This window comes from Piliocolobus tephrosceles, chromosome 3 (assembly GCF_002776525.5).
Source record: "Piliocolobus tephrosceles isolate RC106 chromosome 3, ASM277652v3, whole genome shotgun sequence".
Taxonomy (NCBI): Eukaryota; Metazoa; Chordata; class Mammalia; order Primates; family Cercopithecidae; genus Piliocolobus; species Piliocolobus tephrosceles.
In genome coordinates, this window is record NC_045436.1 from 79,220,854 (window position 1) to 79,365,032 (window position 144,179).

Sequence of the window (144,179 nt, forward strand, 5' to 3'; positions counted from 1 at the left end):
TTATATCATAACTGTTCTTTAAGCAGAATTGTGGGAAAAATTATAAATTTGATTTATATTGCTCTTTGTTTTATTTTTCTTCTTTTTCTTTCTCTTGCATTGGATTTAACTCTATTATATGTTCAAAATTGAGGAAAGCCATCTGTGGCCACATGGTTTTGTCAAGTGGGTAACTGGAGGTCTGAGAATAGGAGGTGAGAGGTTCTAGAACTCAGATTTTTCTAAGGAATGTTACCACGTTACCAAGCTATGTAACATATCTTGACAACCAGGGAGCCACATAGGCTCCTTGGAGTAAGAGTGTGAGAAACTGGATGAAGACAGCTGTATTATTTTGAAAGCGTTCGAGATTGGTCTGTCTCTACCAACTAAAAACTTCTAGCTTAAGTGCAGAGATTTAAGGAGATTAACAAAAACTCAGTCTAGACATATTATGAGGCTGGGAGGGTATCAACAGACTTGAGTTCCTGTCAGCAAGGTCACCTGCTTTTAATACTGTCCTCAGGTATAATTTTAAATTCATCATTAGAATAATGTTCTAAAATTTTAGGTATGATTTAGTTTATAGTCTTCAAGTTCATTCTTTTTTCAAGAGTATGTAAAAGCCAAATAAGTCTCTTTTAAGAAAATGAAATATACATTGTTTTCTTGTTGACTATTTTTTCAAAATTTAAAGTGTATCACTACCCTTTAATCTAAGAGAATTGATGTGGGACAGACATATATAGATTAACTAAATAATATCAGCTAACATTTAAGTCAATTTCATCAGGTTATAGATAAACAGACTGAAATCTAGGCAATAAAACAATTAATCTGTGGTCACTTTGTTGGTTAATGGCGAATCTGGGACCATGAATCCTATCTTTAAATTTCTGGTTTAATGTTTTTTTCACTCTCCAAATTGCCTGCTGTGCTCCTTTCCCCTCAATACAAGTAAAAAGCAAATTTACTGGCTCAACTGTACAAAAGGCCCCACACCAAAAGAATGAGTAAGTCTAAAGTGTGATTTAAACAAAGAGGTCAGAACTAACTCCTCACTGTGATATTCACAAAGAGCAATATGAAAATACCCTTTTTATTGCTAGATAGATATTTTCTGGATTTAATATCTACATATATTTTACCCAACCTAGGATAATTTTAGTATTTATGTATATCAAACTGAAGTTTCTGAAAACCAGTTGTTCTGTGGCAACAAGGCTGGGAATTTATACACCATACACTCTAAGTATATAGCATGAAGCACTTAAACATAGATTGCTTTGGTCCAAAAAGGCAGTCAACGATCTAAAAGCATCCATCCCAACAAAATCCTGAGATCAATTTCTAGAACATGAACATGTTTTAAACACTGCAAATTATTGTAACCCAAAAAATCTCTGCCATGGTTATCAATAAAACGCATATTTTCCAATTCTGCTACGATGAATAAGATTTCCATGTAAGATAGAAAAAATGCAACAGGCACCAGAAAATCATCCTTCTTAGATTTCAAAATCTTATACTATTTTCAAGAAAGTTTAAATAACGACTTTCTATGTTCTTAATCCAGAAAAGTTTTTTCTCACATGGTTGTGAATTCACCAAGATACATAACATTATCTTTAATCTCCCAGGTCTATGACACCGTAGGTGTCTAAAAATGTTAACTGTTACTCAATATTGCAAACAACAATATGGCAAAGGTTCTCTGGTTTATCATCTCCAGATATATTACTTTTTTGGACTTTTTTCCTCCTTTGGGTTTTACCATTCTCTGAGAAGATGATACACATTTTAAGATGCTGGGTTTTATAAGTACAATATGAAGGGTCTTGACTTAAAATTAATTCAATGTAAAGTGCATTTGTGAGTACTGTAGTTAAAAGTCATCATTTAGGCCGGGCGCGGTGGCTCAAGCCTGTAATCCCAGCACTTTGGGAGGCCGAGACGGGTGGATCACGAGGTCAGGAGATCGAGACCATCCTGGCTAACCCGGTGAAACCCCGTCTCTACTAAAAAAAAATACAAAAAACTAGCCGGGCGAGATGGCGGGTGCCTGTAGTCCCAGCTACTCGGGAGGCTGAGACAGGAGAATGGCGTAAACCCGGGAGGCGGAGCTTGCAGTGAGCCGAGATCCGGCCACTGCACTCCAGCCTGGGCGACAGAGCAAGACTCCGTCTCAAAAAAAAAAAAATAAAATAAAAAAAATAAAAGTCATCATTTAAATTTACTACATCAAAATTGATAATCATGTAATACATTTTTTGTTGGTAAGCCAACAAAGTGAGCTCAAATGAAATTAAAAACAGAATATTCCTTATGCTTTTTATAAATATAATATAAATATTTCAAAATCAAACACTTTGATTTTCCCCTAGGTAAATTTTTTACGATCTACCCATGCCTATGCTTTTCAACGTTTACAAAAATTTGGTCTGAAAACAAAATAACCTCACATTGCTGTAACATGAGAAACAATTTAGTTCAAGCAAAGAAGATGAAGAAATGTTTGATATAGAAGAAAATGACAAGAAACTTGTCAGAATGTTTATCATTTTGTGATTTCAGGGTCTGAGCACATCTGGAAGTGAGGTCAATCAAGTTAGACCCCAAAAACTTTTGTGACAACAGTGGAGAGGGGAAAATAAACACACCATGAACATGAACCTCAACACCCCAACATCTGCTCTTCAGATTGAGGGCAAAGGCAGCCATATTATGGCTAGAAATGTAAGCTGCTTTCTAGTCAGACACACCCCTCATCCCAGAAGAGTCTGCCACATCAAAGGTAAAGTGACTTAAGGTCCTAGTATATGTCTCTATTCTCTACACTTGGGCTATTTGGTAATTCTGGCAGGTAAACACAAGGCTGCTATTCAAAATATTTAACCACTGGAGAGGTATGGGCATCGACTGTTGGGACTAGGTGCCAGCACTGGAGTGACAGCAGAGGCCTGCAGTCCCTCTCTGTGTCATACAGTAACACTTAAATTGCTTGATTGTTAGGATAGGGACCTGGAGAGGGGCCAAAGTGGAGGACCACTCAGGGAGCTCAGGGCAGCCTTGACCCATTGATATAAAAATATTTCAATATTTTAACAACCCACACATCCATGCTAACATCTACATGCTAAATATCATTCCTAAGGAAGCATATGTTTTACTCCTGCTTCCTTCCCTTCTGTCTTGTCTTTTCTTCCTCCCTCCTTGCCTCCTGCCCTCATTCCCTCTCTCCCTTCCTCCCTTTCTTCTCTTTCCTTTTTCTTTCCTTTCCTACCTTTTACTTTAACTTTATACAATAGATTTACTCAAAATTAGACATTAATAACAGCATTTCCCTTTTGAGGGAGGCAGTTAAATTGAGCTTGGATTGAAGAATTTTAAAAGTATACAGTTTTTAAATACATCTTGCATTCTGAGATGTTTTGAGAGGTACAAAGAGAAAAGGGTTCTGATGTTTTGAGGGTACATTTCTCAAGGTTATTAAATACATGGAAAATAAGCAGAATTGTTTGGACTTCACAGGGTGAACCAGCCAATTCACCTAGGATGGGGTGACTGTGTGATACCACTCCCGACAAAGTAGCATATCAACATTGGCTATTGGGTATAATCTAAATAGACCCTTATGCTTATCCCTGAGATTCTTATCCCCAAGAGAAATGCTGCCATAGTGAGCCCCAGCAGATGGAAATGTGTCATATTCCTGAGGTGACAGAAAAAGTGATATTAAAAACCAATGTCATTTAACTCAGGCAAATAATTCATGACTAACACCACAAAAGCAAATGCAATAAAAACAAAAATAAATAAATAAATTGAACCTAATTAAACTAAGAAGCTTCTCCACAGCAAAAGACATAATCAGCAAACAGACAACACGCAGAGTGGGAGAAAATATTTCCAAACTATGCATCCGACAAGGGACTAATATCCAGAATCTATAAGGAACTCAAAGAAATCAGCAAGAAAAAATAAATAATCCGATCAAAAAGTGGACAAGTAACAAGAACACAAAATTCTCAAAAGAAGATATACAAACAGCCAACAAACATATGGAAACATGCTCAACATCACTAATTATCAGGGAGATGCAAATTAAAACAACAATGAGATATCACCTTACTCCTATAAGAATGGCCATAATTAAGTCATAAAACAATAGATGTTGGCATGGATATGGTGAAAAGGGAACACTTTTACACTTATGGTGGAAATGTAAACTAGTATACAACCACTATGGAAAAACAGTATGTAGATTCCTTAAAGAACTAAAGGCAGAACTGCCATTCAATCCAGCAATCCCCCTACTGGGTATCTACTAAAAGGAAAATAAGTCGTTATATGAAAAAGGCACATGTGCATGCATGTTTATAGCAGAACATTTCACAATTACAAAGATATGGAACCAACCTAAGTGCTCATTAACCAAGTGGATTAAAAAAATGTGGTATACATACACCATGGAACACTACTCAGTCATAAAAAGGAATGAAATAATGTCTTTTGCAGCAACTTGGATGGAACTGGAGGCCATTATTCTAAGTGAAGTAACTCAGAAATGGAAAACCAAAGATCATATATTCTCACAAGTGGGAGCTTGTAAAGTATACAGTTTTTAAACACAAGCTAGAGGATGCAAAGGCAGAAGAATGATATAATAAATTTAGGGACTCAGTGGGAAGGTTGAAAAGGGGGTGAGGGATAAAAGACTACATACTGGGTTCAGTGTACACTGCTTGGGTGATGGGTGCACCAAAATTTCAGAAATCACCACTAAAGAACTTATCCAGTAACAAATCATTCTGTTATAAAGACACCTGCACCTGTATGTTCACTGCAGCACTATTCATGGCAGCAAAGATGTGGAATCAAACTAAATGCCCATCAATGATAGGCTGGATAAAGAAAATGTGTATATATACACCATGGAATACTCTGCAGCCATAAAAAGAATGAGATTATGTCCTTTGTAGGGATATGGAGCTGGAAGCCATTATTCTCAGCAAACTAATGCAGGAACAGGAAATCAAATATCACACATTCTCACTTGTAAGTGGGAGATAAATGATGAGAACACAGGGACACATAGAGGGGAACAACACACACTGGAGCCATTCAGAGGGTGGAGACTGGGAGGAGGGGAGTGTCAGGAAAAATAACTAATGGGTACTAGGCTTACCACCAGGATGACGAAATAATCTGTACAACAAGCCCCAATGACACAAGTGTACCTATCTATGTAACAAACCTGCAGTTGCACTCCTGAACTTAAAAGTTAAAAAAAGAACTTATCCATGTGACCAAAAATCACCTGTGCCCCCCAAAACATTGAAATAACAATAAAAATTAATTATTAAAAAATTAAATATTAAAAAAACAATGCCATGATAGAAATAAACCAAGCTTTGTTGAAAAAAGGGCAGAGCCTGGAGATAGAGAAGAGAATTAGGAGGCTGCTGCACCTGTGCAGATACATGAGGACAAGCATCCCGCTATGCTCTTGACAGCAGGACCAAGCAATGGCAGAATATGAGGCTAGACAGAGTTTGTAGGGAAGAAATGAAAAGGTGCTGGTTACTGAATAGTATAGAAGGTGAAGAAGAATAAATCACACACCCTTTGCACCTTTCCCCACCCCTAGTTATTATAACTAAAAAATGATGAAACAGGAAAGCTGAAAGGGAGAAGGTGAAGTCATTTCATTCAGCAGATATTTATTCAATTTCTAATACATAAGAAACTTTGTTCTAGATGTGGAGATAGAGCAAAGTTTCTGAGGGAGGAAAAAAACGTCCCTACCCTCATGGAGCTCACATTCTCATCAGACAATAAAATCAATTCAGCGGTATACATACTGCATGTGTAGTAACACCAGGCATCCAAATGGAAATGGGCTGCCTACAATCCCAAACCTAGAACAGAAATCTATGTCTGAGTCTCAAATGGGAACTTAGGAGTAAAGATGCACATTGGGAGTCATCAGCATAGAAGTGATATTTAAAGGCATGACTACTGATCATCTCTTTATTCATTCAGCCATCTATACGTTTATTCATTCGTTCAACAAACATTTATTTGGAATGAAAATATAGGCAAGAGCCTGCCCTCAGGAGCTGGACTATCTGGCTGGTCAAGTCACTCCGTGAAATGACATTAGTAACAATAATACCTACATCAGGGTTAAGTATACAAACAAGGAAGGCAAAGGGAACAGCAAAGGAATATTAGGAAACTTTGTAGAAGAAGCTCCATATGCCTGTTATGGAGCATGTGGGGAGGAGGGAAGGGATAATGGAAAGTTGGGGTGGAGAAGTGGATAAGAGGCCAGATTTAGGCAGGCTCTGGATATCATGCTAGGGAATTTATATTTCTTCACAACCAAAATAAATATCTACATTCATGTTTTTACTTTCTCTCCTTGGAGCCACTCTTCAGCCCACTGAAGCCTGGCCTTTTCACCCACCATTCTGCATAGGCTGGGCTTGCTAAGTTTACCACTATCCTTCAGTTTGACAAATCCAGTGCAAAGAGGATCTGCTGGCTCAAGTAACTGGAAAGTCCATAAGGGAGGTGGGCTTTCGGTTTGATTTGATGGCCCACTTAAACAACCTGTTTTTTAAGAGCTCTTCTCTCTGCCTTCCACAATTCCAGACTCATCCTAGAGTTGGCTTGCTCCTCTCGTAGTGGCAACATAGCTAAATCAGTTCTTAGTTTCACATCTGCATGCCACTCTGACTTCTTCCCCAGCAGATTTCAGCAAAATTCTCTTTATATTTTCATTTTACCAGCACACACCAGGTTGCATGCTATCCTTGAATGAATCCTCATGGACAAGGAAGTGGCATGCACAGATTAGTAGGCTATGGTTCAGATAACCAATCACTACAGCAAGGGGAATTGGTTCAATCTTCCCCAGAACATATGGCTGCAGGGGCTGCAGAGTGGTAGATAAGGGGAGGAAAATGAAGCAAAATAACCTGGGTACTGTTGTTAAGGAAAGACAGAAACAGGTCCTGGGCAGAACTGACAGATATCCACTACACTGCAATCCTCATCTTGACCCCTTAGCTGCATTTGACACAGTTAACCACCCCTCCCTTCCTCTTACTCTTTCCCTTTCTCTATCTTTCTTTCTTCACCTTTTACAAAATGTAGCTTCTGTAACAACATATGCTTTAGTTGTTTTTCCTCAACCTCTGTGGCTTCTCCTTCCTAGCTTTATTTTTGTTCTTCAGTAAATGCTGGCGTCCCTCACAGCTCAGTCCTTGGCTGTTTCCTCTTTTCAATCTGTAATGGGATGCTAGACAAATATGTTCATTCACAAGTTTCAAATATCCTCTATAGGCCAAATATTTTTCAAATATGTATCTCAGACTCAGACACCTCTTCAAAAGTGTAGACCTATATATTCAACTGTCTACTTGCAAGGCACAGGATGCCTCATGGGCACCTTGAACTTTGCTCTTCAAAATTGAACTCTTGATCTTCCTTCAAAAGCAAGGTCCCCCAACCAATGTATCCTAACAAATAAATGGTATTGTAAAATTGAAGTTCTTCTTTAACTCCTCTCCCTCTTTCTCTTCCCCTTCCAATACTTCGCTTGATCTTGTCATTTTCCTTCTAAATATTTTATAAATTAAGTCACTTCTCTCCATGGCTACTGTCACAGCTCCATTCTAGGCCACTATTATCTCCTGCTTTGACTACTACTTTGCAATTTGCAGCCCTCATAGCAGCTTTACTTCCACTTTTGCCCTCTCTCCAGTCCATTCTCCATAGAGCAACCAGAAAGATCATATTAAAATATATTTGCCTGTTTAGGCCAGCCTCAGTAGCTCACACCTGCAATCTCAACACTTTGGGAAGCCAAGGTGAGAGGATCACTTGAGGTAAGGAGTTGGTGGTGCACCTGTAGTTCTAGCTACTCAGAAGCTGAGACAGGAGGATCACTTGAGCTCCTGAGTTCAAGGCTGCAGTGAGCCATGATTGTGCCACTGCACTCCAGCTTGGGTGACAAGAAAGACCCTGTCTCTTAAAAAAAAAAAAATATATATATATATATATATATATATATCTAGACTGTTTATCCTACACAAAATCCTTCAGAGGCTTCCCATGCACTTAGGGTAAAGTGGTTCATTTAGACATAGGCTAAAATGTTCCCTATTATGTGGCCTCATCTCCTATCAACCCCCTCCCCCATTATGCATATGCCACCGTGGACTTGTCTAAGTTGCTTGAACATGTCACAAGCTCTTTCCCACCTCTATCTGGATTTCCACACATACTCTTCCCTCTAATTATAAACCTCCCCTCATTATTTGTGGTTCCTCATTTTGGTTTAAATATCATTTCAGAGAGACTTTTCAGGCTCCACATCCTCAATCTAAATTAGATTTTCTTACGGTATTTTTTCATAGTATTCTATATTTTTCTTTAGAGCAATTGTCTTAGATAGACTCTGAGGTGGAGATTTGTGTGAAGGAGCTTTATTAGGAAGTGCTTTGGGGAACAACACTGATAAGAAAGCAGTAAGTAAAGGAAGAAGAACTGGGTAGAAGGGGAAGTGGAACTGTGGAAACAATAGGGACCTCAGCCAACTGCAGGAGGAGCAGTGGAGCTGGGATATTCCTTCAGAGGTGTCTCAATTTCAGGTAAGGGGGCCAGTCCTTTGTAATTCCTACCAGCCAGTCACTGCATACAAGAGCTCTCGCTGTGTATGAGAGCGAGAGCAATTCCCGGAGAGGGACTCAGAATGAGCCATAAGTAACTGACATATGTGGAGCTGGGGAGCTAAAGCCTAGGTGCTGAAGGTATGATCTAGGTAGGTGGTGGGTGTACTATAGCAATTACCACACCTTATGGTGTGGTAATAGTTATTTTCATCATTAGTTGAATAGTTTCAGAAATCCTCCACTAAGCTGTAATCTCCATGAAAGTGTGTCTGTTTTGTTCATGATTTACCTCAACTTCCTAAGGAGTAGTTGTCACAAGTGAGGTGCCAGATAAATTATTGTGGGAGGAAAGGAGTTTAAATTGCATCCAGATAAAATTGTAGAGTTACTGACAGATTTTAAACAGGATTTATATTCTACACCAGCAGTCTCATAGTTCTGTGTCCCTGAGGAATTGATTTCATTCAAAAAATCATTCTAGCTGTATTGTAGAAAGTAGAAGATGAGCAGGACCTTACTAGACATTGGGAGATCGGTTAGAAGACTGACTCCGTCATCAAAGTGGGAAGGAATGAGTGACAGGCCAGGGCAGAGAGAGGAGCAGAGAAGGCTGAACTTGGGGTAGAGTGAGGAAAGTTCAGCTAAGCAGCACAGAGAGAACCAGCAGAGGGAAACAAATTCAAGGAAAATGGCTAGGTGACTAGGAAAGTCATATTCCTAAAGGAGATTAGGAAAATGAAGGCCAAGGGGAAGCAAACAGATGTCACTACAAAGAAGTCATAGATGGCCTTGGAATACACTGTCTTGACCAAACCTGAGGACACGGTTTTTCACAACCTACATGTGGGATAAAACCCCAAAACCCACATTTAATTTTTATTTGAAACTGTTTTTTTTCTCTATGAAGAACAAATAGTATTAAATTGAATAATTTTTTTCTGGTTTTATATACTTCAAAGCACTTGATATATACCTCTTCTATATTTTCTTTCACATTCTGCTTCAAATTTTCTTATCATAGACTATAAAACTATTGGCAGGCAAGGGACTAATTTTTATATCTTCAACTTTCCTCTAATGCCTGCCACAAAGCCATGCTCATAGTAATATATGTTCAATTGAAAGAAAATATTCAATTCCAACATTATTTGTCTGCCTTAGAAATCTAGCAAATTTTAACACTCACTTCTGGGGTGGGGGGAAATCTTTGATTAACACTTGGTCCCATTTACAAACTTTGTTAATTAAATACCTTTAAAAGCTTTCAATAACACTTATTCATTAAATATACTTGATTTTTAAAAATGTTTTACATACTTATCAAATTCTCACTAAGCTGTAAATAACTCCTGTAAGTTAAATAAATTATACTTATAAATATAGATAATTTAAGCCATTTTTTTACTGTTTACCAACTTAATAATATTTTCATAGTATTCTACTTAAAATCAGAAATGTAAAACCATTTTAACATTTTAAACTGTAATTCCAAAGCTAATTTGTTAGATATTTTAATATTCCAAATTAGCTAATAAGCATTAGCTTAAATGTGTATTTAAGATGTAGATCGGGCCAGGCATGGTGGTTCACACCTGTAATCCCAGCACTTTGGTGGGTAGATCAACATGGTGAAAACCCGTCTCTACTAAAGATACAAAAAATTAGATGGGCTTGGTGGTGCATATCTGTAATCCCAGCTACTCAGGAGGCTGAGGCAGGAGAATCGCTTGAACCCAGGAGGCGGAGGTGGCAATGAGCTGATATTATGCCATTACACTCCAGCCTGGGGGACAGGGCGAGCCTCCATCTAAAAAAAAAAAAAAAAAAAAAAAAGATGCAGATCTTAAATTTGTGATCATTGTATATCGTGTATTTAAGATCAATATCTTAAATAATTTAATCTTACATTCTAATGCAGCTCAGATAAGCAATGTGCAAACAGATGTGTTATGATATGTAACAAATGCTGTGGAAAAAATAAAAGCACATAAAGGGACAGAAAGTGACCGGGCACATTTCAGACAGAGTTGCCAGCAAAGATGATTTTTATGTTATTGGAGAAGACAATTCAGAATGAAGTGAAACAGTGGTACTGGAGGGAGATATGGAAAAATGAGCAATTGTAGAAAACACTATCCAGAAGCTTGCCTGGTAATTTCTGGGAAGACAAAGCAGTCATCTTTTACTACCTCTCATAACTCGCTGATTAACAGAAAGCAATACCCAGCATACCCTCATTTCCTAAGCTGTCCAGTTTCACATGACATAGCATTGATATTGAAAAGTGAACCTTTCTATAACTTAATATTTGAACCAAATCCTATATTTGAGCCAAAAGTGAATAGTTATTTTTAGGAGAGTGACTGAACCCAGAAATCTCTCGTATGAGGAAGGAGTTCCTTTTATACCAACTTCTCCTTCCTCCTTCTGTCACAATCTACCTTATCCTGGCTCCTATTCCCAGCTCCTACAGCTTTTTACCTTCTGCCAGGACAAAGGAGGAGCCAGGGTATCTCTTCTAGAAGACCTATTTACATTGAGGCATTCTGGATGCTTTAAAAAATTTAAATCTGACATTCTTGAAAAGAACCAGCACAAACCCTCTTAGTAATTATCAAGCTTTAGGAAATGAGAGATTTGTCTGAGATAAAAGAAGGTCTACTTCACTTGAATCCCAGACCAAGATTGAAGATGTAGTCTGGCTCTCAGTACTGACAAAATGGCAGGAGATTTTAAGGAAGCATGTAATTGGCTACACTGACTTTCAAAGAATGTCTACCTTGCATTGGTTCATAATACATTTTTTTTTTTTTTTTGGTTCATACAATTTGAAGTCCAACGTTTTACATACATTTAACGATATTTGGTTGGGGAGTTGTTGATCGTTCAAAGAAAACCTTCCAAACATCTAATCTGGTTGTTTGATCTTTCTCTTTTTGTAATCTTTACTCAACTAGGCTTGAATAACATTCCAATCTGTACTGTGAATGATGATGAGAATGCATTTGGAACATTGTGGGGAGGTGGCCAGTCTAACCACTTAGAGAAGAACAGAATACCATTTGCCAAGTGCAGTTACCCACCCAGCACTGCAGTCCCGGAGAGCCCTGTAAGAGGAGTGTCACCAGCCCCAAACAGTGCCAAAGTGCCTCCACGGCCTCATTCTGGTGAGTTGAGTTAGAATTGATGAAATGTTTCCTTATGCCTCCTGCAAACAAGGGTGTGGGGAGTCTATATGATGCTAAAATAGCTGCAGTGGTTTTTACATAAAGTTTCCTCACTGTGAGGAGCATAAATTTTGTTATATATTATAATTTTTTTCACTCTTCTAATCTCTTCTCAGTAGCACGATGATGTCAAAAATGTTATTACCATTATTATTAATAGTACCTAAGACGTATTTGGTGTGGCCCTATTCTGTAATCTCTACAAAACTAGCTAAAAGATGCCAGAAATGAATGTTGATCCAACACTAATAGGGAAACTATGTCAGATGAAAATCGAGTCCAGGAAACGCACTAAGAATGAAATTGCATGTTTATACTGTCCTCATGAGGCTGTCCTCTCCTTAAGGTCAGGCCCTGTGTTACTGCTTTCTGTGTTTTTGCCAGTCTTCCTTTCTCCCCCAGGTCCCAGCTCAGTGCCTGGTCTTTAGTAAACAATTGAATTAATTTGTACTGAATTGAAGGAAAAAGGCATTGATCAAAGTAAAGTGTGGAAAAACCCAAAGAGCAAGATAAAATAGAAGGAAGGAATTCTGCATGGTAGAAATTATATCCAGTTCTTCTCTTTTTCTTGCCCTATACAATTTACATGCTGTTACTAAAACTGTCAGGATACAAGAAAATTATTACGGCATAATGTAGTAAAATATATCTCTAAAGATAGCAATAAGACTGGTCGATTATAGAGTACTCACTATGTGGACATATACCATTCTAAAGTCTTCACACTTAACTCATTTCATCCTTTCAAGAATTTCTCTTCCCTCCCTTCCGCTAGCAATGAAGAGTCAAAACTCACTTATTTTCCCTTATTTCTCATGTCTCTTTTTATACCATAGAACCTAGAAACTTAAAAACTACATTTGCAAGGAAGAGGCCTTTGATGGGAATCAGGTGTCACCACCTAATAAGATTTCTATAGCAGATGTGGGAAAAGGTCATCTTTTTCTTTTATCTATATATTAATGTAAAGGGAAATTAAGTAAAACTTTAAGTGGTTTTAGCGTAACTTAGGGGGATTTAGTTATATGACTGAGTACGAAATGGGTAGGGTTGAGAGGCTGATAAAAGAAGAAAGAAAATAAAGAATGTAATTGTAACTCAGCACAAACCATCTTTCTGTCTAAAGGTCAAATAACAAAAAAAAAATTATCTTTAATTAGATAAAGTGACATTTATATAGACAGGAAACAGAGAAAAATATGTCTTATACTAAAATATATACTTTTTAAACCAGTTTAACCAGATCAAGAAAGCATTTTCTGTGTGTTCTTATATCATCATCTTGGGCATAGAACTAGTTTTTAAATGCAAATATTTTATGTTATTATAATGCCATTTACCTGCAAATTTCCTAATATTTATAAACAGATTCCTGAATTGACCTTAAAGTCAGAAATACTCTCATTGATTTCAGCAATTGACACATATATCATGTGATATAGATTCTTTTTCAGTTTAATCTAAATATATTTTTCCTCAATTTTATTTCAGAGCCCAGTAGAAAAATTAAAGAGTGCTTCAAAACTTCCAGTGAGAATCCCTTAGTAATTAAAAAGGTAAGGAACAGCTGTGTACCGCTATCTAGTTAGTTTGACTTCTGTCAGTTCCTCTCCTTTTTTTTACATGCCTTTCTGAAAAGTCACCATGTTTCACAATATTTTTACAGCTTTAGTAAAGTCTAATTAACATGATATAAGATACACTATTCAAAGTGCACAATTTAATGAGCTTTGACAAATACAAACCTGGGAAACTACCACTTCAGTCAAGAGAATGCACATCCTCATCACTCCCAAAAGTTTTCTCACGATTCTGGCCGTCCCACAGGCAAATGTTTGTCTGCTTTCTGTTGCTAAAGATTAGCATGGACTTTTTTGGATTTTATAAAAATAAAGTCATATGGTGAATTCTCTTTCTAAAATCTGGTTTCTTTAACTCAGCATGATTATTTTAAGATTCATCCATGTTCTTAAGTGCATCAGTAGTTCATTCCTTTTTATTGCTGAGTAGTATTCAATTGTATGGTTATCCTACAATGTGTTGATCTATTTACCTGTTGAGGGACATTTAGGTCACTCCCAATTTCTAGCAAAGCTAATATAAACATTTGTCTACAAGTCTTTGTTTGGATATATACTTTCTTTTCTCTTGGGTAATTCCTATGAGTGAAATAACTGTGTCTTATAGTAGTTGTATGTTTAAGTTTCTAAGAAATAGCCAAATTGTTTTCCAAAATGATTGTCCCATTTAACATTCCCACCAGCAGCATATGAGTTTTCTTTTCTCCATGTCTTCCCCAAACTTAGAATGGTCAGTCTTTTTATTTTTAGCCAACCTAGTGGGTATGCAGTAGTATCTTATTGTGGTTTTAATTTGCATTTTCCTCATGAGGTTGACATCTTTTCCAATTCTTACTTGTCATGTATATATCTTTTCATGGGAAATACATTGTTAGATATTTTGCCCAATTCTTAAACTGGGTTGTTGGCCGGGTGCAGTGGCTCACGCCTGTAATCCCAGCACTTTGGGAGGCTGAGGTGGGCAGATCATGAGGTCAGGAGATCGAGACCATCCTGGCCAACATAGTGAAACCCCGTCTGTACTAAAATACAAAAAACAAAATTAGCCAGGCATGGTGGTGCATACCTGTATTTCCAGCTACTGGGAGGCTGAGAAGGGGAATTGCTTGAATCCAGGAGGTGGAGATTGCAGTGAGCCGAGATCGTGCCACTGCACTGCAGCCTGGTGACAGAGCAAGACTCCGTCTAAAAAAAAAAAAAAAAAAATTGGGTTGTTGACTTTTTTATTATGACATTGTAAAAGTTCTTCACATATTCTAGATTAAATCTTTTGTTACATGTATGTTTTTGCAAATATTTTCTTCCAGTCTGAGGACTGCTCTTTTTTTGATAAGTGTCTTTCAAAAATTTATAATTTTTTTCACTATAACTTCACATCTGCTTGCTGTTTATCTCTGTATCGTGCTTTATTGCAATGGCTAGAATCTCTAGTACAATGTTGAATAGAAGTGACGAGAGCAGACATCCTTGCCATGTACCTGATTGTAGGAGGAAAGCATTCAGACTTTCACCATTAAGTATTATGTTAATTTACTTTATTTATGGATGCCCTTTATATGACTGAGAAAGTTCCCTTCCATTCCTAGTGTGCTGAGAGTTTTAACAGAAATGGGGAGAGATGTATTTTGCCAAATGCTGTTTTAGTATCTAGCTGAGATGATCAAATGATTTTTCTTTTTTAGTCTGTTAATATAGTGAATTACACTGGCTACGTTTCCAATTTGAACCAACCTCGGACATCTGGTAAAAACCTCACTTAGTCGTGATGTATTATCCTTGTTATATACTAAAATTTCATAACATATTGTTAGCATTCTTGTGTCTATGTTTATGAGGAATATTTGTTTATAGTTTTCTTATAAAGTCTTTTTCTGGTTTTAATATCAGCATAATGCTGGCTTTATAGAATAAACTGGGAATTCCTCTTTAATATTCTGGAAGATTTTATGTAGAACGGATATTATTTCTTCCTTAAAAGTTTAGTAGAAATCTTCAGTAAGATATTAGGCTTGATATTTCCTTTGAGTCAAGGTTTTTAACTACAAATTCAATTTCTTTTTTTTTTTATATATAGATATAGGCTATTTGGGTTGTCTATTTCTTCTTTAGCCAGCATTGGTAGTTTATATTTTGCAAAGAATATGTCCATTTCATCTAAGTTGTTGACTTATTGATATAAAGTTTTTCATAAAATATTCCTTTTATTATTTTATAATGTTTAATGTTTGTTTCCTCATCCCTGATTTTGGCAATTTGTGTCTTCTTTTTTTCCTGATGTGTCTAGCTAGAGGTCTGTGAGTTTTATTGATCATTTTAAAGAATCAATATTTCATTTCATTGAGTATTTCTATCGTTTTGCTTTTGTTTCCATTTCACTGACTTTGGCTCCTATCTTTATAGAAGGTAAAATCTTAGGTCATTGATTTGAGACTTTTTTTCCAATATAAGCATTTATTATTACATTTTTCCTATAAGCATTACTTTGCCTGCATCCCCCAAAATTTACTATGTTGAATTTTCATTTTCATTATGTTCAAAATACTTCCTGATATCCTTTTTGATTTCTTTTTTCACCTATGGGTTACTTAAAATCATGTTATTTACTTTCTAAATATTTGGGGGATTTTCCAGATATCTTTGTGTTATTAATTCCAATTTAATCCCACTGTAGTCAGAGAACACACTTTGTATACTTTGTAATGTTTTAAATTTATTGAGACTTGTTATATGGCCTGGAGTATTGTTGACCTTAATAAATTTTTCATGTACCCATGAAACAAATGTTCACTCTGCTGTTGTTTGGTAGAACGCAATATAAACATCAATTAGGTCAAGTTAGATGATACTGTTGTTCAAGTCTTCCGTAGCAGCAGCTCCCAACCTTTTTTGGAAGACTATTTTTCTACAGACCTATGGTGGGATGGGGGGAATGGTTTCAGGATGAAATTGTTCCACCTCAGATCATCAGGCATTCCATTCTCATAAGGAGCACACAACCTACATCCCTTGCATGCGCAGTTCACAATAGGGTTTGCACTCCCATGAGAATCTAATGCCACTGCTGATCTGACAGGAGGCAGAACTCAGGCGGTAATGCTGACTTGCTCTCCCACTGCTCACATTCTGCTGTGCAGCAGGTTGTGGTCCAGGGATTTGGGGACTCTCGTTCTGTAGCCTTACTGATTTGCTGCTTTTTCTGCCAATTATTGAGGGAGAGGTGCTGAAATCTCTGATTATAATTGTGGATTTCTAAATTTCTCTTTCCATTTCTACCAGTTTTTAATCACATATTTTGAAACTCTCTTATTAGGCATAAAACTGTTTAGGTTTGCTACATCTTCTTGATAAAATGATCTTTTTATCATTATAAAGTTACTGTCTTCGCCCCTGACACTATTCTTTGCTTTAAAATCTATTTTGTTATAAAACTGTTCAGATTTTCTATTTCTCCTTGATTCAATTTTTGGTAATATATTCTTTTCTAAAAACTGTTTATTCAATCTAAATATTCAGATTTATTGACTAAGTTATGCATAATATCCTTATATTCTTTTAAAAATATCTGCTGGTTCTGTAAGAAGTACCCTTTTACATATTAGTTGTGTTGATTTGTGTCTTTGTTTTTCTCAATTAAAAGAAGTTTATAATTTTCAACAAAAGTTTATTCAATAAGTTTATTGATTTTATTAGTATATCGAAGAGTTGATTTTCATGATTTTTGATTATCTATGTTGTATATTTTCTATTTTATTAATATCTGCTGTTATTAGTTTTCTCTTTCTATTAAATACTTTATTGTTCTTTTTCCAACTCATTTTATCTTTCTAACACATGTATTTTAAAGCTATAAATTCCCCTCTTAAAATTGCTTTAGCCACTCTCACAATTTTTGTACATACCATTTTCACTGAGTTCAAACTTCTTTGACTCATGACTCAATTGCTGGACTTTATTTGTGTGACATATCCAAGACTAGGTAATTTATAAGGAAAAGAGGTATAATTGACTAACAGTTCTGCATGGCTAGGGAGGCATCAGGAAACTTACAATCATAGCAGAAAGCAAAACTGGCATGTCTTACATGGCAGCAGGCAAGAGAAGTGAGAGCCAAGGAAAGGGGGAGGCCACTTATAAAAACCATCAGATTTCATGAGAACTCACTTTCATGAAAACAGTATGGGGGAACCTGACCCCATGATTCAGTTAATTCCACCAGGTCCCATCCTTGGCATGTGGGGATTATCACAATTCAAGGTGAGATTTGGGAGGGAACATGGAGCCAACCATATCAGTTGATGAGAAAAAAAATGGATTTGTTATATATCATATCATGTAAAGTCAGTTTCTAAGAGCTACTAACAACATTAAGGACTTAATGTGTTACTGTTTTTCCAAAAATAAGTCTGTATAATAAACTTAACAGAAATTATAACAAACTCTCTCTCAGACCACAGTGCAATCAAACTAGAACTCAAGATTAAGAAACTCATTCAAAACCAGTAAACTACATGAAAACTGAACAACTTGCTCCTGAATAACTACTGGGTACATAATGAAATGAAGGCAGACATAAAGATATTCTTTGAAACCAATGAGAATAAAGACACAACATACCAGAATCTCTCGGACACATTTAAAGCAGTGTGTAGAGGGAAATTTATAGCACTAAATGCCCACAAGAGAAAGGAGGAAAGATCTAAAATTAACACCCTAACATCACAATTAAAAGAGCTAGAGAAGCAAGAGCAAACACATTCAAAAGCTAGCAGAAGGCAAGAAATAACTAAGAACAGAGCAGAACTGAAGGAGATAGAGACACAAAAACTCTCCAAAAACTCAAAGAATCTGGGAGCTGGTTTTTGAAAAGATCAAAAAAATTGGTAGACCGCTGGCAAGATTAATAAAGAAGAAAAGAGAGAAGAATCAAATAGACTCAATAAAAAATGACAAAGGGGATATCACCACCGATTCCACAGAAATACAAACTACCACCAGAGAATACTGTAAACACCTACATGCTTTTCTAAATAAACTAGAAAATCTAGAAGAAACGGATGTATTCCTGGACACATACACCCTCCCAAGACTAAACCAGGAAGAAGTTGAATCCCTGAATAGACCAATAACAGGCTCTGAAATTGAGGCAATAATTAATAGCCTACCAACCAAAAATAGTCCAGGACCAGATTCACAGCTGAATTCTACCAGAGGTACAAGGAGGAGCTGGTACCATTCCTTCTGAAACTATTCCAAACAATAGAAAAAGAGGGAATCCTCCCTAACTCATTTTATGAGGCCAACATCATCCTGATACCAAAGCCTGGCAGAGACACACACACAAAAAAGAGAATTTTAGACCAATATCCCTGATGAACATCAATGCAAAAATCCTCAATAAAATACTGGCAAACCGAATCCAGCAGCACATCAAAAAGCTTATCCACCATGATCAAGTGGGCTTCATCCCTGGGATGCAAGGCTGCTTCCACATATGAAAATCAATAAACGTAATCCAGCATATAAACAGAACTAAAGACAAAAACCACATGATTATGTCAATAGATGCAGAAAAGACCTTTGACAAAATTCAACAGTTCTTCATGCTAAAAACTCTCAATAAATTAGGTGTCAATGGAAAGTATCTCAAAATAATAAGAGCTATTTATGACAAATACACAGCCAATATCATACTGAATGGGCAAAAACTGGAGGCATTCCCTTTGAAAACTGGCACAAGACAGGGATGCCCTCTCTCACCACTCCTATTCAACATAGTGTTGGAAGTTCTGGCCAGGGCAATCAGGCAGGAGAAAGAAATAAAGGGTATTCAATTAGGAAAAGAAGAAGTTAAATTGTCCCTGTTTGCAGATGACATGACTGTGTATTTAGAAAACCCCATTGTCTCAGCCCAAAATCTCCTTAACCTGAAAAGCAAGTTCAGCAAAGTCTTAGGATACAAAATCAACGTGCAAAAATCACAAGCATTTGTATACACCAACAACAGACAAACAGAGAGCCAAAGCATGAGTGAACTCCCATTTACAATCGCTTCACAGAGAATAAAATACCTAGGAATCCAACTTACAAGGGATGTGAAGGACCTCTTCAAGGAGAACTACAAACCACTGTTCAACGGAATAAAAGAGGACACAAACAAGTGGAAGAACATTCAATGCTCATGGACAGGAAGAATTGACATCATGAAGATGGCCATACTGCCCAAGGTAATTTATAGATTCAATGCCATCCCCATTAAGCTACCAATGACTTTCTTCACAGAATTGGAAAAAACTACTTTAAAGTTCATATGGAATAAAAAAAGAGCCCACATTGCCAAGACAATCCTAAGTCAAAAGAACAAAGCTGGAGGCATCATGCTACCTGACTTCAAACTATACTAAAAGGCTACAGTAACCAAAACAGCATGGTACTGGTACCAAAACAGAGATACAGACCAATAGTACAGAACAGAGGCCTCAGAAATAATACCACACATCTACGGCCATCTGATCTCTGACAAAATGACAAAAACAAGAAATGGGGAAAGGACTTCCTATTTAATAAATGGTGCTGGGAAAACTGGCTAGCCATATATAGAAAGCTGAAACTGGATCCCTTTCTTACACCTTATACAAAAATTAATTCAAGATGGATTAAAGACTTAAATGTTAGACCTAAAACCATAAAAACCCTAGAAGAAAACTTAGGCAATACCATTCAGCACATAGGCATGGGCAAGGACTTCATGTCTAAAACACCAAAAGCAATAGCAAAAAAGCCAAAATTGACAAATGGGATCTAATTAAACTAAAGAGCTTCTTCACAGCAAAAGAAACTACCATCAGAGTGAACAGGCAACCTACAGAATGGGAGAAAATTTTTGCAATCTACTCATCTGACAAAGGGCTAATATCCAAAACCTACAAAGAACTCAAACAAATTTACAAAAACAAAACAAACAAACAAACAAACAAAAAAAACAACCCCATCAAAAAGTGGGCAAAGGATCTGAACAGACAATTCTCAAAAGAAGACATTTATGCAGCCAACAGACACAGGAAAAAATCCTCATCATCACTGGCCATTAGAGAAATGCAAATCAAAACCACAATGAGATACCATCTCACACCAATTAGAATGGCTATCATTAAAAAGTCAGGCAACAACAGGTCCTGGAGAGGATGTGGATAAATAGGAACACTTTTACACTGTTGGTGGGACTGTAAACTAGTTCAACCATTGTGGAAGACAGTGTGGTGATTCCTCCAGGATCTAGAACTAGAAATACCATTTGACCCAGCCATCCCATTACTGGGTATATACCCAAAGGATTATAAATCATGCTGCTATAAAGACACACGCATACGTATGTTTATTGTGGCACTATTCACAATAGCAAAGACTTGGAACCAATCCAAATGTCCATCAGTGACAGACTGGATTAAGAAAATGTGGCACATACACACCATGGAATACTACACAGCCATAAGAAAGGATGGGTTAATGTCCTTTGTAGGGACATGGATGAAGCTGGAAACCATCATTCTCAGCAAACTATCGCAGGGACAAAAAACCAAACACCACATGTTCTCACTCATAGGTGGGAATTGAACAATGAGAATACTTGGACACAGGAAGGGGAACATCACACACCGGGGCCTGTCATGGGGTTGGGGGAGTGGGGAGGGATAGCATTAGGAGATATACCTAATGTAAATGATGAGTTAGTGGGTGCAGCACACCAACATGGCACATGTATACATATGTAACAAACCTGCACGTTGTGCACACATACCCTAGAACTTAAAGTATAATTTTAAAAAACCTCAAATACAATATAGCTTCATTTTTACTAAACATAAAGTTAAATATTATTCTATCAATTCCAATCATCAAAATCCCAGGCTGTTGACTCATTTATGTACTAGGTTCTATGTGTTGTTACAAATCAGTCACTTCGAAGGGTAGAAAGCCTTTCCTGGAACAGGCACATGGATCTAAGGCTTCTATAACTCTTCATGGACTTAAAGCTTCCACAACCTTTTAATTTTTAAAAATTGCAAACAGTATATTTACCTCCCAGAACAAGAAAATAACCTTTGTATTTCCCTTCCAACTGATCAAGGGAAGAAATTTAGTTTGCCTTTCTAACTCTCCAGCTGTTAGCTGTTACTTAAGAGCAAGGAGGTAGCAACTTGCATCATGTAGTTGCTTCACAGACAAAGCATAAAACCTCTCAGCTGTCTTTTCCTGGCCACAAAAGAGAAATCTTCCCAACTTAACAGCAAATCTCATGTCATGAGTTGGCTGTTATCTGGAATTGCGATGTAAAAGGTTATACATTGCATACTACAAATTTGTTATCTTGTTATTTGACCAAGAGTTTAAAGTGATTTCATCAAAAGTTAATATCATTATTTGTTTTGTCTCCCAATATAAATATTTGATAGTTTAAGATAACACTAACCTTTTTTACTTTCATGTGTTTCTCATTAACCACAATATTTCTTACTCATTTTTCATTGAGTTTTCATAGAAAATATAGACGGGTGCAAATGTATATTGGTTATATTATACCTTTGATTTAGGAAGAAATTAAGGCCAAAAGTCCACCATCACCTCCAAAGGCATGCTCTACGCCTGGCTCCTGTTCTTCAGGGATGACGAGTACCAAGAATGATGTGAAAGCAAACACCATTTGCATACCAAACTATCTGGATCAGGAAATAAAAGTAAGTATCAGGTTTATCAAATCCATAACTTGGAAACAGCATGAATATACAAAAAAATTAATACCACTAGTGTCCTTAAAACTCTTAAATGATTCCTTACTGATAACTGAGTTGATTTAAGACTGCTTAGCCTGAAATCCAAGGCATATTCCTATTTTCATTTCCAGTCTTACTTTTCCTTGGAATATTGACACTCTTAGATTAACACAATCTTTGGTTCAGACATAATGAAAAGCCTGGTGTTTATCAAACAAACCCAGTCCTATTCTTTCCATCTTTCATTATCATCTTAATACTTGAGAGGCACTATTCTTAATGTCTTGCTGCAATCTATACATTTACTTCTTGTATTTTAAAGCATAGATTCCTCTAATCAACATTCATCTCTTCCTCTTTTCTTTGCAAAATTATGTCTTCAAACTTTCTCTGCCTGGGGTTATAAACTTAGTTATATTAATAGTAATATGTCATATCAGCTTCCTGAAAGTCCCTCCCCAGCCACAGTTATTTCTGAGAATGATATAAAATCAAGAATACATCAGTCAGCTAATATCTGTCATCTGCCATTTTTTCCTTCTTTTAATCTCTTTGATAACCTCTACATTGAACCACCGTAAGTCCCACTACCATGAACTAAGGGTTAAAAGATTGTAATGATGACTCTAATTGGAAGTTTAAGTAATCAGTATCTGTAGTTGTAATTACAAATAACAGAGCACATTGTTGAGATGGTTATTGAATAAGACTAATAAGGAAGTATTTTAAAAGTAGAGCCCAGAGTATGATAGTGACATTGATGTGATAATTCATCCTGATGATTAAACTTGAGAAGAATAGAAGGAAATGTATAGAAGGGAGAGTATCTACATATTTGACTTATGTTTATACATTATTTCCTGATGATTCTGGCTAAAGACTTTATATTATACACAGTCTTCAGAATCACTGTTTCACCTGCTACACCCTGGCACTTTGATCTTTCTGTAATTTTCTCATTCTCACCTTAAGAGCTTTGCTTTAAGAATTATCTTTCTCTTTATTGGCTCAGTGATCACCTTCTCATTAAGTTTAAGTATCGCTTACTCAAAAATACTTTCTCTAATAATCCAATCTACAGTAGCTAACCAGTCACTCTATATCCCATTACCCTTTGTTATTTTTTGCATAAATATGCTATATATGTATGTTCAGACTTATTTATTTGGTTCAATATTTTCTCTCTCTCCTCACCCCACTCCCACTAAAATTTAAATCATATAAGATCTCACACTTGTCTGCCTTTGCTACTGCTTAATCTTCAGTGCCTAGGTGAGTGCTAGATACCTAGTAATTGTTAGATGAGTATTTGTTGGATATTGAATAAATAAATTAAAAGGAAAAGTCAACTCAAGATCAAAAGATAACTGTAGAAAATCAGCTAAATACATAGTTCTCAACTCAAATAATCCATAATCTGAATGCAGTTTTAGTAAGACTGACATTCTTCCTTGGGCGTATCAATAGACCAGCATGATCCTATAGAACTGGGTTTCTGGGCATCTATGAAAGAGTCCTCGTCTCAAACGCATCTTCTATTTTACAAAAATCAACTTAGCTGGACATCAGTTGATATAAAACTCACTAAAGTATAAACCCTTTGAAGGCAGGGATCTTGTCTGCCTTGTTCATAACTGATTTCTTAGCACTCATCACTTCACTTGAAAAATATTAACTGGCACACAGACAATGGCATTTTGCCAAACAGTTGTTGACTATTTGCTAAATAAATGAACAGAGAGGGAGTAAAGTGATAAAATAGGTTTTATCAAGATTTTTTTGTCTTATATAAAAGAGCCCCAGAAATATTGCTCATCTCGGAGGTATTCTATTCTTCCATGTTTCCTACAAAAAACAATCTGGAATATTTTCTAATTTCCTACTATCCATTGAGTAACTCTAAATGGGCTGTGAAATCAGGAAATGTTTTTGCAGGGGTATGTGTGAAAGGGTATGCAGTTTCATGATTATTACTTTAAAAGGAAAGAGAAACATAATTCCATGTCTATTAGCACTTTGTTTTAAGCCTTCCTTCCAAAGATCTGGAATTTATAGACATAACACCAAAATGTCTGCCAAACTCTTATAAACGGTTGGTGGGACTATAAATTAGTTCAGCCTCTGTGGAAAGCAGTTTGGAGAGTTCACAAGGAACTAAAAACAGAATTGCCATGCAAACCAGCAATCCCATTACTGGGTATATACCCAAAGGAAAATAAATAGTTCTAAAAGATAAAAAGACACCTGCACTAGCATGTTAATCACAGCAATATTCACAATAGCAAAGACATGGAATCAATCTCAGTGCCCATCAGTGATGAACTGGATAAAGAAAAGGTGGTACATATACACCATAGAATACTACACAGCCTTAAAATATAGAATAATACATTTTGCAGCAACCTGGATGCAGCTATAGGTCATTATTCTAAGTCAATGAATACAGAAACAGAAAACCAAATACTGCATAGTCTCACCAGTAAATGGGAGCTAATCACTGGGTACATGTAGACATAAAGATGGGAACAATGGACACTGGAAACTCCAAAAGGTAGGAGGAAGGAAGGAAAGCAAAGAAGGAAAAACTATCAGGAACTTTGTTCACTATTTGCGTGGTGGATTAACTGAAGCCCAATGCTCAGCATTATTCAATATATCCATGTAACAAACATGCACATGTACCCACTGAGTCTCAAATTTAAAAAGAAAAGTTGACCAAACACATCTATTTATTCTGTAAATATTTAATGTCAAACTACAAAATACTAGAGTATGAGGATACAATCAATTTCTTCATTCATAGAGCTTATGAAGTAATAGTGCAACTGTTATGAGAACATGTACCAGGAGACTTTGCAGCTCAGAGAGCCTTCAAGGAGAAAGGGACGTAAAGAATGTTTAGGATGTAATCAGAAGATAAAGAGAAGTATGGAAGAGATCTTTCCCAGTCAAGTGACCTTCGTATCTTAAGACTAAGGTGTGAGAGCATTGCTTAATTAAAACAACGAACAACAATTAATATGGTTGATGCAGATGGTGCGTGGAGAAAGTCGCAAGAGATGGGGCTGGAGACTTAAGAATAGACTGGATAGTGTAGTACTTTATAAGCCCTATCAAGGTGTCCATATTTCGTCCCAAGGGGTGTGGGAAGCCAATAAAGAATTTTAAGCACTAAAAGATATTGTATTACTTTGTAAGTATAAGAATTACATAGTTAGAACTGTACTTTAGAAAAACCACTCTGGATACAATATGCAGATTAATTTGGGGAGATAAGGGGTGACAAAGTTGCAAGCAAGGGACTCTGATTCGAAAATGATAGATTAGGTTCAATGCTTAACCTTCTGCTTTAAAAAAACTATATAATTCAGCAAAATATATACAGAAATGATTTTCAGGTACTGGGCAACAGGCACTACAGATTGGACCATTGAGAGAAGAGAAACAATTGGGGTTATTTCCATATTCAACCCAGACTTCTGCCTGGGGCACATGCCTAATCATGGCACAGAGAAGTGGAGCCTGAACAGACAGCAGCAACTTCACTAGGTGCAGAAAACAGAGTTTTAGTATTTAGTATTTGGGGATGCTGAGGTGGGTGGAATTTGCAAAGTAAGATCTGAAGAAGATAAATCTGTGCAGAGAATGAGCTCCAGAAATTTAGGGGTACCATTAAGTGTTCAGTCCAATATGAAGCCCCACATGTACAGGATGACTCTGAGACCTGGCAAGGAGAGCTAATGGGAGGTATTACAGAGCTTAGAGTTGCTGGAGTTCTAAGAAACCCTGAAAAGACTTCGCTGGAGTGAAGATACCTTGCGGAACATACCAGGACTTCAATTCAGACCCCAGAAAAGTTACACCTTAAAAATAGCCCTGCAATACAGGCTACTCTAGGCTAGATTCTCAAATCCTAAAATAAAATTTCAGGACATCAAGTTCACCTGCCAATATATTAATAATGTTCAAGAACAAAACACTATTTTTTCCCTCAACTTTCATTTTAAGTTCTGGGGTATATGTGCAGGATGTGCAGGTTTGTTACATAGGTAAACCTACGCCCTGGTGGTTTGCTGCACAGATCATCCCATCACCTAGGTATTATGCCCAGCATCCATTGGCTATTCTTCCTGATGCTCTCCTTCTCCCCTAACACTCCCTGACAGGTCCCAGTGTGTGTTGTTGCCCACCATATGTCCATGTGTTCTCGTTGTTCAGCTCTCACTTATAAGTAAGAACATGTGGTGTTTGGTTTTCTGTTCCTTCATTAGTTGCTGAGGATAACAGCTTCCACCTCCATCTATGTCCTTGCAAAGGACACGATCTCATTCCTTTCTATGGCTGCATAGTATTCCATGGTGTACATGTATCACATTTTCTTTATCCAGTCTATCATTGATGGGCATTTAGGTTGATTCCATGTCTTTGCTATTGTGAATAGTGCTGCAGTGAACATATGCATGCATATATAACAAAATAATTTATATTCCTTTGGGTATATACCCTGTAATGGGATTGCTGGATTAGACGGTATTTCTGCCTCAAGATCATTGAGGAATCACCACACTGCCTTCCACAATGGTGGGAGTAATTTATACTCCCACCAACAGTGTAAAATTGTTCCTTTTTCTCCACAACCTTGCCAGCATCTGCTGTTTTTTGACTTTTTAATAATCCGTCATTCTGACTGGTGTGAGATGGTATCTTATTGTGGTTTTGATTTGCATTTCTCTAATGCATTTAGCCCATTTACATTTAAGGTTAGTATTGCTATGTGTGAATTTGATCTTGTCACCATGATGCTAGCTGGTTATTTTGCAGACTTGTTTATATGGTTGGTTCATAGTGTCACTGGTCTGTGTACTTAACTGTGTTTTTGTAGTGGCTGGTAAAAGTTTTCCTTTCCATATTTAGTGCTTCCTTCAGGAGCAAGGCAGGCCTGGTGGTGACAAATTCCCTCAGCATTTGCTTGTCTAAAAAGGATCTTATTTCTCCTTCGCTTATGGAGCTCAGTTTGGCCAGATGTGAAATTCTGGGTTGGAAACTCTTTCAGAATGTTGAATATTGGCTCCCAATTTCTTCTGGCTTGTAGGGTTTCCACTGAGAGATGTGGTATTAGTCTGATGGACTTCCCTTTGTATGTGACCTGACCCTTCTCTCTGGCTGCCCTTAATGTTTTTTCTTTCATTTTGACCTTGGAGAATCTGAAGATGATGTGCCTGAGGATGGATCTTCTCATGGAGTATCTTACTAGGGTTCTCCAGATTCCCTGAATTTGAATGTTGGCCTGTCTTGCTAGTTTGGGGAAGTTCTCCTAGATGACATCCTGAAGTATGTTTTCCAACTTGGTTCCATTCTCCTCATCTCTTTTAGGTATTCCAATCAGTCTTAAGTTCAGTCTTCTTATATAATCCCACATTTATTGGAGGTTTTGTTCATTCTTTTTCATTCTTTTTTCTCTATTTTTGTCTGCCTGTCTTATTTCAGAAAGATACTCTTCAAGCTCTGAGATTCTTTCCTCTACTTGGTCTTTTCTGCTATTAATACTTACAATTACATTACATTGTGAAGTTCTTGTGTTGTGTTTTTCAGCTACATCAGGTCAGTTATGTTGCTCTCTAAACTGGCTATTCTTGTTATTGGCTTATGTATTGTTTTATCATGATTCTTAGCTTCTTTACATTAAGTTACAACATGCTCCTTTAGCTTAGCAAAGTTTGTTATTACCCACCTTCTGAAGCCTACTTCTCTCATTCAGCCATCTCAGACTCAGCCCAGTTCTGTGTCCTTGCTTGAGATGTGTTGCAGTCATTTGGAGGAGAAAAAGCACCCTGCCTTTTTGAGTTTTCAGCGTTTTTGCATTGATTCGTTTTCATCTTTGTGGGCTTATCTACCTTCAATCTTTGAGGTTACTGACCTTTAAATGGGATTTTTGTGGCATCTTTTTTTTTGTTGCTGTTATTTTCTGTTTGTTTGTTTTTCTTCTAACAGTCAGGGCACTCTTCTGTAGGGCTGCTGCAGTTTGCCGGGGGTCTGCTCCAGACCCTGGTTGCCTTGAGTTTTCCCATACCTGGAGGTATCACCAGTGAAGGCTGCAAGACAGCAAAGATGTCTGCCTGCTCCTTCCTCTGGGATCTCCATCCTAGGGGGCTACTGACCTGTTGCTGGCTCAAATGCTCCTAGATGAGGTGTGTGGAGGCTTCTATTGGAAGGTATTACTGGGTCAGGAGGAATGGGATCAGGGACCCACTTAAAGAAGCAGTCTGGCTGCTTTTGGGGAGAGCAGGTATGCTGGATTGGGGGGATCTCTTCCTCATCCAGACCACTTGGACTTTCCAGAGCTGGCAGGCTGGAATGGTTGAGTCAACTGAAATGCTAAGACAACAGCTGCCCCTCCCCCTGGAAGGCTCTGTCCCGGGGGGAGATCAGAGCTCTGTGCATATGACCCTGGCTGGAGTTGCTGCACACAGGGAGGCCCCACCGAGTGAGAAGGAATGGATTGGGATCCCACTTAAAGAAGCAGTCTGGGCATGATCTGGCACAGCAGCTGTGCCTTGGTGGTGGGGACTCCTCCCTGTCCGGATGGCCTGCACTTCCTGGAGCCAGCAGGCTAGAACAGCTAAGTTGACCAAAACACAGAGATGCTGGCTGCCCCTTCCCCTGGGAACTCGGTCCCATCACAGGCAGTCTCCAGCCTGTTGCCACTGGCTGGCTGGAATTCCAAGCCAGTGGGTCTTAACTTGTGAGAACCCCATAAGTGGGGCAAACAGAATGATGCTGCTTAGCTCCCTGGATTCAGTCCCCTTCCTAGGGATATGTACAGATAGATTTCCTGTCTTGCCAGGATTCCTGAGCTGGAGTATGTTTCTGTGTGTACCTGAGTGGCTATTCTGCTGAGACTCCACATAGCTCTGTGTTTCATGCCCAGGGCCCTGTGGCAGGGGCTCATGAGGGCACCTCCTGATCCATAGGTTGCAAAATGTAGACTCTCCACAATGTAGCATATACAAAGTCCCTCAAATAATAGTTATTAGACATGCAAAGAGCAGCAACTACAACCCATAAGCAGAAGGAAAAAAAGAATTCATAGTAACAGACACAGAAATGGCACAGATGTGGAAATTAGTAGAAAAGGCTGTAAAAGAGATTGTTTTTAAAGATTTTCAAAGATTTCTAGGAAAAAAAGACATAATGAGTGAATAGATGAGGCATCTCTCAAGAGAAATGGAAATTAAAAAGAGACCAAAAGGAAACCTTAGAATTGAGAAATACAGCTATGCACTGCATAACAATGTTTCCATCAATAACAGATCATAAATATGACAGTGATACCATAAGTATATAATATGGTATCTTTACTGTACCTTTTCTATGTTTAGATATGGTTATATACACAAATACTTACCAATGTGTTACAATTGCCTACAGTATTTAGTACAGTAACATGCTGTACAGGTTTGTAGCCCAGGAACAATAGGCTATACCATATAGCCTAAGTGTATAGTAGGTTGTATCATCTAGGTTTATGTAAGCACACAGTATGATGTCCACACAATGATTGGATCATTAATGATGCATTTCTCAAAACGTGTTCTTGTCATTAAGTAATGCATGACCGTACAATATTTGAAACCAAAATTTCACTGGATGTGATTAGCAGCACATGTGGCACTGCAGAAAAAAATATGTAAGTGGAGTTAAAGAGAGGGCAATTAAAAAAATCCAAATTAAAGTAAAAAGACTTCAAAATAAGTAAACAAAAGCTTACTGACCTGTGAGGATATATTGGGTGATCTAACACATGTGCAATGGGAGTCTCAGAGGAAGAGGAAAGAGAGATTAGAGCATAAAAATTATTTGAAGAGCTAATAGCTAATATTTTTCTAAATTTAATGAAACCTTACAAAACCCAAGAAAGATAAACACAGAAGTTACATCTGGGTACATCAAAATAAAGTTGCAGAAAACCAAAGAGAGTATCTTGAAATCAGCAAGAGAAAAAAGACATATTACATATACAGTCATGCATCACTTAATGACAGGAATACATTCTGAGAAATGTGTCAGACAGTTTCATTGTTGTATAAACAACACAGAGTGTACTTACATGAACCTAGATGTTACAGCTACTACACACCTAGGCCATATGCTATAGCCTATTGCTCCTGAGCTATAAACCTATACAACATTTTACTATACTGAATACTATAGAAATTGTAGCACAATGGTAAGTATTTGTATATCTAAACAGGAAAAGATACAGTAAAAATACAGTATGATAATCTTATTGGACCACCATTGTATTTGTGGTCCACTGTTGACTAAAACATTGTTATATGGTGCATGACTGTAATGATAAAAATGACAGCTGACTTCTCACTAGAAATATGAAAGCCATAAGACAATGAAATGACATTTTAAAGCTCTTAAAATTTAAAGATAAGCTGACATTTTATAGTTCTGTCATTCGGAAGTAAAGGAATAGGTGAGAGGGAGATAAGTGTGGTTATAAAGAAAACAGAGTGGTAAAATGTAAAACAACAATAACACAACGTTCAGGTGAGAGATAAATGGAAGTATAACTCATAAGGTTCTTACACTATACATTAAGTGGTATAATATTAATTCAAGGAACACTATATTAGATTAAGGATGCATATTTTAATCCCTTGAACAACAAAAAAAGTATAGCTAAAAAGCCAATGGAGAGGATAAAGTGGAATATTAAAATATGCTTGATTAATCCAAAAGGAGATAGAGGAAAGAATAAGGGGAACAGTAACAGAAGGAAAAAATAAAAAAACAAATAGCAAGATGGTACACTCAAAACTATGCAAAAGGACAAGTAGACTAAAAATTCCAAGAAAAAGACAAGGATTGATAAGTTTGATAATAATTTTTAACAAGGGCCATTGTTTCAGCTTCTTTAAATGTTTGGAGTTGATAATGAATATATTTAGAATTATTTATTTTAATACTGATGTGCAGCAACTCCTTCATTTCAAAAGTTAAGTAATCAGCAAACAAATAATTTAACATGTCTTTTAAGGGATAAATACGAATAAACAATGTCAGATAGTTCACGCCTAGGTTTTCAAATAAAAAAATAAAAAAGTTTGGACAAACATAAGGATAGAAGTCTCCTATTCCAGAACCTGGCAAAACCAATTTTCTTTGACCAGAGAAGACAGTTTCTTAGAAATCCAGTTCATTGCCACTCAAATCTCTAATCCCAGGACTGGTTTGGGTAGTTTCTTCTGGTAATGTGCATTAATACCACCAATTTTTTCCCCTGTGATCACTCTTTACAGAGATTTGAAGTCATTAAATCCTGCCAGACCTCACCTTTTATGACTTGGGAGGGCAAATATATTGTTAAAGAAGTGCTGAACCATGTTTTTTGTACACTCCCTTTCAAGCCACAAAACACAAAAACTGAGGATGGATCCTTGACTTTGATTTCTAATTGAATAGGTTCAATGACCAGGGAGCTTCCCTCTATTGGGAGTAATTGAAAAAGTTCCATTTCAAGTTTAAGGAATTTCCACACGTGTTAAAATTTGCACTCATCCTTAAAGCACATAGACTTGTGAGTACAGAATAATGCCAATAAAGATGGGAAGATATGAATCATATACATTATGCCACTTCATGAAATATGTTCAGGACAGGCACTCAGAACTCAAGGTCAGGAACCATTTTGGAAAATATGATTGTTAGAATGAGAATTGGAAAGTCCTGCAAAGACAGGATATCAGGACAACTTTTATGGTAGGAACCAAGGCTGGAATCCCCAGAATCTTTGCTGGATAATGGTGGATATCTCTGATGCTGAGCACCTATCCTCTGGAGTTGGAAGAGAAGTTTTCAATTCCAGAAACCTTTCTGGTAGTCCGCTCTGAGTTTTTGCCTACCAAGATGATACAAAGAACCCTACATATACGTTTTCAGTTACCACTACAGCAAAAGAAACATGGGGTTGCCTTGAGGAATTAAGGTTTCTCTGCCCCTAGAAATCATGAGATCATTGACGAAAAGTTTTTTGAGGGATTCCAAAGAGTGAGTTCAATAAACTTCCACAGGTGGAATAACACAGAGAATCTACTCATTGGATGCTTTTCCGTTTCTCCAGATCTGATCAAGACTCGATTTGTGACCCTTTGGAAAAGCTATAATATCTCTGACGCTCAAGAAGCCTGGTTTACAGGTGTAGTCATCATCCCTGCCCCAAGCTGCAGAAACAAATGTTTTTCTGAAGAGATTGGAAGCTACTGTGTTCATTGTGCATCTGCATAGGTTTCTGTAACAGAGAATGCAGGAGGTTTCCCAGGAAGACATATTCTACATCCTCTCACTGAAAGGATAATTATATTATCTAGGATGTTGTTGATCAACTAGTGATCTATGACAGAAGCAGCTAAGAGTGATGTGCAATCACTATATTGATAAAAAATCCACAGAGGCAGAGTGGCTTAGAAAATACCATGAGGCTTTTTTTCCATTTTTGCCACAGTTGTTGATTTGTTGTGAAATTAGGAGCAAATCTAACTTTCTCTCTTTAGAATATGTCATTATCAAAGACAGAAATCTTAACATAATAACAAAGTTCAATACAGGGCAGTTGATTTTTCAGCCATTTAATTTTGCTTCTCTATCTTCAGCATCTAGATCAATGACTAATACAAATATTTGTTAAATTAATAATAATTTAAGACTTCAGGCAGAAATACTAAGAGAATGAATGTTGCAGTAGCTCAAACCAGATTTGATGTTGCTTTAGGTTGGCTCAAGACAATGAGGATGAAGACAAAAGGAGTGATTTCGGGAAGGGGAACATCACACACCGGGGCCTATCATGGGGAGGGAGGCGGGGGGAGGGATTGCATTGGGAGTTATACCTGATGTAAATGACGAGTTGATGGGTGCTGACGAGTTGATGGGTGCAGCACACCAACACGGCACAAGTATACATATGTAACAAACCTGCACGTTATGCACATGTACCCTAGAACTTAAAGTATAATAATAATAAAAAAAATTTTTAAAACGTAGTATTTAGAAGGTAGACTTTACTGAATTTGTCTGACATTATGTTTTAGAAAAGGGCAAGGGAGTTGTCCAGGATGAATCTCAGCATCTGGTTTGGACAGTTTAATGTATGTTGGTGCTGTTCATTGAGACAGGGGAACCAGGAGGAAAAGTAAGTTTGGAGCAGGTTTTAGGAAAATAAATGTGGATTTTGTTTTATATATTTTGTGTCCAAAATATCTATAGTATAGCTAAGTGAATACATCTAGTAGGCAGATGGATATACAGGACTGAAGTTCAGGAGATAGATATGAATATCAGATACGTCTAAATTCTAACAGCAGACACAGTTAAGACTCAGTCAGGAAACTTCATTACCTGTGCTTACTTAACACATTGTACTTTTATTTTAATGCTTATGATAGTCCATTTTTATGAGAATTAATTATTCCATATTTCTATCTCTACTGTCACCTACATTTAAGCCTGTAGCTCCAGAGTTTTTTAAAAAATCTCAAGGAAGCATTCTGAATAAATAAAGGGAATTATATTCCTATCCCATTGGGCCAATCACTGTGTTCAAGAAACTGAGGTACAACGATGACTTCAGCCCAGATCACATCCCTCTCTCTCAGACTATGGAGAGGAGCAGGGCAGATGGGGCCAGTTCTGTGACTGATGGATTCTCATTAGAACCCTATGGTACAGTGGGAAGGATAAATTCACCAAAAGTATATTCCTACTAGAAGACATTGCTATTGAACAGACAAGGCAAGACAAATGCTGGGATTCACTCAGGATGGTGGTAGAAATATTAAAGGGAAATATTAGGGAAAGTTATAGGGAATAGTCACAAACCTTTTGGAAGGTCAGAAGGTTACATAGCTTGTACTAATTGAACAGACTGAAGGCAGCTGGTTCTTACCTTGGAACATTAGGTCATCGGGTAAATACTAGGGACAATAGAGGCTTCTCCAGTTGTCTGTTTACCCTACCTCCATTAACTAACCTTTGACCCAGATGGCCTTCTTGGGGGAGGTCGACTAGGGATATCGCCCCCTAATTATATTTACTTAGACCTCGGTACCTGGGCTTTAATCATTCCTAGAACTCTCTTAACCATGTTAATTATCCGCAAGTGTGTTTACTCAAAGCTTCTGTTGTGAATTGTTTATCAAATAAATGCCTGGAGTGCGAGCTGCTCAGGGCCAGCCACGGTGACAAACCTCTCTTGGTGTGCAGGCAGTTGGACACTCGGCTGTACTGGCAAAACAGAATATCTGTGTGTCAATGTACGTTTTATTCATCTGTCGTTTAGGTCAGGGTCTGCGGGCAGACTCCCACAGCTAATGCCCTCTTATGAGGAGCAATACCTCAGACACACACTCCATAGCCTACCCTAAACTATTAATTGTGCTGGAAATGTTGTTTTCACTAGGATTCTACTGTGTGCTATTTGAAATTGAGCTCCTGAGTTAAAAATCTCAATTGACTTAATTGCACATCATATACAGAGTGATATTTGGGAAGATGGGATTTGGAGAAGGTAAAGGAAAACTGATAAACCTTGTACTATTTATTTGCTCATATGTAACTCTAATGTTCTCTGTCAGATCCTGGCAAAGCTCTGTGACATTTTGCATACTGATTCTCTGGCAGAAGTTTTACAGTGGCTACTTCATGCAAGTTCAAAAGGTGCGATTAAAATACACATTTTAAAACACTGAGCTCAATTTATTGTCAGAAACTGGAAATATGCCAATATCTGAAGTTTCGTACGTTGGGATTGCAAAGATAATGTTGCAGTACTATTTCTGCAATGTTTCAGTATAAGGTAATTGCTGTTCTGCATATCCAGCTGCATGCATGTGGGTCATTCAATGAACCCAAAATTCAGTATGCCTTAAATTGAACTCATTTCAGTGACATGAAACACTCGTGTCCAAGGGAGGTATTATTCTCAGCTAGAGTTGGTTTGTGCTCCTCTAGAGTCCACACACCCAGGGGCCTCCCTGAGCACATCCTCTGACCTGTTGTTAACTCTGAACACAAAGCTTCTTTCTTTCCTTTGGTAAGGAGAACAGTAGAACAGTAGAACAGCTACCCAACCTGCAACAGCTCTTCCAGTTGCCCAGCAAAACCATCAACTCAGTCATCTCCTAACCTCTTTTGGGCCCTTCCTGTCCTGTTTCATGAAAACACATGCCATTCCCAATCGAGACACTGATAAGTGGCAGAGAGCAGCTATCTTCAAATGTAGCTGGTCATCCTACTGACTGAGGCAAAATCTCTGCAGTGGACTTGAGAATTTGCAGTTCTGACAAGTTCCCAGGTGTTGCTGATAATGCTGGTCTCAGGACCACTCTTTGAGAATCACTGCACTGATCAATGCTAGGAAGTACCAATGTGTGAGGAACAGTCTAATGTTTTAAAGTAGGAAGCATTTTGGAAATATTACCTTGCTCCAGGAATTCAATACTACCTTTTAGGCAATTGAAAAGTGCTTAGAGGCAATGGGTCTTTAGTTATCTTCCAATTATTTTTCCTTTTTAAGAATGTAACATTTAATAAACTATACAAGTAATAAATCCTTATTGTTGGGAGAAAGAACAGATGAACCAGAAAGAAAAAAAGAGATGAGACAGAACAGAAATAATCAATAAAATCACCACAGACATCATTTAAGTGAATACTTTGGTGTATATCTTCCTAGATATGCTTGTAACTATTTATTACCTAGTAGTCTGTATTTTAACGGAATCATATTGTACTTCTTATTTTTGTATAGGTATCCTTATATCTTTGGTGGCAGCCTGTAAGACTGGCTACTGTACTCAATATTTTAAAACTATTCCACTGCTATTCAGGGACAAGTGCCTCAGTGAGTTAACTACTCTGGGCACTCTACAGTATCACAGGTCAACAGAAACCATGTTAAAATGAACCAACTTTTCTGTAGAAGTCTTTACTCCCACATAGGTAACTATCCAGAAAATAGATGACCAGTCTTTCATATTCAGGAGCTGGATAATCTTGTGTTTCTAGCCAAAATGACAATTGCAACCTTCACTCCTCCACCCTTTTTTATCTTTTAAAACAGAAAAAGAATGGGTCTCAGCTTTGATTCATTCTGAGCTTGCTGAGATAAACCTGTTGACTCATCACAGAAGAAACACCTCAATGGAACCAGCACCAGAGACTGGGAAACCAACCACAGTTAAATCACCACCCACAGTTAAATTGCCCCAAAATGTACTTGTAAAATCAAAAGTGCTGACCAGAGATACAGAAGGGCATCAACCAATCAGGTAATTAGATATAATGGCCTCCTAGAGGGAGGGCCTATGGTATATGAAGATTTTGAATTATCTTGTTATTTACCTTTCAAAATGTTAAACAGGAGGTTCTAAAGCTCCACTTTATTCAGTAAATGACTGCAATATATATTTGCTTTCATTTTCATATATGTAATATAAGAATTGTTCTCAATTCTACTGTTTAGAACATTTTGGCAGAAACTATATCTTTCTTATCTGGTAACCTTTCTTTTTAAGAAAAATTATTTTTCCACTAAGGGAAAAGCAAGAATGGCTAACTAGAAATCTAAGATAATAAAGGTTTTTATAGTTTAACTAAAAATAGATGCAATTAAGGAAATCAAAATTGTATTGTTACAGTTAGTGTATATTTTGTTAAATGTGTATCACACAGGTTTCACTTTTTTGTGTAGAACAATGCAAGATTAAAACAAATTGCTTCACTTAATTTTCTCTAATTTACTCCTGGGGCCCCCTAGAGAGAAAAATAACTACTAAAATAATTGAAATTACTGAAGGAGAAATTTTTCTTAAATGCTGTAATTTCAATAACAGAAGAAAAATATATATTTATGTAGAATCATGGTGAAAGAATGTATGGTAGGATATTATTTAAGCTTGGAGAGAAAATCTTGTTGCTTTACAATTAAAAATTGAGTAAAGCTTAAAGTTAGAGGAAAAACACACTTTTGAAACTATAAATATGTCAATTTAAAAAGCATTAAGACAAAAATATTACTAATTGTCGTTATCTTAAAGTTTCCATAAAATCTGAAACTGGAAGATAGTAAGGTAATCTCTACCTTAATATATGATACAATAGTTAGATATTTACTCAAAGTAAGAAGAAGTTTTCATTGGGAAGTAAATTTAGCACTGTATGCATTAAAAAAAAAAAAAACAAAGAATTGGGGTAGCATATTTAAGATACATACACACTGAACTTATTGATGACAGTGTAGTCTATAGAAAATACTTTTTTGTATCTGTGAAACTCACTTTTTTCTTTCTCCAACTGATCTAGAGTGTCAAGTCAAGGATCTGCAGAAAGCAAGGAAGTACCAAAAGGTTAAGTACAGTTTTTGGTAGCTACTGAGTTGGTATAAAGAAACCAGTAAGTACTAATGACCTAGGGAACAGATTTTAAGGATCAGTGCTTTTAAAAAAACAGAAAAATACAATAGTAATTTCCAGATCAACTCTTGTGAGAGTATCTGCTGACTTTCTCATAAAGATAAATTTACCTTTGTTTTGAAAGGCAAAGTGCCTGATCAGGGACAGACATTCTTTGAGAAGCAAGTCAGCAGGACAACAGGAACTATAGGTTTGGTTATAGCAAGTCAGTGAAAAGGGAAACCCTGCATTGACCTAACAAATGGATAATGATCTCAGAGTTTTGGTTCTTCAGAGCTTAATGGAGCTAAATAATTTCAATGGAAACAAAGTCAACCAGAGAGAAGGGCAATATGGCAATCAGCCACAAGCAGGTGACCTACGAGACAGCAAAAATACAATAGAAAAGAGCAGTTTTGTGTCCCACCAGAAGCCCAGCTCCAGTCTATAGGGGCACCAGGGAGAATCAAGAATTGTGGAAAGTCCTACCTTGGTCCAAAATAGCCCAAACAAAGTATCCTTGTAGGTTTGGCAGTTTCTAGGTTTAAAACAAGCAGAGCACTCATGGCTACAGAGCAACAACTATGAAGCGTATCTACAAGCTTTATACAAAAATCTGTCTTGTCATTTCTACAAGTTCCCTTTACACCAGGAATGATATATAGTCAATTAGAGCTCACTGGGGTCACCCTAGACCCCAGCAAGTTCCACTGTGATTAACCAAACCCAAAAGAGGCACTATCTGCTAACAGCCAATAGTAAGTATAGTTTAAAAATTACAAAGTACTCCCCTACTTAGACCCCAAGAACAGCCTATTGTTTCTGGCCTCTCCTACCAAACTCCTCATCCTGGGACTGTAACATCATGACAGTGATGGTTTCTATTATTCAACTTGATGTCTTACCTGTAAGGCCCACACGTATTTTATCACTTAGATATTTGGAACTTTTTTGTATAAGAATTCCCCAGTCATGCCCCTTTCTCTCCATTGTTGATATTCAGCATCTTCTTACATCCCTATTCCTGCTTAGGTTTAACTATGTAGGTCTTATGAGCACAATTAACTTGTTTTAGCCTGCTTGTCTCTTCTTTTGTTGCATCCATCAGGACCATAGATCTTCCTTGTTTCTCTCACTGTCCCATTCTCACCCATCACTCTTACCCATAACCAACTCTATATCATTGCAATCAAAATCATGTTTACTGTTGAGAGTGAAGGAACATATCCTGCATGTTACAGAACAAATAACTCATTAAAGATGAGCAAGTGGTTAAAAAAAAAAAGAGGAATATATTATTTTATGAGTTTTGGGTCTATCTGATTTACCTAAACTTCACATAGTTTTTTGTAGATAATTTACCACTAAAACATGGAGAAGCTGTATTCAGTGTCTTGATTATGGTCTTATTTAGATTTTTTCTCTATTTCAGAGGCTGAGCACAAGCCTCCATCATTTATAAGAAGAAATAATATGAAAATACCTGTTGCAGAATATTTCAGCAAACCAAAGTCTCCTCCCAGGTCTAACACTCAGGAAAGTGGATCAGCAAAACCAGTGTCAGCAAGGAGTATACGAGAATACAACCTCTGTCCCCAAAGAGCAGGTTATCCGTCAACATACCGAAGGTAGAAGTTCTAGACTGGGTGAATTCTTTCATGAATACGAGCTTACCATTTACATCATCGAATTATTTTTCAAATGTATATTTTTGGTATTGAGGAATCAAGTGGTCCTCTTTATGGTAGCACATGTAAATCTAAAAATACCTGTATGTAATGCTACAAATAAATATTACTGGAAATGATATTTCCATTTGTAGTTAATACTATGTGTAAAAGAAGTATGTTTATTTATATACTATGTTTCCAATCTTGCACTATTAGTACATGAGCATACAGCCCTGATACTAGAAAAATCATCCATAATCAGAATTAGGCAGTTACACTTTGACATCTACCCCAAACTCTGTTGGGGGGAACAAAACACAAAGAACAAAAAACAAAACACCACCATCACCACAAAAACAAACAAACAAACAAACAAAAACGCAACAACAGAATTTTAACATGTGAGATGATTTTTATCATCTGGTGTCTCACTGTTGTTGAACTATTATGAAAAAATGCTCCCCTCCCCTCCAAAAAGAACACATATACAAATTGTTTCTAACTCATGAGCTAGAAAGAAACTAGTTTTCGGCCGGGCGCGGTGGCTCAAGCCTGTAATCCCAGCACTTTGGGAGGCCGAGACGGGCGGATCACGAGGTCAGGAGATCGAGACCATCCTGGCTAATACGGTGAAACCCCGTCTCTGATAGAAAATACAAAAAACTAGCCGGGCGACGAGGCGGGCGCCTGTAGTCCCAGCTACTCGGGAGGCTGAGGCAGGAGAATGGCGTGAACCCGGGAGGCGGAGCTTGCAGTGAGCTGAGATCCGGCCACTGCACTCCAGCCTGGGCGGCAGAGCAAGACTCCGTCTCAAAAAAAAAAAAAAAAAAAAAAAAGAAACTAGTTTTCAGTCAGTACTAATGGTGAATATTAACATTTCATATTGAATTTTTTGTATTTTTAAAAGAAACCAGGCCGGGCGCGGTGGCTCAAGCCTGTAATCCCAGCACTTTGGGAAGCCGAGGCGGGCGGATCACGAGGTCAGGAGATCGAGACCATCTTGGCTAACACGGTGAAACCCCGTCTCTACTAAAAATACAAAAAACTAGCCGGGCGAGGTGGCGGGCGCCTGTAGTCCCAGCTACTGGGAGGCTGAGGCGGGAGAATGGCATAAACCCGGGAGGCGGAGCTTGCAGTGAGCCGAGATACCGCCACTGCACTCCAGCCTGGGCGACACAGCCAGACTCCGTCTCCAAAAAAAAAAAAAAAAAAAAAAGAAACCACTCTTGGGCCACAGATATGATTCTTTGAGCGTGTTGCTGCAGTCTACCTACCAATAAGTCAATCCTTTATTTAGAATGTTCACACTGATGTTCATCAGAGATACTATAAATTCAGTGTGTGGTGTGTGTATATGCATGCATGTCTATGTATACGTTAAATTTTAATGATAACATACTATGTGTCAGGAATCATTCTAAACACTTTAGATATAATAACTTAATTTTCACAAAAACTATCTGAGGTAACTACTCTTATTTTTCTCATTATTTAAAATAAGAAAGCTGAGGCACAGATTTGAACTCACTGTGATGGGATAAGTTGTAACAAATGCTATCATTCAAATATAATTATTTCCCACATGAGAGTCTAAAGTGTATGTTTCAAAGATGATTTTGCTTTACCTGGTGATTTAGAGGCCCAGAATCCTTCCACCTTGTGGCTCGACCATCACCTAAAGCTCCATTGTCAACTGTACCATGCTGGCAAAAGAAAAAATCAGAGTAAAGTATTAGTTTCCTATTGCTGATGTAACAAATTACCACAAACTTTGTGACTTAATGAAACACAAATGTATTCTGTCACAATTCTGTAGGCAGAGGTCTGAAATGGGTCTTACTGGGCTAAAACCAAGGTGTGGCAGGACTGCATGCCTTTCCTAGGCTCTAGGGTACTATTTGTTTCCTTACCTGTTCCATTTTCTGGAGACTATATACACTCCTTGCTTCATGGTTCTCTTTCATCTTCAAAGTCAGCAATGGTCAGTCAAGTTGTTCTCATAACAAATCACTCTGATGCTGATTCTGCCTCCATCTTCCACTTTCGGACCTTTGTGATTGCATCGGATCTGTTATCCAGCTTATCCAAGATAATCTCCTTCATTTAAGGTCAGCTGATTAGCAATTTAATTCTATCTTCAACCTTAAATTCCCTCTTACCATGTAACTTAACATACTCAAAGGTTCTGGGAATTAGGGTCTTTGAAAGGGACATTATTATGCCTTCCACAAGGAGGATATATCTGCTTAAAGTCTTGGCCTTGAAATGGTAAATATCACTTACAGTTACATTACATGGTTGAGAATTAGTATAACTGAAAGGGAAACTGATTAAAAACTCTTGAGTGGGAATCGTATTCCAATTACAGCTATGTTCTATGTTAACAAAAATTAGCTTTTGGTGGACAGTCAACTTTCTCCGACACAAAAATTTCATGGCTGGCTCAAGGTATGGCTAGAATCTATGTGCTTAAGCACTAGGTGGTACTGACACATAACAAGATTATGCTCAACTCATAAAATTAATGAAGTGCACTCTTTCTCGCTTTTCTGTTATGAAGATGTTACAATGGCATTGCAAATTCTTTTTCCTTAAACATTTGCTAACATTCATCTATCAGACCACACAGGTTTTGTGTTTTGGGGGGTTGTAGCTTTTTGACAATTTTATTTCTTCTGTGGTAACTGGTCTATTTATATTTTCTGTATTTTTGGAGAGAAGGATCAATTTGGGAACTTCATGTTTTCCCAGAAAATTATCCATTTCATCCAGGTTTCCAAGTTTATTTTCAGAGAATTGAGATTTACCTCATAATTCATCTAAATTTGTTTATTCTGCAATCTCATTTTTATGTATTTGTAATTTTTTTTCTTGATCCAGTTAGCTAATTACTTTCACAATTTGCTACCGTTTTCAAAACACATCGGATCTTGGATTTATTCTTATGTCCAACAATTTTCCTATTTCTATTTTGTATCTCTTTCCAGTTTTTAAGTTCCATTTTTTCTTTTTATTTCTTTAGGTTCATTATTGTTCTAATGCCTTGAGTCAAATCTTCTTAATATGTTTATATTCAGTCATTCTCATTTATTAGCATAAAATTTTAAAGCGATGAATTTTCCTCTAATCACAGCTTTAGCTAGATCTATAGATCTGATATGTAGTGTTTTTATTATCTCTATTTTCAAAATATTACATAATTTCAGATTTGGTTTCCTCTTTTATATAATAAGTTCTTGAGAAAAAAATTTTAAAAGTGAAGCTTTCATCCCATCTCACCAAGTTTATTTTTCAGTTTAACGTATTGTTATCAGAGAAGTTGCCTATATTGTTACTTTTGGAAAATTTTCCTTGTGGTCTAATATAGTTACTTTTATGAATATGAGTTGCATTATTGTTTTTTCAGCCTACAAAATTTGATATCACTATCTGTATTAATTATAGCATGTACATTTTCCACATATTCATCTTTTGTCTACTTACATTGTCATAGGTTGAGAAATATGAGTTAAAGATTCCTTAGACTGATGTATTGTTTCATTTAATTCCCAAAGGCTCTCAATGACTTCAAATACTGTGTTACCTGATAAACAGATAAGGACTGCATTCTTGACAATTATAACATGCCCTTCTCCTTTTCTTTATTTGTAATGTGTTGGACCTTATCCAATGTTAAGATTGTGACTTGTGACTTCATTTTATAGCATGGTATGTCTTTTTCTATTTTTTATTTTCAATATTGCTGAGTAGCTTTAAATACAGCATGTATTTCTTTTTTAAATCCAATCTGGGAGATTTTTGGATCATTTAAATTTGCTGATAGGACATTATAGATTTTGTTGTGTGATTGTATTTTATGTTAACATTGTTTTTGTTGCTTTTATAAATGTTTCACTAAATGATCTGTAATTTCCTTGTTTTGTTTAGTGAGTGTTCATTTGGTAACTTAGAAAGTTTACATTTTAAAAATCTTACCTAAGCCTGGGTTCCTCAGAAAGTATAGCCTGAAACAAAAGCCTATATGTTATTAACATTTTAGGGCAGGCAATGTCAAAAAGACTGACAAACAATGGAAATGAGGCAAGAAATGAGAAAGCCAATAGAATTGTTAGCTACTGCTTGACAATTGTTTGCTCAAGCCCTAAGAGAGAGAGAGTAAATGGAGTAACATTTCCATTTTACATATAAAAACACTGAGACCTAACAAAGGTTGAATAACTCATCCAAAGTCTCACAACAGTGGCAGTGGCAAGATTTATACTTAGTCCAATTCCCTACTGTTTCCACTGATTCTGTCAATATACCACCTTTTGATTTTGTCACTGCTTCTCTTCTTCACATATATTAGATGACTACTGTGTTTGGTAATGAGACAGGGAAACAGAGATAAATACCTGCATGCTAACAGAAATCAAAGTTTAATGACTACTATATGCCTTTACTGCCCTTAATCTGAATCCCTGCCATTCTCTTTTCTTTTTTTTTTTTTTATCTCATTTTACACCTGTTGTCTGTATACTTTCTCAGGGTTCTATAGACAATTCTTGCCTTTTATCTACATCATTTCTGTGACCTTTTCTGTCTATAAAGTGAAATAGTATGTCCTTTTGCTTTATAATTGCCAGTAACTGGTGGATTTCATCATTGTTCATTCACCTCCCAAAAGATGTTTATTCAGTAGAATTACTTTCTTTTCTCGTTTTTGGTTTTTCCATTCTGAGCATTTTCAAATGCTATAATGTCAACAGCACCAACCTCTGGAGAATCAGAATGAAGCATGATTCTTCTCTTAAGAATGAGCTTGCTTTATGATGACTGTAGGTTATTAAAGAAATTAAATGTGAGGAAATTCTATATTTCCACAGACATATTTTTTGATGCATTTATTTAGGTAGTTTAATTCTCTACCTTTATTATGTTCTAACACAAGTAACTTTAATATTTACTTAAGTTTTAACAGATAACCTAAATAAACCAAAACAATGTTGAGAGAAAAGGATACATTAAAATGAGCAAAAAGCTTAATATTTTTAAAACCAAAAATTTAAATACCTCAGAAACTAGTTATATCAAAAGAGGTAGTAATCTTTGCCTTCTTTTCGCCTTCTTGCCACCAACATCCTAGATAAGATATAGGCCTGTAGTGGGTAGAACTGTGTCCCCCAAAAGATACGTCAAATCCTAACACATGGCACCCTGTAAATGTGACCTTAATTTGGAGACAGTATGTTTGCAGATGTAGTCAAGATGAGGTCATATTGGATCATGGTGAGCTCTAATCCAATGCTGGTCTCCCTAGAAAAAGAGTTTGGACACGGATACAAACATAGAAGACAGGGTAGAAGACCACTTGACAACAAAAACTGAGATTGGAGTCAAGCCACTATAGGCTAAGGAACAGCAGGGATTGCTGGCAACCACTAAAAGCCAGGAGGAGGTTAGGAAGTATTCTTTCCTAGGGCCTACGGAGGAAGCATGGCACTGGGACATTGTGAGTCTAGACATTTAGTTTCTGGAACTGTTAAGACAATAAATTTCTGTTGTTTAAAGCCACCCACTTTGTGGTAATTTGTTATAGCACATCTAGGAAACTGATACAGAGTTTTTTATAATTAATAAAAATTAAACTTTTATTTGGAATGATTTTCCCCCACCTTTCATAATTAAACAGTGCCCTATTTTACATTACATAATTTAAATAAAAGGCATAATATTTCATGCTAATAAACCACATTTACTCAGAAAAACATGAACCTTTGAAAAAATACAACTTAAGACATAAGCTTTGTTATTTTAAAATTGTAGGGCTTGTCTTTACTTACATATCTTGCCTATAGACCTCACCTTAAAATAGGTAACTATAATAGATTACTAAGAAGAAAGTAACAAAAATAGACAGTAAATATCAGTACTAAATCCAATAAACTTTCTGTGTGTGTATATATGTTAGTATGTAACATATATAGTATATTACACATTTTTAAAATACAACTTTTATATATGAAAAAGAAGACAAAAGAACAGCAACTCATTTTACCCAAACTCAATGAAGGCTACTGAAATCTTTTAGCTGTGACAGAGACCATTTTACCTTAAACATTTAACTGCATATACAATTACTGATAGGAAACTAAAACAGCTCCCTTTTACACTATTATTTTTTGCCAACATTCCCATACAAATGTTTAGTTAAGGATTTTTGTACTTAATAAAATTCAAATTGTTCTTAGGGTGTGCAACACAACCATTCAAGTAATACAATAAGTATTCAGTATTACAGAATAATAAAGTATTTCAGTATTATTCAAGTAATACAGATATATGGCAAATCAATCATGTTATCATCAACTAATACTGAGAACCACACATGATGAGAACAGATGTAAATATATTTACATGCATATTTTCACATGTGTATTTGATTTATAGAAACATACATTAGTATGCATATTCTTATAGGAGAGGAGGCAGATGCACATATAAACTTTATTCATCTTAAGAGCCAACAAATTAAAAATATATATGGAAAAAAAAAACACAGCTGCTAAAAGCTGTTCCATTTTAAATGCAGTTAAAGACAAAATTGATCTTTCAATAGCAACAGCCTTACAAAATAATTTAGTCTGCAAAATTCAATTTTATAATTGAAGTAACTTATCACCATTGTAAGAATTAAGAAAATGCATTAAAGAGATTCTTAACTCTTCAGTAATTACTTCAGAACCATAAAAAGGCATCACAAAGAAGGAACAGATATGCGTTCCATAGTCCAAAAGAAATGAACTAAGTCTATCAAAATGATACTTCTTCCTAAAATTACTACATTTCTTTCAAGTAACTAAGTTAAACATAAAAGCTACAAATAGAGGGTAACTTACCATACACAACATTCTGATAGACTGACAGTATACTTATGAATATGTGCCCTCACAGATACGCAGGCAATAGATCATAAAATGTTGATGTGACTATAAAATTAAAAAACTGAAAGGTCAGAAGGCACATTCTAAAGAATATGAAAATATATTAATAAAGTAAAATTATCTAGAAACTACTATTTGAGGCTTTAAAAACAAAACAAAAAAAAATACACATTTAAATCTTCTTATTCTAAATCAAAAATATTTTCCTACAAAGTTTAAAGGGCTTTTTAATTATTATTTAGGTCCAAAAAAAAGTTTTTAAAATTCACAACAGAAATAACAGAAAATAAAATGTTCTTCCAATTTCAATATTCTATACAGCACCTCGCTTTCTCCTAATTTTTCCTTAAACTAAAAGGAAACCAGGTAACATTACTGTGGCAGAGAGTTCACTGTAGATTCGGTGTGATTTTCCTTATCCTGCTTTTCTTCACGTGGTGAATCTAGTTCATTTCTGCTGTATTCCTCCTCACTGGAATCACTGTCCGATTCACACTCCTCCATCCTGACAGACTGACTGTCATGAGAAGCACTTTCACAGGTTTTGTCTGTGGGAACAGCTCCTTTCCGTTGGGGCAAGATAGTGAAAAATGCTTCTTGCCAGTCTCTTGTTTCCAGGTATTCCAGAATAATCTCAAACACTGCAATAAAGACAAACTCCATACATTTCTTAGCCAAGTTCATCACAATGCCGCACGATGTCTTTTAAAATACATTATCTTTGTGTTAAGAGTGCTAGTTTGTCCTAATAACTACTTTGTTCTTATCTCTTCTTTCTATTGTCTGTCAAGCCCAATTTGCCCCAAGTACTCAAGCCTGTTACCTCTTATCTAGCTTTTTCTCAGTTCAGTTCTTAAGCACTCAGAAATTTACCAGTATCCCATGTCAATTATAATCAATAAAGACCTTTTCAGTTTCTCTCCTACTCTTTTTTAGCCCCTTCACGTCTTTATCCTTTACATGCTAACAACCTAGTTAGCATTCATTTAACTTTCTTCATGTTTCCTGTAAAGAGCCACTCATGCTAGGAGCTCCTTGCCTGCTTTTTTTATTTTGTTTTTCTTTTCCCATTGGTTGTAGTAGACAGTATCAATATTGTCTGCAGGGTAGTCACATCAGCATACTGCTGAAGGGCAAACCTGAATTACTTTGTGGAAAAAGTAATTTCCACTATATATCAAAGGTTTTAGAGGCAATTCATTTGTTGAATCAATAATTTCATTTTTATAACTCTCTAGAACCTGCTATATAGAAAGTATTTAGTGTATAAGAAGTTTAATAAGTAGTTGTGTATTGACTAAAAACTCGGCTTAAAATTTTTTTAAAGCAAAGTCAAGGCAAAGACAGGTACAAGAATGGATATGTTATTTGCAACAGCAAAAAGAAAAAAACACAATTCAATCATAGCAGAATGGTTAAATTATTGTATATTCAAATGATGGACTATTACATAGCTATTAACAATAAGTTTTTAAATTAATTAATTCATTTGAGACAAGGTCTCACTCTGTCACCCAAATTGGAGTGCAGTGGCACAACCACGGCTCACTGCAGCCTCCACCTCCTGAGCTCAGGTGATCCTCCCATCTTGTCCTCCTGAATAGCTAGGACTACAAGTACCCACCATCACGCCCAGCTAATTTTTGTGTTTTTTGTAGAGATGAAGTTTCCTCACGTTGTCCAGGCTGTTTTCAAACTCCTGGGCTTAAGCGATCTGCCTGTCTCGGTCTCCCAAAGTGCTAGGATTAGGATTACAGGTGTGAGCTACCGTGCCTGGCTACCATTAACAATTATTCAATGACATGAAAAAATAAAGTCATAAAGGAGAGAAAATATCCCAGATTTATAACATTGTACGTAATATACTAAAAATCCAATTACGTAATAAATAATAATATATATACATAGGAAAAGAACTAGAAGTCAACACCAAAAAGTTAATACCAAGTATTTCTGTGTAGTAAGACATAGCTAATTTTTTAACACTTTCGTACATTTTCAAAATTTTCTAATACGCATTCTGTTACTTAAACAAATTATAAATGATCACGCTTTACAATTTTGTCTCCAGGAAGGTGTAATACTTTCTACCTGTTCAAATATTAAATGCAATATTCTTTCTCACAATGTTTGTTCAGGTATATTTTCAGTTTATCCCTTATAGCTTACCATGATTAACTGCCAAAACTTTTCGACTATTCATCTTCACAAAATTTCCAAGCGGGAGCTGTGCATGATTGATTCCATAATCTGATGCTTGTTTATATGTGAGTCCCTAAAACAAAGACACTATGACTTCGACAAGAACATTAAATTATTTAAAGTTTCTGTAATAGTATAAATAATTTTTAGATAAGATTTATAGTTCAGAGACTATTACCTGAATAGGGGGTATGTGCGTGTTTTACTGTTCATTTGGAAACATTCTCTTGAAAATACGTATAGTCAATGTGCAGAGCATTTGTTTGAAGCTCCTCAAGTTACAAATGAGGAAACCAAAGACATGCTTCCTGCCCAGTTACAAAGCTCCTCAGCAGCAGAACCACACAAAAATGTGGCTCACATGTCTCCTGATTCAAATAACCTTTCCCCATTCTACCCTGCCTTTATCTCAGTTTTAAATACAGTCAGTCCTGCACTGCATAATGAAGTCTCAGGCAACGACAGATTTCATTTACAGTGGTAGTCCCATAAGATTATAATGGAGCTAAAACATTCCTGTCACCTAGTGATTTTGGAGCTGTTGGAACATCATACTGTAATGCATGACAAATGTGTTTGTGGTCATGCTGGCAGAAACAAACCTTCTGCTAGTCACATAAAAGTACAGCACATACAATTATGTACAGTACATAATACATGACAATGATAATAATTATGTTACCTGTTACGTATTTACTATACTTTTTATCGTTAGAGTGTACTCCATCTACTCCTAAAAAAAAATAATAATTACATATAAAACAGCCTCAGGCAGGTCCTTCAGGAGGCATTCCAGAAGAAGGCACTGTTATCACAGCTCCATGCATGTCATTACCCCTAAAGACCTTTCAGTGGACCAAGATATAAAAGTAGAAGACAGTGATTTTGATGATCCTGACTCTATGTAGGCCTAGGCTAATGTGTGTGTTTCTGTCTTAGTTTTTAACAAAAAAGTTTAAAAAGTTAAAAAAAAAAGAGGAATTTTTTTTTTTAATTTTAAAAAGTTAAAAAATTAAGAATAGAAAGAGGCCTATGGAATAAGGATATATGAAGAAAATACAGCTGTATAATGTGTTTATGCTTTAAACTAAATGTTATTACAAAAGAGTCCAAAAGTTTAAAAAATTAAGTTTATAAAGTAAAAATGTTACAGTAAGCTAAGGTTAATTCATTATTGAAGAAAAATTTTTAAATAAATTTAGTGTAGAGTAAGTGTACAGTATTTATAAAGTCTACAGTAGTGTACAGTAATATCCAGGTCTTCACATTTATTTGCCACTCACTGACTCACCTAGAGCAACGTGTAGTTGTGCAAGCAGCACTCATGGTAAGTGCTCTATACATGTATACCACATATAATCTGTATTTTTAAAATCTTTTATATCATCTATGTTTAAATATGTTTAGAAACACAAAGATTAACAAACATTATGTTACAGTTGTCTACACTATTCAGTACAGTAACATTCTGTATAGATTTGTAGTCTAGGAGCAATAGGCTATGCCATACAGCCTATGTGTAGTAGGCTATACCATCTAGTAAGTACCGTCCGTAAGTACACTCTATAATATTGGTATCGCTTAATGATGTAATTCTCAGAACATATTCCCATTGTTAAGCAACATACGACTGTACTTAAACTGAATTCCTATAGAATCACCATCATTCTTCCCATAAATGTAAAAAAAAAAATTAAATTTCCAATAACACTACTTTGCACAAATGGCAAAGACAAGTTAAATGAAAACTTGAATTGAGAAATTTTAAATAACTGACTATAAGTTTTATTTTTCCCTGTCAATTAAAAAAATACAGAATATGAATTTCATCTCTTCTCAAAATTAAAATCTTTGAAGCCTATGTCTAACCAGAACTGAAATGGTCAAAAAACAGAGTACAGGAGAAAGAAAAGCTCAATTTCTCAACTGATGGTTTGTATACTTGGTGGTGGGGGGGCAAATAATAATAGATTGAAGCAGGTGCTTTTGAAAACAAAATTGTTTTAGTTCAGAGAAACATAAACATGAGAAAGAATGCAGTTCTATATAAATAACAAAATAGAATTTTTCCACAAAGAAAAAAATAAAAAGGCTAAAGATCATTCTGATAAAATTCCCTATGATGCAATAGAGCTGCAACTGTTCAATGGGTAGCCATGTGTGACTACTTAAATTTAAATTAATTACAATTTAAAAAATTCAGTTCTTCAGTCATACTGCACACATTTCAAGTGCTCAACAGCCACAGAGCTAACATACTGGACAAGCAGATATGAAGAATTTTGCATGCTGCAATGTAACTGGCAAAGTACAAAATGACATTTTCTTTTAGAAAGTGCTTTTCTGTAATTTTTCATCCAAATTAAGGTATGGATGGGAAGAGAGAAAAGTATAAATGAAAGAGAATAGAAAAAACATCCCATGAAAATAACATATTTAAAAACTAGTTAAGTTTTAAGGGCTTAGCAACTGATTAGCAGCAGATTCTTCTATCAATAAAGCATAGCATTTAAGCATGTGGATGGACTCCAGAGCAATCGGCCTGGTTTCAAATAGCTGCTCTGTCATCTACTACTGTTGATTTTAGACTTAATTTCTCTGTGCTGTGAATTCCTTACCTGTGGAATGTAGATAACAATAGCACTAATCTCACTGGATTGTAGTAAAGATTAAGCAAGCTAATGTATTGTGAAATACTTTGCTTAGCTCAAAAGGTGACTGACGTATAGTAGGCACTCAATAAACATCAGCTATTGTTAGTATTATTGTTACTTTCAGGAAATGGTGATATATCGATTTTAAGTACAAGCAAAAGCAAAAATAAAAATTTAATAGTACCTTGTGATGGTTGTGATCTACTAATCCTCCAATCACATAGGCCTTTGATTCATCTAATTCCTTCAGTATATTAGGTGAATCTGATGTAAGATAAATCAGGTCTTCTTTTTTTATGAGTTCACTATAGTGCTCTGGTTTGATATGGATATCCTTTAAGACAATGGGGAAAGAGATTACTAATTAATAGGATCTTATGAAAGTTGGCTAAAAATGATTATTCTATTTTCCCAAAACAAATCCATTCAAAAACATATGAAACAAAGTTTGAAAGAATCTAATTACAATGCATTATTTTGAATTTACAACATCAATTTCTTATCATCTCACATTTTGATCGCTTAAATAGCCTCTTAATTTTATTTCCTCGTTGTTGGCCTCAGACCCCTCCAACCTACTTCCACACACTGACAGCAGGCTCTAAAAACACTACTTTTAATGTTTTATCTTTTTCTGTGGGATAAAATCTAAACTCCTTAATTTAAAAACTCTTTCCTGAATATAGCACTAATCTACTTTGCCAACTTTATTTCCTGTTCCAACAAAACAAATGCATTTTTACTGCCACATATTTGCTTACATTGTTCTACGACGAAAGAATGCCTTCTCCAATTACTTCCTCTCCATCTACATGAATCATGAAAGGGAAATAGCTGGCCAGGAGCAGTGGCTCATGCCTGTAATCCCAGCACTTTGGAAGGCTGAGGTAGGTGGATCACAAGATGAGGAGTTCGAGACCAGCCTGGTCAACATGGTGAAACTCCGTCTCTACTAAAAATATAAAAATTAGCTGGGCATAGTGGTGGGTGCCTGTAATCCCAGCTACTCAGGAGGCTGAGGCTGGGGAATTGTTTGAATCCAGGAGGCAGAGGTTGCAGTGAGCCGAGATCCTGCCATTGCACTCCAGCCTGGGTGACAGTGCAAGAGACTACGTCTCAAAAAAAAAAAAAAAAAGAAAGGGAAACAGCTTATAGATTTAATTAATTCCACGTATCTGTTTCTACAAAGAGATACACATTTGAAAACTTCTTTACCAAAATTGTCAGGTCACAGGTACAAAATTGAACAACAGCTGGCAGTCATGATTTTGTAAGCCACACTGATTGCATAAAAGATGTATCACCAGGCTCAGATGACATTTATCCATAATTTTTAATGAAACCAAGAATGAAGCAAAAGAACTCTCTACTAAAATATATAATTAATAAATAGCCACTTTTCTGGAAAATGTTATATTATAAATTTAATAAAGGCCCCAAGAGGAACCTGATTAATTACAGACCAATGAATCTCAAGTCTCTCTGGAAAGCTGATGGTATAAATGATAAATTAAACAAGTTGCAAAATAACTAAAAACATGCCTTTTTTAATTTATTACACTACTTCTTGGAAAAACCGGTACAAAGGTAGGATTTGATAAATATATTGTACTCAAAAACTTAAAAGCCTTTGAAAATGTTTCATATCATAGGCTATTAACAAAATAAATGCCCTCGTTATGGAATTAGTGAGTGTGAAAGGGAAAATGTGTCACTGAGAGAACTGACTTTGAGAAAGAAAAAAGGTATAGGATAACTCAGTACTTCTCTAAATAGGATCAAGTTCCTCAGGGACTGGTACCAATTCCAATCTATTTAGTCACCTTTACCAATGACTGAGAACAATTTCGTCCAATAGAAAAAACTGTGAGGCCACATACACAATTTTAAATATTCTAGCATCCGCATTTTTAAAAATGAAAAATAGGTGAAATTAATTTTAACAATTTATTTTATTAACACAGTATACCCAAAATTTCATCATTTGAACATATAATAAATATTTTAAAAATTATCTAGGAGATATTCACATTCTTCCTCTCTCTTCTGTGGTACTGAGTCTTTGAAATCCTGTATGTATTTCACATTCATAGCACATCTCAATTCACAATTCAGACTGTCACATTTCAAGTTCAATAGCCACATGCAGTTAGTAGCCAGCACAGGGTAAGAAGAAACAGAATGCAGGCACACTTCCAAAATTTAGAGCGACTTCATTTTTATAGGTAACATATAATGTATAACTAGTATGCCAGGGAGAAATGATATAAAAGCCCTTAAAATTATTTCTTTTTACGAATATGTTTTAAAAGTTGACCATAAAATAGGTAAGATTTAATGAGAACAAATACAAGCTACCAGATATCTCACTCCCTTCTTCAGCATCTCTGATTTGTAATCTTAGACTTAGGTTCAGAGATTGCATCTAGAGATTGTTGTGTTAAGTAGCATTATATAGAATTTAGGTACAAAATGTAGACCTTTAGAAACATAAAAATACTTGGAATTATGTGAGAGTTTATCTGTTTTAATTACCTTCCAGTTGACCCATCCTTTGTCATTTTCATCCATGTTCTTTTTCAGCTGGCCTCCATGGCTTGTCAAGTAAAACTGATAAAAGATTTGTAGGTATAGAAAGAGAGAACAAATGACCATTTAAGTCTAATGTTTTATTTCTCTCATCTACTCATCTGATGATCAATGAAACGCAAAATATATTCTCACTTATCTAGAAAAAAAAATTTGTGACATGCTTTGAACATACAATAAACTGTGGCAGAAATAGTATGTTTCGTGTGCATGTTTCATAACCCAGTAGCTGCAGTATCCCATTTACATTTTCATCCCAAGTAGTTATAACATGCCTGTACCTTAATCATCACTTGTCTGCAAATTCCCTGCTTCCATGTCAAGTTCTCACTCCTCTTTTTTTTTTAAACAATACAAAGTCTTGATAATTTTTCTTTGATTCTAAACCCTGATACTTATTTAAGTTTGAATCATGGGTAAGAAGGGGTCTACTACAGATAAAAATGGGGATAAAAGGACTATCATGAAACTATAAAACAAAAAGTACAAAATACAAAAATTTAAAATTACTATTATTTGGTAAAAACAAAATATCTAACCAAAATATATTAACAGTTCCTGGTTCTTAACATCAGTGAGCCAGTATTAATTTTTAGGTCACTTAGAATTCCAACAGAAAGATGTTATTCTTAACAGTAGCCAAACAGTCTCACAAATCACTCCCTCATCTCAGCTTAAAAAAGACTTGACAGGAGATCGAGACCATCCTGGCTAACACACTGAAACCCCGTCTCTACTAAAAATACAAAAACTAGCCGAGCGAGGTGGTGGGTGCCTGTAGTCCCAGCTACTCGGGAGGCTGAGGCAGGAGAATGGCGTAAACCCGGGAGGCAGAGCTTGCATTGAGCTGAGATCCGGCCACTGCACTCCAGTCGGGGCGACAGAGCGAGACTCCGCCACAAAAAAAAAAAAAAAAAAAAAAGACTTGACAAAACTCTCAGTGACTCAAAAGAAAACTAAAAACCTTTAAGTAGACAAAACCTAGCAATACAATAGATACCATAGCTTATATCAAGCGGTGGCAGCCACAGCTTCTGCCTCTCCGTCCAATCTCTCTCCCACACTGGAAGTAACTGTAAACTGAGAAACTGGTATAAAAATATATGTACATCCCATAAAGAAGATATTCAACTACAGGCAATGAAAAGGCCAATTTGTATAAGACTGATGATTACTGGAAAGAGCGTGTCTAAGATAACATATTAAAAGATGTTTAAAATATTTCGCTTTATTTTTGTCAAAACAGAAAACATTTTTCAAATAGGCATTAAAAAAGATTATTTGTAAGACTCCTGCAAAGACTATAGGAATTATCTATGTCTTTTGCCACAAAAGATATAAAAGAAAACTAGAGTCTGCTTTAAATTAATCTTCAGACATACCTGCACAGGATGCAGTGCCCGTCGATTTTCTGCGTAACATCGTTGAATCTGCTTATGAAGTTTCTTTATGTCCTATTACAGAGTTCAATTTTTAAAGCAAAGTTATTAAAATTGTCTATGGCCATTCCATGATCTTAAAGGAATGGAACAGGCGGAAGGGATGACTATATACATACAATTTTTCTTCTTAAATACAAATGCATTCTGATAAATGTTATTTGATTTCCTTACATTAACAAAATTACTGTAAGTTAATGCTCTGTAAGTGACCCATTATTACGTATTTTGTATTTATTTAAAATGCTAGTTCATGAAAACAGTTACTGTCTTAAAAGACAACAACAAAAGACTTTCAGAGCCATATTACTATTTTCATGTTTTACCAACAACACTGGTAAAACCCCACAGATCTTTATGATTAATAAGTGGTTAATTCAGTTCTGTCATCTACACTGTGAAGTGTGTGTTTGTCTCTCCTGTCTGCACATATACTGACACATACACATATAAATATACATATTTATTATATCAATGCAATTTCCTAGCTAATTTAACTTACGGGAAAGAAATTTTGAAAAACTTAAGATTCATTTCAATACACAAATTTATATAAAAGAGATATTACATATTAAAACAGAAATGATTCGATCTAATTCATATACACGATTTTTCTGACAATGATTCATGATACCTTTAATACCATCAAGTCATCAAAACTACAGTCAATAATAAGGCGAAGGGTGCTATGAACAACATCTCTTCGAACACGTTTTCTGTCATTTCCATCTGAGTTTGATTCCATTTGACATTGTCGCTCTAATTTTTTCCTCTTGCGTTTTTCTTTCCGCTTTTGTCTAAAAATTAGTAATTGAAATAACATTTTGTTATTGTGTATTCAGTTATTCACAACTCTTCTATATAAACAATAACTGCTAAAAATCATCAGGTTAAGCCATATGAAATTGTCACTTCTGTGACCATTCAAAAATGGTCAAGTATTAGCAGTTTTATACAGTACATCTAAAAGCTTCAGATAGGAAGGAAATGAGCTTCCAAAAATGATCTAAAGCTTTCTGTCTAAATCCTAACTATACTACCTGAATAGCTTCATTTGTTATTGGTATCATATTATCCCTAAGAAAACCCTCTAAATACTGAGTTTGAGTTGCATTGAATTTCACTTTCATAATTCACCTAGATGATTTTTAAGCCACATTTATAAGGTACAGAAAAAAGCAAAATAAAATTGTTCATTAAAAAAATTACATACTTTTGCTCTAATTTATACCAACTATAGTTTATTTTCTCTCCACAAACTTTGGCATTTATCATAGTAACAAATTTAGACTAACTGTTTTCACCAAAACCTGCAATGGTTCTTGTGGCAAAATCAGTGTTAGGCCAAAACCTGATCTTTCTGAGTTGGCTGTTTTTATTCCATAACTAGCACATGGACACTAATTACATCCCTTATCTAAGTCAGTTGTTTCAAAAATTGTGCTGCTACTCATAATAAGGTTCTGCATGAGAAAAAGTGTTGAGTGCAAGATCATCAACAGTGCTAAAAGATACCCCAATAATAATGTTAAAAAATAGTCTTAACAGCCAGTTGACAGTGTTAGCTAACAATATACACTTTTAGCTTCAATTTTTTTCTCTTGCGTTTTCCTTTCCGCTTTTGTCTAAAACTAGTAAATGAATTTTAAGTAACAAAATTACATTTAATATGCCAAAGGGCTATGCAAGGTCTAACATTCCATATTTCTAAATAGGAAGAGAGCATATACATTTGAAACACATACTTGCGGAGTTCCCGTTGCTCTTCCCATTGTTTCTGTTTTATTAGTTTTTTCATTTGTCGTTTAGATATTGGTTCACACCCTTCACCTAATCTTGGCTTCTGGCTTTCCTCTGGATGTTCATTTATGCCTTGCTTTTTGTCAACATTAGAAGTTTCAATAAATGCTGGCAACATTTCAGATGACATTATTTGGTGCCTCTGAAAAACAACTTTTGACATGAACAGATAATTTACAAGCACAAAAAGTTAAAAAACTCAATCAATATGATTAAAGTTAAACCATACAATAAATAGAAATAAAACTTTAGACAAATAAATGTCATTTATTGGTAACTATCATTTAAATACCATTTAATATAAATTAAATATCATTCATCAGCAATGCTAGCAAAGGTCTAAAGAAATGGGGTGTTTCATATACTATTGGTGGTCATGGTACAATTTTTCCAGAAGGCAAGACATACATATGTTTTAAGAGCTTTAAAATCTCTATTTAGACACCCTTTGACCCAGTAATTTATTTCCTTAGATTTCTGTAAATAAATCAGAAATGCACACAAAAATGTACACAAGAGTACACGCAATGAATGCAGTGTTAAAAAACAGTGAAAAGTTAGAAACCTCCTGAATGTCAGTGAAAGGAAACTAAACAATTATGGTTAATCTATAACATGGGCAAGGAATACTAAGCAGCCAGTAAAACGTATATATCCAAAATTATTTAGTAAGGGGAAATGGTTATATGTTAAATAAAACCAAATAAAACAATATATACGTTACGACCAACTTTTTAAAAAAGGTATACACACACATTTAATTCTTACCCACAGTTTTCTACATTTTCTAAAGTTATGTAATGAAAATGTTTTTAATAAAACAAAAAATTTTAAAAAGAGACAAAAAGCATCTTTTCTATAGTCTTCTTTAATGCTGTAGAATGAGGGAAACTATGAAAAGACAGAACTGATTTTTAAAACTGAAATCAATAACCAGGAAATAAACTCACTTGATACAAATTAAAAATAGGGTAATCTGAAAATGACTTTAAAATAATTTTGGCTGAAACATTTCAGAGAGGTCATAAGGGAATAATAACTATAAGAACAAAACAGAAAATTGTGATATAAAAGCAGACTTTACTAAAAAGCAAAACAAGAATCTGAGAAAAAGAACAATTTGAAAACTAGGAAATGAAGACATAAAAAGTTCAATAGAAGAGACAAACTCCAGATTACCTGGAGTCCCAAGAAGTAACTGATGACTTAGAAGACATCCTGACAATCTGACTCAGGATGCAGATAAAAATAGAACAGAAAAACAATATGGAGGAGCAGTAAGGACTTGGATAACAGAATGAGAGAGATAAAGGAAAAAAAGGTAATTAGAGATAAACATATAGCCTTGAATGCACTTTTTTTTTTTTTTTTTTTTAAAGCTAGAAAGTAAGGTAAGCACTCACTTTAAGAAACTGGAGGTGGGGAAACTGAATAAGCCTAAAAAGAATACATGGAAAAAAAATTTTAAAATATATAAAAGATTCCCTGGATCACTTTTATTTTCCTTTCTTTCAATACACAATACATTAAATAAAATTCAGCAATGCAGGTATCCAAAATAATACCGGGTGGAAGAAACTGAAAAGCACAATTAAAATTCACAGAAAACAAACTGCTCCCTTCATGAAATAATAATATTCCAAGAGAGCATTATTTTATCTGTTTATCTGTGCCATTATTTTCAGTTAGTTCTCTATTTTATTCAAAAACTGCACATGTTGATTAGCTCTATGTGAAGATTTGTTTTTTTTTTTTTTTTTTTTTTTTTGAGACAGAGTCTCGCTCTGTCGCCCAGGCTGGAGTGCAGTGGCCCTATCTCGGCTCACTGCAACTTCTGCCTCCCAGGTTCAGGCGATTCCACTGCCTCAGCCTTCTGAGTAGCTGGGATTCCAGGCGCGCGCCACCATGCTTGGCTAATTTTTGTATTTTTAGTACAGAAGGGGTTTCACCACGTTGGTCAGGCTGGTCTCGAACTCCTGACCTCGTGATCCGCCCACCTCGGCCTCCTGAAGTGCTGGGATTACAGACAAAAACCACCAGGCCCGGCCTACGTGAAGACTTTTTAAAAAGCAATTAATGTTTTACAGCTTATGTACACCAGGGGGAGCATTTGCTTTTCCTATCCAAGAAGTCTTCAGTTAAATTTAATTTGACCTGTCATAGTATAGCAACGTTTCAGTCTCTCAAATACAAGGAAAGGTCATGAGCTGGTCAACATCTTCATCTTCATCATCACCATCATCTTTTTAAAAACTATTCCTAATTAAGAAAACACACTGTACTAAGTGAAGTTTTTAGGCTTTAAACAAGCCAGGTGCACTGAGACAAATGCAACAAAAATAATGCCAGCTTGATACCTTATAAATTACTCCTTATAGTATACTTTACAAAGATATCTACCAACTCGCACTGTCTACATTATACAATAAGTATAATGTATATCTACACTGCACTATGTACTAGCGTGTTCAGATTACATGTTAAGCAAAACAGCATTTTATTAGGTATACTTGCTTTCTAATCGTTTTAGTTTGGGCAATAATTTATAAAATTCTGTGGCAGGTTTTCATTCCTTTTTCACATGCAGTGATGCTCACAGTACATTTTCATTCATTCAACCAAGTTCAACAAATATTCAAGAACGTATTTTACAGTAACTATAAAAATATTTGTGTGACGTCGGGCGCGGTGGCTCATGCGTGTAATCCCAACACTTTGGGAGGCCGAGGTGGGCGGATCACCTGAGGCCAGGAGTTCGAGACCAACATGGCGAAATCTCGTCTCCACTAAAAATACAAAAATTAGCCAGGCGTGGTGGTGGACGCCTGTAATCCTAGCTACTCGGGAGGCGGAGGCAGAAGAATCCCTTGAACCTGGGAGGCAGAGGTTTCAGGGAGCCAAGATGGCATCACTGCACTCCAGCTAGGGCGACAGAGCAAGACTCCGCCTCCTATATGTGTGTGTGTGTGTGAAATTTTACTTTTGCATAAAACTTAAAAAATCTGTAGGGTTCATTTGCAGATATAAGTTATCAGGTGGACTTACAAACTATCTCACATTGTATTTACACATCTTAGCACAGCTTAAGGCAAGGAGGATACATCCTAAATCAATGAGCACCAAAAGAAATAAAAAGTTTTTAAATACTGCATTAATTTATGGATTGGGATAAAATAAATATTCGTCGTAATTTATGACAGTCTCCCTTTCAGAAAAATCTCAACGAATGTGGGAATAATGCAGATTAGAATTAATGACTTGACAGCGATAGCGAAGGAATGTCCTTTTTTTTTTTTTTTTTTTTGAGACGGAGTCTCATAGGTCGCCCAGGCTGGAGTGCAGCGGCGAAATCTCGGCTCATTGCAACCTCCGCCTTCCGGGTTCAAGCAGTTCTCCTGCCTCAGATTCCTTAGCTGGGATTACTGGCATGCGCCACCACGCCCGGCTAATTTGTATTTTTAGTAGAGACGGGGTTTCACCATGTTGGTCAGGCTGGTCCCGAACTCCTGACCTCAGGTGATCCACACGCCTTACCCTCCCAAAGTGCGGGGATTACAGACGTGAGTCACGGCGCCTGGTCAGGAATGCCCTTTTTAAAGGCATGCTGGCTAAACGTGGAGCAGCGAAAAGCCCTTTGTTCACTTCAGTTATCAAGCCTTTTGAGCAGAGGGTTGGGAATGCAAGGGGCAGAGGAGATTCTTTCAGAAAGTGACAAGTAATGTGTTGCCATCCTCTTTATATCTCCAGAAAAACTCCCAAAATTTAAAGTAGTTCAGTGAAATCAAGTAACACTTCGATCTTTTTAAAACTGTCCTCAGCTCACAGCGCCTGCAGCAATTTCCCCTCGGGCTCTCTACATTACAGAGAGTTGTCACGTCAGCCCTATCGCAGGAAAAATGAGGTAAGGCAGCTTTAAAGAGGTAAAGCCTACGGTCTCTAGCCACGAAGTGGCAGGGTCATAACACGCTTTCCGGCCCTTTAGAGTACAGATTTTCTTCTCATTCTTTGCAAACTCACTTTTAACATACTACTGGCCGATGGCAACCCCAAAACACACGCCAACGAAAAGCGCACCACCACAGGGGCGGAGCCTCGCCCACTCCCCCTTCTACGCTTCCAGCCGGCGTACGCATTTCAGAGGCGGGATTAAGCTGCCGCTGGCGAACCAAGGAGCAGCTGGGTAGGCCGCGGGAGGCGCCTATCAACGACGTCATTTCCTTCAGCAACAGCGCCACAGGCACACCACTTCCATCCCACCGCTCCCGTCTATCCCGGAAGCCCTTGTTGCTAGTCGGCGGCTGCATGGCACGCGCCCCTTTGCGCCCAAAGAATATCATAGTGCGGGGGAGCGCCAGCCAGTGCAGGACACTTACCGAGCTGAGGAGTTGATAGGGAAGTGAAATCTCAGAAAGAAAGCCTTTCTAGGTTGGCCTGGTTACCGCTCACGCTTCCTTCCGCAGAAACTTCAATTCCCAGAGGCAGGGGCGGTAGTTACACAGTGGAGGCTACGGCGGTTGCGTCTTACGTCATCGAACTGCGCCAATTTCGAACCCGCAATGGGAGAAAGGGGAGGGGTTTATGCGGGGCGGGTTGTGGAGTTAGGGTTTTGGGAGTGGGAGGTAGTTACAGTGATATCTGTTTTCTCACGTTCAAGAAGTAAGTGTGTACCTGCAGACGTGTATTTATTCATTCATATGTTCTTGTGAGTATTGGATGGAGGAATTAAGATAGTCTCACTGTTAAAAATGCAAAACAACGAAGAAAGGCTTGTAATTTGTGTTCAAAATGAAACGCATCTCATGCCTATATTATTTTTAATTTATACAGAAAATTACCATATCACATGATTTTACATAGCTCAAGTGGAAAATTAAATTCGAAAAGTGAGTCAGATTCACAGTAAAATGCATTTAAATTTAGAATCTGTAAGGCTTTTTTATGGCTGAAGTAAAACAGCCATAGCTTTACTCTTTATTCATTCCTTGAGCTATTTTTCCTATGCTGTTTTGCAGAACATCAGATGACATTTCATTGTTTATAATACTTGACCTTATATAATCTTTTTGCTATATATAGACCATGTCAACTGAGAGAGAAATGAAACACAATCCCATAGATTGTCGTTTTCTATTTAGTTTTCCCCCCTCTACTTCTAATAGGTGATTATTGCAGAATTTGAAGATAAGAATGAGGTTTGCATCTTTGAATAGAAGACTGGCTTCTCATATAGAAATAATTTTGTAGTAAATTATCCTTGATGCTTGAAGGTATTTGAACATGTTTAAAGGCTTCAATGAATAGAAAATTAAATCCAGAATTTGAGGTTCTCTAAAAGAGCCGAAATTTCTTTGACTTCTAGTTACAAAACTAAAGTCAGTCTTGCCATAAGTGCTTAAATTTTACTTGAAACACTATGTCAGCTATAACACTGTTGTGAGTCCCTCTTCTGTTTCTTCCTCATCTCAAACCTAAAAGATCTTTGTTAACTAAGCACTAGCAAAAAAATCTGGATCCACTTCTGATCTGTTAGTAGGGCATCTTTTTTCAGCTGCCTCCATATCAGGGCAAAGAGTAGCTGAGGGAGGATTAGTAATTGGATATGTAGCCCTTCACATGTAGGTCATTAAATTCAGGCTGGCAAAGTAATGTGCCAAATCTTTCCACAGCTGTTCAGTTGCTCCTATGGGATCTGTTTTATAAATAATTATACATTTTTTTCAGAGTTATTACCTGGCATCCTTAGATATTTTAAGCAAAGTTTTAAAGCAAAAAAAACAAAAAACAAAAAACAAAAAACACTTCATATTCTAATAATGAAGTCAATAAATTTTCTTTTTGACATAGACATTTAACTTTGTAGTCACTTGGTGCAAAATTTAAAATGATTCTAGTATTAATCCAAAGTAAGCACCAAAAAAGCACCAGCAAAAAAGTCAATTTAACAAAAAATTGAAACGTAGAAAGTTTAAGAAGGTGAAATCATATGAAACAATATTTTCATTGATTTGTAAAATTTATGTATTTATTTGACACATGTATCGAGTTCTATACTTTTTGTGTTAGTACTGGTGATACAGAAATGACTAAGTCATTCTCTCTGTCCTTAAGGAATCCTTAATCTAATAGGGGAGCCAGCAGTAAATGAATACAACATGTACTTGAGATGCTTGTACTTTGAAAGAAGCAACTAAATGCTCCTTGAGGCAGAGGACATAGTTTTGGAGATTAAATAATTTTGTTTCATCTTGGAAAGTAAGTAGGAGTTGTACAGGTGTCAGAAAAGTAAAGAAGTTTAAGATTTGGGAACAGTAAAAGCAAAAAAGCGTGTCATAGTTTTGCACATAACTGAAAAGCTGTGGATAGAATGAGGAAGAAGAAGGAGATAAAAACCCTAAGGGCTTCTCTAACTTGGACAACTGTAGCAATGCAGTAACATTACCGGGGTCATTTAGGGAATACTGGAAGAAAAATAGGTTTTGAAAAAATAGTTTTGTTTTAAAATAGTAGATTCTGGGGAGTCTGCAGGACATCTGAGTAGAAACAGATTTTTAAAAGAATGAGCACATACTTGTAGTTTAAGCCAATATAAGAGGTTGAACTCAAAGAGATACTACTCCGTGGGTTACAAATGCATACTATCTACAGGGACTGGAAGGTAGCAAATGAGAGAAGCGTCTGGAAGCAAAGTATTACAAAACTGAGAATGCATTTCCTCTTTAATCAGGGTACAAGTTCCAAGAGAGAATATGAGCCTAATGGCACCAGAATATGAGCCTAATGGCATCATTTTTTAAAGAACAGCCGTAAATATGAAATCTGGTTTTAAAGTGTTGGCAGTTATTTAGTTTGTTTTAAAATACTGAGCAGACTAAATAAAATATGTCTGTGGGCCATATTCAGACAATTGACAACAGTTTGTTAAATTGGACCCTAGTTTGTAGAATAAGAAGGAGGCCACAGATAGACCTGGAGCTTTAGAACATAAAAATACAGTAATAACTATGATTATGAACCCCTCCGTAACTTCGATTTCAAAATATTGGGCAATCATTACAAATTTCATTATTTTAAGCTTAATTCTGATTTTAAGTCTTAGGATACTCTTCAGCAAGTTGGGAGTGAGGAGATGTGGAAATAGAATAACACTTGTGAGTACTTTAATTTCAGTCTAGGAAAGCCAAAAAGAAACCCATTTTTAAACATGACTTGAAACGTAGCTAAAAGGAAGAATCGAACACTCATCTATAATCATTTCAACTTGCATTTCGACCGACTCCAAAAATACAGAAAAAAAGTTTATTATGTATTTGTACATTTACATATACATACATATTACTCGTATCCTCCCAAGTAATATATGAATATTGAAGACTCTGGGAATATGATTAGAGAGGCAGTGTAGTCTGTGAACCTCCTGAATCTCCTCATAAAAACAGGTAAAGCATCTAGAATAGACAATAACAATCCCAGAAGATAGCTATAACATAACTAGGTGAAAAGGAATCCCTACAACCCTAAAAATATGAACAGGAAGGAGCAAACCCAACGTAATATCAGCAACTGTGTAGGAGGGAGTGGTGGGAAAACAACAGATCATCTGAAGACCCTCAGAATGGGAAGGCCCCAAAACTGCCAAACAAATAATCACTAAAAAACAGAGGAAACCAATGTGAGGTCGGCAGCAAAACTGGCAGGTTGTTCATCTGACTCTAAGCTCAGCTAAGTGTGAAGGCATGAGCAGGAGGGTCTGAAGCTGCTGGAGGGACGTGAGGCCTGTGAAGTCTCGAAACCAACAAACTGGATCTCCATTCTTGAACGTAGCCCAACACTAAGGAGAAACTGCTGAGAGTTGAATCCAAATTGAACAGAACAGAGACAATAGCGGCCAAGAAAAAAGCAGATGCAGATAATAGTGGGAGAATAGAGAGGAGACAGATCTCAGAAAATATAAAGACACGTGTGTCATTTTATGAAATACTAGAAAAGGTACCTCTAGAGCCATGAAACTGGAAAAGCTATTCTACCCAATCCTCCCTCTTAAAAATACAGCATAACTTAATTAGCCTAAAAATGCACCACAGAAAAGGATCGTGGTCAAATTTCATTTAAAGTTGCTATAATAGAAAAGAGAATATGAAGCAAAAAAAAAAAAAAAAAGGTGGATGAAAACTATAATACAATATTTCAAAACAGCAAATTTTAAATAATGAAAATATTGAAGAACAACAAAAATGAAAATGATTCAAAAATGAATATTTGAAGATGAATAACAGAACTCAGAAACAAGAAATATAGAAAGCACACCCATATATTCACCATTATACTGGAAGTTCTAACCAGTGCAATAAGATTTAAAAATAAAATAAAAGGAAGAAATAAAACCATTTATAGATGACATTAATATCTATCTAGAAAATCTCCAAAAATGTACCAAAAAAGACCTTCACTAAACTAATAAGCAATTATAGTAAGGCCTTGTGATATAAGGTTAACATGCAGAAGTCAATTGCCTTCCTATACAGCAGCAGGGCAGAACTGGAACTTGAAATTAAAAAGCAACAACCCCTCCAAAATGAAAGAGGTATAAATGTAACAAAATTTGAACAGAATCTACATGAAGAAGTTGCGAAACTGATGAAAAAAGTCAAAGAAGATCTAAATAAATGGAGAGAGATGTATTCATAGATTGAAAGACTTGATGCTGTAAAAAGGAGCCACTCTTGGTGTCCAGATCTTGGTTTCTAGTACAGTTCTTCAATAAAGGAAACCAGGGATTCTTGGAGAAGTGACTGATTCTAAGATTGGAGTAAAAATGTACAAGATGAGCTAGGAGCATCTTGCAGTGCCAGATAATAAGGAGATGCTAAAAACCAAAACCAGAATCAGAACCCAAGCAAAACACATTTATGGGTATGTCAAAGGAACACGGGGCCAACTGAAGGAACTCCCAGTGGCTAAAGATAGAACAATTGTAGCAACAAAGAAGGATTTGAGTATAACCTAAAGTATAAATTAAATATCCACAAGTCCTTATTGATATAGTGATTAAATAAATCAATGGGAAATTAAAGACAAATTTCCCATGCAGAGGAATTCAAATAATTTATGTAGCTACTCCACCCTCAAGGAGGAGGAACATAACTCCCAACCCCGTAAGTGTGGGATGTACATAGCACTTCCTTACAAAGAGCTCAGTATGAAAAAAAGGGAGGAAAAAAAATTAACTTTACAATGGAGAAATCTGACAACACTGCTCAGCCAGATGATCAAAGTCAATGTAAATAGAGATAAATCATGTTGATATTATGTACCTCTGATGTAATGTGGTATCAAGAAAATGGCACTTTACCTCTGTGGTCTTCCTCCTCCAAACTTACAACTTTAGTCAAATCATGAGAAAAATATCACAAAAATTCACTAGAGGAGTATCTTACAAAATATCTGCCCAGTTCTCCTCAGAGCTATTACAGCCAAGTGGAGCCTAAAGATACATGACAACTAAATGTGATGTACCCTGGATGGAACAGAAAAAAAGAATTAGGTAAAAACAAAGGTAATCTAATAAAGTATGAATTTTAGTTAATAATATATTAATATTGGTTTATTAATAATAACAAATCAACTACACTAATGTAAGATATTAACAGTAGAAATAACTGTGCAGGCTGCATGGGAAATCTTTGTATTATTTTAGCAATTTTTCTGTAAATCTAAACTGTTATAAACAATAAAACGTATTTTAAAGTAACATATACATTATAGAGTGTGAGAAAATATAACGGCAAAAAATGCAAACACAAACTATATTCCATCTCTCAGAGATAATAATTATTAAGGTGCTCAGTGAATATTGTTCTAATCCTTTTCTGTGCTAACATGTAGGTATATTGTTTAAACAAGAAATCTCAAACCATATCTACATCTGCTGTTTAACAGACTGTTTACTTACTAAGATATGGTAAATATACCATATTTACATGTTTGCATATTTACATATATCATATTATACAAAATATATGCTTATATAGTATTATTTTAAAATGGCTTAGTGGAATTCTGCTGAATTGATACACCATAATTTATTGAACTAATTTTTGTACTTAAACATTTTGGTATCCAAATTTTCACTATACCACAAAGGTCTTTGTGGTAACATTTTTAATGTTATTTTTGTGCACTTTATGCTAAACCCCACAAGACACTATTATTGAGAGCTAGTGTGTTTCTCCCCCGTACTTTCTTTGCTCTTCATCCCTTCTTGCATCTCAGATTTTATCTAGGGTCAATTTTTTTTCTAATTGAAGCAGATTTTTAAAGATATCATTTGGAGGGGTCCTTCAGTTGTAAATTTTCAGTTTTAATTTCTCTGGAAAATCTCTATTTCAAGTTTATATTCAAAAGACATTTACAGAATATATATAGAATACTAAATTCACAATTATTTTCTCTCAGCACATTGAAGACAACATTCTAATGTCTCCTAGTTTTCATTGATACTGTTAATAATTTAGTAGTTGTCTGCTGCTTTTTCTCCTTGAAAATCTATCCTCTCTATCTGGTTCCTTTAAATATCTTCTCTCTCTCTTTGATATTCTGCAGTTTAATTATGATGTGTCTACTTGTGTGTATGTGTGTATTAAAAATTATCCTGCTTAAAATTTATTGAGCCTTGTGAATCTGTGGATTGGTGTCTGTGATAGGCAGACAATGGCACCCCAAAGATGTTAAATGTCTTAATCTCCAGAACCTGTGATATTCTAAGTTAAGGTTGTAGATGAAATTAAAGTTCCCAATCTGCAGACCTCAGGGTAAAAAGATTATCCTGGATTATTTAGGCAGGCCCCGTATAATCACAAGGATTCATAAAATAGAAGAGGGAGACAGAAGAGATGGTCAGAGTGACATGAACTAAAAAGGATTCAGCTTACTCTTGCTGGTTTTGTAAATGGAAGAAGAGACCATGAGTCAAGGAATGCAGGTAGCTTCTAGGAGCTAGAAAAGGTAAGGAAACAAATACTCCCCTAAAGCCTCCAGAAAGGGATACACCTGCCAATACTTTCATTTTATCCCAGTGACCCCAGTGTTAGACTTCTGACTTCCAAGAGTATAAGACAATAAATTTGCGTTTTAAACCACTAAATTTTGTGGTAATTTGTTATGGTAGCTATGGAGAACTGATACAGTGCCTTTCAATAGTTCTTGGAAATTCTTCAATATATTCCCCAAATATTGCCTTTGCCCCACTCACTCTATCCTCTATATCTCTTGATCTCTCTTTAACATTTTTTATTTTCTTATTTGGGTAATTATTTAAAACAATTGACTTCTGGTTCCACTTCAAATAAATTCATATTTTTATACCTATATATTATGAATTCTTTCATAAATGTAATTGTTGCATTGCATATACTTTAAAAGGAAAATTGCATTTATGCTAGGATATAATTTAATTTAGGTTTTGAAATTTCTTTTTTTTTTGAATGTCCAATACATTTATTCTGATCAAAATTAAAATCTTATTGTATTTACAGTAGTCTACTAAAAGAGTTTCCATCAATTCTCTCCTTTAAATGCTAGCAATTCAGTTTTGTGTGGTCAAAGATAATTTAGAATCCTTTTATGCTAACTGATATGATACAAAGCCTTTTTTTGGTTGTTGTCAAATTTATATGCGTGTATATATGTATGGGGGGCATAAAATTTGGTTAATGACTCTATTTTGGAAAAATGAATGTTCTTTTTAGATTCTTAGATTCCCAGTGTTTCAAACCAGCTTTGCTTTTGATAAGGAATTCAATGAATCTTTATTTTCTTATAGAGAATTCTTTAAACAATACCTTTTAAAATAATGTATGTATTCCTATATAATTTTGCCTTGGAATAAAAAAAAAGTCATCACATTAAGAATATTTTTAACTTAAGAAATTTTTTCAAGATTCTTTCAAAATGCTAACTCTCTCATTGATTTGAAAATACTTTTAGATTTAAACTGTTATGACCATGTAGGGATAACTTAAAGTGTCCTTCTAAATTTTTTTTTCATTAATGTCATGCTTCTTTCTAAGAACAAAGTGTTTCAATGTTGTAAACAGATTTTTTTTTTTTCACATACCTTTCATACATCCTGACTTTCTATATCCAGTAGGGTAATACATTTCCTTCCAACCTTTAGTGGGGTGAAGTTCATTTGTCTTCTAATCTAAGAAAATACGTTAACTCCTAACAACCTCTGACACTCAACAGAAACACAACTGTACTTTGGAATTAATCATCCATCTTTATTTCATAGTCTCCTTATTTATCAATGTAAATGGAAGTATAGCAAATATTTCACAGTGTCATGTACTACCAAAGGAATTTCATTGCAATAGCATTGTTTTAAAATGTATCATTTGATTTTAATTTAACTATCATAGATCAACTTTTACCCCTGTATGTTCAGCCTGAATGTCTAATCACAAATTCACAAAAATCAAGGGCTCTGTTAGTTTTCACACAAAATTGTGATGACTTATTATAAAAACAGTCCCAATTAATAATTGCATGTCATCTGTAAGAAATCAATTTTTTTCTCACTTCCCACCTGTAATGTTTTCCAAGCAAACAGGAATACTTGGGTCTAGGTTTCAAGGTTTATTTTTCTATAGTCCTAAAATCACTTCAGGAAATTAATCTGAGATTCATTTATCTAATATGTCAAATGACTATTGTAAGGATTACTATAAAAATGTAAGGTGATTAACAAAGTATGTAATTGTTCCATAGATGGCAGCTCTTGTTTTTTTTACTGTGCTTTGCTTCACATGTTATGTAAAATAGCTGGTGAGTTTTAGGAGGTAGTGCTCACATACTTGCACAGTGTTTGCTGTGCTTAATCAACAGAGTAACAGAAGAGAATACTTCCTCGATACACAGAGTTCACTGAATTTGGAAAGGCTTTGGCATTCTTATTTCGTCTGTAATGAAACGATCTCAAGAAGTCTTTTCTAAATTGTCCTTATAAAAAGAAAATGTTGTAAGTTTATATTTTATAAAAGGATGATGTTATTTATAACCAGCAGAAGCAGCCTTATTTGAGCATCTTATGTTGAAACGACTACTTAAAACAGTGACTCATAGGAGCTTTCTAGTGGAAATCAAATGCTCAAATGAAACAGAATTTAGTTTGTTAGGCAATAGTGATATATCTTTTATTGGTTGGACTCTGGAAAACACTTGACAACGAATAGTACTTTACCCAAAGGACAAGTATCATGCACCACATAGTCTAACCACAAACATTAAAGGTCTTGCAACTGTGAGCCTCAAATGAAAATACGTAAGGACAGTTCTCATACAATCAAATATGATACAAACTAGCTTTTAATTTAAATAAATATGTAAATAAAGTTCAAGTGATTATAATGGCTTTATATCCCTATGTATGTATTACAGAAATTTTGGCAAACTGTAGAAATCTATTCAAATAGAAAGTAAAGCACTTTCACATTGCCATATATTCATAATCCCTATTATTCATAAAAACTTACATTTCTTTCACAAAGCTACTTTTCTGTTTAACTCCAGGAAAACGTCGTATTTATAACTTGAAGGTGATATTTCCAACCAACCAATTTATTTTTGCTTGCTACTATAGCTATATTTTTTATACAAAATTGTGATAGCAGGTGAAATTCTATTATCAATAGAACAGTTTTCATCTTTTGATCTTTATATAAAGATATTATTCAAGAGGAAATATGCTTAACTTCGTAGATTTTAAAATTTTAAATTTAATTGTGTCCCTATCAAGTCTACTATCTTTTACCTAGATTGTCTGGAAGATTTAATCTCAAGGTTAGGGTTTGAGAAAAGGGTTTTGAGAGTGACCAGGGTAGACTTAGTAATTCATTTTATATGAAAATATGGCCATAAATATTTTAAAATACATTCAGATAGCCCTTCACTAGCACATTTTTCCCTACTTTGCCAAAACATTCCCACATACTGCCTAAGCCACCTCATTTTAGTAGGTTTTGTTCATAGCAGGTCTCTCTCATGGGAGTTTCCAGGGACAAGGATTGGTTCAGTTAGTATGGCCTCAGCCATACTAGGGTATTTACTTTAATTCTACAGAAGTTTTCTAATTAATATTCTGTAGCAAAAGAACTAAGAGCTAGAATTCCCCCTCTTAATCTCTTCCTAGAAATGGGATTCAGAAAGGATAGGACTGCATCCAACCAGTCTGGGGACTCAGACAAATGTGTCTTGTCACAGACACAAATAGAGGTCTACTATGAAATATTCAATCGGCTTGCTAGCGTGCTAACGACAAACAATGCTGATTTGCTCAAACCTCATACAGTTTCACACATAAGGATGATCATCTGTGTTTCATGAAAGTTCTATCTACTTTAACATTATTTTGAAGTGATTGGTGGTGGTACGACTTAACAGTTTAAATATAAATCCTAAAATTCAGTGTGAATTTTTTATAATAGCATACAAATAGTATAAAAATTCAAAGATATCCATACAAGAAATATTAAAATTTGGTTAGGTTTAGCTGAGTTTGAGAATCCTTACTACCCTCCCACATAGTATTGTAATGTGAATATAGGCAGTTACTGTAACAGGCATAGTGATGGTTATATATTAAGCAGAAAGTATCACCACCAGTTTTTTTCTTGGAATGTCCCTCAGTGTCTCTGCATTTATAGGATGGTATACTGGTTTGGTTTAGCTCTCAAAAGTGAAAACATTTAAACTTTCCTCATTGGGTAAAAAAAATTAAAAAGAGTGAGAGACTGAAAACTGCAGCCCACCTACGTTTAATCATTAATAGTGAGCCTTTCAGTGAACTTAGGTCCTGGTTTTGGAGTTTGGAGTCTGACCTTTTCCCAAAGATAAACATGATTGTTGCAGGTTCTGAAGAGGGTCACTCCCTCACTGGCTGCCATTGAAAAAGTCCACTTCTCAGTGACTCCTAGCTGGGCACTGGATGCAGTTGAGGGTCGCTGGTCAATATGATTCTCCTTGCTGTGCTTTTTCTCTGCTTCATTTCATCATATTCAGCTTCTGTTAAAGGTAAGTTTGTGTTGCCTTTTGCTAAACTTTAATTTCAATCTTTGGGGTGGGAGGCGGATACGTGCGTGTGTGTGTTTGTATGAGTGAATAGTGAGTTTCTAACTAAAGTATCTTCAAAACCATGTAACTTTGGAATGTTTGTGAAAGCATGGTTGAATTGAAATGAAAACCAAATTCAAATCCCTACAAACATTAAGAAAACAGAGATTTATTTTAGGTTCAGTTCCTCAGACCAGTGTGTTCTTGCTTTAATTTCTCATTCATGGTCTGTTTTTAAAAGAAGGAAAAAAGATACCCGCTATTGTTATCTGCTGCTGTTTTTCACACTGAATGCAGCTCCTTCATTTGAATTGTAAATGAGGATTTTTTTTTTAAACCCAGTTCTTAAATTTTCTTCTAGTTGCTTAGCAATGTGACCTCAAGAAGAATTAGACCCAATGAAAAAGGCATTTAATTTGCCAAAGAATTATGAATGAAATGGCACAACATGTATTTAATTTTGTTACAATTCAAAAATGATAGAATTCATAGTGAATTAAAGAAAATTAAATTTCCTGATACAGATTTAAGAAATAAAACATTATCTTTGGAAAAATAATATTGCTGCTTACAGTTTCTATTTTAAGATGAAATTAATTTTAAAAATACATATGCATTAATGCCATTGAAAAGGTAAGAGATAAAACAAACATTTTATGAGCAATGGTTTCATAAAACTGTTGTGAAATGTATTAATATAGAATCTTGTTTCAAATCAGCTAGATTATAAATATCAGATTTCCAAATGCTGCATTATATACAATGAATACTTTTTCGTTTCTTAAGAAGACACATTGTTAAAACCAATTGATCAAACAGCTTAGCATTATAGGGACCAATTTTAAAACCATGTACTCTAAGTAATTGATAGAAAACAATTCACTTATAAACTTCTAAAACCTGTTAGGGATAAATGTAGCTTTTGATATTAAAGTAAAGTTTGCCTCAGGACTTTTGTTTAGAAAATTTCTACATGAGGAAAAAAACCTAATCTTCATTATTGGAGCAATAGAGGGCTAAATTTCAACCAATTCACCTAAGCAAATCACACTGTAAGTTCTTGAACTAAAGAAAATATTTTCACCAGTTTCTAAATGTTTACTATTTAAACATACAGTTCTTACTTGGACAAAAGAAATTTTTTAATGAGAAAAAGATTTATAAATTATATCTGACTGAGAGTTGTTATATAGAGAACTTACTATTTCGTCTGCCAAATAAACTGTTGAGTAGTCAAAATATGTGTGATTTAAATACCATAGTATCAAACCTAATACCATAAGTATTTTGAGAAAAATAATTGAGACGTGGTACTTATTATGAGCTTCTCCTCTTTTCCCATTTTATAAACTAGGAAATTGGGTGACCTCATGTTTTCAAATGTACTTATAAAAGATTTAAATATACACATACACTAGACAATGACTATTGGGAAACAGCATAAATGAGAAAATGTGGTTTAGAATATTATAGGTAGCTGTAGCTACAGTTTATTGTGTACAAGCTTAGTAGTAAATCTAGATTTTTAAAGCTTGACACATATAATTTAGGGGCCACTTCTGAGAAAAGATTACAAAAATATCTTACTATTGCAAAGGTTGCTCAAAAAGAAATGGCATGTGGATACATTGCTAGGGTCCTCTTCTGCAGTCTTTGGAAGGATCCTGGGCAAGAAAGCGTAAGCTTCATTAGCATCATGGTACGTTGCTTATGCTGATTTCATAAATTTAAAGTGCATGGCTTGAGAGCTTCTTTACCTAGATGGAATAACTTTTTGCATTATGGTACCATGATTTAATTATAGATTCTTTCCCTTTTAACAACTGACATTAGTTAGCAAACAACTCATGAAGAGTTTACCTTAAAATCAGTCCATTCAAAATTTGGGGATCCCATGCCTCATTGCCTCAAAACTCATCTCTAAATTACCAATGCAACTTTGGTAAATCCTCAGATCTGGGCGGATGTTGAGGGAAGATTAGAATCTAAAGAAAATTGAGGCTGGGTGTGGTGGCTCATGCCTGTAATCCCAGCACTTTGGGAGGCCAAGGTGGGTGGATCACCTGAGGTTGGGAGTTTGAGACCAGCCTGACCAACATGGAGAAACCCCGTCTCTACTAAACATACAAAATTAGCCAGGCATAGTAGTGCATGCCTGTAATCCCAACTACTCAGGAGGCTGAGGCAGGAGGATCACTTGAACCTGGGAGGTGGAGGTTGCAGTGAGTCGAGATCACGCCATTGCACTCCAGCCTGGGCAATAAGAGCAAAACTCTGTTTCAACAAAAAGAAAGGAAGGAAGGAAGGAAGGCAGGCAGGAAGGAGAAAGAAAGAAAAAGAAAGAGAAAGAGAAAGAAAGAAAGAAAGAAAGAAAGAAAGAAAGAAAGAAAGAAAGAGGGAGGGAGAGAAAGAAAGAAAGGAGGGAGGGAGGGAAGGAAGGAAGGAAAGGAAGGAAGGAAGGAGGCAGGAATGCAGGAAGGAAAAAGAAAGAGAAAGAAAGGAAGGAAGGAAGGAAGGAAGAAAGAAAAAAAATTGAATGGCAGATTGGAATCTGAAGAGGCTGTTAGGATTAGGATAAAAGAGCACATCTATATGATTTGCTGTGTGAACTTTCTAAAGACTTACGTTTTCCCTACTTTTTCTTAGTTATACTTTGTAATGATTGGACTATTTTCAGTGCATTCTCTGGGTTTTCCTTATAAAGTATTTTTACCTATTTAATTTCATCACCTTTAAACCTGTACACTTCCTTCATTTCCAGTCTTTCTCTCAATCCCTCACCCCACCCTTACTTTTTAATCAATTTTATTAATCATCTTCCAGTTCTTTTTTGTTCTTACCCTTCATCCTTCTTTTTAACTTCTGACCCTTTAGTTTTCTGTTGGGTTCATAAATGCCATTACCTGTCACCCTTATCATCATTGTACATCTCTTCAAACCTCACCATTAACTTATGTTTGCTTTATCTTCTTGACTAAGCCAATTTTCAGTTATTGTACTCATATAAATCTGACAGAGGAGTATATAAAAAATATTTCTTGAAGATTCAAAACAGTTTTGTTGCTTTTAAGTCACTTAAAAATTCTAAATGCACTTGAAGGGCAAATTAAAGAGGTTCTGACTTTTTTTGGCTAATACTAATTTCTGTTTTGGTTTTATCCAACAACAGTTATCAAAAAATATTATTATACATACTCTGAAGAGCAATATCCTACAAAAGGAATTAAGTCAACAATATAAATTGGACATGCCCCAATGCCCAGTGTTGCCAGAACTCTGCAAAACATAAACAGAGAAATACTTATCAAAAAGGAAAGTATAAGAGGGATAACACTCTCCATTTTAGGGGAGTTGAACCATTTTAGGCTTTTTCTCCTGTTGAAAGAGGTAAGAAACAGTTTGGAGGAATAAAAGGCCCATTCTTTCCTGTGCTTTATCATTTCCAAGTCATAGTCAAATATTGATTTATTATATGGCCGGTAAAGTGAGGTAAGAAAAAAGGTGAATAACATAATAGTTTGGAAAACTTTGGAATTTAAGAAAGGTTATCATCCTCCAAATATTTCATAGTTATTTCAACCAGAAGACATCTTAATAAAGTCCACAAAACTTGGATTTTGGTAAATTTAGACTTCAAATCTGCATTATATTTGCTATGTTGGGTTGAACTTGCAGTCAGCTCTATCTGCTGTCACACAATGCTTACTTTTAAGAATTGCTCTGAGGATTAGATAAGACAACATGTATTTCCTTTATGCCGTATGTGGAATTTGATAGGTGTCATAAAAAGAAGGCCTCCTGACTAAAATATTTTTCCTAACCAGAAAGCCAGTATTTGAACCTGCTATAGAGTCCCCAATTAAAATGCAGAAGAGATAGAGATAAGAGGAAATCCCAGCCTTCATCCCCTTCAAGGTTTCCTGACTCTCTTTGCCTTCTGTATCTCACACCTCAGTTTCTGCCTGACTTGGTGCTTGGACACAGCTTGGTTTTGTGTATACACATTTAGATCCTTTCATATTTCCTTCTCCTGGCTCTTCTTGATTCCTATGAAAATCCTTGTCCCCTTTTCTTTGAAGGTTTGACAGATTATGTGACTTCACTACCCAAAACTCTATGACAGCGTCCCACCTCACTCAAACTCCCCAAATCTTCCTGCCAACCATAGGTACCTCCTTGACCTCATCTCCTTCACTGTGTCTTTTACTTACTGATTTTCCAGCTCTTTGGTCTCCCTGCTGTTTGCTCTTCCTTCATTACACCTGCAGGAGCCCTCCTCGGGGCCTTTGCACTTGCTGTTTCCTCTGTGAGGGGAAGGAGTAGAAAGGATAGGAGTTGGGGGAGGGGGGTGCCCTTCCCACAGATATCCATGTGGCTCACCGAAAACCTTTGTCCAAAATGTCACCTTTCCACAGACGTTTTTCTCTCAGCACCTCCATTCCCTTTCCTGCTTCAGTTTTCTTCATGAGCACTTCTAACATACTATATAACTTGCTTATGTACTCATTCTTTTTAATTGCCCTTCTCCGTCGCATTTAAGTGTAAACTCCACGAGAGGTAGAAACTTTGTCTCCTGACTGGGTGCAGTGGCTCACACCTGTAATCCCAGCACTTTGGGAGGGTGAAGTGGGCAGATTCCTTGAGCTCAGGAGTTCAAGACCAGCCTGGTCAACAAGGCAAAACCCTATCTCTACAAAATATAAAAATTAACTGGACTTAGTGGCATGAGTCTGTGGTCCCAACTACTCAGAAGACTGAGATGGGAGGATCACTTGAGCCTGGAGATGAAGGTTGCAGTGAGCCGAGATCACACAACTGCACTCCAGCCTGGGTGACAGAGTGAGACCCTGTCTCGAAAGAAAAAAAAAAAAAAAAGTAAAGAAAACAAGAAGAAACTTTCTCTGCGTTTCTCTGCTTGTTAACTGGTGTAGTTCCAGAGCCTTAAAAAGTACTTACTGTTCAACAGGTACTCACTATATTCTAGTTGAATGAATGAATAAATTTCTAGCTCACTACCTAGGAATGGAAAAGAATGCAACCTAAAGTTTTAGAGATATATAGTATAGGTAAGAGCATAATCTTTACAGACAGACAGCCTGGATTAAAATCATGTCTCCAGCCAGACGTGCATCTATAATCCCAACACTTTGGGAGGCCCAGATGGGTGGAATACCTGAGGTCAGGAGTTTGAGACCAGCCTGGCTAACATTGTGAAACCCTGTCTCTACTAAATATACAAAAATTAGCTGGGTGTGGTGGCACATGCCTTGTAACTTGTAATCCCAGCTACCCCGGAGGCTAGGCTGAGGCAGGAGAATTGCTTGAGCCCAGTAGGTGGAGGTTGCAGTGAACCAAAATCGTGCCACTGCGCTCTAGTCTGACTGACAGAGCAAGACTCTGTCTCAAAAAAAAAAAAGAAAAAAGAAAAAGAAATCATATCTCTATGATGAATGACCTTAGGTAAATTATATTGTTTCTGTGTCCCCTCAGTCTCTTCATCTATAAAATGAGACTAATAATAGTGCCTACCTCATTAGATTTTTGTGAGGATTAAATAAGTTAATACACATAACATGCAGATGATGGATTTTTGACCACTATTTCCTCTGGGCAAGTATGTGCTGTAATAGATAGAGGAGACAATGAACAGATTGTTACTGTGTACACGGGTAAGGCCTTTTCAGAAATTTTCTTAATTTTTTGGCATTGCAAAGTAGTTTTTGCTATCACCTTTCTCGACTGCTTTGCTTTGGTCTAGTCACCCCAAACCCCTTTCCTGTACCTCTCTCCATATGTATATTTCCTGAGAGAAAAAAAGATTATGGTTGCCTATTATAGTAAACTGGGCAATGAAACCCCATTAGCATTGAGGAATAAGGTAAACTGAAGTCTTTTTTAACTATCTCCTGAGAGCCATAGATAGAAAATATACAAAAGAAAAAAACTTTATGTGACCATACATTTTAAGTCATCTCTGGGAAAAGACTTGCTCCTTGACATTTCTTTTGGCTAGATAAACTGAATTGGATACTGTGTGAACTCATTGATATATCAGTTTTCTTGGATTACAGTACAGATTTGTATACTATTTGATCTTTTTAAATTAAGCCATGCCAAATTTAAGCCTGTACTAAGATTTCATATAGTAAGACATTATTTTATTTGGGCACAGCTAATTTAAAGTTACACATGTGCAACCCTGAAATGTACCTTTGTACTAAAAGTTTGCTAATTACATTAATAGAGTAAATTGCACTGAAGAGATGTTTCTTAAATATCAAAAATATCCAAATTAAAGAACTTCCTTCTAACTGCTAAAATTACTTTGGAATTGATCTGCTTGCATTTAAATAATATGTTAATTACAAATGGCTCATATTACATTTATAAACCAATTCTTGGTGGGTCATCTACTTGAAATCATATTCATATAATTAAGAGAAATACAATGGCATTTAAACAAAAAAACAAAATATCTATAGTTCAACCATGGCACTATCTGATAATTGATTAGGAATACAAACTAAAGTTCTCTGAAATGGGAGCTTCTTTGTTTGTTTTTTGTTTGTTTATCTATATTTTACAAGTCAAAGATTTCAGCAGACGAAGTAGAACCATGTTTCAATCAGTGAATATTTACCAAGCTTCCTGAGCCCCACTGTGGTAGAGAGATGCACTGATGGTGAGACAGCATGTTCCCTTACAATGAAAACTTGATTTGTGTCATTATCTTTATGCAGGTCACACAACTGGTCTCTCATTAAATAATGACCGGCTGTACAAGCTCACGTACTCCACTGAAGTTCTTCTTGATCGGGGCAAAGGAAAACTGCAAGACAGCGTGGGCTACCGCATTTCCTCCAACGTGGATGTGGCCTTATTGTGGAGGAATCCTGATGGTGATGATGACCAACTGATCCAAATCACGGTGGGCATTTTCTACCAGATAAATGCAAAGATTAGATGTCAGAAGTTTTTGAGAAGTCTACCATTTGACAGCACTTGTTTTGGGTTCTTGGTTATACATCCATTTAGTTTGTTATCTATCTCTAAAATAAGCAATTCTACGTATTTAAAGGTTTTGCTGATGAAAAGTGAACTGATCTTTCCAAATTGTTGAAACAGACAACAGAAGGTATATACTGGTAAACAACCAGAGTATGGTGTTCAATTCTATAGATCACATTAATAGGGACATTATACTAGAGTCTTTTCAAAAAGTTCTCAGAGAGAAGGGTCAATAATCCATTTTGTATGGAAAACGATTTAGACCACTCTAACTCAAGAGGAGATCAGTTAGGAGGTTCCTGCATTCCTTGATACAACAGGTAGAATTACTGAAGGAAGAGTAAACCTAGTCTGTGTTCTTCCTGAGGAAGGAACCAAGTACTCCCCCGAATAACAGTGTTTGGTCAGTTAAAATGGTTTAGATGTATGTGTTGAAGAGGGAGGCCAAATTAAATGGTCTCTGGGGACTTTTCCAATGGTAATATGTTGTGATTCCCTTATTTGCTTCTTAAGAACCTAAAGATAATACATTCCTTGAGTAAAGTCAGTTATTATTCTGCATCTGGTGTGAAACAGGCACACAGGACAAAGTATTTGGAACAAGTAGTATTTGGAACAAAGTATTTGGAACAAGTAGTTGCTGGTGTCCTTTATAATGAGGTGTCATAGCAATACATTTACAAGTGATATTTGCTTCTTTGGATGTCTCTAATTGCTGTTGTGTTTTCCAAGTTGGATCAAAGCATCATCATCCATCTCTCTGAGCCATTTCTCAATATAACAGTAAACTGTTCTCCAGAAAATATTATATTCCTCCTTATTCCGTAATTCGGCTTTATTTTTATTTATACAGATGAGGTAGAAGGGGGCGGGGGTCCTTTTCAACAAGTGGTAAAGAAAGTGAAGTGATCAGGCAGACAGAAACCACACAAAACAAATGAAGAGTGGCAATGATAGGAAAGAATCACATTCAAGTCACAGTTATTTTAAGCCTAAAGTCACAGAGTTCTTTAAGTATTGCTATTTTTGCCTTATTAAAAAACCTAGTTTTTAAATACCTTCTCCATTCTTTTAAAGTGAGTGGCAAGGTCCTGTAAATCATGAACTGAAAAATGACAGAAGAAATTGTGGTCAACTCTGTCTGTTTCTTTACTATTTTATTTGCAGAGAGTCTCTGATGAAGACAGACATAGGAAGTTTTTTTTAAACAGGTTTCTTTCTGTTACTCCAGATGAAGGATGTAAATGTTGAAAATGTGAATCAGCAGAGAGGAGAGAAGAGCATCTTCAAAGGAAAAAGTCCACCTAAAATCATGGGAAAGGAAAACTTGGAAGCTCTGCAAAGACCTATGCTCCTTCATCTAATCCATGGAAAGGTAAAGGGGCATTTAGGTTCCACATCTTCTCCAACTTCATATTTTTCTTCCCTTCAGCAGATATTATTTTGAGGTAATCACATTATAACTACTTTTATGGTAAATGGAATTTCTTCAAGAACTAAAGAACAGAGGTTGTAAATTAAATGTTTCCAAACTAAATCAATGCCCCGAGTTCCCTTACATTTACTAGCCAGTTTGTTTCCTATTTTTCTGAAAATCTTTATAGTAGAATCAAGTATTTATTTATTGACGAAAGGCATTATTAAAAGGTAATTTTCTTATCAAATTATAAGGGATTACAAACATAATGTAACAAAGGAAGTCATCAAAGCATGATTGGATAAATTCAGGAAAGGAGACAAATTATGAGACTGAAATGATCCAACTTAGATTAGTAATATTGATTTGTTATGAGATTGTCAATATTTGGCTAAAGTACAAGGTTAAAGCTTTTAAAAGGGTATGAGAAGTATAAAGTAGAGTTTTTTAAAGCCTTTAGAAATTATTTTAAAACTATGACTTGGAAAAGCATTTTGTATATTAAAATAATGATTGAACACTTTATAATATCTATTTGAAATTCTATTTTAAAAATTCTGTAAGTGTGCATTACTTATGGCTTGAGTCTAGTCACTTAAAATGGTCTTAATAAATTTGGAATTGAGAAACAATTGTGATCAGTTAATTATTAGGCATTACATATGTGTGTTTATGAAAATTACAGATAGTGTGCTGACATACATAAAAATGTGTCTAAAGATGAGAGCTCAGTTTTAGGAACAAAAGCAGGAAAACAGAAATGGAACATTAGAGTTATAACTCCATACATCTCTAAAATTTCACTTTCTAAATTCAAAATAAAGATAAACTGATCTTTATATACTGATAAAGTAATACTTTATTTATTTTCAACTAAAGTATTTGAAAACAAATACTTTGGACATTTCATATATGTATATGTATATGGCTAATCATGATGCACATTTTTGTATGAAGTTCTAAAAAGGAGCTCACAAGAAGAAATCTTATATTTTCACCTCTCCTACAACCAAATATGAATCACTATCTTTAAGAATGCTTTCTCTTCCTTCTCCACTTGTCAAAATACTTCCCATGTTTGTGACTGCTCACATGCCATTTCTGTCATAAAGTTCACACCCTTCCAGTCAGCTGGAAATAACCATCACTCTTTAGAATACTCTTAGCACTTTGCAGCTCACTCATGACCCTTATCACTTTCTTTTGGTCATTCGTGTTCATTGCTAGATTATGGATCTTGGATAGAAAAAAATCCAATTCCTCTTTGTATTTCAGCCTCTCCCCTCACATCCATGCCCTTCCACTCCCTCCTTCCCCAAAGCACCCAGAATCATGCCTTGCACTGCATATTTTTATGAAGCTTTCTCCAACATCTTTCCAAACCCCTGGGCCTATTTCTATCAAAGCATTTATCACAGTGTATTGTCATTCTCTTTTTATGTCTTGGCTCTTCACATTCAGAGTAAGTTTCTCATGGGCAGAGTTGTATCTTTGTCTATTCAGCACCTTGCTCATAGTGGGGACTAAATATAGATGCTTCTAAAATAAAGGATAAACAAATAAGCTTATATGGGGCTCAACTGAATTGAACTTTGATAAACGTTTTACTTATTGTTTACTTAATAATAGCTAAGACGAACTAAGCACTTACTGTGTGCTAGGTGCTGACTAAAGGCATTACACGAATTGTCTCTTTTATTCTTGTAACGGCCCTGAGCAGTAAGGGCTGCCTTATCAACCTCTTGTGATAGTTGAGGAACCAAAGTTAAGAAAAGTTAAGAAATTTGCCTATGGTCATACAACTGGCAGGCGGTGGAGTTGAGATTTGAAATAGGGTCTATGCTCAAACTTCTATGTCTACTGTCTTCCAGCTGGAAAGTATTTGGAGAAATGCCTGCTTCTTTGGTTGACTTGTAGTATTTCTTATTTACATCATGAGATCAGTTGACTTATTTGATTTTCTTATGGCTCAACTTTGTTAACAACATGAAATATTGTTATTTTCTTTTCTGAGCTTCCAGTGTGGCAAGACACTTGAGTTCATAGATATTATTTGCATTTATAATCTTAATGACAACCAATCACTTTATAGCTCCTTTGGTAGCAGCTGAGTACAAAGTCTTCTGCTACACACATGAAAGGACTCAGTACCCTCACCGTTCAAAGGCTAGGATGGAACTGCCACATCATTATTTTAGTAACGCAATGGGCCAATTCTAGAGGAGCTATGATTTGCGATGATTTGCTGTAACCACAGGTTAAAGTACATCATCGTATCTTTCAAATATATAATAAAGTATTGGAAAAAACTTAATAATGAAGACTAAGAAGCCAGCAGGAAGTTTTAGCCATATCACTATCAGAAAGATCATTACTTAAATTATCATTTCAGTGTACTATGAGAGAAATTATGGACAGGCAGAGTAAACTGCAGATGGGCTACTTTCTTAGAGAGCATTTTCTACCATAGGCTCAAATTAAGTTGTGCTCCCTGAAGTTTCTGTGGTTTCAAGGATGCTTATCAGCATGTAACTTTTGTCCTTCCAGACCTCCGCCTCTCTCCCTTTCCCATATGAGGGTCTCATGTTTACATTTTAAAAGAGAGTCCATTAAAATACTTAGATACATATTCATTGCACATCTTTTTTCTATGCCCACTCATCTTCCCTACATAAGTGGGCATGACTCTAGTTTTGTCTACAAATCATCAAGTTGGAAACGTGACAGTAATCTGATTAAGTTGATTAACACTGATGAGTGAAAGATGCCTCGAGTTATACTATGGATTCTTTTTTTGGCCTGAAAGGCTAATCCAATTAACTGGATAATTACCAGATTTCCATTTCTGGTTTTGGCTTTGTGTTGATTAAATTAACCACGTGGCTGCTGAGTTGGACCTTTATTTTGTATTGTTTCCAGGCATTGATTTGCTCTCTAAATCAGCATGGCTCTTGTACACACACTGAACTGCCACAAGAAATGTGACACCTTGAAAGTCCTTCTGAAATTTGTTATATATTCCTTTACTTGTTTGTTCTCCAATGTGTCATTTCCTAGTTGTGCTCTGTCTTAGATAGATATCAAATATAAAATTACTAATCTTTGTTTGCTGGGATTCTTTTTATTATTTTGATTGTTTGGCCACTTAATGGAATTTAGTCTCCTCTTATTTTTAAAAGATATATAAAGGAAGGTGTGGAGAAAGGCATCGTCTTCCTAAGAAAAAAACAATATGAATGATGACTACCTATTTCAAGAGGAAATTGGCCCCTCATATTTGGCTGGAAAAGGCACTGCACCGCCTTCCCAGCCATTTTACCCAGTCTCCCTCTAGGTGTGGTTTCCTTGGATTAAAGACTTCGTTTGTAACCAGGTCGTACCTGCTGCTGCTCTTTGGAAGCTCTGAGTACTGTGAATTTAGATAAGAGCCCTGTGCTGTTGGATGTTCAGAACTAATTTCAATGCTGAATGAAGTCATCAACTTTATGGCCTGAGTATAATAAAACTTACTCAGTTCCTGTTGTGAAATAATAAATTTACGATTATTGCTGTGACGGCCATGTGGCTTGAACTGCAAAATTCTGACTTCATACTATTATTTTTTAAATGATTACAAGGCAGCTCAATTCTAACAGTTTTGACATTTAGCTGGTATGGATATCAGTACTATCTTCACTTTGGATCTCATCAGTCTGCACTAAAGAAAAATAATTTAGGCCCTAGAAGTAGCAGTCATATAAAAGAAAAAGAGATATGTTCATTTTTCTAGTTCTGGGGAAGCAATAAAAACTAATAGAAAGGATGAAAAAGACTTTTTTCTTTGTGTCTCACGGTTTATATCTATCATTCAGCCTGCCATGAGGGAAAAAAAGGCTCTAACACCATTTTCTAAGGGATCCAGAGGTCAAGATCAAAACTTGGTCCATAGCAGTGGGTCAGTAACAGATAAGCACTTAATCTTATGCATAGTCCAAAGATTAAATCCAAGAACTTGGTTTCTTTACCTTCTAGGTAAAACTTTAAAAATAGTTCAGGTACATTTTGTAGCCTGGAAGGAAAGTGACACAGTGGTGACAATGCTGGTATTTTTCCACTTAGGAGATCTTGCTTTCTAAAGTATTTATGGTTCATACCAAAAAGACATGGGCCATATAGACATGTGTGTATTGCCACTGAGTGAACACTTTCTGACTATTTTGGGGTAATCTAGTTAGGAACTTCTAATAGTCATGATATCTGGAGATACACTTCCAAATATTTGAAAAGGAAATTACATTGTGATTATTAAAAAAAGGAGATACAGTTTACAAAATAGAACTTCAGAAACTCAGGCTTGGGTCTGAGATATTGCCAGTGATTTGTTTGAGAATATGATACTGTGAATTTTCAGACACTGAGGTCATTATTCCAGTTTCTTTCTAAGTTGGACAAACACTATTCCAACACTTATAGGTTAGTCCAGTCTAATGACTAAAACTGATTGCCAGATAAAGTACCTAGTAAATCCATCACTAGGCAGAGTATATGTAAGAAGTAAAAATAGAGATTTGAGACACTTGTTTGGATAATTCAGGAAAAATAGTCTCTTCTTCTAAGGCACAAGAGAGTCTTTATGTAGGCTAAATTACTGAGCTTGGTATTATTTGGATTTATTGCATAGTTATTGAGCTTTATGTTTTACTTTAGAAGCTATGGTTGGTTTTAAAGAGTACTAGGAAGGCATTCAGGATATTTCTGGTAGAAATACTCAGCTGTAATTATCATAGACCTTGGGGATTTTTACAGGGAACACATATCTATCCTCCTTTTCTAAATTGTGTGATGTGTATCAAGTCTACAGGATGAAAACCAACAAGCTGCTTTCCATTAAATTCACTTTGTACTTTTATCCTTGTTTCTTAAACATTAAATTATCAAAATGGCAAAAGACACTGTTATCATCTCTGTGCCTATAGATATCAAAGATGATAAAACAAAGCTAAGTGGCTTACTATTCCTGCCAAATCATAGTCACCCTCCTCATTTCAACCTCCTTTCTCTGCCTTCTGATGGGAACCTCAAAGCAGTGCCCTTCTGATGGGAACCTATGCAGCAGTAGCAATCTCAACCCTAAATTTCCCAGCCTTCTGTATGTGTGTATATATATGTGTGTACATTTACCCAATACCAACGTAAATGCTCTGGAGGGTGAAGAACATTGCCCCTGTGAAATGTTGACCATGGGTATTATGGCCACGCCTGGGGCCTTGAGATAGCCCATAGAGGCTGTGCCATCTCAGGAATCTCAAAGGTAGTGATTGCCATTTTCGGCCAAGAACTTTTTTATTTGCTGTTAATTTAAACTTTAGTTATTTTTTGTTTCAAGTACCGTTACAGGTAGAGAACATGCTGACATGTTCAAACAGAATGTTCATTTCTCTTCCCTTGGGCCACCCTTGTTTTCATGAGGCTCCCAGCTTGTATCAGTGCTCTTGCCCAATGCTGTGCCCATCATGCAAGAGCCTTCATTATCAATCTCTCCCTAAACTTCATATTCTGATGGTCTCAGAGATTTTAAATAGCTTCTTTTCACAAAAAGGAAATTCCAGATTTGGAGTGTCAGATCTCTTTCTCCCAGGATTAATACAGGTAAGCGTCTGACCTTGCCTGACACTTATTTAACTAAATCTGATAAATGATGCATTTTTGCTTCATTTGTGTTCTGTTCCCCTCTCCCCACCAGGTCAAAGAGTTCTACTCATATCAAAAGGAGCCAGTGGCCATCGAAAATATCAAAAGAGGCCTGGCTAGCCTATTTCAGACACAGTTAAGCTCTGGAACCACCAATGAGGTACTTACAAATATTATTAAGGATTCAGCATCTCAATAAGTTTGTAAGGATTTCTACTTATACAATTTCAGTAGAAGAGTTACTACTAAGGTAATGCTCAGAAAAGGTGAGTTGTGTAGTGAAGTCTTGTTTACCTAGAGAATTAGAATTATTTATACTAAAGGAACGTCGTGGGGATCATTCCAGTGGTTCCCAGACGTCACTGTGCACCACTGTACCATGGAGGGGCTTGTTACAAATGTAGATTCCCTATATTCATCCCAGAGATTCTGATTCAGTAGATCAGGGAGGACCTGAATATCTGTTTTTTGTTTGTTTGTTTGTTTTTTGAGATGGAGTCTCACTCTGTGGCCCAGGCTGGAGTGTAATGGCGCAATCTCAGCTCACTGCAACCTCTGCCTCCCAGGGTCAAGTGATTCTCCTGCCTCAACTTCCCAAGCAGATGGGATTACAGGCATGCACCACCATGCCCAGCTTGTATTTTTAGTAGAGACGGGGTTTCACCATGTTGGCCAGGCTGGTCTTGAACTCCTGACCTCATATGATCTGCCCGCCTTGGCCTCCCAAAGTGCTGGGATTACAGGCATGAGCCACCACGCTTGGCCAAATATCTGTATTTTAACAGTCTTTGTGGATTATTTGGATGCAGTGTCAAGGTGGGGAACCACTCATCTGTACCAACACTGTTCATTTTGCAAAAGAAGAAACTAGAGAAGTTAGGTGGAGCTTCCAGTATCATACCTGGAGTCAAGACTGGAGTCCAAGTTTCTTAGACTAAATTCAACCAGCCCATGAGTGAGTGAAAAATCTGATGGTAGGATTGGACCAAAAGAATGTTGGTTAGCTTGCTAGAAAAGAGACCTCTGCTTCTGTGATGCTGGCAGAGGCCCCAGGAGGAAGCTCAGAGAAGCTAGACAGAATCTGTACTGGGACACATTTGCCTAAATTCAAACTAATGATATGTAACTAATGATGATTTGAGTTAGTCCCACAGGATTTTAAGAATTTCTAATCATATTCAGCTAGTTGAAGTTACACACACACACATCACACACACACACACACCCCACACACACACACCCCCACACACATGCACAGAGAATCTAGATACAGCATTAACAATCAACTCCCTTGCCACAGAATTACCCATTTATCAGAAGTTTCAGTTGTTACCAGGCCATTTGTCTAATTCTGATTGGATTTAGAGAGAAGTAGGAAATCCTACATTATTCCTGAAAAAAATGAGAAGGCGCTAGTAAGACTCAACCAAAGAGAATGGGAAGGAATCAGCAAGCTACCAGAAACCTTGTTCCTGTCTTTGTATCTTATCATCCTGGGGGAGAAAAAAAAGTCCCCTGTGGCATATTAGAGACCTCAGTTTTCAAGCCACTTCTCATTAGAACTCAATTGGCCCACAAGGAATCTCAAACATTATGCCCTTGCCTTTCTTTTTAGATAGATATCTCTGGAAATTGTAAAGTGACCTACCAGGCTCATCAAGGCAAAGTGATCAAAATTAAGGCCTTGGATTCATGCAAAATAGCGAGGTCTGGATTTACGACCCCAAATCAGGTATGATAGATATCACTTTATTTGAGGCATTCAAATAATTACATTTTGTAGAGATTAATTTAATGTAATAGAAAAATAAAGTAGAAATAGAATTTTGAAACATTTATAATTTTTACTTTAGGCTGTAAATTCATATATACGAAATGAATAGGCCCATTTCAATAAGTTGTAGGTGTTAATAATGAGGGATGGGTGTAATGAGGAAGTTGTTTTGTAGACCGAAAGACACTTTGCTATTTGACTTGATTCGATAATTTACAAGATGATTATTTGTTATAAAGATGGTTATTTATTTATTTAGGTCTTGGGTGTCAGTTCAAAAGCTACATCTGTCACCACCTATAAGATAGAAGACAGCTTTGTTATAGCTGTGCTTGCTGAAGAAACACATGCTTTCGGACTGAATTTCCTACAAACCATTACAGGGAAAATAGTATCAAAGTAAGATAACGCTAAAATTTTTATTTTCTTTGCTATTCTTTGTTATATTATTATACTTGATTTGTAAATAGATCTCTGTGTGTGTGTGTGTGTGTGTGTGTGTAGTCATGCGTTGCTTAACAATGGGAATAAGTTCTGAGAAATGCATTGTTAGGCAATTTCATCATTGTGCAAACATCATAGAGTATACATACACAAACCTAGATGGCATAGCCTACACCACATTATATGGTATAGCCTATTGTTCCTTGGCTAGAAACCTGTATAGCATATTACTGTACTGCATACTGTAGACAATTAAACACAATGGTAAGTTTTTACATTTCTAAACATAGAAAAAGTCAGTAAAAAAAAAATGCAGTATAAAAGATACTATGTAGGTGTACCTTTATTCATAAAAGGTACATAAATGAAATTGGCACGGCTGAAAGTTGCTCTGGATGAATCACCAAATGAGCACTGAGTGAATATCATAGACTAGGACATCACTGTACACTACTGTAGACTTTATAAACACTGTACACTTATGCTACACTGAATCTCTAAAAAACTTTTCCCTCTATCATAAATTAACCTTAGCTTACTGTAACATTTTTACTTTAAAAACTTTTTAATTTTTGTTAACTTTTGAGCTGCTCTGTAATAACATAGTTTAAAACACTTTGTACAGATGTACAAAAATATTTTTTTAAAATCTTTATTCTATAGGCTTTTTTCTATTTTTAAATTTTTTATTTTTATTTTTTACTTTAAAAAATTTCTGGTTAAAAACTGAAGACATAAACATATATATTAGCCTAGGTCTACACAAGGTCAGGATCATCACTATCACTGTCTTCCTCCAGTGGAAGTCACCTACAACCTCCAAATCTTGTCTCACTGAAAGGTCTTCAGGTGCAATAACATATGTGGAACTGTCACCTCTTCTGATAACAATGCCTTCTTCTGGAATACCTCCTGAAGATTTTGCCTGAGGCTGTCTTATAGTTAATTTTTTTAATAAGTAGAATGAGTACACTCTAAAATAATAATAAAAGGTATGGTATAATAAATACAGAAATCACTAATAGTCATTTGTCATCATTATCAAATATGTATTATACATAACTGCATGTGCTATACTTTTATATAACAGTAGCACAATAGTGTGTTTCCACCAGCACTGGCAGAAATATATGAGTAATGCTTTGCACTATGATGATAGGACAGCTATGATGTCACTAGGCAAGAGGAATGTTTCAGCTTCATAATCTTGTGGGACCACCTTCGTACATGGGTCCATCATTGACCAAAATGTCCTTGTACAGCACATGACTGTATTTATTGTGCTTCCTCATTTCAACTGTGAGCTCCTTGAAAGTAGTAATTATATCTTGTTCATCTTTATTTTTTACATCGTTTACAACAATTCATGGTACATGGTAAATAACTATGTTTTAAATAAAATTGTATTAAAAATCAATTATTTATTGAACAGATTTTAAGTTTTAAAAAGACAAACTACTCGATTCATTCTAGTTCATTTTCTAATTTCTCTGTCAAATGTTTTATATGTTAAGGTTAAAAAGTGGTAACATTTGTAATTTTTCTCTTTAAGAGTTTTAAAATAAATATTGTTGTTAAATCATAAAAAGTTCCATAGTAAAGGGATGTGACAAAATTTTTGATATGACTTATGCAACTTAAATATTTAGGCCTGTTTTTCAATTGAAGACCATTTCTCTGGACAGAATTGTTCTAACAGGATTAAGAACTAGAATTTTAAATCTTAGAGTTTCTGTTATTTTCAGATTTTAATTCAGAAAACAATGCTTTCTAGCAGTGAATGTATTGTACCTTATGCCATTGCTTCTCAAAAAATTTCTCTGGAGTAGCTCTAATGTTAGTACCAAATAGATACAAAATATTAGTAAAAATGCCTCATTACAATGCTTGAAATTTTATGGAAGCCTCATCTGGAGTAGAATTTTGCTTTCTACTTCATATACTACTAGTATATCTATAATGTTTTATTATATTTTCATATAAAATCATTATTTTAAGATACTTATCAGGCCTATGAGATTTCCATTGCTATGTAACAAACAACTTCAGGTTTAATAGTATAAAATGCAACAATCACTGCACTGTGCTCTGTCATAATTTATAGGCTTGCCTTAGCCTTGGTTGGCATCTATGTAGTTACAGACAGTCAAACTACTTAAAGGTTGTTCCCCCATGTATCTGGTGCATGGGCTGGAAAGACTCAAACAACTGAGGCTCCTCGTGCAACTATCTTTTATTTCCCTGTGGCCTCTCAGCATGGCAGCTTCATGTCAGACTTCTTATGTAGTAGCTTGAGGCTCCGAAGCACATGTACTGATAGTGTGCCAGAGAAAAGCTGAATCCTCTTTTAAGACATAGCTGTAGAGATCACATAGCGTTACTTTCACTCCTTTCTATTAGTTGAGGCAGTCGCAGAGTCCTACCCCGGTTCAAGGAGAGGGATGTAGACCCTACTTTTTGAGACAGACAGGTTCTGGAAGAACATGTCAGACAAAAATATAGTTGAGACTATTTTTGGAAAATAAGCTTTTCTAGCTGTCTTGGTTAATAAGTAACACATGGTTTTATTGACAGTATCATTTTCAGAAAGCTGGGCTAAATTCAAAAGAGCTGACATCATATATCTTATACATCATCCAGGCAATTTTTCTTCCCTGTATACTGTTGACATAATATTTTGAAAATCCAAACTTAAATTTTCAAATCTTTTCATACAATTGTTGCTCCAGAAAGACTTCATAATGAGCTTTCAGTTACCTCTGGAGATATCACAGTTTGAAAGACATGGCTATATACAACTTGAATAAATTACTATCTTGTTTGCCAAAAGAGTGGCAATTAATATCTTGTTCACTCAAAAGAATGATTATAATATAGCATTTCCCTTTGGTATTATGCAGGCAGAAATTAGAGCTGAAGACAACCGAGGCAGGCCCAAGACTGATGTCTGGAAAGCAGGCTGCAACCATAATCAAAGCAGTTGATTCAAAGTACACGGCCATTCCCATTGTGGGGCAGGTCTTCCAGAGCCAGTGTAAAGGATGTCCTTCTGTAAGTGCAGACAAATGTGGGAATAATCATGACATCAGACTCTGTTTTCCTTTTGTCTCCAGTGAAAACATCAGCTCATTTAATGAAGAAAGTTGCTGAAGAACTACCAGCTACCACAGCGTTGTGATGACAGCAGTCACAATATGCACCTGACATGGTGCATGACACACCAATAATTAACAACTAGTTACCATTCATTCCTCTCAAAAAGTGTTATAACTCAAGGGCAGCTTTTAATAAGTCATCTAGAATTCAGGGAGGATAGAGGGCTTAATGAAGTTAGGGGGAAGCATATGGTATCAAGAATGTGGACAAAGACTGAACCCTGAAATTTCTGTCACATAATAGTGATTTGTCCACAGGTGACATACTTTACTGGCCTCAGTGTTCTGAGTATTGCTGCAAGGACTGAAAAAGGATACTAGGATCTTTGCCTAAATTAGGAAACATTTATTTACCCCAGTTTCCCCTAAAATTACTCTCAGAAATGCGATATCTCATCCCCAGAGCAAAGTGTAGATTATCTTGTAACATTTTTAATCCAACAAAGAAAATTTTCTTTTTATTGCATGAATCAATTATGATATACAGTCAGAGAAATGACTTACCATCCAGCATTTCCTTATCTGTAATCTTTTATCAGAAGAACAAACCATTGGCTTCATGCTCTGTGTGTAACTACAGGGAGATGCTCTTTCCTTCAATACTACTGGTGTTTGTTCAGAAAAGTGAAATCATCAAGATGTAATACCATAATTTGCTTAAAGTACAAGACAGTAATTGCTTATTAGTTTCTGAAATTGAGTTAGAGGAAAAACAAAACATTTTAAAACACAAAATCATCATCTTCAAACGTTGTTTCTTCTTTTACTTGTTTTTTTTTTTCCATATGTCATTTAATGTTCTAATGTAATTTTCTAATGTATGAGATGGAAATTAGGAAGGTGGCTAATAAAATTAATCTTTTCTTATGCTCTGCACTATTAATTTTTGTCCCATAGATATTAAACATTATGAGCCATCTAAGATTTTTGATAATTATTTCCTAATTATTAGAGAAAATGATTTATTTATGTCATTGAGGAATTTGCTTTTGTAAATTCTGTTGCAGCTCTTTAAAGAAAAACAAAAACACCTGAATTCATATTGATATGTTCTCTGCCTTCAGAAATGACCCAGTAAATCTTTAGCTAAGTGCAGCTGGAATTTCACTTGGAATATCTTCTTAAGATTAGATAGCTAAAAGGGACTTGAAAAAGAGAAAAAAAAAGGATCCATGGTTTATTAGAAGTAATGAATAATTTAAAAACTGGCAGCAAGTTATTACTATAGAGTTAGAGAGTCAGAAGTCACTGATAGGATTTCATAAAACTGGGGGGAAAGTAGTAAAGTATGAAAAATAAGTTATTTAGTTAGTTTCAAAGCCAAGAGATGTCATTAATTAGAACTATTTATTAGGTTGTTGCAAAAGTAATTGTGGTTTTTGCCTTTACTTTTGCAACAACCTAATACTAGTTTTAAAACTGCAATAGAGTAACTTAGTGTGTGTGAGAATTACCTTTGTCTAAATGCTACTCTAAAAAACATAGATATAAGAAATGAATAATTCAGACCTTAGCAATAGCAAAACATTGAATTTCATATAAATAATACAATAAAGAGATAGAATGGGGAGCTCACCAAAAAACTGATTTTCAGTGAAGTGCAGGTAAATTAGAAACCTGATACAATTCTTCAGCAGTTCTATTATTTTATCACTGAAATATTTTGCTGTTAATTAAAATTCTGCACAATTTAAATTACACTATGGTAGTCAAAGCCTGGTCTCAGATATAATTCCCTTGGTGTAGCCATGAAATGACCTATATACCCAGAAACCAGTTAATTATTGTCCTAGGCTCTTCAAGCTAAATAGGAATAGACAAAAACAGTCCTCCTACAGAGGAATGGTACACAGAATGAATGGAAGTCCCAGGGGTGTGATATGGGCAGATAACTATCAGGTATATTGAGGTAAGGTACAAAAAGCTGCTTTTGCTTCAGACACAAGGGACATTTTATTCCTGGGAGAACACCCTTTGCAAATGTGGATGTTCACAGTTGTGAGTGGGGTATGAGCCTGCAGCTATGTTTTGCAGATCTTGGAGCACTGGCAGTCCATCAGGAAATACCTGCAGCCTGACAGCCTCTCCAAGGCCGAGGCTGTCAGAAACTTCCTGGCTTTCATTCAGCACCTCAGGACTGCGAAGAAAGAAGAGATCCTTCAAATCCTAAAGATGGAAAGCAAGGAAGTATTGTAAGTTCCCCAACCTTTGTGTGGGGTTGTCTGTCAGAAACATTTCTGGATTGTTGGTTTTTTTGAAGCAAGAAAGACCCCTTTTAAACCAACTGCCCCACCTCCAAAACAATTATTTTGTTGTACTACATTTTCATTGAACAGTAATTCCACAGTTCTGTAATTTAATGGTCACTTGACCAGGAATACAATAGCAGATTTTCAGCAGGGACTTGGAATAAATATGTTGTTGTGTTTATGAGTTTAAATCGGGACTAGATTGGTACATAGATAAGTGAAGGCAGGGATTCGTCGTGGCACCGTGAGGCATGTGCTGCCTCGCTGTTTTTGAAATTGTGTTCCTCGTGCTGTTGACACCTGAACAAATTTGAGTTGATTTAAAAAAAAAAAACAAGAAAGGTTTGACTTGTTCAGTTGAAAATGTGATTTCACTAAAGAACCAATTGAAACTATGTTTTATATAGAAAACTGAGAACTAAGGCAAATGGTGAAAAGAATCTGGAGAAAATAAATCCATACATTATTTAATATTTGGTGAAAATATGATTCATTTTACATGTGTAATAAACAGAGTTGACTTAATTCTTTCCCCAAAACATTGCATCTGTTTCTAAATACAATGTATTTTTAGTCTATAATACAGAATTTGTTTATATATACAAATTGAGCTTATGATACCAATTATCTTAATTGATGATATAGAACAAGTCTCAATTAATTTGACAGTGAAAAACAGTCATTCACATAATCAAAAGTGGAAATTAGCCAAGTTACACACACACACACACACACACAGCAGTAGCAGTCACTGAGTTCAGAGGACTGAATTCCCCAACAGGAGGAAAATTGTAGCTTTTTTCTGAATAGTCTGTTTATGCTCACTTGCATTTATTTACTTGCCTTAAGGATATTAAAAAATTGATAAGAATTCCAAATGACTAATCAAAGTTGGTTATTCTCTTCAAAAATAAATATTTAAACCAGAAATTGAAAAATAATCAAAATCATAAATTATTAGGCTCTGTTTCAATTACAGCATGTTAAAATATATTGGTAGAAGGACTTGTCTTAACATTACTTTTTGTATTTTTAAGATTCTTTAAAAATTTTACCACTCTCAAAGTACATAGGCATTGTCTTAACATTAAAGGCAGAAATTACTGAGAATAAAAGTGGAATCATTAGGTATTAATTGAGAATAGAGATTATACTAAACCTTACCATTGTCTGTATCCTAAAAATGTTAAGGCAGCAATAATTTGGAGGACTGCATGATGTATTTTCTAAATCAGATTATTTATACAATATTGAACCAGATAACATGCAACACACATGCAGTGTAGTGTAATAGAAAGGACACTAAGATGAACTGAAATCAGAAAATCTAGTTTAAATTCTAACCTCCAGTAACAATATATCCTTTAAGGAAGTCTTTTTTTGTTTGTTTGTTTTTTGTTTTTTTGAGACTCTGTTTTGCTCTTGTTGCCCACGCTAGAATGCAATGGTGCAATCTCAGCTCACCACAACCTTCACCTTCAGGGTTTAAGCAATTCTCCTGCCTCAGCCTCCCGAGTAGCTGGGATTAGAGGCATGTGCCACCACACCCGGCTAATTTTGTATTTTTAGTGGAGATGGGGTTTTTCCATGTTGGTCAAACTGGTCTTGAACTCCCGACTTCAGCTGATCCACCCGCCTCGGCCTTCCAAAGTGCTGGGATTACATACGTGAGCCACCGCACCCGGCCAAGGAAGTCTTTTTTTTTTTTTTTTGAGACAGAGTCTTGCTCTGTCGACCAGGCTGGAGTGCAGTGGCCGGATCTCAGCTCACTGCAAGCTCCGCCTCCCGGATTCACGCCATTCTCCTGCCTCAGCCTCCCAAGTAGCTTGGGACTACAGGTGCCCGCCACCTGGCCCGGCTAGTTTTTTTGTATTTTTTAGTAGAGACGGGGTTTCACCGTGTTAGCCAGGATGGTCTCGATCTCCTGACCTCGTGATCCGCCCGTCTCGGCCTCCCAAAGTGCTGGGATTACAGGCTTGAGCCACCGCGCCCGCCCGGAAGTCTTTTATATTTAGCTTCTCTGAGCCTCACTTTCAACATCTGTAAAATAAGGATAATAATTCTTTCTATTTATTGTAGGATAGTGAGAGGCAGGGTGGTGGAATGTAACATTTCCCAAAGAGCCTATATGTTGTATCCTGTAATTTGCAGGAAGTTAACAGGTATGCAAAAAGGAAAAGATTCTGTGAGCAACTGAGTTTGCAAAACTGGATGAAACCATGTCAATTTCTCTCTGTTGCAGAATTTTATAGTATCTTTAATCAGATAATATTCTGGTAAATTTTCAATATTTTCTGAAATACATGACCTTGAAAATCCCTTTTCTTAAAGCATTTTGTAGGACTAGTGTTAACATGAAAAACACTTTGAGAAACATCAATGTAATTAAGAAACCATGGACTCCAGAGTCAGAAAAACCTAGGTTTCAATTCCAGCAATCCCATTTACCAGCTTTGTGACCTTGAACAAATGACTAGGTATATCTGCGTCTGTTTCCTAGCATGTACAGGGGAATATTAATATTACACTGACAGGAATGTTCAGTGGATTAAATGAGGTGGTAGTATTAATAACAGCTAATATTTATCAATCACTTACTATATGTCAAGCACTCTTCTGAATGTGTTACAGAGATAACATAATTTAATCCTCCCAACAATCCTGTGGTAAATACTACTTTAACTTCATTTTACAGATGAAGAACTTAAAGAGAGGTTGGACACATAAAATTTTTAGCACAGAGCTTGCACAATATAAACTCAATAAGTATTATGTCTTCTAGTTATCTAACCTTAATTCACTAGGTTTTTGTTAGGATCAAAATAGTACAAGTATATCATTTTTTAAAAGTATAAACTACTAAGCACGTGTCACATTGTCTGGTGTGTTTAAATAGATGTACTATGTAATATTTACATACATGTGTTCATTAATATGACAACTACTTTTAGAAGTTTTACCGTCCCAGGCTCAAAAAAACAAAGATTTTTGATGACTAGAATATGTAACTAGAGTTTTTCTGTAGGAGTTCTATTCTGCTCACACATATTCATTGTGATTAAACATAGAGCTATACCATTTTTTTTTTTAATTTTTAAAAAGAGCAAAACCTTCTTCCTTGGATATAAGGTTAAAGGATTTTCCATCAAATAATACTGCTTTAGTTCAAGTAGGCACTTCTGAAATGTGTGTATTTGTAAAGCTAATTAAAGAAAGAGAATAAATTTGGGGACCCATAGCTTTTATGTATTACTATATAGGAAAGAATTTGAACTTAATTTTTAATTGTATTTATATAATTTTTATTTACAAATCTCCAAATTATACTTAGCTCAGGTTAATATAGTAAAATTAGTTTGTATATTCTGAGTATACACTGTTTGAGTGAGAGAGAGGGGTGTTAAAGGAGAAAATTAAAATTAAATGGGGAGGGGTCTTTTTGAGAAAGTCTTAATCATTTCTTCATTGGTTCAAATTTTAAAAAATTACTTCTTGAGAAAACTCAAGCCAATAGAGACTCTGTGAATGGTAGAGATTTTTAAGCATTCCTTCCCCTAAACATTGATATCCATGATTATGCCTTTTTTTATAGACCTCAGCTGGTGGATGCTGTCACCTCTGCTCAGACCTCAGACTCATTAGAAGCCATTTTGGACTTTTTGGATTTCAAAAGTGACAGTAGCATTATCCTCCAGGAGAGGTTTCTCTATGCCTGTGGATTTGCTTCTCATCCCGATGAAGAACTCCTGAGAGCCCTCATTGTAAGTCAAATAGAAAATAAAGACCCTCAGCTCCTGTAAAACTTCTTAAGAATATTAACACTAATTAAAAGTTCCTTAGATCAGAATGAAGGCTATCAACTAGAGACTTCTGAGTATTCATATTCAAATTGGGGTATTTTCTATTCACTAATTATTAACTGTATAATAAATTATTTCACTTAGTGCCTTATTCGCAATTTCACTAAATAGTATAAACTATATGGAAATTTAAAGATTGTGTTCACCTATCATGTTATATAGCACAGGACACAATTTCAGAGGGGGGAAGTCTGGGTTATGCTTCAGTAATCAATTTTACAAGATTTGTTTCGACTTCAAAAATTCTCATGATACTTAATATACCTACATTGAGGAGATACAATTCTTCTGCTGTTAAAGATTTATATTGAAAACGAAAGCTAGACTTCTCTTGTGTCCAAGAATGTTTTCTTTTTAATTGCACTTGTTTACCTATGATCTAGTGGAATAGTTCATAATCTTTATGGAAAATGTACCCATTGAGAATCTGATAAAAGTGATGAAGTCCCTTTTTACTCATACATAAAATTTTATAACCCCTCCCCCACTTTTATTTTTTGTTCATTGACCCAATGAATCCAATCCATAAACCTCCAGGGTTAAGAATGTCCTATACCGCAGGTTAAAAATCCCTGAAAAGGGGATTAACTCTTCAATTCAAAGCTACATAGCAAATGTGTAAGTGTCTCAAAAGCAAAATTCTGAGTTTGCAATCTAGAAACGTAAAAATACTTTCCCAAGGATGTATTGGTTACTTCATTTTTTAACTAAAAGTGTTCCTTGGAAATATTTAAATGTCTTGGTAACCTATTTTATCCCTGTTTGGTTAATAGAGTAAGTTCAAAGGTTCTATTGGGAGCAGTGACATCAGAGAAACTGTTATGATCATCATTGGGACACTTGTCAGAAAGTTGTGTCAGAATGAAGGCTGCAAACTCAAAGTAAGTGCAAATCCAATCTCATGTATTACATCATTCTACACCATCGTCCTATTTGATACTCACCATGCTGCCTACTATTGGCACTACTAATTCTCTTTACTCTATTCTACTTACCTTATTTGCATAGCAGTTTTTGCCATTTAACATACATTACAATCATTCACTTACTATGTTTATTGTATATTTCCATTTCATTAGAATGTAAGTTCCACGAAGAAATGGAACTTGGTTTTTTTCAACACCAATTGCTCACCAGTTCCTGGTACATGGATAATATTTAATAAAGACTTGGTAAAAAGTGAAAGTACGATAACCTCCCTACCCATATACTTTATTGAGTACCCACTATGTATTCAGTTTTAAATGGTGTGTATGATATACTTCTTGTTTTCAGAGAAATATTAGACTCTAAGGCTATCTCCTAGAGCAGAACTTTGTCCGATAGTAAGTGTGATTTGCAGTTTTAAGTTTTGATAGTAGGAATTTAGTTACTTCTAATCACAGAGAACTTTATATTTTGTTTTCAATTTCATTTGCCTAAAAATTTTCTACTTGCCTGAGTGGACTATCAATTTTCACATCTTTCTTACTAAAAAGCAAAAAGCAAAAACACTTTTTAAGTATAACTAAATATGGAAAACCAAAATAGATTAATGTCTTAACACACCCCGTCTTTCTATAATGCAAATAAAGATGCTAAATATATAAAAACATAAGTCTTTTTTCTGTCCATATTATACAGACAGTGTTCCATCAGCATTTTTTCTATCTCAGACAGCACTATGTATCATTTTGCTTACTAAGTGCTTGCTATTAAAAATAGTAGGGAAAATGTTCTTGAAACCAAATAGTCCCAAAAGAGGCAAGCTAAAACTAGAATATACATTAAGTATGAAAAAGATCACTGAAAACCAGTAGTACTGAAAAGGCTTGAGTATTAACTTATTAAGTTCTGGCAGAAATTAAATTTATTATTTTTATATTAGGGAAGCATGACTTCTTATATTTTGCAATTTCCGTAATTATTTGAGTAGCCGATTTACTTCAGCTATTTGTATATTAAATATCTTGGCTAAAGATAAAACCTACATATAGAAAGATCTATTCAGCAGTATTTAATGAGCATCTACTCTGTGCTAGGCATGATGCTAATCCTCAAATATAAACATACGTAAAATATTCTACCATCCTCAAAGAACTCCTAGTCTGTTTATCAAATATAAACAAATAAATAATATTGAAATATAAACAAAGTACTCAGACAATACAGAAGATGCAGCAGTGTTTTCTGTTCGAGTGTGCTAGAGAAGTTTCCACCAAAATAACAATTTTTAAACTTAGTCTAGAAGAGGTTTTTAAGTGAAGAGGTCAAAGTATGGAATGAAAGATGTTCTAGGAGACATACAACAATGTATGAAAAGGCCCAAAGTCAAAATGGGCCTGGTATGCTTGGGAACAGTGAGAAATTCTGTGGGGTTGGAACATAAAATATGTATGTTTCTGGGGGCAGATAAGTAAGAGTGGAGACACAGGATGAAAATAGAGATGGAAGGTGACCTGGATCTTCATTAATAACAAGCTAAGGAGTCTGGCCTTCATTCTACAGAAAGAAGAGACCGGTGAAGTCTTTAGGCAGATGAATGACATACTCAGATTTTTTATTAAGAAAGAAGCAAGATGTTGTGTGGGCTGATTGTTTACTGGATTAGAGTTACTGAGATCTGACTGGAAGCATTTGCAATAACCTAGGCAAGAATTAGTAAAGGTCTGAATTAATGTAGGGGCAGGGGGCTGAGAGGAGATAGATTCAAGGATCATTTTATTTAGTGACTGATAAGATGTGGGAAATGAGAAAGATGTAAGAATCCAGGTGACTCTAAAGCTTTCAGTTGAGGATACCAGGTGTATGGTGATGCCAACCACTTAAGGAAGGTTTATACAGCCTAGTTTGGGGGTGGGAGGAGAGTAGAGCTATTAGTTTGTTTTGGCCATGTTAAGTTCGAAATCCTTTGGGTCACCAGGTTCAGTTGTCCAACAGACAGGTGTCCATATTCACCTGTGGCTCAGGAGAGAAGTTAGGGTCAGAAATAGAGAGAGGCTGAAACCTTGAGAGAGACTGGGGTTACCTAGGAAAGTCATGTAGCATAAGGAAACAGAGCAAACGATCAAATTTAAAGTTCTTCTGATAATGGACAGCTTGGTTCTCATCACATCTTTAAAATTACCTTGAAGGTAGCTGCAGACCATCTACTATCATTGGCATTCAGTTTTGTTCATGTTTTTGAGCAAACTTTTTTTTTCATCTTTGAGGATGATGATATTTGGCCGTAGTGAATTTAGTACCGGACAACTGTAATAAAGGTTCAATTTTTCTTTTGAATTTTCTGCTGTGGAACATTCATTTATCTTTTGCCCAAATCAAAGATATATGAAAGGAAGGAAAGAAAATGATGTCTTGTATTAAATAAGCACAAATTTAAGGTAGCTACTGGGCACATTATATGCATACTGTATAAAAGGTATCTGCCATCCTATGTAGTTCTATAGCCTTTCAGAACTTACTAGCATAAAAGCTACTGTCCTGTGACAGTCTGAATGGTGGCTAGACAAGTGCACAACCAGTACTATGCCACATGTTTCTTTTTTATGTTTGTCTTTTGCTTATGTTTTGACCTCCCTGCATCCTAATTGCTTATTTTCACTGAATTTGTACTTGAAAAAATTTAAACCTACAGAAAAGTTGTAAGAATAGTACAATTCCATGAACACCCGGATATATTTCATCTAGATTCATCAGTTGTTAAGATATTCTCATCTTTGCTTTATCTCTTTCTGTTTTATTTTAGTTGTATAATTTGACAGTGATTTGCAGACATCTGACATTTACCTCTAAATACTTTTACTTCTTATTACTTGAGTGCCATTGCAACTAGTATCTTACAATGAAAAAAAAATACATGTATTTACCAAATTGTGAATTCCCACTGCTATCTATAATTCTAATTCTAATTCTAATTCAACACTATAGGGTTCTTTTTCCCTCATTTAATCATTATATTTTCCTTCTCCCACTGTGACAAATGTGGTTTTCGAGAACATCAATATATTGATTCATCTGCTCAATTCTAAAACTTACACAATATTTTTTTGGAATTGCCACACAGGATTGCTACAGAAATAAACTAAGTAAAGTTCAAAACTTTATTATCGTTCTTTTTGTCCTTAGACTATATTCCATTGCATGTACACAAAGTTTTATGCTCCAAAGTTACTTGGATTAATTCTTTTTTATTCTCTTCTGTTTAGTCATATTAACAAGTTGATAGACATTTAGTTTCATTTGTTTCTGGTTAAATTGAATTTTGATAATTGTTCATCCTGTTGATTTAATTTTATTTCTTGAACATGTGAAATAGTAATGTGGTTCAAAAGGCAAAACTGTGTTTTAAAAGTATTATCAAAGAGGTCTCATTCGCTTCTTGATGCTTTTCCCCCAATCTCACCTACTTCCTCTAGGTAAACAAAATCACTGATTAAAAAAAAAAATTTCTTTCTATGTTTCCTTTTGAAACAGTAAACAGATGTTCACACATTTACATACGTTTTTGCACAAAATATGTCATTCTATATATACTTTTTGTATCTTACATTTTTCACTTAACAATATATCATGAAAATATTCCCTACATAGAGATCTTTTTCATTCCTTTTGACAACTGCCTAGTACTCCATTGTGTCTATGGACTATGTTTTATTTAACATCTCCTATGAATGGTCATGTAAGTGGCTTCTACTATTTTGCTATTACAAATAATACTGAAGTGACTAATCTCAGGCACAGATTTTTGCTATTTTTGAGATGTAGCTTCAGGGATAGAGTTGCTTGCCAAAAACCAGTTCTGTTTGTTTTTGTCACATTATCTTTCATAGGAATTGTACCGTTTTAGGCTTTCATCAGCAATTTATGAAAAGGCCTACTTCACCATAGTCTCACCTACAAAATATGGTAGCAAACTTTTGAATTTTTCACCAATTTGGTAGTTGAGAAATGTCACTTCTCTGATTAAGTGTGATGTTTAGCATCTTCCCTTCTATTGGGAGCCTGTTGTTAATACTTCTCCACTCTTCCCCATATCATTCATTCTCCCCAACCCCGTGTGTGTGTGTGTGTGTGTGTGTGTGTGCTTGTAGCCTAATTTCAGAGGTTATGAATCCTGTGGATGAATTAGATCTTAAAACCCTTTATTTTTAAAAAATTTTTTTCAGCCTAGGCTCTGTCATCCAAAGAATCTTTATTTTAAACATGAAACTGAAGTCTCTAAAACATATGTAGTGGCAAATATAAGACCAGAACCCAGATGTCCCTATTTCTAATTTGCTTTCCCATTAAACTATTAACTTACACTCAATCCTCCCTTTTCTCAGACTAGGACAAAAGGACTTGTCTCATTATAGAATGTATTTGAAAAGTACCTAGTAAAGTACCTACCACATAGGAGGTACTTAAGAAATTTTTTTAAACTATATTGCAGCACTAATTAAATTTGGAATTAAGTTAAAACAAGAACTTTTTTTTTTTTTTTTTTTTGAGACGGAGTCTCGCTCTGTCTCCCAGGCTGGAGTGCAGTGGCCCGATCTCGGCTCACTGCAAGCTCCGCCTCCCGGGTTCACGCCATTCTCCTGCCTCAGCCTCCCGAGTAGCTGGGACTACAGGCGCCCGCCATCTCGCCCGGCTAGTTTTTTGTATTTTTAGTAGAGACGGGGTTTCACCGTGTAGACCAGGATGGTCTCGATTTCCTGACCTCGTGATCCACCCGTCTCGGCCTCCCAAAGTGCTGGGATTACAGGCTTGAGCCACCGCGCCCGGCCGCGAACTTTTAAAACATTTAGAGCCAGACCTTATGGTTGAGCTCTAAGAGGTCTCACCTGAGTTTTTACTTAAGGAAAGGTGCATGGTGACACTAAGGCTCCATCTAATTGCTGCTTTAGCAATTGATAATACTCCCTGCTTCTTGAGAATGTATATGTATTTTCAAAAAAAAAAGCACAACACCTTTATCAGGCTTTACTTGTTTGCTTTTATTCCACTGTGTGCCTCAGTCAAGCAACCAATGCAAAACTTTGTAAAACTGTAGGTTGCTTTCTTCGACCCAAGAATAAAGCCAGTCTTACCAAGTCTTCTTCAATGTATGGTCATGCATATATCTAAGGTATATGATTTTTCAGGCAGTAGTGGAAGCTAAGAAGTTAATCCTGGGAGGACTTGAAAAAGCAGAGAAAAAAGAGGACACCAGGATGTATCTGCTGGCTTTGAAGAATGCCCTGCTTCCAGAAGGCATCCCAAGTCTTCTGAAGTACGCAGAAGCAGGAGAAGGGCCCATCAGCCACCTGGCTACCACTACTCTCCAGAGATATGATCTCCCTTTCATAACTGATGAGGTAAAATCTCTGAGAATATTTGTGACATTAACAGAAGAAAAAAAAAAGCATGTCTGAACATGAGTCAAATGCAAATTCCTCTCAAGTCACTCTATATTTTCTCCAAATAGTCTTCTCTCCTGCTTAAAAATAACTCTAAAATTGCATTTGAGGCTACTCTAAATATCCTCACAGGGTAACATCCTATATCCTGAAGCGTAAATATTGAAGCATATTCTCTTATTTTAAGAAACAAATTCCTTTTTGAAATATATTTACTTTTATAAGTTTTAAGATGCTGTTACATTTTTCAATACTGAAATATCCTGGTTTAAATATAACTTTGTTTGTTACTACAACTACATGTTTCAGGAAGCCAACTAAATTAAACCTTTGTTAGGGCAGAGAATGTCTACAAATCTCAAGATAAACCATCTGCCGAGAATGGTGTTTCCAGTTTGTAGCTAAGCACCTGCCCACCAGTTTTGTGTTGAAGTTGGTGGCTGCAAATCATGACGGTTAGGGGCACACACTTTTGAGAAAGACAGACCTACACATAAACTCTGGCTCTGTCCTTCCCTGGTTGTTTGTTCTTGGGTGACTTATTTAACGTCTGTATATCTGAGGGCAAAGCCAGGATTTGAGGGAGTTAGTAAAAGGTAAGGGGAAATGGAATTAAGTAAATATAGATGCTTAGTATAGATCCTTACATATTGCATATCGTTAGGCAGTTCTAATAATCTATGAAGTTACTTGTTGCAATGGAATGCAATTATTTTGGCATTCTTAATGGCTTCAGCCTAGAAGTGATCCTCATAGATTCTGTCAATGGCCCATTAGCCAGAACTAGTCACGTGGCCCCCACCAAATCACAAAGGAATCTGAGAAATGTAGTAACACATATATATTTTTATGAACACTCACTATTCCTGCTGAAATGTCCATTTAAAAAATATCTAGATGTGCACTAAGTTTGAACATCTCATGAACAGGTGAAGAAGACCTTGAACAGAATATACCACCAAAACCGTAAAGTTCATGAAAAGACTGTGCGCACTACTGCAGCTGCTATCATTTTAAATAACAATCCATCCTACATGGAAGTCAAGAACATCCTGCTGTCTATTGGGGAGCTTCCCCAAGAAATGAATAAATACATGCTCGCCGTTGTTCAAGACATCCTACGTTTTGAAATGCCTGCAAGGTATAATATATTGCACGTCTCTCTGTGTAGTCAAGCTTATTTGTGTGTTCATGTGGTACCCATGTAGCTAGTAATAATGATGTGGCCATTATGCAGGGTTGCATTGCATAAAACCAAAGAGTGCCAGATTTCCCATAATAGGGCTATTTAGGGGACCAGGTGAAACAACTTCAGTTTGGCACTATGAGTCCATGAGTGGGAACTCGGTATAATGTTTACTAGGGATGTCTTGTTCAGTCTGGCAAGTGTATATTGCCAAATATTTTAAAAGCTAACTGCATTTTCAGCAGGATTTTTAAAATACGTACAACAAAACAACGTAAATTCTTACCAAATGGTTTTTTATTGTAACATTTCGAGTGTTAGGAATTTTTGAAACCTCATTTATCACAGGTCAAATAAATTTCCCATTTAAGTTTAAAATCTTAGGCACTGCCTACATTTTAAGATGATTCAAAATTTAAAGAGTGCATTCAGTAGAGTTCATCACTCTATAACTCTTGCTGAATTAATTTCCTTCCAGTTCCCAAGTCTCTCCTCCCAAATGCAAAGTGGCTCCGCCAAGGTGCCTCCTCCCTGGAATTAGAGGGCCAGAGAAGGAAGTTTCATTTTTTCTGAGTTACATGCAGAACACTACCCCCAGGAAAGATCAGATTTAAGCATTCACCACAGAGATTGGAAAGGTGGAAAATAAAGAGAAAGAAAATGAAAAAAGACGGCATTAAGAGGTTGAAAGAAAGAGAAACAAGGACTAAGACTGAAGGAAGACATAAGAAATGGATGTGAGTAGAGCAGAGATAAAAGCAGGACATTCAGGAAAGAGGAAGAGGGCAGGTGAGCGAGTGAGAAAAGAAGCAAAGCCTCTCTGCAGCCGTGTATTTCTAGTTGAATGCATTTAGCTTCTCCCTCTATTTCTTTGTTTGCTTTTATGCGACCCTGTGGAGGAGATCCTGGGTGTACTTGCTGCCTTTGTCTTGTGGCCCTAGCATTTCAGGGACCTGGAAAGAGGAGACAGTGGGGTAGAGAACAGACTAGAAATTGTGAGGAAAGTATCACCAACAATATGGGTCAGAGTCTCCGAACCAAAAACATTAGAGTGGGGAGGAACACTAAAGGCTCCCTTGCTTGGCATCTCTCCACTGTAGGGCTGTAGTCTCCCAGCAGGTGGTATTCAGACTTTGCTTCCCTCTCCCCATGACAGGAAGTTCACCATCTTTGAGGGAACTTGTGCCAGTGTTGTTCAGAGACTCTCAACATTATGTCTTTGTATAACGTGAAATCTTCCTATTGGCTCTGGTTTTATCCCAGGAGCAAAGCAAAATACATCTAGTCATTCATCCACAAGAAGACTCTTTGAATATCTGAGAACAGCTGTCGTGACCCTCCTCATCTTTGCTTCTCTAGGCCAAAATCTTATAACCTAGTGATATTGGAGGGGAAACTTCTCAGGATCCCATTGCTTCCCCTCAATTATTTTCTACCTCAGACCTAGGACCAGATTTCTATAGTTGATTATTTTGATGTTTTGCTGTATTGTCGTAATGTTGCTATTACTGATATGATTAGTGTTATGTAATCAGAAATGAACATCTTAACACTAATTACTTAGACAAGATGGAGGCATGGGGTAAGGATTAAGACTTGCTCCAGAGGAGACAATGGTTTCTATATGGGTTTTACTGAGCTGTTTCTGTAATTGGAAACTTCACAGATATAGGAGAAATACTGGAAATGTACTGTTATATGTCATTAGTGAGAGAGACTATTAGAGAATGAAGAAAAACATTTAAAGAAATATTGTGCAACCTCTCCAGTTTGGCACAATTTTCCTTTAAGTGTATGCACTATTTAACAATAAAGCCATGACAAATTTTGCCATGCCTGAAATGTGTCTACTAGTCAACTTAAGCCACCTCAAAGCTGGACACCCTTGCCTTGCTGTCATTTTGATACCAAACTAAATTTCAAATATCTGAGTAATGAAGGGGCTAGCCCTAATCCTGATGCTACCACGCCAGCTGGCGCCGCCCTGGCTCTTGGAAAGGCATGAGGAAAATTTGGCTTCCTCCTTTTTCCACTGAGGATTTCTTTTTTCCAAATTTGACTTGGGAAACAGTCATTACAATGAATGTGCAGCTTTTTTTCCCCCTCATGTGTTGCAGCAAAATTGTCCGTCGAGTTCTGAAGGAAATGGTTGCTCATAATTATGACCGTTTCTCCAGGAGTGGATCTTCTTCTGCCTACACTGGCTACATAGAACGTATGTACACCAAAAAGAAGTTCTCCTTCTGTACCCCACAACTTAGCATTGCTGGAACTGCTATTAAATTACAGTTATTGTGTGTCATCAGGTAGTCCCCATTCGGCGTCTACTTACAGCCTAGACATTCTTTACTCGGGTTCTGGCATTCTAAGGAGAAGTAACCTGAATGTCTTTCAGTACATTGGGAAGGCTGGTCTTCATGGTAGCCAGGTAACTCACTTCTCATGGATTTTGCTTAATAAACTATGCAAGAAATCAGGCTAAGGTAAAATAAAACATATATACTGTAGTTAATGCTATAGAATGTATACGTTAATGTTGGCTTCTGTCATATTTTGCCCAAGATTCCCTTATCTGTAAGAGGCTGTATGGTTTATAGTCACTCAGAGAAAGTTTCAAATATGAACTTGAAACCTAAGCAATTTGATCAATTGAACTTGCCAAATGTCTATTTGTCTTTTGAAAGGTGCACATATTCACAAAACTGAAATTGTACCAATATTTCTCACACAAACATTTAAATATAATATTTTATTTTTATTCACAGATATATTTCTTAGCCCACTCTCACCCCCAAGTATTTAATTCTAGAATATATTTTCCTTTTCTGGGTGTTTCTATGAAGAGATTGATTCCCCATAATAAAACCTTTCATAATAGAATAGTTCTTCTATTTCATAATTGAAGAACGCTCTAAAGGGTCAATCTGTATTTCTCCAACACTGCTAGGAGAGAAAAGAATAAAATGTAGGCATTCAACAGTTGGCTGACTTCCATCCCTTTAGTGTTAACCAAATTGAGGTGATGGTCTGTAAAGACTTCCTAATAATGACATGTACTTTCTTTTTAGTTTTTATGTACATCAAATTATAACCTCATAAATACAGCCATTTAAGTTTTCTAAATGATCCAATGCTATAAAAACTTGAGTTTTTATCAATCTTATATTACTATACCTTTTGGTAGTACTACAGTAAGAATACTATGCCCTTCTGTCCTGAGGAATCACCATCTGTTTTCTGACATGTACTTTGAAATGCAAAACACCCAGGAGTTAAAGGGCTGGATATGGAGGACAGAAAATATGTAGGATTCCTATTTTTGGTGGAAATAAGGGTGTTAGTCCCCTCATGGTGTTTATCAACTTTTTTTTTTTTGGCTAGGGAGAAAAGTTTGACATGGAATGGGGTGAGTCATGGTTTAGAGAATACCATGTCCTCACATAGCAGCAGCCTTAGAATGACTCTGCCAACACCTTTCCATCTCATTTTAGATGCTCTGCAAGATAGCTGATGCGTTGTATATGACAGTCCTGGAAAGACTAAGGGTTTCTAGGATGACATCATAAAATAGAAAGCTCATGGTCTTCGTAGTCAGACAGAAGGGGTATGGGTCCTGCCTCTGACATATATTAGCTGAGTAAACTTGAGATTTTTTTTTTTTTTTTTTGCCTCATCTACAAAATGGGTAATATCATATGTACCTCAAAGAGTGGTTGTGAGGATTAAATAAAAAACTAACCCACCTTGTATTCAGGCATAGAGGTTTTTGTCTGTTTTATTTTCTGTTTTTAGCTGTTGCAAATATTTAATTTTTTGGTCCCTTGAGAAGTTCTAGCTGCAGCTCAGAAGCTTCACTATTATTTATAGAGCAGGGAGGGAGCTTGCATCATGAACATTATATTGATTTTCTCCAGGTGGTTATTGAAGCCCAAGGACTGGAAGCCTTAATCGCAGCCACCCCTGACGAGGGGGAGGAGAACCTTGACTCCTATGCTGGCATGTCAGCCATCCTCTTTGATGTTCAGCTCAGACCTGTCACCTTTTTCAATGGATACAGTGATTTGATGTCCAAAATGCTGTCAGCATCTGGCGACCCTATCAGTGTGGTGAAAGGACTTATTCTGCTAATAGATCATTCTCAGGTAATTCATTCAGACTGTGAGTATTGTTTTAATACATTAATGGATAATAGCCTACGTTTGAATTTTGCCTCCGTTATCTTCTTGCTATGTGCTCTTGGGCAGTTACTTAATAGCCTTAAGCCACAGTTTCATACTAGTAAAGTGAGGCACCTGGAGCAGGTGGTCTGAAGATTTTATCAGCTTTGTTGTTTGCCAGATAATTTGAGGATTCTGATTTGTTAGATTCTGGTTAAGAAATCATAGATTTTAAGGGTTGGGAGACATCTTAGATATTAGATTGTATTAAAACTCCTCCAAAACCTCATTATTTGGGATTAAACAGTATTAATTTTCTATCTTTCTTGTCCCTCATATCAGCTCAGGATAGCTGTATAGAACAAAAACAAAAAGCAATTTAGAGTGGCTTAACTAAATAGTTTGACTTTTATAGTGTAACAAACATTTGGAAGTAGGTGGTTCAGGGTTAATATGGAAAACTTAAGGTATCATCCGAATTCAAGCTGCCTTCCTTCAGCTCAGCCATTCTTACTTGTGACTTTTGACCTCATGCTTGTCACCTTGTGATTATCAGATGACTATTCCACTTCCAGAACCACTTCCTCATTCCAAGACGGAAGAAGGGAAGGATAAGAGGTCACAGAGTCTGACTCTTTTTCAAGAATTGTTTGGAATCCCTGTCTAGGTTTTGGACCAAAACGGTGTTACATGGCTACCTCTAGCTGAGAGGGAAGCTTGTGAACATAGTTTTTCAATGGGTGTCTGAACAAAATTGTTTCTGTCAATACAAATGTAGAAAGGACAAACAGCAGTGCCTCTTGTATCCCTTAATCCTCAAGTCACACATAAAAAAAAAAAAAAACAGTTCTCAAATTATATCAGAATTTTACATTGCACAATTCCAGTTTTAATGAAAGAATCGTCTAAAGGCAATACAAGTACTGAAAAAGTAGTCTATGTTTTAAGACACAGAGGACAGCTCAACACCTCCTGTATGTGCTTAGCCATCCATAAACAATGCCTGAGAATTTGAATTGGGGTGTAAAACCACGAGGAGTAATCTAGACCTGGGTCAGCAAACTTGTTCTGTAAAGGGTAGAAGGTCAATATTTTAGGCTTTGCAGGCCACATGGTCTCTGTTGCAGTCACTCAGTTCTGTTACTGTAGAGTGAAGACAGCCATCAGCAATACATTAACAAATAAGTATGGCTGTGTTTCAATAAAATTTTATGTACAAAAATTGCCAGTGGACCAGACTTGCCTGCTGGTCATAGTTTGCCAATCCCTGATTTGGATTATGTTGTACAGTTTTTCTATTCACTAAGCTAGGGCAGCTAAGGCAAGGCATATTCTATGAGAAAGATTGTCCCTAGCTATTAAACATAGCCCAGTGTCTGTGTGTCAGGTTGGAGTATTTGGCAGATCTGAGGTTATTATACAAATTAAGCTGTCTGAGGCCCCCTGGCTCTGCAGAGCACTCCAGTAATGCCATCCTAGCTTCAGAGGCACATACCACTCTAGGTCAAGTGCTGACACTGAAGGAAATGTTGGCAGTGGGTAGCCCATCACAGCCACTAGGGCAGATGGAATTACTGTGTGCTTGCTCACACTTTCTGTCTTCAGCTAATTGGATTACTCTTCAGAGAAAGATGTCTGATAAAGTCAGTTTAATAAGGGGGATCCTCTTTAGCCAGTAAAGAACATATTTCCCTAAATGGAAGCAACGGGATGAGTTGTCAAAATGTCAGCGTCTGAGCTATAAGAAACACTTACGGGACTAAGAGAATCAAAGCGGTCACATTAGCTACAAATACAAAGTTCTAATATCTTTTTCCTCTAGTTCATAGGAAAGAATCTAAATAGATATGCACTCTGGGCCAAACAAGGATATAAACCTATGCTCTCTCTCTATATATATATTTTTTCAATATTTCTTAGAACAGGCTTTCTTGTACACCAGAAGACAAAAGAGAGTTATGAGCTTGTGATAGCTATGAATATTAGTAGAAAAGTCTTCACACAGGCCAGGTGCAGTGGCTCACACCTGTAATCTCAGCACTTTGGGTGGCCAAGGCAGGTGGATTCCTTGAGCTCAGAAGTTTGAGACCAGGCTGGGCAACATGGTGAAACCCCAGATCTACAAAAAAATAAAATAAAATAAAATTAGCTGGGCATAGTGGGGTATGCCTGTGGTCCCAGCTACTCAGGAGGCTGAATTGGGGGTGAGCTGAGGCTGGTGTGACCCATGATCACACCACTGCACTCCAGCCTGGGTGATAGAACAAGACCCATCTCAAAGAAAGAAAGAAATGTCTTCACCCTACAGACAGCTGGATCGTTTATTGATGTGTAGCCGCTGAGATTGATTTTTCCTTTCAATCTTAAGATATAATGCCTACCATGGAAGATTGGTATGAGGATTAAATGAGACATCGAAGCTTTATAGAACTTTGAGCACACAGTAGGTACTCAAAACCTGTTAGTTCCACTTACTTTATACTGCTTAAAAATTAGCACCATGTGGCTTAGTCCCTTTCAAAAAGGAAAGAGTGCTTTGTTTTTCTACAGGAGTCAGTGGTTTATCTTTATAAGAGGGTCCAAGAAAATTCCTCTTTGCACATACACACTCTTCTATTGTCCCTTTGTGTAAAGAAGTGGACTTTTCCCAGAAATCCAAGGCACTCCTCATAATGCTCTTGCAATGGAAATGCTCTCACCCCACAAAAGGTGCATTGTCTAACAGCCATGAAATGGCCTTTTCGATGGCACTTGGTGTATTTTGCCTTCCATTTAATATATGGTTGGTGGGAAGGTCAAGGTCCACATCACAGGGCTCTGCTGGACTGGGTAGATGACCAAGATTATAATTTTCAAATTAGGAAGAGAGAAAAAAATGCAAAGAAAGGAATACTTCTGAGGCAAGGCACACCATAGCTTTCATTTGGGAACAATCACGTTTGCATGCACATACAGAACTCTCATATTTTGGTCCCGTAGTTCACAGGCACAGGTGAAAATGTGGGCATGACTGTTGTGGTTTCCTCAGGATAGTTTGCATCCATCACATTAGTTATAATGCCTGAGGCAACCCCTTCATCCCATGCAGCCATATTTTGTTCTATACCAAATGTCTCTTTAAGTATCCTTAGGGCTATCTCCTAATGTGTCCTGAGCATGGCACTGAGAATCTCATGCTTCCATCAAAGAGTGTCCTTGAGACTGAAAATAGCTTCATGCCACAACCATACTTTTTTAGTACACCTGGTTGTAAACCAAGTCCTTTGCCTGGGATTTCCTGTCACCTTTTTTTGGAAAATGGAGAGAACTCAAGGAGATCAACACAATCCTTTCTAGAAAGTGAAATCATGGCAGTTATAGTTGGCAAATGCATGACTTGTTTGGTCTGAGTAGGGCAGTTACATAAAGAAGTTAGTCATCCTGCCGGTTGCCAGGAATTTAAGATCTTTGGAGGAATATCAAAATTAAGAATACTGAGTCTTTTTCTCAAAATCATTATCACTTTCAACACTGTCCCCAGGCAATCTGATTCCAATCCAGCTAAAAAGTTTTGTGCCAGCATCACCTCAACTAACGTACATGAAAAAAAAAAAAAAAAAGCAAGACTTAAAGGCTAAATGCAGGCTAACTTCACAAAAAAATGGGTTTCAGACAACGACAAAATTGCTCAGGATGGACCATGTTTGTAAATAATTACTGTCCCTCTGAAAAATACTACTGAGTTCATGTTGAACTTGACCGTTAACTCAATGTCATTTCAAATGTCAAACAGCAGCGTATTAAGGCTTAAATTGCTTTGCCTTCTTTTTCTAGTTGGATGTAAGCAATTCCTGGAACTTGTATACAGTTGGCCTCTCTGTAACCGCTGGTTCCTCATCAAATCCAACCGACCCCATATAAAAAATATTTGGAAAAAAAAAAAAAAACCGGAACAATAAAATATAGCAAAACGACAGTAAATATTAATACAATTTTTAAAATACAGCATAACAGCAACATAGCATTTACATTGTATTAGATATTATAAGTAATCTAGAGAAGATTTAAAGTGTTTGGGAGAATGGGTGTAGGTTACATGCAAATACTATGCCTTTTTATATAAGGGACTTGAGCACCCTTGGATTTTATTATACTCAGGGCTGGGCAAAGGTAGTCCTATAACAAGTTCCCCTTGGAAACTAACGGACAAACACACTCCACCGGGAGTTTTAAAACTTGTCTGTTATTTTCTAGCAGGATGCAGTTGACTGTATTTGACACAGCACATAACTAGAGAAGTGCTGAGGGACCTCGAGAGATCACCTGATCCAAACCTCCTCCCCTTACTTCCCTGGACAAAAAGCCACAGCTAGATTTCTGATGGAGATGACGTCATTTTCCTTAGCTCAAAAGTTTCCAAATTTAGGTGGATCAGAATCATACAAGGACTTGTTAAAACATAGACTGCTAAACCCCATCCTCAGATTTTCTAATTTAATAAGTATGGAGGGGAGCTGATAATCTGTACTTCAAACCAGTTCCCAGGCAATGCTAATGCTGTTCCTCACAGAAACACACTTTGAGAACCATTGTTCCTTTCAAAGTGTAGCAATGATTGAAGGAAAACATCCTTCTTAATTGACACTTCATTACTCTGGTGTTTTAATTTACTAATTAATTTAGCAAATCAACAGAGTCTACTTCTGGTGATCAAGATTAGGACAGCATGTTTCCAAGCCTAGAGAAAGACTCCAACATCAACACAATCACCTGGAATTATCTACAGCAGGAGGTCAAATGTGCCATTGGAAAGGGGGTTAACTAAATTGTAATTATTATTTTTATAACTATTGTGTTTTTTTTTTTTTTCTAGGAACTTCAGTTACAATCTGGACTAAAAGCCAATATAGAGGTCCAGGGTGGCCTAGCTATTGATATTTCAGGTGCAATGGAATTTAGCTTGTGGTATCGTGAGTCTAAAACCCGAGTGAAAAATAGGTAAGTGTTTATGCATTATACATTTATGAATTACATATAATACTATATGCAGAGAACTTCAGAAATATGTTTTGGGAATTAACCTTCTGACTTTTCAAAATCTATGCTTTCTATTTGTAATCATAAAATGATAGAGTTGGAACTGATCACAGGAAGTTATTCTGTCCATAGCTTCTTATGAGCAGGTCAGTACCTAACACGACTCAGCCAACAATTTTCCTGTTTTTAAAGACATACATAGACAGAATGCCCTGTGAATCAGATGGTCCATCTTCTTTTGGTGTTTCACCAAAAGAAGAAATTTTACTTTAAGGCAAACTTTCCTCTTTTGTTGTCTTCAATGGAGAAAAATAAAGAAGATAATTTCATCTGTGCAGAAACTAAATATTAAATGTTAGGAGTCCTTAAGTCTTTTCATCAGCATTCCTTTTTCTAAATAAAATAGTCTAAGCTCCTTTAATTTTTCTAATCTACCTGTGAGATTTAATGAAAGTGTTTTACTTTGAGCATGAAACAATGTCTTTGAACTAGTGTGAAGATGAAAATTATTAGTCTTCTGTTTGTTACAGAATTTTTAAAAAGGAAATAGAAATGTAACCTATTTTTACTTTTTTGATATTTAAAAACACACTCGGGCAAAAGTGAGATACGTGATAAAGTCAAATTTTTGATTTATTTTGAACTACGGATGAAGGAACTGAGAGCAATCAAACAGTAGTACATTTAATGTGAAGTGTGACCCACAGTGTTACTAAAAGGAACCACAGAATGAAAAGTGACACTGGTCATCAAAGGGTTCAGCAATATAATTTAGGGCTTCCCACATAATCAGTCATCTTTCACCTCTTTCCAAAGTACTTTCTAGACAGAAGTTTTTCCAAATGAAATGGAATTGAATTCTTTGTAAAGAGAAATCAACAACAGCAACAACAACAAAAAGTAATTTGGACTTTTTTTTTAGTACACAGGATCCTTAAGAATCTCCCATTAGCCATAGTGTAACCAATCTGTCTTCCATTTCCACTTGTTCATTTGAAAAAATATATTTTAAGCCTTTGCTGAATATAGGACATCAGAAAGTACTCTAAGTGATTCAGGGATTAAAACAACCTGTCACCTACTTTTACACTGATCATAACAGCTGCAGGGGTTTTAATTTGCACAGCAAAAATTAATACCCCTGTCAAAAAATATGGGCATAGAACTCTGATTTAATTGTGAAAATAATTTATCACAGTTTGATTTAAAGTCCACAATTAAATTAAAGTAGAGGTAAACCGTCTGTTGAAATTATTTATCCTTTTCATTGTTATCCAAGGCACACTCCCAGCCAGTGCAATCTGTTTATCCAGTTCTTAAAGGACCCACCATATTCGTTCCTCCTGGGACCTACTTACTGTACATGCCCCACTGTAAGAATGATTTTTTGTAACACAATATTTTTTTTCAAATATCTTGGCAACCAAGGGCTTACACCTCTAGAGATTCTTTGGGGAAGGTAATGAAATGGAATTAAAAAGCTGCCTAGAAGCCAACAGAGAGATAGTTAACAAAAACTATAAACATCAATTGTCTTCTTGGTGAGTTTAGACTCCCTTTTAATATAACTTGAGTATTTCTGACCTCCTAAGAGGACTGGGTTCCAAGAATGTTTTCATTTTGGTCTTGTTATGCCAATACAAAACAATGTAGTATCTTATAGGCACTCCCCACATCTGCAACTGAAGGCAGGGGAGAGCTCGGGAAGGGCAAATCTTCCCTGCCCAGTATCTGAGACTCACCAGGCCCTGGTTACCAGCAGAACTCTGAGCACATCCAGGTCACTTCTGAATCCCTAAAGTGTCTTCTTCCAGTCACTGGCATCATAAGTGCAGATCCTGTAAACTTATAGCTGTTAGTCCAATTCCATTAAATATAATATGAACAGTTTTTTTCTTTTTTTCTCAAATATTTAGGGTGACTGTGGTAATAACTACTGACATCACAGTAGACTCCTCTTTTGTGAAAGCTGGCCTGGAAACCAGTACAGAAACAGAAGGAGGCCTGGAGTTTATCTCCACAGTACAGTTTTCTCAGTACCCATTCTTAGTTTGCATGCAGATGGACAAGGATGAAGCTCCATTCAGGTAAGATACAGCATTCAGGTAATGTTCCAGGACCATCACCAGTGCACCAGGAACTTGCATTCAATCTAGAACATTCAGTTTCAGAATTAAAAGGAAACAGTAGAAACTCAGTGAAAGATGAATTTTCTTTAAATGAGTAGAAGAATAATTGATAAGGCCAAAAAAAAAGTCAGTTTCTGGGGTACCAAAAAAATCTAATGACTAGTTCATTTGTTTCTGGAGATAGTATCATATTCTAATCCAGAGACAATTTATCAAGGAAAGAAAGGACTATGATTTACCATAGGAGTTGCCACATAGTTTCATAAAAAAAAAATCAGATACACATTTACTTTCTGATATCTTCACAATAAACTGCTGGACAGAAGATTTCAAATAAAACACCTGGCAATCCATTTACCATCTTTAAGGGCAAAAATGAATTTGCAGTTATTAAGTATTCTATATAACAGCAACTTGACCCTGTTTAAGTTTTGGCTCAAGTTTCAGAGTTTGAGATTCTGAATTTTTTTAAATAATGCTTTTGGTAGAATTGTTAGTGTTTTAAAATATAAAGATATAATTTCCATGTAACTTTATGCTATGTCATTTGAATTTTGTAACCATTATTTGTACCAGTACTATCACACAGAGCTAGAATGCTTTGGGTCTAAGTAGCACTGACCCTTTCATAGTAGTTGACCTACACTAACTATAAGGATCATTTGTAGACTTAAAACAGCAAGCCACATCTTACATCATCTCCTTTGATAAGTAGGCCAAATCGAGCATCTTCATTATTTTACTGACATTTCATGATTCATATTAAAAAATGCATCAATTATATAAATGTAAACATGAATAGGCTGTATTTTCACAGAATAAAATATTGCGCATTATAGTAAACCTATTAAGCTGTCACTAACTTACATTAACTTACATCTAGAATAAACCTCCACAAATGCATTAAAAAAAGCCAACCTTCTAATGGTTGAAATGCAGTGACCACCAACCCACCCACATGATTAATTGGTTTGGTTCCACATTTCCCTTGGGCCAGAGCTCTTGGAATGTTTCTATGTCCACATTCTCTGCTTAAACAGCGGGGCTTGCCTGTTACTCAAAAGGAGAGTGCTCCCAAGTTGGGGCTTCTGGAATGAAGGGTGAGACACGGCACAGCATGCAAAGCATAACAGCATCACCAAAAAGCTGAAAGGAATTTAGTCTTTCATTCTAGAAAACTGTATGGCAGGACTCCCATATCCCAGGCATTTGAAGTGTTTCTGTTGATATAAAAAGAAATGAGGCGGGGGGCGGTGGCTCACGCCTGTAATCCCACCACTTTGGGAGGCCGAGACAGGTGGATCACGAGGTCAGGAGATCCAGACCATCCTGGCTAACACGGTGAAACCCCGTCTCTACTAAAAATAAAAAATAAAAAAAAATAAAAATAAATAAAATAAAAAATTACCCGGGCATGGTGGCCGGCGCCTGTAGTCCCAGCTACTCGGGAGGCCGAGGCAGGAGAATGGCGTGAACCCGGGAGGCGGAGCTTGCAGTGAGCCGAGATCGCGCCACTGCACTCCAGCCTGGGCGACAGAGTGAGACTCTGTCTCAAAAAAAAAGAAAAAAGAAAGAAAGAAAGAAATGAGAAGAAAATCACCCATTCATGGAGTAGCCTTTGACACTCATATCCTTTCTCAAATTGCTTTGGAACAGAAACTTCAAGTATACATTCAGTAACTTGGCTGGAGAGGTGTAGGGTGACTTAACTGTGTGTAATTCTGTTACTGTTGCTGTTGTTGTACAGGCAATTCGAGAAAAAGTACGAAAGGCTGTCTACAGGCAGAGGTTATGTCTCTCAGAAAAGAAAAGAAAGCGTGTTAGCAGGATGTGAATTCCCGCTCCATCAAGAGAACTCGGAGATGTGCAAAGTGGTGTTTGCCCCTCAGCCAGATAGTACTTCCAGCGGATGGTTTTGAAACTGACCTGTGATATTTTACTTGAATTTGTCTCCCCGAAAGAGACACGATGTGACATGACTAAGTACTTGCTCTCTGAGAGCACAGCGTTTACATATTTACCTGTATTTAAGATTTTTGTAAAAAGCTACAAAAAACTGCAGTTTGATCAAATTTGGGTATATGCAGTATGCTACCCACAGTGTCATTTTGAATCATCATGTGACACTTTCAACAACATTCTTAGTTTTCTTGTACGTCTTTCAAATCCCATTTGGTACAGTGAGAACAGTTATTCTCTAAGAGGAAACTAGTGTTTGTTAAAAACAAAAACAAAAACAAAACCACACAAGGAGAACCTAATTTTGTTTCAACAATTTTTGATCAATGTATATGAAGCCCTTGATAAGACTTCCTTAAGCATGACAGGAAAACCAAACATGTTCCCTAATCAGAAAAAAAAAAAAAAAAGTAAGAAACAAACCATTTTTTTTTTCTATTTTTTGGAGTTGGGGGCTCGGGGAGAAGGGACAAGACTTTTAAAAGACTTATTCTCCAACTTCAAGAGTTAATATTTATGACTCTGTTATTGTTAGTTTTATTAAGCCTTAAGGTAGAAGGCACATAGAAATAATATCTCATCTTTCTGCTGACCATGTAGTGAGGCTGCTCCAAAGACATTCAGATCTCTACCTCCAGCCCTGCAAAAATATTGGACTTAGCACAGAGGAATCAGAAAAATTAATTTCAGAAACTCCCTTTGATTTTTCTTTTGCTGTGTCTTTTTGAGACTGTATTGTGGTACACTGTCCTCTAAGGGACATCCTCATATATTAATAATTTTATCTCAACTTTTTGGGGGTGAGAGCTCTAGTTCACTCAACTGTAATCTGCACAATAGCTAGGATGACTAAGAGAACATTGCTTCAAGAAACGGATTTCCAAAATATGAAATCAAGAAAACAATGTCTTTATTTGCATGAATTAAAAGAGCCATGTTGAACATTCGCAAATATTTATTAATAAACAGATGTGGTGATAAACGCAAAACAAATGACAGGTGCTTATTTTCCACTAAACACACACACATGAAATAAAAGTTTAGCTAGCCCACTATTTGTTGTAAATTGAAAACGAAGTGTGATAAAATAAATATATAGAAATAATATTTGAATCCCTTTTGTCTTTCATTACTTTCAACACCATATTTCTCATTCCTGCCACTTTCTGAGCCTAGACACATACACAGCTAAGCCTCTGCAGCAATATAGGTCAGGCCAGGTTCTCTAGATGCGAAACCAGACCCATTTGAAAAATGGGCCACTGAAAATATCAGCAGCCAAAACCTCTTAAGGACCTGTGAGCTTGAAAACATGCCATAACCCTAATTTTCATAAAGCTCTGGATTGGCCCCTTTACTCTCATGTTACTATAAAGGAAGAAAGGAATCAGAAACTAAGGTGGTGGGTGGAACATGGTAGGTGGTAGCATCAGCCTTGGGGAAACCACTCTGTAAAGATGCTGACATCGCAGGGAAAGTGAGTTGGTCTAGGGTACTAAGCTGAATATGCTGTGGACTCAGGCGCTTCAGCCCTGTGAGGTTTAACAAAACACAGCCAGCTCTGCGAAATGTAATCATTTACCTAACAGTGACGACTGTGGTGCCCTGAATGTTAGTGTTTGGCCATTTCCCAACTGTTTACTGGGCTGCTGAGCCAAGTATCTGCCCACCCAGTGGAGAATGAACGATCCTGAGCAACTCTAACATGCTCCAAAGAAACAAGAAAGCAGCAGCATAGGACAAACAGTAACTCCTTTGTAGATAAATAAGATAGAAAATGAAGAGGGGTAGAGTGACAGTCCACGTTTGAAAATAAGATAGTATCGGAGCCAGAAAAGTAACTTTAAACCTCATTTGCAGTCCTCTAGTTCTGACTACTTCTTCATTACAAATGTCAGCATACAGACACATTTGTCTTCTGAAAAGACATCTATTTGGGAATTGTATAGCCGCCTAATGCAAATCTCCAGGCCTCTGTCCAGTCAGGTCTTTCCTGCAAGCCTTAAGGTTAGCCTGGCTTCTTTTCTTCTGTGAAGTGTTGCTGTCATTCCCTGGCTCATGTTGCAGTCCTGCCTGTGACAAGTTGCTCCCTGCTTCTCTGAACTGACCACCTTCAAGTAAATGTTAAAGCTAACACTTCCTGAGTGCGTATTATATACAAGGTATTTTAAAGCATTTTCCACATATTAATTTAATCTTCACAAAAACTATATTTAACAGGTAACATTATTTCCGTATTATAGATCAGCACTAAGAGAAATATAATATGAGTCACATAAGTAATTTGGAATTTCTAGTAGCCACTTTAAAAATGTAAACCAAAATAGGTGAAATAAACTGCAATAATATATTTTATTTAACCCACAATATCCAAAGTATTATCGTATCAATATGTAATTAATATAAAAATTATTAATGGGAAGCTTTACTTTTGGGGGGAAGATTAGATCTTCAAAATGTGGTATATATCTTGTATATAAAGCACATCTCAATTTGGATGAGACACATTTCAAGTGTTCAGTAGATACATGTGGCTAGAAGCTGCTGTGTTGAATAGTACAATATTGGGCACACAAGACATTTAATTTGCCCCACAGAAGACACTTTCTGACTTAGAAAGTGAAAGAACAGGACTCAAATATAAGTGCTTTCACCTCAGAACCTGCTCTCTGAACCCACTATAGGATGTTTCCCACATGCTTTCGGTTTTAAAGATTTGCTGCTAAACGAATACAGACAGTAGTTTGTGAAAATGACAAACATGTGACAGCAGCTATAAAGCTAAGAATTGTTGCCCCCCCTCCTTTTTTTTTTGAGACGGAGTCACGCTCTGTCACCCAGGCTGGAGTGCAGTGGCGCGATCTTGGCTCACTGCAATCTCTTCCTCCCAGGTTCATGCCATTCTCCTGCCTCAGCCTCCCGAGTAGCTGGGACTACAGGTACCCACCACCACGCCGGGCTAATTTTTTGTATTTTTAGTAGAGACGGGGTCTCATCACGTTAGCCAGGATGGTCTCGATCTCCTGACCTTGTGATCCGCCCGCCTCAGCCTCCCGGAGTCCTGGCATTATAGGCGTGAGCCACCGCGCCTGACAGAGTTATTGCCCTTTCTCTGTGGTTGTTCAGTCTCCTCCTCTGAAGGAATCAGAAGCCCACCATAATCAACTGTAGAATGTTTCCATCATTCCAAAAAGAAACCTGTACCCTTTAGCTACCACCTCCAATGTACCCATCTCCCAGCCCTAGGAAATCACTAGCCTACTTTCTGTGTCTGTAGATTCATTCTGGACAATTCGTATAAATGCAATCATATATACTATGTAGTCTTTTGTGACTGACTTCTTTCACTTAGCATTGTGTTTCAAGTTTCTTACACATTGTAGCATGTATTAGCACTTTATTCTTTTTCATGGTCAAATAATATTTCACTATACAGTCATGCCATGTGTTTATCCATTCATTAGTTAATGGACATTCAGTTTGTTTCCACCTTCTGGATATTACAAATAATTCTGCTATGAACATTTGTGTACAAACTTTTTGGTGGGCATATATTTACATTTCTGTGAACTTAGCAGTAGAATTGGTGAGTCAAATGATAACACTATCTTTAACTTTTTGAGAACTGCCAGAATTTTCTCCAATGTGACTGAACCATTTTACATTCCCACCAGCAGTGTATAAGGGTTCTGATATTTCCATTCTCACCAACACTTATTAATATCCTTCTTTTTTATTATAGTTATGTTAGTGGGTGTGAAGTTATCACTATATTTTGAATAAATAAAAAAAAGTATTTGGCTTGAATAAATACAAAAAATTATTTGGCGGCCCACACCTGTAATCCCAGCACTTTGGGAGGCCAAAGTGGGATGATGGCTTGAGGCCAGGAGTTTGAGACCAGCCTGAGCAACATAGGAAGAACCTCATCTCTACAAAAAAATAAAAATAAAAAAATTAGCAGGGCTTGGTGGCACATGCCTGTAGTCCCAGCTACTTGAAGGCTGAGGTGGGAGGATCATGCGAGCCCAGGATGTTGAGGCTGCAGTGAGTCATGATGGTACCAATGCACTCTAGCCTGAATGACAGAGCAAGACCCTGTCTCAAAAAAAAAAAAAAAAAAAAAAAATGATTCAAGTCCTTGCCTTTTTTAAAATTGAGTATTTTTCCTTTTATTATTGAATTGTAAGAATTATTTATATATTTTCAGTATAAGTCCCTCATCACATACATAATTTGCAAAAACCTTCTCTTGTTCTGTTGGTGTCTTCACTTCCTTGATAATGGCCTTAGAAGTGCAAGAGTTTGTAATTTTGGTGAGATACAATTTATCTATACTTTTTCTTTTTTGTTTGTTTGTTCTTTTGGTGTAATATCTAAGAAACCATTGCCAAATCCAAAGTCACAAAGATTTAATCCTATGTTTTCTTGTAAGGACTTCATATTTTAGCTCTTAAATTAATCCATTATGGTTAATTTTTTATATAATATGAAGTAGAGGGTTAAAATTTATTCCTTTGTGTATGGATTTCCAGTCATCCCATCATTGACTGCTGAAAAACAACTCTGTCCTCATTGAATTATTTTGGCGTCCACAGACATGAAGGTTCATTTCTGGATTGTTCGTTTTATTCCATTAATCTCTATGTTGATCTTTATGCCAGTACGACACTGCCTTGATTACTGGTGCTTTGTAGTAAGTTTTGTACTTATGAAGTGTGAATTGCATATTTTGTTCTTTTTAAAGATTGTTTTGGCAATTCTGAGTCCCTTAAGTTTTCATGTGAATTTTAGGATTAGCCTGTCAATTTCCACAAAGCCAGTTTGGATTCAAATGGAGATTGTGTTGAACCTGTGCATCAAAAATTAATTATATTGTCTCCAGGTCCATGAATATGAAACATCTTTTCATTTATGCACATCTTGAATTTCTTTCAACAGTGTTTTGTAATTTTCAGAGTATAAGCTTTACACTATTTTTGTTAAATTTATTTCAAATGTTTTATTCTTTTTGATGCTGTTCTGAATATATTTGTTTTGTTTCATTTTTTGATTGCTCATTGCAAGTATATAAAAATATAGTTTATTTTTGTATAATATATTGCTCACGTAAAAATTAAATTATGTTGCAACACTGCTGACCTCATTTATTCATTCTATATCTTTTGGTAATAGATTCTTTAGAATTTTCTACATAAAGAATAATGTCATTTTTGAATAGACATAGTTTTACTTCTTTATTTCCCATCTGATTTTTTTTTTTTTTTCTTGACTAATTGCCCTGGCAAGAACCTTCAGCACAATCTTGAATAGAAGTGGTGAGAGTAGACATACTAAAGATGATAATGCTGGTAAAAAAGGTGGTGGTGTTGATAACAGTGATAGACACTAATAACCACGGGACATGAAAGGAAGGCCCAAATCATTTGGCAGTAGCTCTGGTTCTATTTTCACTAAGTAATATACAGTTGTTCCTTGGTGTCTGTGGGGGATTGGTTCCAGGACCCCTGTGGATACTAAAATCTGTAGATGCTCAATCCCTTACATAAAATGGCATAGTATTTGCATATAACCTACACGTGCTTGCGTATGCTTTAAAGCATCTCTAGATTACTTATAATACCTAATACCATGTCTAAACATCACTTCATTCACATGGCTTCAACTCAGTAGTCAATGTGGGGCAAATTCAAATTTCGCTTTTTGAAACTTCATAAATTTTTTTTCTGTATATGTTTGATTCTCAGTTGAATCTATCCATAGATGGAGAACTTATGAATATGAAGTACTGTAAGTTCTGCTGTGCTTGAAAATTAATAAAAGCTTATTTGAATGTTTAAAACACTTTCAAGATAGTCTAGATGCCCGACTGCACAGAGAAGAGATACACAACTTGAGGTGCCTTTCTCAGCACTAAGAATATGTTTGAGATTCAGACTGGTCGAAGCTTCAGTGTTCCTTGTCAACTTAGTCCTCCCCCAGAAGGAAATGTGGAGACAAAGGGAATAGGACAGGGAGGCCTGGCTTAGAAATCCAGTTCCACTACCTGCTGGATCTTGGGCATGGGACTCAACCTATCTGACATTTCCAAAATGGGTATTATAATCTCTATTTCACTGTGTTGTTTTAAGGATTCGTGGAGATTATGCATGTGAAGCATACTGCCCAGCACATACTTGGTAGCATTTGGTTAATATTTTTAATTTTGGAGATGTAGTGAGCAATATCTTATAACTGATTAGTTTTAATAAAAAGGAGTTTGTTTGCACTTTATTTCTACCTCCTCCTCACAGGTAGTTGGAGAGCATAGTAGTCATTTTCTCTCTAACTCTCCAGAATTGGTGCAGAATGGCATGAAAATCTTTCCCATGCAGCTTCCAGGAAGGTGGGAGGCAGGGGATTGCAGCAGTGAGGAGATATGGAGTAAGATACTCCTGCATACGTGAAATCTCACCTCTTGTTCTTACTGCTGCTAGATAAACCTTCAAACCTCTCAGCTTCCACATTGGGAATATGAGCAGCACCTCACAGGTTGTTGCGAGGATGAAGTAAGGTAATAAGCAAGTTCCTGGTACATAACAAGCATTTAATAAGTACTCATTAATATTAACTTTTCATGTGCAGTCTTATACAATTTCTGAGTAAAGCAACATTTTATGTTCTGAATCAATGGAGTGAATCTATTTGCTGGACTTTCATCCATGAACATCATAAGTTTTGGAATGGCAACCAGTTTTGTTTGTTTACTCATCATGAAAACACTACTTTCACATTATAAAAAAATTATTCTTCCATTTTCTAAAAACATGACTTTCATCCATTTCTCTGCATACCTAAATTGACCTCAGATTTCACTGATCCTTTCTTTGCAATTTTTTTTTTTTTTTTTTTTTGCTTTTGTCCTCTGTAAATATGATAATTACCAAGAGGAAAGAATAAGACTTTTCACTAGGGGGCATGGAATGAATCTAAAATTCATCCACCAAATAAGAAAGTTCTAGTAGAAAGTTTCTGGAGAAAATCTTAAAAGAACTCTACATCATAAGTAAAATGGATAGGATTTTTGAGAGGAAAGAAAATACCAGAAGACATCACTCCAGCTCGGTCATTCTTCTTTAGGACTTGAGCTGAATGTCATATCTATGTTTAAACTTCTACCTATTCTCAGTCTTCATCTTCCTTAACATCAGTTTCTCCTTCCATGTCAAGGCCCCTATAAGAAATAGGGTTATTCCATGAAACTGAAACTGGGTAACTTGAGGAGAGCTCAATAAACTCCATAAAGATGTGGGCAGGATATAAAAAAGCCACAAGGGATGATGTAGCTCCTTGAGGCTCCTAACAACAGGGATCCCAAAAAGTCAACGGAGGGAGTGGTTATTGGCACCCATGGGATATAAACTGTGTGGAGCTGTGGCCTTGGGTAGAGGAATGCAGCCACCTTCACCATCTCCACTGGGTGGAAACTAGGGAAACTCTGTTTTCAGTTTCTTTCATCTCTCTGTCTTCTGTTGATGGTACCCCTTAGCTGAACCAGCCAGGAGCCAGAGGGCAATAGTGCCCTATTAATCCAAACTATATACAAAGCAGGTAGAAATAGTCAAGAGCAGGGTGGAGGGGAAAATGAAATAAATCCAGCCAAGCTTATATGATGAGTCCTTCTCTACAACTTGTTAATTTATTTAATCATTTGTCTTATGCAATATGGAACATCTGTTAGAATCAAGAAACGTGTTAGTTTTTTTTTTAAAAAGGCAAGATATGCTGCTTTTATCTCAAGAAACTCAGTGAACTGAGGGAAGCAATACAACTAAAAATAATTTAGTTCAATAAAACAAGTGTAGAAGAAACAGATTCAAAATCCTAATGGAGCATAAAGAGAAAAAAGATAAAGAAAACATCATTGAGGAGGTGATATTTGAATTAGGCTACATCGTTCCTTTACTTCAACCCCAGCTGCTACTTAACCAACTGCTATTTTACTTTAACTGTTTAGCAGCTTCCATTATTGTCCACAACATCTAAGACCCCAGCATGGAGTCAGGTCTGTTGGTCTTCAGCTTGAGTGTGCAGAGAAATAATCTGCAGTCTCACAGAGCGTAAAAATTGCAATTATATTTGATGAGAGTAGAAAAGAAGATGAATATTTAGATTGATAAAAATTCCACTGATGGAGTTATATTAGCTAATCATTTGCCTCCTATCTTGGGATTATAGTTAGTCTAGAATGATGTTAGTAATCCTTTGCTACCTTCCTATTCATAAAAGCTTAATTTATTCATAGTTAACTGGAACATGATGTAAATCTGTAAACTATTTTCACCCTTCTATTTTTAATGGAAAGATTCCTGCCATAATCTTCTAGGATTACATGTAAAAGTGTGGACATTCTCTTTCCAGAATAGGCTTTAGTTATAAACTAACTGATTTCCTTTGTTAGTGAAAATCAGTCAATGCTATTTGGTTTGGGGGTACCTATCTTTTTAAAACACTTCTCCCACTCAATTTGCCTGAAGATTAACCATGTAAACAGTTATGGAGTAAAATTTCAGGGTGCAATGAATCTTTCAAATTGCCAAGATACACAGAGATGCTTAAAGGTAGAGATGCTCTCATATATTCCTCAAATGGTGAAACCTCATGTCTTCTCAAAACACAAAAACTTGCAGGGTGGTGGGGGCCTGTAATCCCAGCTACTTGGGAGGCTGAGACAAGAGAATCGCTTGAACCCAGGAGGTGGAGGTTGCCGTGAGCCAAGATCATGCCACTGAACTCCACACTCCAGCCTGAGTGAGACTCTGTCAAAAAAAAAAAAAAGGAAGCAGATGTTCAATCTTTAACGAGATCTGAAAGAGTTATGGTAAATACAAAGCACTTGTTAAATGAGCAGACAATTCCCAATAATTAACATTACTTAACATGCCTAAACAAAGTTTTCTCTATCTTTATTATTTAGCAAACATTTTATATTACATTTGTTAAGTGTCATGTACTGCTCTAGGCCCTTTACAGGCATTAAATCAATTCCTTCTCATAATAACCCTACCAAGTAGGAACTATTATTATACACTTGATTTGTTTGGGAAGAATCAAAACACAGAGAGATTCAGTGACTTGTCCAACGTCTCAAGGCTGGTGAAAGGCAGAGTCTGGATTTAACTCTGAAAGATTTAACTCTAGAGGAGTCTGCTACCTATGGCAAGATCCAGTCTGAGCTCCTAAGACTAGAATTCGATTCTCTCCTCACACTCACATTCCACACTTCATTCCCATCTCCTGTGCATGACTCTTCATGAATGTCACCTTTCCTGCCCCTGAAATATGCACTGTCCCAAACAGACCTTACCCTTAGCTGTTTGTTTCTCTGTTCTTGCCTTCTCCCTTCCCTTCTGCCCAAACAAATCTTACCAAGCCCAGCTCCTATTACATTTCCTGCACATAGAATCTGCCAGCTATGGAGACACCTGCTTCCCATGTACGCTTATTAAATATACAACCCAACTGGAAATTAACCAAACCAACGTGGGTGACTGCCTTTCTCTGTTGCCTTATGTCATTACTTTTTAGAAGTTTTACTTTAAGATTACTTATGTAAATATCTTTCTAAATAAAGTGTGAGCTTCTCAAACTCAGCGCTATGTATATATCCTCAGTATCCTCCATGCAGTGTTTAGTCTGTGTTCAATTACCACTGAGTTATTCCCTATGGATGCTAAGGGCATCCATAACTTAAACTGTTCTTCAGGATGGCCAAGGTGCCATTTGAAGTAGGTAGATTTCTGTTAGAGCCTCCATAGCAAATCAATTTACTCTCCCCTCATGCCCTGGTACTCTGACACTTCCCTCAAAAGAAAAAAAATAAAGATAAAGGGTCAAAAAATAAAGGCTAGATTAATTGTACCAATATGGAAGGAAAACAGTATTTTTTTTTTTTTATACTTTAAGTTCTAGGGTACATGTGCATAACGTGCAGGTTTGTTACATATGTATACTTTTGCCATGTTGGTGTGCTGCACCCATCAACTCGTCAGCACCCATCAACTCGTCATTTACATCAGGTATAACTCCCAATGCAATCCCTCTCCCCTCCCCGCTCCCCATGATAGGCCCTGGTGTGTGATGTTCCCCTTCCCGAGTCCAAGTGATCTCATTGTTCAGTTCCCACCTATGAGTGAAAACATGTGGTGTTTGATTTTCTGTTCTTGCGATAGTTTGCTGAGAATGATGGTTTCCAGCTGCATCCATGTCCCTACAAAGGACGCAAACTCATCGTTTTTTATGGCTGCATAGTATTCCATGGTGTATATGTGCCACATTTTCTTAATCCAGTCTGTCACTGATGGACATTTGGGTTGATTCCAAGTCTTTGCTATTGTGAATAGTGCCGCAATAAATATATGTGTGCATGTGTCTTTATAGCAGCATGATTTGTAATCCTTTGGGTATATACCCAGTAATGGGATGGCTGGGTCATATGGTACTTCTAGTTCTAGATCCTTGAGGAATCACCATACTGTTTTCCATAATTGAACTAGTTTACAATCCCACCAACAGTGTGAAAGTGATCCTATTTCTCCACCTCCTCTCCAGCACCTGTTGTTTCCTGACTTTTTAATGATTGCCATTCTAACTGGTGTGAGATGGTATCTCATTGTGGTTTTGATTTGCATTTCTCTGATGGCCAGTGATGACAAGCATTTTTTCATGTGTCTGTTGGCTGTATGAATGTCTTCTTTTGAGAAAAGTCTATTCATATCCTTTGCCCACTTTTTGATGGGTTATTTGTTTTTTCCTTGTAAATTTGTTTGAGTTCTTTGTAGGTTCTGGATATTAGCCCTTTGTCAGATGAGTAGATTGCAAAAATTTTTTCCCATTCTGTAGGTTGCCTGTTCACTCTGATGGTAGTTTCTTTTGCTGTGCAGAAGCTCTTTAGTCTAATTAGATCCCATTTGTCAATTTTGGCTTTTGTTGCCATTGCTTTTGGTGTTTTAGACATGAAGTCCTTGCCCATGCCTATGTCCTGAATGGTATTCCCTAGGTTTTCTTCTAGGGTTTTTATGGTAGTAGGTCTAACATTTAAGTCTCTGATCCATCTTGAATTAATTTTCGTATAAGGAGTAAGGAAAGGATCCAGTTTCAGCTTTCTACTTACAGCTGGCCAATTTTCCCAGCACCATTTATTAAATAGGGAATCCTTTCCCCATTTCTTGGAAAGCAGTATTTTTTTAAGATTTTTTAATAAAATGTTCACAAAAACCCTGAGACAGGCATTTATTGTCCCCATTATTAAAATTCACTGAAGAAAATGAGGATTGGAGAGAAAATATCTCACTGGGGACTAGTACACCAATGTAATGGGTCAAGAGAAGAGTTTTCTGCTCAGGAATATCAGTCTTGCTGCCGTCCAGGAAGGTGACCAAACTGTGTTGCCAGGGCATGGTGTTCCAGAGAAGCGGTTCCCAAATTTGCATGAGAACCATCTGGAGGGCTTGTTAAAATATAGATTGCAGCTTCTCACCACTCCCTGTCCATTTCTGATTTAACAGGTGTAAGATGGCCTAAGGATTTGCATTGAAAACAGGTGAAGTTTCCCATGCTGTTGATATGGAGACCACACTTTGAGAGCCCTGTTCTAGAGAAACTTGAGCTAGGAATGAAGAAAGACAATGACAATCATAAGACCACATAAGACCATTAGTCCATTTCTTTGTATTTATAAATATAATGCATACAAGGAATCCCAATAAATGATTGAGTATTTTTAAGTACACTGTATAACAGTGAATTTGAAGTTTTCAGAAGAAGTGCTATAATGGAGAGGTGTATTATAGCAGTTAATGTTTCTTGAATGCTAACTATAAGCCGCGAGTGATACATATTATTTCATAATTTTCTCATTATAATAATACATATGTCATAAATATAATATGTTATATTGCAATACTGTTAAATATATTGTGTTTGTGTATATTATATACATACACACACAAATGATAGTATTTTATATACTGTTAATAATAGTGCTATTACTAAACTTATTTCACAGAGATGATACTGATCTAAGAACTGACTTTAGAATTCCTTTTAAAAAAAATAGCTGTTTAAAAACACCCCTTAATGAGTATGGTGCTTTTAAAACATGTCCCCCAGTTCTTCAGCACTCTACCCATTGAGAGGTAGAATTTATGTTCCTGTCCATTGAATCTGGGTTCTGTGATTTCTTGTCAAATAGATGATGAAAGTGCTGCTGTCAGTTTCTGAAATAGGTCTTAAGAAACTGGCACTGTCTGCCTCCTGTCTCTGGAATACTTACTGTTGAAATCCAGTCACCATATTTTGAGGAATCCCAAGCAGAAAGATGCCCAAATGAAGAGGAATCAAGACCCTTTCCTTTTGGGCCTACCTAAGCTTCCAGCTGACAACTAGCATCAACTTGCCAGTCATGTGAGTATGCCGTCTTGGAAGTGGATTCTCCCATTCCTAGACTGATACTATGTGAATCACAGCCAAACCTGCCATGCTGAGCCCTGCCTGAATTGCAGATTCATGAGCTAAATGAAGAATTTTTGTTGTTTTTAGCCACTAAGTTTTGAGGTAGATTGTTTCTCAGCAATACATTGCTAGAACAATGGGCATGCTTGTTTATGAAAGTAAGATCTTCTGGATATAGTGTAGTGGGTCTGCATCAGTAGGGATTCATTAGATAGGTAAATTGCTTTATACAAGAAATTACAGAAACGTGGAGGATTGGGAGTCAGAAATCTAGGGAGCAGAGGAAGTGGAGGATGGAAGAAAGAGAAGGCTCTAGCAATTAGGAGAGTATCTGGAGCACAAATAAACTCAACTACCAGTGAAAATGACATTGTGCCAGAGATGGCATGGGGCTATTTAAGAATAGGAATGCCAGTGGTTCAGATTTAAGGTGTATGCTAATGCAGTTGCCTGCCATATTATGAACTACCTGCTAATCTCCATCGAGTTATGGTAAACCTTCAGCCAAATCCTGCCACACATACAGTCGCTATTTCTGAAATACTCAGGATTGGGTGAGCATGCTGCAATGAAGGCTGGCAGGGCAATGCAACGCAGAGAAAAATGGCGCACACTTGATGCAAAGTGGAGACTGTAGTTTGAGAATTCATTAGAAACAAGACCCGGAAGCCAGAGGTGACTCAGAGGTGACATATAAGATCTGAAACTGCCCTTAATTTCCTTTCTTGCTTTATATTCCCCAACCACTAGACAGATGTGAGGAATCCTGGATGTCTGTCTGTGTGGTATATAGGTTCAAGCGTTTTGGGGCCTTAATCTTAAGGTTTATAGTGATCTCACCTGACTAGTGGATTATTTAAGGGACATATTACGGCATTAATCTTCACTGTGCAGTAGATTTCCAAAATGTATGTCTCTGATATGTAGTTTCTGAGAGGGATGGCCACATTACTTTCTGGGGCCCCAGTGTGGACTCTCAGGCACACAGGTTGTCTGTGTTGCTCTCTGGTGTCAGTGGAGTGTCAGCACCTTGGTAGGTGTTCCTCACAATGCTACTTAATGAGCTGAGATCAGACTCCTTAGGTTGGCCAAAATACTTTGGGTACAGGAAGTAAAATACTCTGGGTATAGGCAAAAATCAGTACCAGACTTCTGACAGCCAGAGCTGTAAGATCATAAATTTATGTTGTCTTAAGCCACTAAAGTTGTGGTCATTTGTTACCACAGCAATAGAAAATGAGTAGTACCTGGATGTGAAATACTAATAGAGTATTTTAATTAAATGAAGGATTTAAAGTAGAAGAAAATAAAACTATCCAAAGCTTGTTTTTTGAGTTAAAATAAAGACAGACAATGCGTTTTTTCTTTGAAGTAATTTTTACTGGGAAAAAAAAAAAACAATAAAACTTTTTTTTCCAAAACAGTTAAAATAAAAGACCATTACACAAGATTGCACAATCATTTACAAATGCTGGCAATTAAAGGTAAATAGGCTAGTCTCACAGAATCCTTGTCTAAATAGTTTACTTCATATTCAATGCACTGAAAATGTGATTCTCAGAGCTGCTGAGATTCAAAGTCCCCTTGGCTGGATTCAAAGTTCCCTTGGCCAAGTTCATTGCATTCTACAATTGAATCATATCAGACCTCTGGCAGGAACCTTTTCCACCAAGATTCCTATGTTGAGAGTAGTTTAAAATTTCACATTCTTCCCATTTACCACCAGCTTTTTTCATAGTCCGGGGTACAACATTATCCAATATCCTTCCCCATTAATCACACAATTTACTCTCCTCTTTTCCAACATAACTTCTACAGTGTTCACATTCTTTTCAACCACTGCTGTCTTTACTATACAATAGTATAATTTATGTGTAAATACAGAAACACATGTCTTCAAAGTGGGGATAAAAAGAAAGCATCACCTGCTGTGGATACAGGTATAGTAGGTTATTCAGGGAGCCCTGGGAAGGACTTCTTGCCATTAACACTAGCCATAAAAAGCAATTATGAAACTTAAAAAAAGAAAAAGAAATCAAATCAGATGTGTGTGTGTTTTATTCTGCACCATGATGAATTAAACAGGAATAAATCTAATGTGTTCTAGTTGCAACATGAAATACTGAATGTTAACAGCTTACAAACGCTGCTCTGAACATTCAGTTCTCTTCTGAGACACAGGACATACAAAGGAGTTTAATTTTCAGACTCTTCCCCTGGGCCTAGTACTCACACGTGCCACAGATGGACATGTTTTTTTACCCCAGAGGACCAGAGTCTGCAATTCTGATTAGATTCAAGCTTAAGGCACCAATTAGCAAGTGCTACGTGCTTTATTAATGATTTTATGCACCTGTGAGGTCTACTTAGGACCCAGAAGTTAGTTAAGAATATATAAGCAGTCTCTTGATAATATATATCTTATTTCTACATATATCTCCTTAGAAATTATGTGAAAGCCTAACATATTTTGTGAATTTGATTTTTATAAGCAGTTTTCTCAAACAAACTTACACAAAAAGTTTCCACCTCAACAGTACTGATAAAATACAGGGCACCTTTTTCTTTCAAGTATTTGGGTGAAATAGCATACCCTGAGAATTTGGGGTGCAAACCTACACCTTGTAAACTGTAGAATGAAACTCCTCAAGCACCACATAAGTAAATGTATACCATGATAGTTTTTAAACACAAAGACTATTGTTGAATGTTGTTTTCCCACGCACATATACATACTTATCATGAGATTATAGTCAATCTACTTAGGAATCAATACTGTCCTGTCCTGCAGTCCAAAATATTATTTCAGGTAATGTGAGCATTCAATTTGTAGCAAACACAGACTTTGATTTCTATGAAGTATGAAAACAATTAAGATGTATCTTTTTAAGAGGTAAAGATGATCATGTCAAATTTGAAAATAAGAAAAAGGAATTTATATCACCAGATATTTCCAGTGACATAAGGATGTATTAGAAATGCGTGTCAATAGTTGAGATTTGTTATAAAGATATAAAGTGTAATTTGCTTTAGCTTATTTACTCCATGATAAATGGACATATAGAGAGCCTATCTGCTATGGCATTACCTACATATCTGGGCCTTCACTTAATCCTGAGGGCAATTTCAGTGAGTACTTTTTAAAAAAATACATTCTGGTGAATTCAATTTTTATATGGTTACAAATGTGTTCAGTTTTCCAGAAACGATTGAAATGGGACATATTTCAAATATGACCATTTTATCAAGAATAAAAAGAGGCCCTTCTGGAAAACTGAGCCACACATACAACCCTAAGAGGACATTATAAAAGGCAGACTCTGCAAATCTGATTAGATTCAAGTTCAAGGCACTATTTAGGAAATGTTTTACTAATGGTATTATAGTAATAAAAAATAAAAGGGAAGTTCAGTAGCTAAAGGGACATCATTAGAGTAATAGTTTTATGGGTCAGAAGGCTTCATAGACTCTTGTTTGATTCCACTTGAGTTATAAAAGGAAGGGTATATTACTTCATTCAAATATTCATGCAACCTCAAGAAATGACAAAACAATAAAAATAAAGATTGAGATTTACCTCATGCCTGTGAAAATACTTTTTCCTATCACTGGAGGTAGTGAATGGCCTAGCAGCTTTGTATGATTTGGTGAAATAGAGAACCATAAAATTATCAATAGATGATGTGATATTAATAGAACATTATTCAAAAGTTGCATTTTTAACCACTTCGACATCACTGTGTCCTTGGCAACTTCCGAAAAGGTGAAGTCTCTTGTATAGAACAAACGAAAAGCTTTTTCTTTCTTTCCTTAGTTTGTGTCCTAATTTACCTCAATGTGAGAATTTAAAACTCAAATCTGCTGGTGAGAAACACTGATACATAGATTATGGGCCCCAAACTCTCAACTCTACCACATTTTCTAGGGAAGGAGTTGTTTCTCTTTTTGAAGAGTCGGTGAGCGAGCGGTCACTACTCAACACGACCACTGGTTTTTCCTGAAAGTCACATTTGGCTTTAAACCAGTCTTAACAAGTTTGGTACTATCCACCCAAATTCTATGTACGTTTCACCAGGTGTGTTCAAATACTGGAGGTTTCTTGGTGCTGCTTTCAGTAAAGTAAGTGTAAAGATTTCTGAAAGGGATTCTACTTTCTTGGGTCAATATTAAGTTACCTTATACCCTGCCAATCTCTTCTGAAAACGAGGAAGCTCTGATGCTGTAAGATTTTTTCCCCAGTGGAGAAAACTTCAGTAAGTTCTGGGGGGAATTGATTGATATGCCTGGGTAAGAAGACCTCTATGATAAAGAAATATCTTTTTCTTGAATTTGGCACAAGGGCATCTTTTTCATACATAGAGATTATGTTTTGTATTTCATGTCTCGTAAAGTCTATAGCTTCATTTCATAGCTCATCAGCACAACAAGCAATTGAATCATGATCAGAGCTGACTATTCCTGCCTCAAACCTTTCCCTGTACCCAAGAGAAGTTTTTTTCAGAGCAAGATCCCTTAAAGGAAGACCCTGAAAGTTAAATTAAGTTTTTTTTAAGAGTCTGAGATGGGAAGCATAACTACAAAGTAACAAGATTATATAAATCATACTAAGCTCAGTCTCATAGTTTTTTACTCACACTTTTTGTCATGAGTAGCATAAAACTCTGTGGCTTATGAAGGAATTTTAAGCAGAAATAAAATATTGCTGATGATTAAAATAATAATAGGGCATTAAAAAATTACCAGAATGCTTTATCTTTAAACAAATTGGTAAATAAAGGGAGATTCTCAAAAAAAAAAAAAAAAAAAAAAAAAAGCCTGGGAAACACTTCAAATTATTCCTTTAAAAAGTAATTAAGTAATATTTCAATGTAACATTTGCCAAGTATATATCGATACACTTATTATGGCAAGCTAAATATTTATCTGTTTAATCAAATCTTCCAGTCTTCAAGACTCACTGCAAACACTCACTCAAATAGACTTCAGAATTGGGTTACAACTGAGACAGTACCGAATGTCGATAAAAGATTCCATGATTTGGATTCTTGACATCTCTTCAAACCTGCCTCATAAGGAGCAAGTGCTGTAACTCTAGGTTACTGTTATTGGGACAGCAAGGGTACAGCTGGAGTGAATCAGAGCCACTGAATTAGTGCCGTATTCTACTTTACTGCCCCAAAGGGTCACTCTTTAAACTCCAAACAATCCATGAGAGACATGAGTATGCAACTATGGAGGGAATTATTGAAGAAAAGAAAAATGCTATACACCCACAAAAATAGTTGGATTCTTAAAGGAAAATAGATATTTTATACTTTTCTGAGACTAAGTACTTTAGATGCAATCATTGGCTTTCCAGTATTTCAAGCTATTCTATTTTAAGGCAACAAATAGTGTCGTGGCATTGTACAAATTGGAAAAATAAAATAAAACACAAACATTAAAACCACCATTTTTCACAATCACATTTGAAATCATGCCAAACCTAATAAAATAACACATAGAGCATAACCAAGAGAATGGGTAGGTTTGGCTGATATATTATTCAAAGAGCAGACCACCATATTGAAAACTTAAATATGTACTACAACTCAGCCAGCTAGTCTTGATATATTCCAAGAACCTATAAGAAGATTCGTGATCCAAATTACTGATTTGCTAGCTTGGTTCACAACAGAATCAATCCCATTCTGTTGCATGTTTTGGCTGAACAATGGGAACAAAGGAATTGTTTGCCTAGTCACAAGTACAGGGGGAAAGGAGGTGAATAGAAACTTTATATCCTGTGTTGAAGTATAAAAAGAAATAGTCATAAAGGGAAGAAATGCAACCATTCAATCAACTTAATAAAATTAAAATAAAAACTGCCTTAAGAGGGTTGTTCAGAAAAATATAGAAACTTACACACTTGGCTTATAAGAAGCAAAAATTAAGAATAACACATGTGGAAGAAGTTTTTCAGATGAATTAATTCTCAGTGCTATTACAATGCAAATTCCAGATTAAAGAAGAATAGTCCATCTTTTTGTCTTGCTCCTATAAAATAAAAACATTAAAAAAAAAAACATAGTCAAGGAAAACATTTTTAGTTCTAAAAGCAAATTTCACTTTTACAAAACAAGAAAAATATTAAAATACATTTTATTTAAGTGTTTGGCTAATTTCAATGTTAATAATGAAGTTAACATTTTAAAATATGCTTGGCAAATATGTTTATGAACTTACTGAACATTATGCCAACTTCGAGAAATTGCCCCAACTGGAACTTGAATCAAATCTAATCAACTCTTCAAAAATGACTTTAAAGTTAAATGTTCATTTTCATTGACATCATTCATAGCAAAGATAAAATAATATAATAGATATATTTCTAATATTAGCATTCAGAAATATTTAAGCTAAATGGAAATATTTGAAATTTAGTTATCAATCTTATTAAATGAGTAAACTCTATACTGAGAATTCTTGTAAAGCAAATGACCAGTACTTAAATTATTTCGAAATTCACATAGTACATTTTGTTTAAAATAAGATGTACTGATTAGAACCTAACTTAGTTACATCAATTCTAGAACAGCATTGACATGTTCGAAAGCTTACTGAAAGTTAGCCTTTTCTCTCTATCTCCACATAAGTTCTAGCATATCTACCAGAACTTTGCCTAAGTAAGCTTTTTTTTTTAACATTTGGGAGTTAATATTTGAACACAATATTATGAAAACAGAAATAGAGTGGCCTACAGGTAATATTTGTTGGGGATTAAGAAGACTCATGCGAAAAACAACCTCCAAAAAGTATCAAATAACAGCTATCTAGCCAATTATATGCACTCAGAGTAGTAAGGCAAGGGACATTTTAATTCTGTCATCTAGAAACAAACCTGTTTAAATATGTGTTTTAAAAAAGAAGTCCGTAAGAATAATTTTTTAAGCTCATATATATATACTCCATGTTTATTTTATTGTGTTGTATTTTATATTGAGGAATGACCTGCAAGATGAAAGGGACCATTGTGAATTTGGAGACCCCTCATTTGCTGAACATAAGTTTTTCTACCTTAGGAGATCAAAAGCAGCAATAGGAAAATAAAATTTAACTACAAGAGAGAGAAAAGAAAATACGGGACTCAGAAGAATCATTTCAATGTGGATCCAAGGATTTGACAACAACTCTGGCTGAGTCCTATCACAAGGCAAGGTTTGCAAAGACTCCTTGAGCAGTGAGAAGACATTGAGGGGAGACAGAGAGACAGAAAAGAAAGAAACAGTCAAGAGAGAGATTGCACTATAGGATGGTAATAGTCTGAGAAATGAAGGAGAAATCTGGTTAATCAATCTACTAGGATCATATTTAGGGATTGATAGTATAGATACTGCCTTTTTGGATATTCACAGAATATCGCTTCTGCTTACACTAATTTCAGAGGAATTTGGTCTGAAATTGAGAATTAGTAAAATTGCTCCCAATTCCTGTTAAAGAAAAAGTGATAAAAATCACCAACATAGCTAACCTGTCAGAGGCCACACAAACATTTACTGCAGTAGAATGGATCATGAAGAGGTCAGTAAAAATGAAGGATGACTACACTGTGTCACCAGGGAGTTTAACTGGATGACTTCCCACGGTTTTAGGACCAGAACACATGACAGAGTTCAACAGGGATCCTGGGTCAGATTTTCCCTTTCTCCATGCCGGCCTGTGCCCAGACAGAGGGGAAAATCACCACACACAGCTGGCAAGCTATGCTCAGAGTTGTATAACATTCTGGAAGGCCTTGGGGGATACTAAAGTACCCTGACACACAGCCAACTGGCCTGCCCTGAGAGATCAGCCAGCTAGCTCAGAGAGGACTGCAGAGCTGTGGGCACTGCCTCCGGTTTGGGGAAATACAGAGCAATCCTGGGCACAGGTCCATGATGCTTACCCTGGGAATCTGCATTGATAAGAGCTGATTTTCTGCTCTGGTGAGGGGCACTGAGAAGATAAGGGGATTCTGAGGCATTTATGAGGGAGCTTGAACACTTGCTACATGCCATGTATATGTGCTGTCTTCTGTTATGGTTTTGTAATTCAGTCCTCACTACTCTCCTGAAATGTACCCCATTTTACAGATGAGGAAAATGAGGCTCAGTGACAGCAAGTCACTTGCCTGGACTACACTGTGACTAGTAAGTAAGACTAGTTACTTGGACTAGTAAGTAACAGTATAAGAATCTGAGTTGGGGTTGCCTGACTTCAAGGCACACATACTTGTGCTTTAGTAAAAGTCACACAGCTCCCCTTCAACTAAAATGCTTTAATTCACTGGCATCCAAGAAGATTTCACCCTTACCTTTATAGCCCACATTCTTCTGCTTTACATAAACAAAAATTCTCCCACCGCAGGGAGCCAAAGCTCCTAGGAGTCCTTAAGCTGGCTCAGGTTTCTTTTTGGGGCATACAGTGTTCTAAGGACAGCTAGTTTTTTAATAAAATGAAAAGCACACATAGAATTTTAGTATATGCTGAACACCGACAGATTCAGGGTCAGTTTCTTACCTTATTCCCTTTCCCTGCCCTTTCCCCCAAACCACAACACACACACACACACACACACACACACACACACACACACACACACACACACTCCATGGCAATAAAATGGCCAGAAGATTATATTTCCTCTGAATGAAACAGAAGTTTGGAAAATCAGCAGCAGGGCAGCCAGTCAAATGCCAACTCTGTTCTCTTCTCCCATCCACAACGACTTTAATGTTTCATATAATTAATCCTTTAGTGGACTGATGTGGCTGAGAGGAAAAATGCAAGGGCTGAAAAATTTTGGAGAAGTTAGGTAGTGGGAAAGTCCTGACACAAAGAACAGATAAGGGAAGAGGGACAATTTACAACAAAGAACTGAGACCAGAAAGCAGAGAATAAGACAAATAGATGAACAAGGGGGTGATCTATAAGAGAATGGGCATGGAGCTCCAAGTGCCTGGATTTCAATAGCTGCTGATGTGGGACAAGTTAATGTTTAATTTGTCAAACAGAAATTAAAAATAGTACCTACCTGTGTTAGAAATTCAATGATGTTAAGTCTTGGTATATACTAAATGATTAATACACACTAGCTATTACTTTTCATTTTTTATTAATTTTAGGTAAGTTAAAAAAGAAAATATAAAGGCAGTGGAATTGTGAAGAAAGGTATGAAATAGTAAGCTAGAGGAAAGCCACAATGCAATTAAAGGGAAAGGGAGAAAAGAAAAGGCAAAAACAAAAAAAAATACATTAAGAAGATAAAACAAAACAGCAGCTATATACAATAATTGGGAGAGGAAGTCACTACCAAGTTAGTGGGGAAAATAGAAATAAACTAATCAATTCATGAAGGTAATTATGGAATGAAGTGAAAATAAAATGTCTAGGTTATAGCCTGCAGATTAGCTACCTGGCCTGCATGCGCTGGGGCAGCAAAGTTCCTGTCCCTCAGATGACTTGCCTGGGCTGCAAGTACAATGCTTTAAGAACATTCAGGTGAGCTGGAGAACCCACCCAGTCCTACCCTTTAAGCGGTCTAATCTGTGATAAAAAACAAACTACGAAAAAAGTGAGGAAAAGGGAAGAAGCAAGGTGGTGGCACGTCGAACTAAATCAAGTTGAAGTGAATGGAAAATGAGAAACCACAATAAGGAACAAGTTGAAAAAAAAAAAAAAAAGGACAGAAAATAAATTCTCAAGTAAATGGCTATGGGAAAAAGAGAGACTAGTGGGACAGATACCAGGAAGTAACTCCATCAAAGAAAAGTGGCCTTAGGGAGAAAAGGAAAAGGAGAAATGGACAGCAAGAAGAAAGTGCCTGTGCACCACTGCACTCCAGCCTGGGCAATGTAGTGACTCCACCTCTAAAAAAGGAAAAGACTCTGGCATGGAATATTTAGGTTTTGAGTCCCAGTTCTGTGACTAAGGAAGGGTCACTTAACCTCTCTATGTGCCAATTTCCTCTTGGAATTTTAGTACAAAGAGACTGGGTTTGATAATCTAAGGACCAGTCTAGGGACCCCTTAGAATAATAAAACAGCTCTCCCTGAATCCAGCCCTTGCTCTTCCTACTTCAGTTGCTGATGCATGGGGCCCTATACAGTGGGTAGAAATAACTCTGAGGAAGTAAATAGAAAAGAAAGACCAACAATGCAGGAGCAACATGAAACACAGGGAGAAATGAAGAAACAAAGGCTTGCAGCATCCCACTACTGGGTATATACCCAAAGGATTATAAATTATGCTACTACAAAGATACATGCACACGTATGTTTATTGCGGCACTATTCACAATAGCAAAGACTTGGAATCAACCCAAATGTCCATCAGTGACAGACTGGATTAAGAAAATGTGGCACATATACACCATGGAATACTATGCAGCCATAAAAAACGATGAGTTTGCGTCCTTTGTAGGGACATGGATGCAGCTGGAAACCATCATTCTTAGCAAACTATCACAAGAAGAGAAAACCAAACACTGCATGTTCTCACTCATAGGTGGGAACTGAACAACGAGCTCACTTGGACTCGGGAAGGGGAACGTCACACAATGGGGCCTATCATGGGGAGGGGGGAGGGGGGAGGGATTGCATTGGGGAGTTATACCTGATATAAATGATGAATTGATGGGTGCTGACGAGTTGATGGGTGCAGCACACCAACATGGCACATGTATACATATGTAACAAACCTGCATGTTATGCACATGTACCCTAGAACTTAAAGTATAATAAAAAAAAAAAAAAAAAGAAACAAAATAATTGCTGTTCCCTTAGGCTGATATCCACTACATGTGCCAATGAAAGTTTTCTTTTATTAATATTACATATTTATTTTATCTTTATGCCCTTGTAAATGGTATTTAGTATCAAGTCTCAAATAAAATCTTAAAACAAAAATATAGCATCTAAGTGGATGGGCAAGAGAGTATGTCAGGAAGAGAAAAATATAGCCATGTGCCTCGAATAACAGAAATCTAAAAAAAAAAAAAAACTCATTAAAAAGTTTTCAAAGATCATGTGGAGAGGGAACATTAAAAACCAAAATAGACAGACAAAAAGGCCTAACAACAACGAAAAAGAAAGTGGCGAAGTTTTGCAGCTGGTGTGCCTAGTACACTGATGTGTTGCAATTGGGTTACTGCTGTAACCATCTGAGCAGTTGGGTCCCAGGTGATACACAGCCTTGTCCATTAATCACAATGTGAGATGGGAGTCCTAAATAATAATAAAATGAATAATATTATTATCTTTTTAGATGTGGTGTGGCATGGCAAAATCTGAGAAATACTGGAATATTGACCACAGGATGAAGAGAAGTGAGAAAAACTCACCTATAAAAATTTTTTTAATAAGGGAACATTTATAAGAGAATAATCAGAAAAAGATAACAGCAGCTGTTTATGTCCAAATATATATGGGAAGGAAAAAAAGTGAAGCTCCCTGTTGCAATGTGGTGCTAAAAATAGATGAGGAAATACTTATTATTTGAACTGGAAGGAATCTTAAAGGTTATGACAGTTCTTGAACACTTGTTTTGTAGTTCTGTGTGTACAAGTTTGTCTCCTGCTGGAGTGTAAGCCCCTAATTTGTGTTATCCGTATGTGGGTTTACGGCCCCAACAGGGAGTACACAGTGGCTGGTGGAATGTAGGCATGTAATTCATGCTTGTTGAATTAGTGCATTTTGTTGAAACATTCATTTTACAAATGTCCAGAGAGGCAAATGGAAACACAGATGGTTAATAGCCAAATGCCACCACAGAGCAGATCCCAGGTGTCCTTGCTGCCAGTTCAGAGCTCATTACACCTTCTTTACTGTCCCTTTTTTGCTCCATGCATCACACCAAGGAACATAGAGTGGTCTGCAGGGAGCATGGTGTCGCCCAGGAGTTAAGAGCAGGTTCTAAACATCCTGGTTGTCTCATTCTCTGGGGACCTCAGCAAACCATTTCTTTCTAAGTCCCAGTTTTCTTCTCTGTGAAATATCGTGGTCAGATAAAAATCATTTACATAAATTCTCATTTGAAAAGGGCACATAAACCTACCCTACCTCAAAACAAATATCTGCAATACGTCTGGTTTTTAAAGGAAATTTTGACCTGAAATCACCTTTCAAGATTTCTCACACTGACCATCTATATGAGCATCTTGAAATATCTGAACAGCACTTATAATTTTTTACACAAGGAGAAGAATTACACACTTAAAAAATATCCATCTGGCTTTTCTTTGGAGGGTGGTATTGAATGTTCAAACACGTGAATTTTGAAAAATTTTTAATTCATTATTTCAATTTGGCTAAGTCAACTTTTGCCTACATACAAAAAGTTAATCTTTAGTTGCCAACCAGATTTGGCCTTTCTGTCTATCTTTAGGGCTTTATTTACTAAAATAAAGGTCGTGCTTTCAAAAAGGGAAAAATTTTCAAATATCACCATTCAAGTCCCAAATGCTAAAAACTCTAATGCATATCTGTGTCGATTGGAAACAACCCCAAGTCTAATCTCTCTAGACTCAACAGACAGGAGAAAGGCCAAAGGCAGCTGCTTAAGAGGATACTGTGCAAGTGTGTGCCCGATCCTCCCTTCTCTCTTCCCTGTCCTCCCTTCCCCTTGCTTCTGTACCTCCACAGCTTGCACAAAGGTCTCATAGCATTAGCTGGTCCCAAACAGTCCTAGGTGAACACGCCACCTGTCTAAGTGATTAAAACACTTTTGCCTATAGGCTACTCTTTTCCTTCTGCAAAACTAATTCTCTAATTCTGAGTTTCCTACCCATGCATATTGAATATTTTTTTAATTTTCTACACTAAACAAAATATGACTTATTTGTCTTTACTTTTCTCCCTCCCCTCTTTATATGTTATCATCACACAGTGCCTGTTGCAGACTCTCCCAGAAGAAGAATTTAAATAATGTATTTCTAGATTGCAGCTAAAATGAGGCTTGTGCTTTCAACTGAATTCTTAGAGAAAGGTTTAAGGGTTTTTTAAACCATGCCTAATATTGTCTTACAGTCCAATAAGTGTAATAATATTCAGTAACAATCCCTTAATTTGAACAAAATTTTTAGCTTGCAATACACTGTTATATCATCTGATATTTAGATACATGTTTAGGGTTAGATATTATTGTCCCCACTAGAGATGACACATGAATGCTAAAAAGCTTGTAATGCCCAACGTCACACAGCTGGT

General features: G+C 36.3%; 4 protein-coding genes across 9 annotated transcripts in view; 2 read left to right on the forward strand and 2 right to left on the reverse strand.

Moving 5' to 3' along the window:
* Positions 1-236: 236 nt before the first annotated feature.
* On the forward strand, positions 237-39,522 carry C3H4orf17 (chromosome 3 C4orf17 homolog). Its single transcript, XM_023220168.1, has 9 exons — positions 237-505; positions 2,554-2,773; positions 11,621-11,830; positions 13,382-13,446; positions 22,059-22,202; positions 34,880-34,961; positions 36,367-36,574; positions 37,608-37,651; positions 39,129-39,522. Exons 2-9 carry the CDS (start codon positions 2,641-2,643, stop codon positions 39,326-39,328), a joined length of 1,086 nt encoding a protein of 361 aa, XP_023075936.1. The 5' UTR covers positions 237-505; positions 2,554-2,640; the 3' UTR covers positions 39,329-39,522.
* Positions 39,523-45,154: 5,632 nt separating this feature from the next.
* TRMT10A (tRNA methyltransferase 10A) lies at positions 45,155-61,491 on the reverse strand. 5 transcript variants are annotated; one of them, XM_023220171.1, is made up of 9 exons: positions 61,347-61,455; positions 58,377-58,410; positions 56,919-57,126; positions 55,808-55,970; positions 55,117-55,188; positions 53,681-53,755; positions 51,330-51,479; positions 48,459-48,564; positions 45,155-46,930 (listed from the first exon to the last, which is right to left on the reverse strand). In XM_023220171.1, the coding sequence occupies exons 3-9, from the start codon at positions 57,101-57,103 to the stop codon at positions 46,662-46,664; spliced, it is 1,020 nt and encodes a 339-aa protein (XP_023075939.1). In that variant the 5' UTR covers positions 57,104-57,126; positions 58,377-58,410; positions 61,347-61,455; the 3' UTR covers positions 45,155-46,661. The 5 variants fall into 5 exon arrangements, with proteins under 5 accessions (XP_023075939.1, XP_023075937.1, XP_023075940.1 ...); XM_023220169.1 differs by lacking the exon at positions 58,377-58,410 and having other exon boundaries at positions 61,347-61,491; XM_023220172.1 differs by lacking the exon at positions 58,377-58,410 and having other exon boundaries at positions 56,919-57,115; positions 61,347-61,466.
* A 24-nt stretch (positions 61,492-61,515) lies between these two features.
* MTTP (microsomal triglyceride transfer protein) lies at positions 61,516-119,567 on the forward strand. 2 transcript variants are annotated; one of them, XM_023220077.1, is made up of 19 exons: positions 61,516-61,675; positions 71,878-72,039; positions 78,819-79,006; positions 80,318-80,461; positions 86,226-86,333; positions 87,789-87,905; positions 88,207-88,346; positions 91,292-91,442; positions 93,581-93,738; positions 97,388-97,556; positions 98,429-98,536; positions 103,763-103,975; positions 104,947-105,158; positions 107,321-107,418; positions 107,510-107,631; positions 109,118-109,345; positions 114,213-114,337; positions 116,293-116,463; positions 118,253-119,567. In XM_023220077.1, the coding sequence occupies exons 2-19, from the start codon at positions 71,979-71,981 to the stop codon at positions 118,422-118,424; spliced, it is 2,685 nt and encodes an 894-aa protein (XP_023075845.1). In that variant the 5' UTR covers positions 61,516-61,675; positions 71,878-71,978; the 3' UTR covers positions 118,425-119,567. The 2 variants fall into 2 exon arrangements, with proteins under 2 accessions (XP_023075845.1, XP_023075846.1); XM_023220078.1 differs by lacking the exon at positions 71,878-72,039.
* Positions 119,568-132,314: 12,747 nt separating this feature from the next.
* The window catches only part of C3H4orf54 (chromosome 3 C4orf54 homolog), an 18,945-nt gene continuing 7,080 nt past the window's right edge, over positions 132,315-144,179 (reverse strand). Inside the window, exon 2 of the mRNA XM_023220174.1 lies at positions 132,315-136,992. The gene's annotated coding sequence lies outside the window, so the exon portion shown is untranslated. The remainder of the gene's footprint in view (positions 136,993-144,179) is intronic.

Bases quoted from the DNA above. Each gene is read 5' to 3' on its own strand.
- TRMT10A (XM_023220169.1), bottom strand. From the start codon at position 57,103: ATGTCATCTGAAATGTTGCCAGCATTTATTGAAACTTCTAATGTTGAC. The intron at 55,189-55,807 runs GTATCATGAATC...ACTCTGTAATAG, and splicing joins ATGACTTGATGGTATTAAAG to GACATAAAGAAACTTCATAA. The intron at 51,480-53,680 runs GTAATTAAAACA...ATTGTCTTAAAG, and splicing joins AAGGATGGGTCAACTGGAAG to GATATCCATATCAAACCAGA.
- C3H4orf17 (XM_023220168.1), top strand. From the start codon at position 2,641: ATGAACATGAACCTCAACACCCCAACATCTGCTCTTCAGATTGAGGGC. The intron at 22,203-34,879 runs GTAAGTATCAGG...GTTCTCTGTCAG, and splicing joins ATCTGGATCAGGAAATAAAA to ATCCTGGCAAAGCTCTGTGA. The intron at 37,652-39,128 runs GTTAAGTACAGT...TCTCTATTTCAG, and splicing joins AAGCAAGGAAGTACCAAAAG to AGGCTGAGCACAAGCCTCCA.
- MTTP (XM_023220077.1), top strand. From the start codon at position 71,979: ATGATTCTCCTTGCTGTGCTTTTTCTCTGCTTCATTTCATCATATTCA. The intron at 86,334-87,788 runs GTACTTACAAAT...CTTTCTTTTTAG, and splicing joins GCTCTGGAACCACCAATGAG to ATAGATATCTCTGGAAATTG. The intron at 98,537-103,762 runs GTAAGTGCAAAT...ATGATTTTTCAG, and splicing joins ATGAAGGCTGCAAACTCAAA to GCAGTAGTGGAAGCTAAGAA.